General features: G+C 45.2%; 3 protein-coding genes across 3 annotated transcripts; 2 read left to right on the top strand and 1 right to left on the bottom strand.

The window, feature by feature from the left end:
* The first annotated feature begins 32,422 nt into the window (after positions 1 to 32,422).
* RHOQ (ras homolog family member Q) lies at positions 32,423 to 66,811 on the top strand. Its single transcript, XM_040430319.1, has 5 exons — positions 32,423 to 32,881; positions 39,150 to 39,208; positions 54,175 to 54,339; positions 55,621 to 55,716; positions 66,629 to 66,811. The coding sequence occupies exons 1-5, from the start codon at positions 32,740 to 32,742 to the stop codon at positions 66,782 to 66,784; spliced, it is 618 nt and encodes a 205-aa protein (XP_040286253.1). The 5' UTR covers positions 32,423 to 32,739; the 3' UTR covers positions 66,785 to 66,811.
* A 12-nt stretch (positions 66,812 to 66,823) lies between these two features.
* Positions 66,824 to 98,123, bottom strand: PIGF (phosphatidylinositol glycan anchor biosynthesis class F). Its single transcript, XM_040430318.1, has 6 exons — positions 98,052 to 98,123; positions 95,606 to 95,841; positions 94,694 to 94,785; positions 93,355 to 93,471; positions 79,958 to 80,066; positions 66,824 to 67,125 (listed from the first exon to the last, which is right to left on the bottom strand). Exons 2-6 carry the CDS (start codon positions 95,831 to 95,833, stop codon positions 67,012 to 67,014), a joined length of 660 nt encoding a protein of 219 aa, XP_040286252.1. The 5' UTR covers positions 95,834 to 95,841; positions 98,052 to 98,123; the 3' UTR covers positions 66,824 to 67,011.
* Positions 98,124 to 98,174: 51 nt separating this feature from the next.
* CRIPT (CXXC repeat containing interactor of PDZ3 domain) lies at positions 98,175 to 139,947 on the top strand. Its single transcript, XM_040430320.1, has 5 exons — positions 98,175 to 98,254; positions 113,754 to 113,819; positions 129,317 to 129,371; positions 132,863 to 132,966; positions 138,771 to 139,947. Exons 1-5 carry the CDS (start codon positions 98,239 to 98,241, stop codon positions 138,833 to 138,835), a joined length of 306 nt encoding a protein of 101 aa, XP_040286254.1. The 5' UTR covers positions 98,175 to 98,238; the 3' UTR covers positions 138,836 to 139,947.
* Positions 139,948 to 144,179: the final 4,232 nt, after the last annotated feature.

Raw genomic sequence — 144,179 nt, 5'->3', positions numbered from 1 at the left:
ACAAGTCACATCCCCCCTATGGAAGTTGTTAAAATGATGGGCCACTGGGGTATCTTTCTGCTTCCTAATATCGTTTAAGTGCTCACAAACCCTTCTTCTGAACTCTCTTTTAGTTTTACCAATGTAGTCAAGAGGACAACTACACTGACAGATGTATACAACACCTTTAGTTCTGCAATTAACAAAAGGGACGTTGTGTCACAGAGCAGATAATTATTTTTGAGGTGTTAATGGAGCTACAGGCTTTACAAGATCCACACCTGAAGACACCCAGGGGCTTTCGATCCAGCCAGGTGCCTTCTTTTTTGGGGCCCTCATAATGACTCTGGACCAGACGGTCACGCAGGCTTCTCCCTTTACGGTGAGTCACCTGGGGGTATGCCCTGACATGGAGGAGAATACAGCACCACATACCTCTTACATCCAGTGACATCTCCTGTCATGTAGAAGACAAACTGGTGTAAAGTAGAACTGGATTTCCAAAAGAGCTGTCAAATATGTATGGTGGAACCTGATGGGCTGCTATGGGCAACTATGCCAGTTCTACTTTACACTAGTTTGATAAATTACCCCAAAGTCCCTATAGTGTCCACAGCAGCTATAATGTCCCCTAGAGTGCCCCCAGTAATAATAACACCCTATATTGTGCTCCAGGCAATAATCCCTGTATAGTGTCCCTAAAAATAATAGAATTGCCCCTACAGTGCCTCCTCAATAGCAATGCCCCATATAGTAATTTCCCCCACACTTCCCCAACATAGTAATCCCCATAGTAATTTGCCCCCACAAAGTAATTTCCCCCACATAGTAATTTCCCCCACACTGCCCCCACAAAGTAATTTTCCCCACACTGCCCCCACATAGTAATTTCCCCATCTGCCCCCACATAGTAATTTCCCCCACACTGCCCCACATAGTAATTTCCCCCACACTGCCCCCACATAGTAATTTCCCCCACACTGCCCCACATAGTAATTTCCCCATCTGCCCCCACATAGTAATTTCCCCCGCACTGCCCCCATATAGTAATTTATACCACACTGCCACCACATAGTAATTTCCCCCACACTACCCCACATAGTAATTTCCCCCACATTGCCCCACATAGTAATTTCCCCCACACTGCCCCCACATAGTAATTTCCCCCACACTGCCCCCACATAGTAATTTCCCCCACACCGCCCCACATAGTAATTTCCCCATCTGCCCCCACATAGTAATTTCCCCCGCACTGCCCCATATAGTAATTTATACCACACTGCCACCACATAGTAATTTCCCCCACACTACCCCACCTAGTAATTTCCCCCACACTACCCCACATAGTAATTTCCCCCACACTGCCCCACATAGTAATTTCCCCCACACTGCCCCACATAGTAATTTCCCCACACTACCCCACATAGTAATTTCCCCATCTGCCCCCACATAGTAATTTCCCCCGCACTGCCCCCATATAGTAATTTATACCACACTGCCCCCACATAGTAATTTCCCCCATACTACCCCACATAGTAATTTCCCCCACACTGCCTCACATAGTAATTTCCCCCACACTGCCCCCACATAGTAATTTCCCCCACACTGCCCCCGCATAGTAATTTCCCCCGCACTGCCCCCATATAGTAATTTATACCACACTGCCCCTACATAGTAATTTCCCCCACACTTCCCCCATATAGTAATTTCTCCCACACTTCCCCATAGTAATCTGCCCCCACATAGTAGTCCCTCCCATAATAATTTGGCCCCACACAGCCCCCACATAGTAATCCTTTCATAATAATTTTCCCCCACATAGTCATTTGCCCCCATACAGAAGCCCCAATATAGTAATTTCCCCTGATGTACTTGATGCCTCTTCACTAATATGTCCTCCTGTGTGTCCCCACCCCACATGTCCCCCAAAGTAGGCACATGAAATAAAAAAATGAAAAAAAAATTCAAAGCTAAATACTCACCTATGTCGAGGGTCAGGCGCTTGCTCGCAGAGGAAGGCGGGATGAAGCAGGCGCGCACACGTCACAGCGCTGCATCCCAGCACAGGAACGCGATGACATCATCACGCCCGCCTGCGCTGGGATTTCACTACCGCATAGGCATTAGGCGGCGATCGGCGGCAGGGTAGGGAACTATGCGCTCCCGAGCCCTGCCGCAGTATGTGGACGTTCGGGTCGGCATTGGGCACCCCATCGGTGCTGGGCCCGGGGCTACCCTCCCGAACGCCCATATTGTAATCCGCCACTGCTGGGAAGCATCACATTTGACCACAGCATCTGAGGGGCTAAATGTCTGAGATCGGTATTATTAGCCCCAGGCCTCTGCTGTGTAAAACAACAGAAACCCAGCGGTTATGGAGCCCACAGAGCTTACAAGTGGGTGCCATCTTTAAAGACCAGACTTCCGCTGTACACGTACGGCAGACTTTTGGAAAGGGTTAATTCCACACCAAAAACCACCAGGCGGCCATGCGGATACTATCTCCCATTGTTTTCAATAGAAGGCCGTGGTTTATGACCAGAATATGTCCTTTCTTGGCAGGGTCGCAAGTATAAACCATGGCTATAAACGAAAGCTATAAAACCTCACAGGGCTCATGGTCTGCCTTTGTTTAATACACCCTTACTGCCACCTGCCGGATGCTAAGATTTGAGTATTGTTGAAAATATAATAGCTCGGTCAGCCATGTGTTATGTATGTATCCGATGGACCTACATTTACAGGAGCATGCCTCTATTTTTTCAGGTACAGAGGTAGAGCGTGATTTTATAAACTTCTATGGTACCATGTTACAGCTGCGTTTAGCTTGTACACACCCGTGTGCATGGCCTATAAGGAGTGCACCTAATGAATGACGTCTTATTCATTGGTGGTATCCAATATGGGATACTACTCAGTCTTCTTAATGGAAGCAACTTCATTCAAGCTTTCCTTCTGCTATTGTGGGGACATATACAGACTGGAAGACTTAGCTGGGATGATTCATGTCTATAAGGGAATGCTTTCAAGAAATTAAAAAATTATGAACCTTAATCAAAGACCTGACTTTAGAATAAAGTCTGCAGCCCACACATTTGCTGTGAATAATTTATTTGTGTGAATAAGATGCATTGGGAGGTCTTCTTAACCCCTTAAGGACCCTGCCATATTTCACCTTAAGACATGGCCATTTTTTGCAAATCTGACATGTGTCACTTTATGTGGTAACTTTAAAACGCTTTTACTTATCGAGGCCATTCTGAGATTGTTTTCTTGTCATGTATTGTACTTCATGACAGTGGTAAAATTGAGTCAAAAAATATATTTTTATTTATAAAAAAAATTAAAAATTCACCAAAAACTTGGAAAAATTTCCAAATTTCCAAATTTCAATTTCTTTACTCTTATAATAAATAGTAATACCTCCAAAAATAGGTATTACTTTACTTTCCCCACTTCATGTTTGGATCATTTTGTGAATGCCATTTAATTTTTTGGGGACATTAGAAGGCTTAGAAGTTTAGAAGCAAATCTTGAAGGTTTTCAGAAAATTTCTAAAATCCACTTTTTCAGGACCAGTTCAGGTCTGAAGTCACTTTGTGAGGCATACATAATAGAAACTACCCAAAAATGACCCCATTTTACAAATTACACCCCTCAAGGTATTCAAAACTGATTTTACAAACTTTGTTAACCCTTTAGGTGTTCCACAAGAATTAATGGAAAATAGAGATACAATTTCAAAATTTCACTTTTTTGGCAGATTTTCCATTTGAATCAATTTTTTCCAGTTAAAAAGCAAGGGTTAACAGCCAAACAAAACTCAATATTTATGGCACTGATTCCATAGTTTACAGAAACACCCCATATGTGGTCGTAAACTGCTGTACGGGCACACGGCATTGCGCAGAAGAAAAGGAATGCCATGCGGTTTTTGGAAGGCAGATATTGCTGGACTGGTTTTTTGACACCATGTCCCATTTGAAGCCCCCCTGATGCACCCCTAGAGTAGAAACTCAAAAAAAGTGACCCCATTTTGAAAACTACGGGATAGGGTGGCAGTTTTGTTGGTACTATTTTAGGGTATATATGGTTTTTGGTTGCTCTATATTGCACTTTTTGTGCAAGAAAGAGCTGTTTTGGCACCGTTTTAATTTTTTGTTATTTACATTCATCTGACAGGTTAGATCGTGTAGTATTTTTATAGAGCAGGTTGTCACAGACGCGACAATACAAAATATGACAACTTTTTTTGGTTGTTTGTTTCAGTTCTACATAACAAAGCATTTTTGAAAAAAAAATGATTTTTTAGTGTCTTCACATTCTGAAAGCCATAGTTTTGATGAGATGATGCCACTATTTTGGGGTGCTTATGACTTTTTGATCGCTTGCTATTACACTTTTTGTGATGTAAGGTGACAAAAAATGGTTTTTTTTTAGACCGTTTTTATTTTTTATTTTTTACGGTGTTCATCTGAGGGGTTAGGTCATGTGATATTTTTATATATCCGGTCGATACTGAGGCGGCGATACCTAATATGTCTACTTTTTTATTTATTTATGTAAGTTTTACACAATGATTTCATTTTTTAAACCAAAAAAATCATGTTATAGTGTCTCCATAGTCTGAGAGACATAGTTTTTTCCGTTTTTGAGCAATAATCTTAGGTAGGGTATGATTTTTGTGGTATGAGATGACGGTTTGATTGGCACTATTTTGGGGTGCGTATGACTTTTTAATCGCTTGCTATTACACTTTTTGTGATGTAAGGTGACAAAAAATGGCTTTTTACACAGTTTTTATTTAATTTTTTTTTACGGTGTTCACCTGAGGGGTTAGGTCATGTGGTATTTTTATAAAACAGGTTCTTACGGACGCAGCGATACCTAATATATATACTTTTTTTTATTTACTTAAGTTTTAAGCAATAACCTTGGCGATAGAGCCAAATCAAGGAATGGCGCTGAAAAGAGCTCTTCGGAATATCCGAGTGTGGGATCACTTGTTTGCCCAGACTCTCCATGGTGGGAGGAAGGAGGATCAGGGGGAGGATTGGGTTGAGCAGACTCTTGGCTACTGAAACAGGACTTGGTGGAAGACAGGGTGGTGCTTAACCGACTGGAATCATTATCTGCTGCAATCCAACTGACCACCTGGTCGCACTGGTCTGACTTCAAGAGTGGCGTCCTGCACCACCCTGCAAACTGGGACATGAAGCTAGGTATCGTGGATGTTTGTTTTTGTTGTGCTCTGGCAGCAGGCACAGTTTCACCGCGCCCAGGGCCACGGCCTTTGCGTGCACCATCAGCATCACGGCCACTGTCCTGTCCCTTACTGCTCGCCTTCTTCATATTAAATGTTATATATGATTGAAAGTCTGTCACACGTATAGTAGTGTAGGATTTGGAAGTGTATGCGCAAACAAATTTAAAAAGGTATTTGGGATGTGGAAACGTCACACAGGAGATATCCCAGAGATAATGTCAATGCTGTCACCAGCGGCTAATGAAAAATTACAGGGAATGTCACAGGTATTTGGGATGAGGAAACGTTATACAGGAGAGGTACCACCGGTAATGTCATTGTCCAAACCGTCTACGTAAAAAGTACACTGGATGTCAGAGATACATTTTTCAACCGCACACATTACACTGGAGATATGCCCCTGGTAATGTCACTGTCAGAAGCGGACGCAGACTATTGAAAAAATACACTGTATGTCACAGATATTTTTTGGATGCGCACACTTTACACTGGAGATGTGGCGCAGCTAATGTCACTGTCCGCAGTGGACACCATCCACGGAAAAAGTACACTGGATGTCAGATATTTTTGGGATGAGCACACTTTACACTGGAGATGTGGCGCAGCTAATGTTGCTGTCTGCAGCGGCCTAACTATTTTATGCTATTTAGCGCAGGATGCGCTAAAAATATATATTGCTGCCACACACAATAGTCCGTAGAAGGACTTTTGGGTCTGTAAAGCTTTAGCTATTTAGCGCAGGTTGCGCTAAAAATATAGATTGTTGCCATAAAGACAATAGTCCTTAAAAGGACTTTTGGGTCTCTGAAAAGTTTTGGTGGTAATAATATTCCTAAATCACTCCCTACACTGTCTGTCCCTTCCTCAGCAGAGCTCTCCCTGACTAAGAATGAGCCGAACATGCGTCATCGCATCAGCCAACATGGCTACGGCATTACAGTGAGGGCAGTACTTAAATGCACGTTTATTGGCTGCATAGCAGCCAAGAAACGTGCAGGGCGGAGACTCGAGCATTGCGCTCAAGCACATGCGGTATTCGGCCGAATACCGCCGTGTGCAGAGCATGCTCGATCATCACTAGTTATTAGATGATCAGCACAAAGTGAAACCCTGGGATAGTTATGTGGCTGGGTCGACTCTCTGGGAAGTCAGTGGCTGCAATATAAGAGGTCAATCCCAACACACAGTACAATATTTTTGTAGGAAGCTAATTTGCCTATTTGTGGGAGGAAACACGGGGAGAACATACAAATGTCTTACAGATGTCCTTAATCCGATTTGAAGTCAGGACTCCAATGCTGCAGGGCAACAGTGCTAACCACTGAGCCACCATTCTGCACGTTACCATTAGTTTAGCATAAACATCTAGTTGTGCAGTACGCAGCTCTGCAGGGTGAGCGATGGTGAGGTCACAGGGGTAGTTACTAACCGAGGGTGTTTCTGGTACTCACAGTTTTTGTATACCCTGGGCAGGTGTACCGCAGTGATGGAGAGGCTGGCACATGGATCCTCTGGGGCACTCTCTATGTATAGGGACCAGGCCGGGTGGTAGGTGAGGTGCCCTGGGTGTTGCAGGTTTAATGTGCCGGTGGCAAGATCCCTTTAAGTTTGTGACGCCAGTGCCGGTAACAGTGGCACACCGATTTATTGTAGTAATAATTGAGTAACACAAGTTGCAGTGAACCAAAACTTCCTTTTACTGAACAGTTCAACTATTTACAGTCTTTAGTCAGTTCCACATATAAAAGGTTGTAACAGGCAGGCTTTATATCAAACGGCAGGCAAAGTCCTTGCAAGATACTCAGAGGGAATAACACTTACAGATCAGGCTGCACTTTTCCTCAGAATCCTGTCTGTATTTCTCCAAGGCCCGTATGCCCTATAGCTGGCTTTATCCTTGGGTAGGGAAAACTTCCTCTGGTATATGACTCCTTGCTGTAAAATATCCTTCTGCCCTTCAGCTCTCTGTTTGGCTGGAATAAACTTGGCTCTGCCTTGTACTTCTATAGGAACTTGGTTTCTCAGGAGGCAGCTTCTTCTCCTGGTAGCAAGCTAGGAGCTTCTTTTGCTCAGGAACCTCAGGCAGGTTAGACTGCACTAACTAGCCTCCTAGAAAATACTGCACTGACTCTTTCCTGTCTGGGCCTAACTATATATACTAGGGGGTTCCCTAGCTCCCTCTACAGCTTGGGAGGAGAAACTACACCCCTAACAGGCCTGGTAGACAGGAATTAACATGGCATTACAATGCAATACAAATACTATTCTCCCACAGGAGGTGGGAGCAACATAACCCGTCCTCGGCGCAACACAGGGGGACCGCCAAGCTGGAGACTGTGACCTGAAAGACAAAAAATGCAAAGCAGGCACATACATCTACATTTGCAATGAAATTATCAGGCAGCTCCACTGGTAAAGGAACAAGTGCGGTGAAAAGGGGCGTCGTTCTCTTCATACAGGATAGAACAGGGAACAGGGGAGCTGACCTGGTACAGCGTATCAGGAATAACCAGGATAGTCCATAATAATAAAATGCAACAATAACATAAGTTCCTGGAGGCTCAAAAGAACAAAATGAATCTGTACCCGGGTCTTGTAGACAGTTAAACAGGGGTTTCACGGGAGGAGCTACTCTGGTCCACAATGTAGTCTCCGAATCTCACAGGTGGGTGCCCCTTAGTAGGCCGCGTGGACCTTCTTACTGGCAGAGGCTTTTCCTGCCTTGGTTCAGGAGGGCCAGAGGAATCCACAGGCTCTGGAGCTCTTTCAGGTATACCCTGGGACAGGTCATCCTGGGGTTGAGGACTAGCAGGAACTGGAGCCGGTACCACCAAGTTCAACCAGGGTGTGAGGAACCAATGAAGTGGCTCTTTGTCATGTATCAGGTTCTCAACAGCCTGCATAGGATCAACAGGTGGGGCTGGCAACTCTGGCTCGGGAGACTCTGGCTCAATGTCCCCTGCTGCAATTTCTTCTTCTATGCAGGGTTTTAAACGATTCCTGTGTACAATTTGGGAGCCTTTACCTTCCCTGGAAATTTAATAAATGTGGGCCTCAGCATTAGGAATAGCAGTTATGACGTAGGGAGTCCTTTCCCACTTACTGTCCAGTTTACTGGTTCGGTGGTTATTTTTCAGCCACACCATGTCTCCTAAAGCTAGAGGTTCTGCATGAGCAGCCAGGTCATAGTCTCTCTGCTGTCGCTCTCGGGCACTTTCCATGCGCTCCTGAACAATCTCCTTGGCATTAAGGAGACGTCTTTGATGCTCTACCACCCAATCAGTGTTTGGTAGTGGGTTGATGACATCAGGCACTTGTACATCCAGGGAGTGGTCAGCAGGCAGCCTCCCTTGACAGCCGAACATCAAATAGAAGGGCGTGTAACCAGTGGAGCAGTGAATTGTATTGTTATACGTATACATAAGTTGTGGCAGCAGAGTAGGCCAATTACCCCTGGTCTCAGGAGGTACTGCTCTCAACATTTCAATGAGAGTTTGATTCATCTTTTCGCAGAGTCCGTTACCTTGCGGATGATAGGCTGTGGTCAGGACCTTCTGGCAATTATGTAGCAGGCACATCTCCTGGAACAACTGTGATTCAAACGCAGACCCCTGGTCGGTGAGGATCCTCTCTGGGCAGCCGTAGGGCAGGAGGAAATGCTTCCAGAACGCCTTCGGTCTTTCACAGGCACTGCTATGACAAACTTAGTGAAGTGATCAATAATGGTCATGGTATAAGTATACCCTGAGCGACTTGGCTCCAACTTCACATGATCAATGGCAACAAGTTCTAAGGGAGTTTTACTCACGATAGGATGGAGAGGCGCTCTCTTGTCATGGCGCTCACTTCTCCCGACGGCACAGGCAGTACATTCCCGGCACCATTTTTCAACGTCTTCTCTCATCCCGATCCAATAGAACCTCCTGCGAATGGTGGCCTCAGTTTTCTGCACGCCGAAGTTTCCGGACTGGTTATGATACATCTCTAACATACATCTCTGGCGTCTCGACGTGGTATGAGGATCTGGTACACCCTATCGCAGGACACTGGATCCAGGCTCCTTCTAAGCAACAGGCCTTTTTGAAGGAAGAGTTGGTGGCGATATCTCCACAGTTTCAATAGTTCGGGGTCTGCACTCTTCCTGCGGACTCTCTCAGGAGTTCTCCCACTAGTAAGGAAGTCGAGCAGTTCACCGAGGACTCTTCTTTCTGACTGGAGCTTAATCCACCTTTCTTGTTCGCCCCTGGACTCAGAAGTATTTGATGGAGAGGGATCAGCAGCTGAGTTATTTTCAGTGCGAACATTATCTTGCTGAGCAAATTTGTTGTAAAACGCCGGCATCTCCACTTCTTCCCAGGCATCCTTTGGTTCATCTGGTGCTTCTGTAGTGGGAAGCCGAGACAGGGCATCAGCATTATCATTGGAGTGGCCTGCCCGGTATTTCACAGTGAAGTCATAGTTGGCAAGGCGGGAGGCCCATCTTTGCTCCAGAGGCCCTAACTTGGCTGTATTCAGATGCGCCAGGGGATTGTTGTCAGTGAAGGTGACAAACGGAGTGGCAGCAAGGTAGTCCTTAAACTTTTCAGTCACAGCCCACACTAAAGCAAGGAACTCCAGCTTGAAGGAACTATAGTTCTAATCGTTTTTCTCAGCTCCCCTCAGGGATCTGCTGGCGTAGGCAATCACCCTCTCTTTGTTGTCTTGCACCTGAGCCAACACGGCTCCCAGGCCTCTTTTACTGGCATCCGTATAGAGGTGAAACGGCTTCTGATAATCCGGGTAACCCAGTACAGGGGGTTCAGTCAGCTTCTTCTTTAGGAGCTGGAAGGCAATCTCCCGTTCTTCATTCCATTCAACAGGGATAGGAGTCTTTGGACTCTTTTTGGGATGCCCCCTTAGGAGTTCCTGGATCAGATCCGCAATCTGTGCAAAATGCGGGATGAAGCGTCTGTAATATCCTGCAAAGCTGAGGAAACTTCTCACCTCCTTCACGGTGGTAGGAGTAGGCCAATTAAGGACAGCGGCAAGTTTATCAGGATTAGGCTGGACTCCTTCTGCACTAACAACGTGCCCTAGGTACTTTACTGCTGGTTTCAGCAGATGGCACTTGGACGGCTTGATTTTAAGGCCATATTTAACGAGGACTTGAAACACTTCAGCCAGATGTTTTAAATTATCCTCATATGCCTTGGAGTAGATAATGACGTCATCCAAGTATAGCAGTACAGTCTCAAAGTTCTTATGACATAAACAACGCTCCATCAACCGCTGGAACGTCCCTGGAGCGTTATACAGTCCGAAAGGCATGTAGTTAAATTCAAACAGGCCCATAGGGGTAGTGAAAGTGGTCTTTTCCCGGTCTTCCGGGGCCATAGGTACCTGCCAGTATCCACTGGTTAAGTCCAGAGTTGAGAAGTAGGCTGATGACCCCAGGGCAGTCAAAGACTCTTCAATGCGTGGCAAAAGATAAGCGTCTTTGTGGGTGATTTGATAGATTTTTCTATAGTCCACGTAGAACCTAATGCTGCCATCTTTTTTACGAACAAGAACTAGGGGCGCAGCCCAGGGACTATGACTGTCCCGGATTATATTAGAGTCCTTCATTTCCTGTATCATCTCTTTTACGGACTGATAGGTAGTAGGCGGTATGGGTCTGTATCTCTCCTTGATAGGAGGATGAGAGCCAGTGGGTATGGTGTGTTTGATTACACTGACTTCTCCGTAGTCCGTGGAGTGCTTGCTAAAGGCCTTGTGGTGCTCTTTCACCAGATTCAGGACTCTCTCTATTTGCTCCTTCGGGGTGGATTCGTTCCCCACATGAAGTTCCTCCCACCAGGATACTGAAGAGGCGCTGGCAGGGGCGCTGTTGCTCTCTGCGGTTTGGAACGTCTCCGTGGCAGGCAGACGGATAACATCCTGGAAGGATACCTGGAAAAGCTGAGCAACAGGGCAGTGCTTAGAGAGGGTAATAGGATGATCACCGAAATTAATCAAACGGACAGGCACCTTACCTTGAGATACAGTCACCAGGCTCTTGGCTGCTCGCACGAAGGGATGATTCTCAATTTGGATAGGCTCCACTAGGGCTTGATAGTCTTGGCCCTGGATCCCTAGCACAGCACGGCACCACAGGATGATCTGGGAATTCGGTGGCAGAATCACCGGCCGGTTATTCCGGATGCGGGCAGTACAGATTTCTCCTTTTCCATTTGCAAATTTTTGCTGAGCACACAGCACACTGATAGTCTTTTGAATGACTCTTTTAGAAGCAAGTGAAGCTGAAGGTATGGATTGGTTCAATGCCTCAAGCACCTCGGAGTAACAACTTTTAAAGACATAAGTCCCTAAGATCACGGGGTGTCCCCCTTTATCTCCAGCTTGCACCACAATCACACCTTGCTGTGGTAAGGTGGCTTCTCCCACCTGAAGGGTAGGTTCCCAGTACCCATGGACTTTCACCGGCTTGCCGTTGCTAGCAATGATATCCAGCCAGGATTCCGGTGGCTGGGTGAGGAGACTTGAATCCCAGAATTTGTCAAAAGTGGGTCGTTGAATAGTGGTGACCTGAGACCCAGTATCCAGCAGGGCTTCAAGAGGCATCCAACTTGGATCCTTTGGACCTACTGTTCTACCTCCCTAGGGGCGGTCCTCGGCCTCGGGGGTGGCCCGTTTAACTGCCAACACGTTGATTCAGTATGTCCATATTTTTTACAATAGTGGCAGACAGGCTGCTTGCGATTCTTAGACCGATAACTCGGTCGTCCATCAGGTTCTTTGGGGTATACCTCTTTATATGCAGGAGGGAGGAGCCTTTGAGGTAGGGGGCTTTTGTCCTCCAATAACAATAGTCTTTCCCATTCCTCTATTTTCCTGCACACCTTTTCTAGGCTCTTAGTGAGATGGTTAACTTGCTCCATTAACGCCGCCACCACATCTGTTACTGGAGCCTGGGTGGCTTGACTGGCTCCGGACGGTCTCACATTAATAGTTTTTGACTAACAGGCCTGAGGTTCAAGGGAGGCCGCCAGCCCTGTGAGCGGGTTTTGACCCAGGATACTGATGGCCAGCTCTTTAAAGTCCAAAAACGCACAATTGGGGTGTTGGGCTGACAGCATCCTCAGCTGGCCCTTTAAGTGCTCAGTGTTTACACCCGCAATGAACTGCTCCCTCAGAGTCCAGTCCTGGTCCTCAGCCTCCCGGGGGTCCACCTGGACCACAGCCCTCAGGGTCTCTTGCAGGGACAAAGCAAAATCACAGAGTGATTCACCAGGCTGTTGCTTCCTGCTGAAAAATCGCATCTTAACTTCTGACACCGTCCTGGCCTCAAACGTGGTGCCGAGGCGATCAAAGATCTGTTCCAGGCTACTCTTTTCAGAACTGGGCCATAACATGACCTCTCTGCGGGCGGCCCCTTCTAACTGTGCTAAGAGGATCTCCATTTGTTGCTCAGCGGAGATGGGATAAAGCCTGAATAAGGCCAGGATCTGGTCTCTAAAGTCCTTCAATTTGTGGGCTTCCCTGGAATATCGCGGGAACCAGGGGGCCCCGAAATAATATGGCATGGTCAGTGGCATCAGGCTAGATGCTGCCGCAGCTGCGGGCGCCCTGTTATCAGCTGCGTGCATTTTAGAAGGTATATATCGGGGCCACCTGCTCCGCTTCTACAGGCGCGGACATGGCGTGATCTCTGGAGGCAAGTTCTGTAGGCAGACATACGCTGTACTTCGCTCGCTCGAGCGTTGCTATGGGTGACCACAGAGTGGGTATGGCCCTGTAAGGAGCGGCGGAGCAGGCCAGATCTGAGTTGAATGTACTTCCCCCCGGATTAAGTCCTTTGTTACTAGTGAGGGACCTCCCCCAGTCTCTTAGCAAGGATCGGAACCTTCCCGCGGCTTTTATATAAAGGGGTCGGTGAATACAAAAGTTTTTACTCACTCCGGTGATGCGCAGTCCAAGTCTCGCGAGGTACGTGGTTACGTCATGCGGAGGTCCCACGCGCAGCGCCAGGAGATGAGCGCGGCTTCTCAGAGCTACCAGATTTGTGGTAGGCGGTATCTTTTTCCTTTTGCAGGCTGGGCGGTACCTTCTCTTCTCCTTTTTCGCGCCAAACAGACACAACGAGGTGCACCGATAATCCAGTTAGCTTAGGCGGCCATCTTTAAGCATAAGGCTGTCCATTCACTGACAGCAAGCGGTGACTTAGGACACAGCAAACAGTCCACAAATATAGTTTTCACACCGCAGTTTTTCACAGTTCTTTGGCCCAACAATTTTTCAAATAAACAGATAGGGCATTTATCACTTTATAGGCAATAACGGCACACAGTTCAGATTCCACAATGGCGTAGGAATATTCCGTATCCTGTTCGTGGCGCCAAAATATGCAGTACGCAGCTCTGCAGGGTGAGCGATGGTGAGGTCACAGGGGTAGTTACTAACCGAGGGTGTTTCTGGTACTCACAGTTTTTGTATACCCTGGGCAGTCGTACAGCAGTGATGGAGAGGCTGGCACATGGATCCTCTGGGGCACTCTCAATGTATAGGGACCAGGCCGGGTGGTAGGTGAGGTGCCCTGGGTGTTGCAGGTTTAATGTGCCAGTGGCAAGATCCCTTTAAGTTCATGATGTCAGTGCCGGTAACGGTGGCACACCGATTTATTGTAGTAATAATTGAGGAACACAAGTTGCAGTGACCAAAACTTCCTTTTACTAAACAGTTCAACTATTTACAGTCTTTAGTCAGTTCCACATGTAAAAGGTTGTAACAGGCAGGCTTTATATCAAACGGCAGGAAAAGTCCTTGCAAGATACTCAGAGGGAATAACACTTACAGATCAGGCTGCACTTTTCCTCAGAATCCTGTCTGTCTTTCTCCAAGGCCCTTATGCCCTATAGCTGGCTTTATCCTTGGGTAGGGAAAACTTCCTCTGGTATATGACTCCTTGCTGTGAAATATCCTTCTGCCCTTCAGCTCTCTGTTTGGCTGGAATAAACTTGGCTCTGCATTGTACTTCTATAAGAACTTGGTTTCTCAGGAGGCAGCTTCTTCTCCTGGTAGCAAGCTAGGAGCTTCTTTTGCTCAGGAACCTCAGGCAGGCTAGACTGCACTAACTAGCCTCCTGGAAAATACTGCACTGACTTTTTCCTGTCTGGGCCTAACTATATATACTAGGGGGTTCCCTAGCTCCCTCTACAGCTTGGGAGGAGAAACTACACCCCTAACAGGCCTGGTACACAGGAATTAACATGGCATTACAATGCAATACAAAATACTATTCTCCCACAGGAGGTGGGAGCAACATAACCCTTAGAAGTCAGGGCCGGACTGGCCATAGGGCAGACCGGGCATTTGCCTGGTGGGCCGGGCCGAACACAATCAGCTTAGCGTTTTTTTTTTTTTTTTATTAATGTGGCAGCAGCCGGGCAGGAGTGGAGATGAGCGCATCGACTGTGGAAGTGCTCATCTCCATATTCATCTGTATCGCCGTCCTCAGGACAGCAATACAGATGAATGGAGCAGGGGAGAGGCGTCTCCCTTGCCCATTCCTCTGATAGGCTACAGTAACTAGGCCTGTAGCCTATCAGAGGCCGGTGCAGGCGGAGCGATGACGTCATCGCGCACGCCGCCCGAGCCGTACAGCGCAGGGACACAGGCCGGAAGAGGCCTGCATCACATCGCTGACAGCAGCAGCATGGAGGTAAGTATATGAGTTTATTGTTTTAATTATTAAATTTTATACTATACTGTGGCAAGAAGGGGGGTGGGGGCCCTATATACTACTAACACAATATAGGGGGGGGGGGGGTCGGCCCTATCGAGAAGAGGGGAAGCACTATGGGGCCATATATACTGGCACAATATGGGGGGGCACTATGGGGCCCTATATACTGGCACAATATGGGGGGGACACTATGCAGAAGAGGGGAAGCACTATCGGGCCCTATAGACTGGCACAATATGGGGGGTATATACTGGCACAATATGGGGGGGACACTATGGAGAAAAGGGGAAGCACTATGGGGCCCTATATACTGGCACAACATGGGGGGGCACTATGGAGAAGAGGGGAAGCACTATGGGGCCCTATATACTGGCACAATATGGGGGGGCACTATGGGGCCCTATATACTGGCACAATATAAGGGGGGACACTATGCAGAAGAGGGGAAGCACTATGGGGCCCTATATACTGGCACAATATGGGGGGACGCTATGCAGAAGAGGGGAAGCACTATGGGGCCCTATATACTGGCACAATATGGGGGGGGGTCGGCACTATGGAGAAGAGGGGAAGCACTATGGGGCCATATATACTGGCACAATATAGGAGGGGTTATATACTGGCACAATATGGGGGGCACTATGGAGAAGAGGGGAAGCACTATGGGGCCCTATATACTGGCACAACATGGGGGGGCACTATGGAGAAGAGGGGAAGCACTATGGGGCCCTATATACTGTACTGGCACAATATGGGGGGCACTATGGGGCCCTATATACTGGCACAATATGGGAGGGACACTATGCAGAAGAGGGGAAGCACTATGGGGCCCTATATACTGGCACAATATGGGGGGGGGTTGGCACTATGGAGAAGAGGGGAAGCACTATGGGGCCATAAATACTGGCACAATATGGGGGACCTATATACTGGCACAATACAGGGGCACTATGGAGAAGAGGGGAAGCACTATGGGGGCCCTATATACTGGCACATTATGGGGGGGGCTATGCCTGTCCTGTGCAATGTGCAATGTGCGCCTCCCCCCAGGCCCCTCCTATACACCGCGTCCCAAGTGTATGAATGCCGAGTGGTGTAGTGAGGCCTAAATGTCTCTTTATGCGTGTCACGGTGCTCCTACCTGGATACCGCTGGACCCCAGGCTTTGGCTCCGAAGCAATAAATAAGGGGAATAATGGCGGGATTGAAAAGAATAACTTGAGTCCAGACCTTGAGATGAAGTTCACTGGCAGCTTTACTTGAATAAACGTTTCTTCAAACAGTTTACAGGCTTTGTCTTGTTTCCAGCAGGCCTTAGAATTAAACTGGCAGGCAAACTCAACTCTGCTCTATCCTTCTCTTTGACACTGCTGTACTCACAGGCTGGCTGTATAACTCAGCTTCTTCTGTATGCTGCACTTCTTCTCTGTAGTCTTAGGTTATGCCAGGGAACTTTCCTCCTGGCTCCTGAGGCTTCAAGCTTTGGCCTCCATGGCCAGCAGATCTTAAGGTGCTCTGACTGGCATGGGCATGTCCAGCAGAGACGTGCCCCTGCACACCCTTCCCCTTGCAGGGGGTAAGCTGGTACTAACTTGAACTATCTGGTCCCCACCCGTCCTGCAGGAAGTAGGACTAGCCCAATTCTCTCCAGAGGGAGGCTAGAATAGAATGGAGAGTTTAATTCTACTTAAATACAGCTCTGCAGTGTTTGCGGACACCTGCTGGTGAACCAGGCATGAACATAACAGTTGCAGAAAGATATTAGGAATGCACATTGTGGAGGACCTGGACAAAATACATACGTAACATTGTTTTAGCCCAATAAAGAAAGTAGCATGGGGCAGGAGTGGTAACACCACTGTGGGGTGTTACACCTGCACTGTGGTGGTGCTGTCTTAACGTGTTTCCCCTCACCTTGCAGCAGAGTGTGCATAATTTAATTGCTTGATCACTCTGCCTCTGTGGTCCTCATCGCCTAGATGAGCATGATATAGATCACTCATCACTCTCTTCTTTTTAAACTGCTCTAACTCTGCCCCTCCATTGACATGAAGTTGGACCAGCCAAGTTCTACCAATAAGGGAGGAATGGGAGGGTAAGCCCCATTTCTGTTGCCAAACACTGCCAATAATACCCCTGCTGGTGTACAAGGTCTATAACATGTCATTACATTGCATTACACTACAACCATTTAAAATACTAGTACTCCCAGGTCTTGAGAACTACACCTGGAACATTTCCAGGTGCTTAGCAGAAGGAAATTTGGTGTCAAAACGCCCTTTACATGTCCTGCCATTAACAGCCAGCCACCATCACTTCGTTTGCATTAATAGGAAACCTGTACTGCTATGGACTGGAACTGTATCATCTGTCTTAACCAATGAACCCGGTTCTGTTTGAGAACCCATGATAGTTAAGTTTGAGTATGGAGGCCTCATGGTGAGCTCTTCAATTCTACCTTTGCTGTGGAGCAACACACTGTCCTAATTGCTGGTGTGATGATCTGGGGAGCCATCGCATATGACGGTGACTCTTGCAGTAATACGAGGGACACTAACAGCAGAGCGATATGTGCAGGACATCATGCGGACACATGTGTTCCTCTCATGCAGGGCTTCTAACTGCCATATTTCAGCAGGATAATGCCAGCAAACAGCAAGGGTTTGACAGGTCTCCTCCAGATAACAACACTTCCTTGTCCTGCCATGTCACCTGATTTTTTAAGAATTTATAGAACCTACTGGGATGTCAGCTTCAGCAACCTACATATGTGCAGGATTTACTGGCCCAGCCGCAACATCTGTAGGTAAATGTGCCACAGGATACATACAGAATCTGTATGCCTCCATACCAAACTGTATCTCATCCTGTATCCTGGCTAGAGGAAGCCCAACAGGGTCCTAGAGTCTCCTCTTCCACGATAAAGTTATCCTTACCCTCTAATATTATGATCACTTACATTTATCATCATTACATTCACACATACAAAGTTTCATTCCATTCCAACAACTCCTTTTTGGTGCACTATGTTTTTTTTTAGCAATGAGTATATTTTTATTACATGTATATTTAAGTACTATTTAAATTGTCCTATACATTGCATAGTAATATTTTGGCAGGATAACATATTTCTAATTATAAATATACCGAATAAAAGTTTTCGACTCTGCTTATTCCCTCTTTGGCCTCATGCACAAGGCCGTTCCGTGCATGTAGGGCCGTAATTTTCGGTCCCCAAAGCACGGGCAACACCCGTGCGGATTCCGCAGAGGGATCCAGATGGTGCAATACAGGTACGGCCGGACAACAGCCGTGTGCATGAGGCCTTACTCTGTTACTCTATGTAGTGTTGTATTGTAAGGTTCTGGTAGCTATCCTGGACATGAAGGTTGGTTTGCACAGGCCCAGACTAAGGACCCCTTTACACTGTCCTATAATTGGGGCTGAAGATTTATAAGGACTATCATTCTTGTTAAATGCCGGCGCCTATTCATAACTTCGGCAGATTCACCGCCAGTTATAGGGTTAATAAGACCGGTGTCTAAAATGCCGGTCTTAATAAATGACCCCCATAGACTTTAAAAAAAAAGAGGGATTCCTCCTTTCATTTTCCGAAGGAGCAGTCTAAAATGAAAGGTGGGAATCTGATTGGTTGCTATGGACAACTAAGCCAGTTCAACTTTACACCAGTTTTTATAAATAACCCCAAAATCCTTATGACTTTATTAAAGGTTTACTAAAAGTGGCATTCCCCTTTAAACATTACTGCTCTATATACAGTTCTTAATTCAGACTAGATCTCGGATGACATCAGCAGTAGAAAGAAGCCCCGCCCCCTTAGAATACTGAAGCTGTGTGACATCACACTGCTGTGTAGAGGCTTCTATGTGTTGGGGTGCACTGGATTCTTTTGAGGGTTAGTTGTTGGAGACGATGGATTTGAGAAGAATTGCTCTTCTATTGCTATTATTTTTTACATTTTATGTTCATGGAAAGCCCACAAAAACACCTGCAGGTAATGGATATTATCACTGGGGGTTTATCTTACTGAATGGGGGCTGAATATTGTATTTATCCTTACATGATTACGGGTCCTAGAGGCAAACCTGGCTGGTATCTCTGTGGCTTGGTCACAGAGAGACCTCACGCTGTGCGCAGCCATGCACAGCCGATAGCCGAGCCGTGGACCAGGAAGTGGTGAGTACAGATCCTTCACCGCTTCCTGGTCCTTCTGTACTAATGAAGCGCTTCCATAATGGAAGCGCTTCATTAGTACAGCGTTAAAGACTGCCCTGATCGCCGCGGCCCGGCGGTTGGGGACCGCTGAGTAAACTGTCTGTACTAAAGGGGGGCGGGGCGAGGAAAGTAGGTGGCGGAACGCCGTTCCGGGGCGTTCCGCCAGAAAAAAAGCCCTGGCAATACCGTACACAACCCCTGGACAAGAGGGAGGATATTTCAGAAAGAAAGCTGCAAGGTTTCTAATCTTATTCAATGGCCTTAAATGATGACATTTGCTCTGTAGCCACCACTAGTGGGCACTTACTAAATACTAATTTATCTTCTGTCTCCTCATGTCCCCGTTTTGGGGTTCAGCTGCCGCTATTATTGTTTTCATGTCTTTATTTTTCATGTCTTTCATGGACAGTGACTTTCCCAGGATCAGGGAGGACAACCCCCGGTCCTGACAGCGCCGGTGCAAATAACAGTGAGTAGTCAAATCCTTCCTCTCCTAATTCTACTCTCATCATCCTCTACCAAGCCCTGACTGTAGTGGAGGAGAACAGCCACTAAGCTGCTCCTTTGGGGGATCAGTCCTTACCAGCCCACAGTCCAGCAATTACCCCTCCATGCCCAGCCAAGCTGCCACTGCCTACCTGCTGATGTCCTCATGAAGGGCCCTGCTGGCATCAGGAGGATCTAGAGATGTTGGACAATGTCTTGTAGAAATATGTTCTCTATGATAAGAATTGATAACGAGCATCTTGTGTCTTTATTACCAGTCATGTACCGCGTTGTCCTGCCTCTAGGCATATTTCTATTGGTTGCTGGTGCAATTATCATCTTTTTCTGGTGAGTTTCCAATTTTTTTCTACTCTACACATCACATTATTCTCTATACACTGTACTGTCTGACCTACAGGGGGGCGCAGTAACTACTGCAGCAAGGTTATAATACAGGGGCCAGATGGGGCAGGGATATAATCAGGTAACCGCTGTCCCCCCTTTCCCGGTGCTGTATTATGATGTGATATAGACTATGGCACTATATCCTTCCTGCCTGTTACATACTGAACCTTTATAACTCACCCCCTGTAGTGGGGGAGGGGGGTCATGGGTATATTCTGATGGGGAACTGAAGATTGTCATGTGTACCGACTCATGTCAGGACATTTCTCTGTCTCACAGTTACAAGTACAAGGCCTGGCGCCGGCGTGAACAAAAACAGGCAACTGATCTAGCCATGGTTCGAGTGGAGAAGCCAGGTAATAATTTCTATATAATAACATATATAAGCGGGGTACAGGCAGAGCTTAGGGTTATCTCTCATATATGCTCATCACACACATTGTCGTCCTTCTATTACCCCAGAATTCAGAGATGAGACAGCTCATGTCTGCTGATTAGCTGCATCGCTATATTACTCCATTGCTCACAATATTAAAAGGATATATTCTGTTATATCTACTACCTGCTGATGGTTTCCTTCTCATTTATTAGTTGATCAAAAACCTGTAGTGAAAATTAAGGAAAACAACATCAGACCACAAATGGATAACATCAAGAAAGAAATGCCGATTATTAAAAGACTTAAAGCTGCCAAAAAAGAGGAGGCGAAAATTATGAAGATAACATCTAAAACAGAGGAGGAAAAGATCATGGAGGTAACATTCAAAACAGAGGAGAAAATCATGAAGGTAACATCTAAAACAGAGGAGGAGATCACAAAGAGAACATCCAAAACAGAGAAGGAGAAGATCACTATGAGAACATCCCGCCTGAACCGGTTCCGTAAATGGATTAAAAAAAGGACCCAAAAGAAGAACACCTGCTGCAGCTGCCGGTCCATGGACTAAATGGAGTTAACTTAGTACCATCATGCCCATTAGTCCGTAAGCCCTGGAACAACATCTACAGTGGCCATATCTGTCTGTCTGTCTCTCAGTTTGTCTGTTTTTCTGTATGTCTGTCTTCCCCTCTATCTGTCCCCCTGTCTGTCTATCTATTGTAGAATACATAGGTAGATTGGCGACACCTGGAGGGGGTGTACATCTCATCTACATTTTTTAAATGTAGGTGAGATGAAAAATCCAGGAAAGTTGGGTTTCCTCAGTAAAATTTCTTTACTGAGGATTTTAGTACCTTTGTTTTCCGGGCCTGGATTTCTTTGGAATGGCAGGTAGGTTGGCAGTGGGACCTGCCATTCCCTCCCCCTCCAGTACATCCCCCTTTCCCCCCAATTACCCCAGGCAATGCTGCTGGACTCCTTACTGGTGCATAAAACTGTTGACAAGCCCAGTTAAGGTCTGAGTCTAGGAAGGCACAGTAGCCCCAATGGAACGTCTGTGCTCTGAATACTGTTATCTGTGAACTGATCTCTATGTGATGTCACTGTTTTGTTGCTGGACCAAATAAAGCCAAGTTATATTTTTAACCTCTGAAGCCTCTGAATGTTGTCATTGCTAACCCCCATCCCATATATACCGATCCCAACAATATCTACACTATTGGTTGGAATGATCCATCCGGAATCAGTGACTGGCTCTGTTACTTAGTTCATACAAGCGGTACAGCAGGATCTACTGACATGAATAAGAGATCTGCTACTAGCATTGTTCCAGCTGGTTCTAGACTCTAGAAAAGAAGCTGTACAGAGGATCACTGCCCAGTGGCGTAACTACCGGGGAAGCAGGGGAAGCAGCTGCTTCGGGGCCCGGGCTGACAAGGGGCCCGGCGCCTAGCAGCGTGTGCGTGTGACTGTCGGCCCCTTCACATACATCAGAGGCCGGGCCCCTTCACATACAGCGGGTCGGGGGCCCCTTCACAATTCAGTGATTCACATACAGTGCGGGGGCCCCCCCCCCTGCCAGCATCTCGCTGGTCTAATTAGGCCCGCCTACTGACCTGACCTGAGGAGGGAGCGGCGGCGGGAGAAACAAAACAGGCAAGAGGAGCTCCACGGCAGCAGCACAGCAGCGCAGTGCACATGTGCACATCAGTCACTAGGCGTTTGGGGGAGATACCTGAAAACTTTTCAGGTATGTCCCCACGTAGTGTTGTGCCTCGGGGCTAAGTAGCAGGCATCTTGTGACCTTGGTTGCTGAGCTGAGCACTATCTGCAGCCGGCCAGTGCACAGCTTCCTGTGTGATCTGTCTGCAGTCAAAGAAGGATTAACCAGCTGATAGCCGGGGAATTGCAGAATCCCTGCACCCTTTTTCCCTCAGCTTCTGTCTCCTGCCGATCTCCTGCTTAGGACTCTCTGCCAGCCTGACCAAAAATGGTGAGTCTGTGCCCCGTGCCCTGTACTATGCCCCCTGCCCTGTACTATGCCCCCGGCCCCTGCCCTGTACTATGCCCCCTGCCCTGTACTGTGCCCCCTGCCCTGTACTGTGCCCCCTGCTCTGTGCCACAAGCCCTGTGCCCCCAGCCCCGTACTGTGCCCCCATCCCTGTACTGTGCACCCTTCTCTATACTGTGGCCCCTGCCCTGTACTGTGCACCCTATGCTGTACTGTGCCCCCTGCTCTGTGCCACAAGCCCTGTGCCCCCATCCCCGTACTGTGCTCCCAGCCCTGTACTGTGCCCCCTTCTCTATACTGCGCCCCCTGCCCTGTACTGTGCACCCTATGCTGTACTGTGCCCCCTGCCCTGTACTGTGCTTACTACCATGTATTTGTCCACCACCCCGTACTGTTCCCCCAGCCCTGTACTGTGCCCCCTTCTCTATACTGTGCCCCCTGCCCTGTACTGTGCACCCTATGCTGTATTGTGCCCCCTGCCCTGTACTGGGCCCACTACCGTGTATTTGTCCACCACCCTGTACTGTGCCCCCTGCCCTGTGTCCTATTCCCTGCACTATGTCCCATTATAATACTGTGTAGGAGGCATATTACAGGAGTATAAGGAGATACCCCTGTACTTTGCCCTCTTATACTCTACACTGTGCCCCTGGTCATATATTGTACTGTGCCCTCTTATACTCTGTTATCCAGTCACTGTATGGCAGTGTTATCCAGTCACTGTATGGCAGTTTTATCCAGTCACTGTATGGCAGTGTTATCCAGTCACTGTATGGCAGTGTTATCCAGTCACTGTATGGCAGTGTTATCCAGTCACTGTATGGCAGTGTTATCCAGTCACTGTATGGCACTGTTATCCAGTCACTGTATGGCAGTGTTATCCAGTCACTGTATGGCAGTGTTATACAGTCACTGTATGGCAGTGTTATCCAGTCACTGTATGGCAGTGTTATCCAGTCACTGTATGGCAGTGTTACCAGTCACTGTATGGCAGTGTTATCCAGTCACTGTATGGCAGTGTTATAACGTTGCAGTGTTTGTTATCCAGTCATGGTATGAGCTATTATCCAATATGGTGGCATTTAGTCTCTGTATGTTGGTAATATATAGTCACTAATTGTATTATTATTCGGGGGTATAAATCATTTTTTGTTTTCTTCCAGAGGGAAGTGGAGATCTTGATGTTCCTCAACACCATAGTCATGATGAAGAACAGGCGGAATAGTAAGTCTTAGAATTTTCAATATTAAAGAGCATGTGTCAGCATGATCAACCCTAGTAAACCATATTGCCTGGTAGGGTTGATCATGCTGAGTACTAGGATCAGTATTTTATGTTTATGCTAATTAGGTTCTCGGCCCTTGTCTGAGCCCCCCTGGCCTGTGCCCCCCTTGCGCCTGTCTGCGTTCCACTGGTCTAGATCGTGAGTAGCCAAAGGAGTGGGGTTTACACAGGAGGAGGGACTTGCAAAGCACCCGGGGGGCCCATACAAAAATTTGCTGTGGGGCCCAGTCACTTATAGTTACGCCCCTGTCACTGCCCCAGACCTATATACTGGCACAATATGGGGGGGGGGGGTCGGCACTATGGAGAAGAGGGGAAGCACTATGGGGCCATATACACTGGCACAATATGGGGGGGGCTATATACTGGCCCAATACGGGGGCACTATGGAGAAGAGGGGAAGCACTATGGGGGCCCTATATACTGGCACATTATGGGGGGGCACTATGGAGAAGAGGGGAAGAAGCACTATGGGGGCATCTACTGGGGGCCCTATATACTGGCACGCATTATAGGTGGGAATGTGGGAACTATGGAGAAGTGGGGGACAAGAGCACTATGAGGGCATTATATAGGGGCATTTAATACTGGCACCCATTTTGATGCCACAATGGGGAAGGGAGGAAAGGAGCATTATGGGGGTATCTATGTGGGGCAGTCTATAGGGGCATTTTATAGTGCCACATTATGGAGGGCACTATGGAGACGGGGAAGCAGCACTATGAGGGCATCTTTTGGGGGGACTATATAGGAGTATTTTATACTGGCACAAATTATAAGGTCACTATGGGCACCTAAGCTCAACTGGTGGCACTAAGTGTTTTTTGTAGTGGCACACAGTACGGGTCATTGGAACACATGAGGGCACTCTGGGGACATTGGCTCTACTGGGGGCACTAAGAGGAGGTATTTCTTTTTTTACTGCCACACAACGGGGCATTTTTTGTACTGGTGCACATTATAAGGGGGGGGGGTTCTACTGTCACACATTATAAAGAGAATTATTACTATCGGGGCATTATGGTGGGACTATGGGAGTATTATTACTTGTGGGACACAATTACTGTTGGGGGCACTGTAGGAGCACTATTACTACTAAATGCACTCTGGCAAAGAAATAATTACTATTGTTGGGACTTTGGGAGCACCATTACTTTGGGGGCACCCTGGCACAGCATCGGCTTAGCACAGTTCTTTTTGCAGTATAGTTTTGGGGAGCACAGCTTCTCAGTATTGGGGGTGCATGATGGGATGTTAATTGGAGGATGATGGAAAAGTAGGAAACTAAGATGTCTGTCAAACTCTGCAGAGACGTGAGACGGCTGAAAGAAATTATCACGGTGGTCTGGTCTGAATGGAGAAGATGAAGAAAGAGAACATCTACATCAGAGGAGACGTCACTGGATATAAGAGGTATGGGGCGCTGTATTAGGCTACTTTCACATCTGCGTTAGTGATCCTGGCAGGCTGTTCCAGCTGAGAATTCACTGGATCCGGCACTGCTGGATGCAGACAGAATGCCCGCCAGCCCCATTAACTATAATGGGGTACGGCAGAGATCCGGCCACAATCTGGGAAAAATGCAGAGAATCAGCGGGACATAAACCGCTGCATGCTGTGCTTTGTGTCCAGTCGATTCCTGGCATTTTCTGCCGGATTAGGTGGCCGGATCGTACTAAGACCCCTAATGTCACCTGGGGACCCCCAAAGAAGCTTGTGTGTTGGCTGAAGCCTTCCTATCTTACTGGTGGCTGGCCCTGCCTCTCAATTGTGTTTCCGGTTTTGGCTCCGCCCCTAGACTGCAAGGGGTTGGGGCCTGTTGGGGGTCATGTGATTGGGCTGCTCAGTCAAAAATGCCCGGGCCTATTTTTTGTCCCAGTCCGGCCCTGTTCATACATATGTACAGTTCACAGTTGACAAAACCTTCAGTGACAAATGTAGGAACTATGGCCTTCCTTCAGCACATGAAGCATCATTACATGCTCACCTGGGGAAACTGAACTGGCCAGCAACGTCCTCAAACATAACAGTCAGATAAAACAGCTGGAACCTGTACATCACTTTCTATATTGAGGACAGGAGCCCAGGCAACATCTGAGAAAAATATATATAAATATAAAAAATAAATAAAGTCTCCCACACCTTGTGTCCAAAGGAGTCGCTTATCCTGGTACATTCAAAGAGGAGTACAGAACATGCAGCACCGTACTATGGTGTAGAGAGGCTACTAGACAGTCAACTGTGCTAACATTTTGCTTTACCAATGAAATGGCCATGCTAATTGGTTGGATCCTTCAGCCAATCACACATGGAGCAGATCTGGACTGCTCCATGTGTGATAGGCTATGGCATTGTATGCTGAAAGTTGATTTGGGTTACAATAGTCCAGGAAGGAACCCTGTATGCAAAAAATTGTGTAACTCGATTACAACTTGAGGGACTGTTTACAGTCTTAATTATTAAAAATATCCTATTATTATTATTATTATTATTATTATCATTATATTATTTTGTATCTGTATTAGGCAGACCTTTGTGTTTCCATGGTAACAGACTACAAACAACCATGTGTAGTCTGATCCTACAGTCATAGCCCCTGTCCTCTAATGGTTATTAACCTACGTCTGGTAGTATAGTAAGATGTAGGTGATAACGGGCAAGCAATATGACTGCAGGATCAGACTACAAAAAGTTCTATTGGCTGTTACCATGGAAACATACAGATCTGCGTAAGATCTGTAAATACAAAACTAATAGACATTTTTTTTTATTAAGAGGGCCCTCTTTTTTCATTTTAAATGTATTGGTATAATTAGAAAAAAATGATTGCAAAGGTGGACATTTCCTCTAAAATAGGAGGCAGTAGAGAATATTCGTCCACACAATGGAGAGGAGGAAAAGTAATAAAGCTAGTAGAAAATGTTATCGATGACTGGAAAAATAATATTCTCACTGATTCATACAGTACAATGAGAAAAGTTTTCAATAATATACTGGTTTCTATGGTACAGGTAATAGAGGTGTATTAGAGAAATCTTCTAATGCATTTGTTAATGTGGTTCCTTTGTCTGAACTATTGGGCTGCAGAATCACAACTATTTATAGCTATAATATTGTGCTGCAGCTTATTTTGTGCCTTTCAGATCTGAGTAAATTGACTCTCGACAGGTACATGCAGAACTGCCTGAATGGAGGACAGGAGGACTGTCAGTGTCCAGCCAGTGATGTGCTAGTCTTCTTAAAGGGCATCTGTCAGCAAGTTTGTACCTGTGAAACTACTTGACCTGTTGCATGTGCGCTTGGCAGCTGAAGACATCTGTGTTCGTCCCATGTGTGCATATGTGCCGGCATTGATAAGAAAAGTGATGTTTTAATATATGCAAATGAGTCTCTACAAGAAATGGGGGCGTGGCCATTACACCTAGAGGCTCTGCTCTCTCTGCAACTGCCGCACCCGCTGCACTTTGATTCATAGGGCCAGGTGTGATCACATTTACCACTGCCTGGTCCTGTCAATCAAAGTGGAGAGGATGGAGAGAGAGCTGAGCCTTTAGGAGTAACGACAACGCCCCCATTGCCCCTAGAGTCTAATTTGTATATATTAAAACATATTTTTTCTCAGCAATGCGGGCACATATGCACATGGGACCAACACAGATACCTTTAGCTGCCACGCGCACATGTAAAAGGTCAGCCAGTTTCATAGGTACAAGACTGCTGACAGATGCCCTTTAAAGTAGATCTGTCAGGATCATATTCTTCCCAAGATAAAGGGGTATCATCATTTAATAATGTTATTATATCACCAGGATACGCTGCAGTGAATCTAACCTCTGGAGGAAGGTAAGTATAAGGGCTCATGCACACGACCGTATGCCCTCCGAGACATGCGGTCCGTGAGCGGGCCATATGTCCCGGAGTGGCATACATCGTGCGCACGGGAGCTCTAAGAATCATAGGTTACTATGATGCTGTGCGCATCGGGCCGCCCGCGGGACTATTGTCTTATGATGCTGTGCGCTCCCGTGCGCACGATGTATACCGCTCCGGGACATATGGCCCGCTCACGGACCGTATGTCTCGGAGGGCATACGGTCGTGTGCATGAGCCCTAAGGCTACAGGCACACAACCGTATGTGTTTTGCAGTCTGAAAATTGCGGATCCGCAAAAAAAACGGATGACGTTCCGTATGGCATCCGTTTTTTTTGGCGGATTCATTGTACCAATGCCTATTCTTGTCCACAAAACGGACAAGAATAGGACATGATCTATTTTTTTTTTGCGAGGCTACGGAATGGAGCAACGGATGCGGACAGCACACGGAGTGCTGTCCGCATCTTTTGCGGCCCCATTGAAGTGAATGGGTCCGCACCCGAGCCGCAAAATATGCGGCTCGGATGCGGAACCAAACCACATTCGTGTGCATGAGGCCTAAGGCTGAGGCTACATGATGATCTGCAACGTCGGTTACTCGGCCAAAAATGACTGTGTGGCACTAAGGCTCTTGAACTGAATGGAATCGCAATGTGACTTGCAATTTTCCACGACCATGGCAACTTTCGAGTCGCACTGTGACATCATTTATTTCAATGGCCGTCTAGGGTACATCCACACAGGAGTGAAACACCATTTTTACACTGCAAATTATGCCCTGTGTGGACATAGCCCTAAGTTTTTCTTTTTTACTGGTCTTACTTCTGACATCACTTGGCACCGCTTCTATTGCTTTTTTCAGTTCAGCCAATCATCAGACTGCGCAGGAGTCGGTAAAATGCGATTTTTTTCACAGAAAGATTTATAGCGGATGAAACATTTTCCCAGAAAGCTCTTTCATCTATCACCCTGTACTATTGAACATGTATGGCCAGTGTGATCGACTGAAACAGGCAAAATGACCTAAAATGTGTATGGCCGTGTGTCCGAAACAATCGTTCACCAGATGATTATTTGTTCAACTGCTGTTCAGCCATCAACCAACTTGTGTCTAATGTTTAAAGGCTATGTACACCTTCAGGGGTCATTTTTTTATGATTGAATTTTACTCATTTTGGGCTCTTGCTACTTTTACTTTTAATTTGTGAATTTGTGCCGTTCATCTAATAAACAGATTATCAATGATACCTTCTGCACTAGGATGAACGTGCAGAGGTATAAGATCACACCCCAAACAATATATCAGAAAATCATGTGAACTGGGTATCATTAAAACATAACTTTTACTATGTATTTCTAAAATTGGGTATAAGTAAACCACATAAGGGTCCATTCACACATCCGCAATTCCATTCTGCATTTTGCGGAACGGAATTGCGGACCCATACATTTCTAAGGGGCCGCACGACAGGATAAATGGAAAAGAAAAAGGGTGGATCTTACCATATTCAGTAGAGGGATATACACTAGATGGCGTGAACGTCCTAATGTTAGATGGCAGAAGGAAACTTGTGACCGGCACTCTTGTAGTTTAGGGCAAATGAGGAATCTCCTGTTGTGCCCTGAAGGTAAAGCCCTACCTAAAAGGAGGGTCAGGGGCTAACCAGGTCACCTGCCTAACAAACACAGAGCACCCACCCCGATAGGGGCGACCCCATACGGAACCTGTCCCTGTATTGGGGCCTAATCCCTATATAAACCCTAATTACAAAGCCCTACATGCCATGTTTCGTTCCATCATCAGGGGACTCAATGAACTTGAAGGGAATACTGAGGAAAAAAGGGAAACACAAAATACACAAAACATTGGTCACTAACAAACCTATATGGCAGACTCCACATAGAAAGGACTGATAAATCATCAGTATAGGTATCTACTTACTAGTATCAACTATAGGAAGGTTCCTAGTAGTGTTCACTGTATGGACTTTCAGTAGCGAACATCCGTACTAAGGTGTGGGGAAGTGTCCCCTATCCACCTTCGCCTCACCGCAATTTTTGGTAATTTGGGAGAGCGCTGAGTTGCGCTACATCTCCCATTTAAATATACTATATACCCCCAAATGTCCGCCTCACTTGGCTATCATACGCGGAACTCGTGGTCCGCAGGTGGAACGCACGCCACCTTTCCTGAGGATAGGTCATCAATATTAAAAAGCACGGAGAACCCCTTTAGGCCTATTGCACACGACCGTATGGCATTTTCAGCGGTCCGCAAAAAATACGGATGATGTGCATTCCGTTTTTTGGGGAACGGAACATCTGGCCCCTAATAGAACAGTACTATCCTTGTCCGTTATGCGGACAATAATAGGACATGTTCTATCTTTGAACGGAAATACGAAAATGGAAGGCATACGGAGTACCTTCAGTTTTTTTTGCGGATCCATTGAAATTAATGGTTCCGTATACGGAATGCAAAAAACGGAACGTAAACGGAAAAAAAAAGTTTGTGTGCAAGAGGCCTTAAGGCTACTTTCACATCTGTGTTTTTGTTGGAAGCGGCGGCAGGGGATCAGCAAAAACGCTCAACGATCAATAATACAACCGTCTGCATCCGTTCAGAACGGATCCGGTTTTATTATCTCCAAAATGAAGAAAAGCACTGTCAATGGGCGCCGGATGCGTTTTTTTTTTCATGTCTGAAAAAATGGATCCGGCACCATTGACTTACATTTTGTTCCATGTCGGATCCGTCTTGATCAGTATCCCAATATCCCAAGTCACGCACAACATACGACACAAAATCCAGCATTACTGTTGCGTCGCACCATGTTGCATGTATTGTAACACCATTGCCAATGGTTACTTGAAATGTCGTCTTAAAGGGTTTCTGTCATGAGAAATAACGTTATTTTAGCTGACTGACATTAGCGATGTGCTACTGTCAGCAGTACATAACAGTGTGCTTTATAACTCCCTGCCTGCCGCCATTCTCTTAAAATAAAGCCTCTAGGTGCTAGTGGGGCGTTGCTTCAGCACCTAGAGGCTCGGTCCACTCACCCTTTGGCACGCCCAGGTACCGTTGATTGACTGGCGAGTTCTCCTCTTCGTCCAGTAAATCCCGCGCCTTGCGCCGTCCCGTTTACTATTAGGCGCCTGCGCAGTGAGTGAAGCCGGCGCAGGCACAAAGAGTGAGGCCGGCAGCAGGAGCGCGTCCTTCACTTACTGCCCCTGCGCCGAATAGTAAACGGAACGGCGCAGACGCGGGATTTACTGGACGAAGAGGAGAACTCGCCAGTCAATCAACGGGACCTGGGCGTGCCAAAGGATGAGTAGACCGAGCCTCTAGGTGCTGAAGCAACGCCCTCATTAGCATATGTTTATATTAAGAAAACGGCGGCAGGCAGGGAGTTATAAAGCCCACTGTTATGTACTGCTGACATTAGCCCATCCCTAATGTCAGTCAGCTACATAACGTAATTTATGATGACAGAAACCCTTTAAGACCTCATTCACACAACAGTATTTTCCGTCCTGGCTCTGTCCTGACTTGGGCACATAGGCGGGACACAGTTAACAAACTGGTGTAAAGTAGAACTGGCTTAGTTACCCATAGCAACCAATCAGATTCCACCTTTCATTTTTCACAGCTCCTTTGGAAAATGAAAGGTGGAATCTGATTGGTTGCTATGGACAACTGCCAGTTCTCCTTTACACCTGTTTTGATAAATCACCATTCTTGTCCAATTTCTGTCCAAATGGGTCTGCAAGAAAAACGGACGCTCTCGGGTGCCATAGGCACCTCCCGATACATCCGTGTTTCGCAGATTGAAGTCGGAAATGAGAATCAGGCCTCAGGATGCATGTGTAGAAGGTTTGTAGCAACATGCTGAGTGACATTGGGGTAGATTGGTGCAAAGGAAAACTGGCTTAGGCCTCGTCCACATTTGTTAGTGTCACGTCAGTGGAAAAAAAGCGTATGTATATCATCCAAGAAGATGTCCGTGGTTGGTCTGTGTGTCCGTTTTTGCCCTCCGTGTGTCATCCGTAATTCATGGACGTTGCTCAGCTGAAATTATTTTCAAGAGCATTTCCTATATGGCTTCCGCGAAAAACAGACGCACCACAGATGCCATCCGTGTTGTGTTTGTGATTTTCACAGACCCCTAGACTTCAATGGGTGTGCTTGGTTCGCATCACGGACCAAAGTGGTGCATGTCTCCATGATTTCTTTACTGACCCAAGGTCATAAAAAAAACTGAAATGTGAACAAATACATTAAAATAAATGGGTTTGTGTGCTGTCCGTGGAAAATACGGACAGCACACGTCTGTGAAAAACGGAAATTTGGATGAGAACTTAGTTGCCCATAGCAACCAATCCGAGTCCAGCTTTCATTTTCCAAAGGCACCCTGAAAAATAAAAGGTGGAATCTGATTGGTTGCTATGGGCAACTAAGCCAGTTTTTCTTTACGCCGGTTTTACGATATCTACCCCATTGTGTCAGAAAACTGCAATATGGACAATTCCTTAAAGTGAAGCTGCAGCTGAGCCAGTTCTTCCTCTGTGATTGATTGGTTCATGATCCAGGAAACAATGGAGATGCTCTGCAGCATGTGAGTGTTATACATTGTACCATATGCAGGATGCCCTTTAGATGGCAGCCTGCTGTGTGTGTGTATAGGCAGCAGCTGGCAGCAGTGACATGTGGCAGTCCTCCTCTTCGTCCGCGGCTGCGGGAGGCTCTTTGGAGACGGTCCCTTGAGCTGCACATTAGCAGCACTGCTCCCCCCACAGCCAAGCTAGGCTGAGACTGCAGCGCCGGAAAGTGCTGTGCCCTCACAAGTTGGGGGAGGGGGGACAAGTGCACACTTTGGAAGAAATAATCTTCTTTTACAGGAGGAGCAGGAGGAAGGCTCGGTGTGTGCCCGGCCAGCAGGGGACAGACACCGGGAGATGCGCTGCACAAACTTCCCGGCTGCTCCAGTGTCAGCATTGTGTCGTCTGTGCCGCTGCTGGGGACGGGGGCACACACTTTTGGGCTGGAGGGTATTGGGGGCTCTGTGACTTGGGGGCTGTAAGATGAGGAGGCTCCATGGCGAATGGGAGTGGAAGTAGCATGCTGAAATGCGTGGTGGTGGGCGATGGGGCGGTGGGCAAAACTTGCCTGCTCATGAGCTATGCCAACGATGCCTTCCCGGAGGAGTATGTGCCCACCGTCTTCGACCACTATGCAGGTAAGTTGAACATTGGCGCATGGACGCGGTGGGCTACGTGCCAACCTGAGTATGGCGCCACTCATTGGACAACTTTGTAGGCAGTCTTCGCAGTCTTGCATTGGCGCCTACGGCGGGTACGGAGGGTGCATCACCTGTGTGTAATATGACGATTGTGCAATTTGCCTCGAAATAAGTTATATATTTTTTTACTTTGCCGTCAGTGCCCTTCGCGCCATGTTCACCTTAGGCAATTCAATGTCATCGTTGCCCTTAGCAACCAATCAGATTGCAGCGTATGTGTATCCAGGTGTGTTGGGTGGCGAAGGGCAATGCTGACGGTTTCCTTTAGAACAGTTTTGATGGACGAGGACCTCCCTGTGGGTTACAGCGTGATGGCGATTGCTATAGGATGCAGTGGCGGCTCATTGTCAGGGTTGGATGAATGTGCGCAATTTTAGCTGTTTCCCCACTTTTGGCACAAATCGCCTGCAGTTGGCCTGGGAATCCACATCGTCCACAGACGATATGTTCTTGTTGCCTACAGAAGCCAATCAGATTGCAGCTTTTGTGTATCCAGGGCAATGCTGATGGTTTCCTTTAGAACAATTTTTATGGCTGTGGCCCTCCTTGTGTTTCTGTGGGTTACAATGTCTTCAGTAACGGACCAACGTGTGGTTCCTAGAAGGTTCCATGGCGGCTGACCGTCCATGTTGGATGCCTGTATACAATTTAAGCCGACCATTGCTCGACGAGTCACGAGGGTGCACTGAATCACCCCAAATTGGCCCGGGAATCCAAATGGTCCACAGATCATATGTCCTTGTTGCCCATAGCAACCATTGTTCAGCTTTCATTTCAAAACTGGTTGCCATGGGTACCATGGACGCCATCTATGACACTGTTTTGATCGGTGATGCCCATAGTGGGACTAATCACCCGTGGTGACCCATATAGGCACCTGCCATACACTGAACTGTGGCAGATTACTTGTAGTCTTTGCCTTCAAGGGGTTGTCTCACTTCAGAAAGTGGCATTTATCATGTAGAGGAAGTTAACACAAGGCACTTAGTAATGTATTGTGATTGTCCATGTTGCTTCCTTTACTGGCTGGATTAATTTTTCCATCACATTACACACTACTTGTTTCCATGGTTACGACCACCCTGCAATCCAGCAGCGGTGGTCATGCTTGGATATTATAGGCAAAAGCACCTCCCTCTCTGGTGGCCGAGACCGCGGGAGTCCATATAGGTTGGTGCTTTATTCTATATTGTGTGCAAACACGGCCACCGCTGCTGGATTGCAGGGTGGTCGTAACCATGGAAAGGAGAAGTATATAATGTGATGGAAAAATGAATCCAGGCAGCACAGGAAGCAATATGGACAATCACAATACATTAGTAAGTGCCTTGTATTAACTGCCTGTACATGATAAATGACATTTTCAGAAGTCAGACAACCCCTTTTAGCCAGGGTTGTGGTGCGACTCTTGGAAACTGAGTCGAGTGACTATTTCTCACATGACCGTCATGGTTGTCCGAGACTAGCGCTGAAATTAACATTGTCATCGACTGCCACCTTTTGTCACCTCATGGTGTTGGGGGGGGGGGGGGGGGGGGCAGATAGTCGGGGCACAACTTTTGAATAGAAGTCTACATAAAGAAGATTGGCAGTGAACTAGACTCGTATAACCTGGCATAGTGTACTCTGGAAGACAGCGTGTGCAGAGCATAAGGGCACATTAGATGGGGGCCTGTTGATTTCATCACACAAGAGCTTCTGCAGCAGCAGCAACTAGCGGGCTCTGGGGTTCCTTGCCATATGATGCCAGGTCAGTGCCCCCTGGGCGCTTTGAGCAGTCTCCTAGCTCTTGGCAGCTGACTCTAGCTTCCCTGACATCCCACTCCTCGCACGCACAATAGTCCTGTTGTCTGCTCTCTGCCTCCGCCCCGTGCTTTCCTGGAAAGCAGTGGGATAATCCATAAAGATGACTGTGATGCCAGTCGTGTCATCCCTGGTCCGTACGACAGATACTGTTTACGTGGCTGATCTATGCTTGAGAATACACAGAATCATGTCCTAGGTTAGGTTTGTTGTCGTCTAGGCCGGAATCAGAATAAATCTACATTTTAAAGGGGTTTTTCCACAACTTATATATTGATGGCTTATCCTTAAAGGGGTTGTCCGTTTTTTTTCTATTGATGACCTATCGGACCGGCAGGGGTCCCAAACCCGGCACCCCCGCTGATCAGTTGTTTAAAAAGAAGGCAGCCCTCCCACGATTGCTGTTTTCCATTCAAACAGCAGATCGTGCGAGTGCCGGGTTTCGGACCCCCACCGATCTAATATTGAGGATAGGTTATCAATAGAAAAAAACGGACAACCCTTTTAAGATGGTTCTGGCACCTGGCAACCGCACCGATCAGCTGTCGTGGGCAGCCGCTAGTGCCGGAAGCCTTATATTGATGACCTATCCTGAGAATATCTTAAATCCTGAAAAAGCCCTTTTAAGGGGTTTTCCGAGTTTTTTTTTTTCTTTTTTCCCCACCGGATAGATCATCAGTATCTGAATGGTGGGGGTCTGACACCTGGGACTCTTGCTGATCAGCTGTTTGAAAAGGCATTGCGCTTCCGGAGGATAGGTCATCAGTTAAAAAATCCCAGAAAAACCCTTTAATTTGGATATTCCTGCTGAAAGAACTTTGATCTCCAGAGGGTTCTGCATAAAGATGTTTCCTGATTCCTAAGGTGCCCATACACCTTCGAAAGCTGTCATCTAAACACACTATCTCTCCTGACTCCCCATAAACATACACAAAGGCTATGTACACCTTTGGGGAAATTTTTAATGATTATGTTTTACTCATAATAATTTTCCAATTAGTTTTATTACAAATGTTCAGCCATTTTTGAGGTACAGGGGTTAAAAAATCTATCTGTTTGCATAGTATCACTTCTCAGTCTCGTCATCTCACAGCTCATTTGAAGCTTTATCTCTGATTTCTTGACCTCATAAACACTCATTTAAGCCATATTCTTATCAGTTTGAAAAGACTACCATATTTTTCGCACCGATTTCAGAGGAAAATAAGAAAACAATATTTTTCATTAGACCTCATATCAGATCTTCAGATCAGACCCCCATAAATATCAGGACACTGGATCAGGCCCCCGTATCAGGACATCACATGAGACCCCAATGTCAGACCCCCATCAGACCTCAGATCAGCCCCCAATGTCTGTACACGGTTAGGACAGTTCTGTGCCGGCCCGAGGAAGGAAGACCAGGACCACCTCGATTGTTGCACCATACCCAATGGGCTTCCATACATGCGGCCGGTACTGCAGGTCATCCCACATTCGGCCGCGTGCACTTGAATAGGTTGGAGCTGCAGTACCGGGCATAATGTAAGGCTGGGGCTACGCACAACTTTGCTCAAACGACATGGTCTCAGACAATTCACATGACCAGAAAATTTGTTTGATTGTGGACTTGCTGATGTGTGACTATTCTGATTTCACTGTAAAGAAAAATCAACCGAAGGCAGACAGGCTGCAAGCAAGTCGCGCCTTGTGGTCTATTACGGCAAAGCCGCATGGGTCATGTCAAGTCGCAGGCTGCAGTGCAACCACTTTGACAATCATTAGATATGAGTTTTGCAGTGACACATTGCGATCCTGATGTCTTGCAACCCAAGTCGTCGTGTAGCCCTTGGCTTAGATGGGAGTCTCTGAGTGAATAGCTTGGGGACGGTGCAACCACACATTTCCTAGACGAATGGCCATACGTGTGATATATTGACGAATGGGGTCTGCCCGAAAGAGTGTTGCTCTTTGTTAGCAGATCCTTGCAATGGAAAATAGAAGAAAATAAAAGAGGAGGCCTCATGGGGAGACCCCATCTGTGATGTCCATGAGCACTAATAAGAATGGGGCTGCGTGACAACCAGTTGGAGAACTACTTTACCATCTCTTGAGTAAAAAGTTGCAAATAGTTGAAGATGACATTCTTGGAACATCTCCCCTTCCATGTTTCGATGCTTTTGAGGCAAAGCTTACTCTTATATTGTACTTGGCTCTTCTGAAACTTCCTCTTTCTAGGCTATATTAGGATGTGATTCCGAGCACCTTCTGGCCCGGCCATCATGGGAACAAGTGTATGACATTGAGCCAGTGTTCTCACATGCTCCGCATAAGAGTCTGATCTGCCAGGAAAGCTGTCAGCTGGCACATGGTCTGTTCTTGGAGACTTAGAAAGACAACCATCCGTTGGAATTGACTTATTTAAAGTGGATCTCTGCCTTTGGGAAACTGTACAATATGAAGGTATATTTCAATGTACATGTACACAATCAGGTGGAGCAAAGGTTAACCACATTGCCAGAAGACCAAGGTGTAACGCAGAGCATGAGGAGCAACTTCAACACAAAACACTCCAATAATCAATTGTCCTACCAAAAAAAGGCCAGCCTGTAAAGGTGTCAAATAATCTGTTTCTGTACCACCTCTCAGGAAGGTAAACAAAGCCATATGCTTGGCACGGGCCAAGTACTACAAAGGTCTTACAAGGTACGACTTGTCCAGATACCTTGTGAGCTACATTCAATTGGATGGTCGGAAGCCACATTCAATTAAAAAATGTTAACATGATCCCTCATGATCTATACATACTTAGGACGGTCGCTGTAACAAGAGGGCATCCTCTGGGTCTTGAAAAAGGAAATTTTGTACACCAACATTGAAGGGGATTCTTTACTGTAAGAGCAGTGAGACTATGGATCTGGAGGAGGTGGTGGGCATAACAGTAGTGGAAGCTAGTCACTAGATTTCTGGAGAAGAGTTGATGATCCAGGGATTTATTCTGATTGCCAGATTTGGAGTAGAGAAGGATTATTTATTATTATTATTATTATTATTATTATTTTTTTTTTTTTTACCCCCAAAAGGATGAAAATTGGCTTTTACCTCATGAAGGATTGGATCAACTTTGCAGGATAGGAAGTTAAACTGGATGGACATATATCTGATTCTTTTCTCCATAGATGTGCTATAGCCCCTGGTTTGTAGCTTGGTGGAGAAGGTTTTATAAAAACAGCAGGATAATAACCCAGACCTCACATCCTACATGAAGACCAAAGAGAAGCGAGTAGTGCCGACTGTCATGGACTTCCCACTGCCATAGCATAGTGACTAGATAATCTTCAAGACACTTATATCTTACTGGCATCATCAATCTTTGTACAGCTAGAACATATGCTGTTTTATTAACTATGTGTCATGTCTGATATTCTAAATTTCTGATGACAAGAGCGTTGAGTCAGTCTATGACTCGGTATGTGGACATGTAGTGTCATCTCCCACAAAAGCAGTTATACTGTGCCAAGCAAAAAAATAACTGTCAGATCAGAAATGTCTAAAAGAGATTATTATTTTAATTCTGACATGATCTGATTTTCATCTCAATTTACAAGAAAGCCTCTTATTTGCAGTTCTTAAAAAAGTAATACATTCGGATTTAAAAACGTATTCTTTTAGGTTATGTTGGGTTGACATCTTCATCAGTTGGTCATGGACAAAACTGAGGTCATCCTTTCATCTGTATGGGCTGTGCTGAGGTTTCTCTACAAGGCTAGGTCAAGATTTGGTTCTGTGTAGGAGAAAAGCTGAAGGGGGCGTCGTGCTTTGCCCAAGCCCCTTCTTTCAAGTGACCATTGGGGTCCCGGAGATGGACCCTTAACAATCAGACATTGACGTCTTATCTTGCCATCAATTTCTTGTTCCCTTCAGACTGTAAACCTGTTTAGCCATGACTTCTCTTTTACTATTATATGAATGTATATGACTTTAAATATCGTATGTGTATACTTATCCTTACCAATGGGAGTCTGTAATCCAGTAGGAGTTTGGGGCGTCCTTCCAATGTCTTTTGGCTTGATTGGCTAGGGGGCACCATGTGGTCGAAGCAACGGCAACCAAGTGGTGTCTCCCGGCTAACCAGCACCTTCAATAGCACTCACTGCATATTATTGACCGCAATGGTAAGGGTACATGGAGCAGTCAAATCTCATTCTTGCAAAGTTTTGCAGCATTTTGACCTAATTTTTTGATTTGACTACTCTGTGTGAATGTGATCTTAATGAAATCGGTAATACTGCACTGTAATGAATATATAATGAAGTGGCATAGCATGTGTCACTGTGTTCTACCTGTTTGGCAAAAATATTTTCTGCTTTTTTTTTTGGGGTTATGTTAGGTTATCTAACCTAATGTGTTTTTTTTTTTTCAGTCAGCGTCACTGTTGGTGGGAGACAATACCTCCTTGGACTTTATGACACTGCGGGACAAGTGAGTATAATACATAGTTGTGTGTGTGTGTGTGTGTGTGTGTTTTTTTTTTTTTTTTGGGATTAATATTTTCTTATTATTCTGTGGTTCTTTTTCTGTGGCAAGTGTATTTGTATTACAACCATTGACTGCAATAAATCTGTATGCAGTGAGCTCCTCTTTGTGACAGTGGCAGACAGCAAGATTTCAATTACGGTATTTACTTCTATAGCTGTGTTCTTTATGGGGGGAGTAGTGTCAGAAACTCTCACCATTCAGAACCACAGCCGGCAAACTCAGAAGCTGCTACCAGTCTTCTTTACCACTCCAGTTGGTAGGAAGCTAAGGCTACGACAAATAGTGTAAAATAGCCCTATAGGGATTAATCCAGAAACAAGCCACAGTCAGAATAGCAGGAGAATCAATAGAAGCCCAATCAGCAGACGAGGGACAAATCCAGAAAACAAGCCACAGTCAGATTTCTGGAAAATTAGATACAGTAGCACAAAGCGCAGGAGCCAGAATACACAAAACCACAGGCAAATTGTAATCACTGAGTAGAAGACTTAAATCCCTGCCTAGCTCTAGGATTCGATGCTGAGCCAGCCTCACTGATAGGTCGAACAGCCAGGGCAACCCCCACAGCACAGCCATGCACTGTATCTTGGCTGGGTAAACTCCTGATAGGTAGTATGTTGGCACTGTCAGTTCAAGAGCTGTCCCCTGCTGGCACTATTAATGGGGTCAGCAGTGGCATTGGAGGCAGTTTGGCTGTCGATATAAGTGCATGGTCGTAGTTCTGATCAAAGCTTATACAGTATAACTCCCTGAGAATTTATCTTAAACTGTTTTTCCAGATTTAGGATTTTGATGGCTATCCTCAGGACTCTCTGCACCCCTGCACATCATCTGTTTAAAGGGGTTCTCTGGGAATTAAGAAAATACAATTACTAAAATTACTTAAATATTACTTTATTATAAATATATTCCCAAATAATTAGTTGTAATGTCTCTTTTTGCCTAGGGAGCAATCATCAGGAGAAATAAAATGGCCACTGTCCTAATCACACAGGAGGACAAGTTACTTCACAACACTGAGCTAAAGAGCTGCCTCATCCTCCTCTCTGCTCTGCTGTCAGAGATTCTGATCCTGAATACAGCAGATAAGATCTTCAGCTGAATCTCTGTAGGAATGGAGTTAATGAGGAGACATAAAGTACAGACAAGCGGTGGGTACGGCTAATGAGCAGCAGCACTTGTATACAGTCTCCATTACCACAGTCTGTCCTGTCTGTTCTCTCTCTACTTCATGTCTCCCCATTAACTCCATTCCTACAGAGATTCAGCGGAAGATCATAATCCCTGACAAGCAGAGCAGAGAGGAGGATGAGGCAGCTCTTTAGCTCAGTGTTGTGAAGTAACTTGTCCTACTGTGTGATTAGGACAGGTTTTGTTTGTACTAATAAGACGGCAGCCATTTTATTTCTCCTAATGATTGTTCCCTAGACAAAACGAGCTATTATAACTAATGAAAGGTATTTGGGAATACAGTATATTTATAATAAAGTAATATTTAAGTATTTACATTTTATTAATTCCCGGAGAACCCTTTTAAGGGGCCCCGTCATTCGTGCAAGCGCAATGGACTTTTTATTGTTTACATGGGGCCTTGCACTTCAGAGGACGAAGCTGCAGTACCCTGCACCGCCACTAGTAAGCATGCAGGCAGACAGGCCAGTGTGAGCAATGAAGAGGCCGGAGTGCTCACACAAGTGCCGCGGCCCCCTCAAACTGACTGTTGCAGAAGGTGACCTCACCCACATTTCTTTAAATTATACTGCACTAAAAGCTGCCTAAATAAGGAAGACATATTACAAAAAAAACTTGGTTTTACATTTGTTAACCGTAGAACCAATGTTGGACAAAGTTAAAGCTTTTATCTCAGATAATGGACCACAAGCTGCCACCTCGGAGCTGAGACTGCAGCAGTGGCGAATTAACATTCTAGGGGGAGTATTCCTTTTAATGTCAGATGCATTTGTCACATACCAGTCCATGGAAATTAGACTCTGTACCCGCGTCCATGGTATATTGTTTAATCTGTGCCATCTGTCATTGTAGTCGCTGTATTCGAAGAATGTTTTATTACGCGCTGCAGTGGAAACGGCGATTTCAAATGCATACACGGATCTCATTTTCGTTGCCGATTACACCCTCCACTGAGCAGTTGTGCCATCGGAGGGCAGATTATACAGCGCAGACGTTCAGTCTATCTGAATTGCTGGGCTTTACATATTGAAATGCGCTGCGCTCATGTATCTCTTATGTTACAGCAGTTTCAGGATGGCAGCCGATCAGTAGTAAGTGGATTTCTCCGGTGATGTTCCTCGAAGCACTGGCATTGATTCAAGGCTGGAATATAAGTTGTAATTGCATAATGCGAGGTTGCCAATCCTCGGATATAATGAATATATATTGGAATGTACAGTATTTTTCTTGCCAGTGCAGGGACAGAGGGATTGTAAGTGCTGTAGGGTTACCAAGGGGGATGTAGAGGGGGAAAGACTTCATTTTTTTGTAATTGTCCTAGGGTCCTTTGGTACTGGAAGATTTTCAGCCCATTGATGATGTAGCATGTTGTTTCCTATTTCCATTAGTATGTAGGGATGAACGATCGTCAATACGATCGTTCATCCCCATGCAGTTTGCATTTGTTAGCTGCACATCCCTTGTGTACATGTCGAGATGTGCTACGACAAAAGATTATATATTTTTTTTTTATTCAACATTTTATTCAATATTTCTGTTCTACAAAGCCAGAATTGATAATGGATAATAATAATACATTCTTTTCTCGACAATATGTTTATGTTGTATTATCCATTTTTACAGAAGCAAGAAAATAAAAAGACATTCACCCCTTAAAAGTTTCTTTTTAATACTGCATAAAAGATGCGGTACTGATCAGGGCGAATGGTAGTTCTTCCAGACTTTCATCCTTGATCATCGCACCATGTTAAAGGGCTTTTAAGTTGGCCATAACTTTAGCTAGGTGTTGGCCCACTGCACAGCTATCTCTGCAACTGAAAAGCACATGGATATCTCTGCAAGCACATGGATTTCTGCAAGCCCCGTTCCGATGAAAGGAACTGATTTTCAGTTGCAGAAATTTTCTGCCAAAAAAATCCACCACGTGTGAAGGCGCCCTTTGATTTGACATTTAATGCTGTTTTATTCACTGTGCTTGATATGAGAGTATATCTGATAATGATTAGAGGAAACAGAAGAGGTGGTGAGGGTAGAAGGACCTTCTGCGGGTTTCTTGTGTATGTACACAAATGCTGTATCTACACCAGAAATCTGTGTATGAAGGCAGCACGGAGAACAGACAGTTTTGCACATTTGATTTCCTATTCACAATCCTAATAAAAAGTGCTAATAATACTAATATAAACGCTTGGGGTAAAGCCGCTCCTGTTTGGCTGACAGCTAAATACCAAGGAATATTTTTGTAGTTAAATTTGTTGCATTGAAGCCTCACCCATGGGAACCTCCCCAAACTCATCTGGGAAGACCCAATTTTTAGGCAGAGCTTAAAGGGCATCTGTCAGCAGATTGTACCTATGACACTGGCTGACCTGTTACATGTGCGCTTGGCAGCTGAAGACATCTGTGTTGGTCCCATGTTCATATCTGCCCGCATCGCAGAGAAAAATGATGTTTTAAGATATGCAAATGAGCTTCTAGGAGCAATTAGGCTGTGGCCGTTACACCTAGTGGCTCTGCTCTCTCTGCCGCACCCTCTCCACTTTAATTGACAGGACCAGGCAGTGAAAACGTCATCACGCCTGGCCCTGGCAATCAAAGTACAGAGGGAGTGGCAGTTGCAGAGAATGAAGAGCCTCTAGGTGTAATGACAACGCCCTCGTTGCTCCTAGAGGCTCATTTGCATATATTAAAACTTAATTTGTCTCATCAGTGCAGGCACATATGAACATAGGACCAACACAGATGCCTTCAGCTGCCAAGTGCACATGTAACAGGTCAGCCAGTGTCATAGGTACAAAACTGCTGACAGATGCCCTTTAAATAAGCCCCACCCATTTTCAGCCCAGGACAGCCCAAATTTGCTGGGATTGTCTATGCAGTTTAGAGACAGTCTCTGCAAGTTTGGGACTGTTGTCAACTACCCAGCTATTCTTCTCATGTAGCCCATGCACAGTTGGTCTGGCTAAGCGTTCATGTATTTTCAGTGTTGAGAGGGGGATAAGACACTGACAGTCACCTCTGGACAAAGGATTGGGCATGTTGACTTTCAACCTGCCCAATCCTGTATTCTCGTAGGAAAAAAGCAACCGTCAGAGGTGTCTGCCAGTGTCTTCTTCCCACCTCTCCACTGACACAACGTGCTCCCGTGGCTGACTGTTCTTCCCTCCCAACATCAGGAGAAAGTCACACAATATTATGCATATGGCCAAGTTAAAGGGGTTTTCTGGGAATGTAATGTTGATGACCTGACCTGAATGGGCTGATCGTTTGTGGGTGCTGGGAGTTGGACCCCCAGTGATCTGCCATAGGCATCAATATTAGGGTCCACAAATTGCAGATCCGCAAAACACAGACACTGGCAATGTGCGTTCCGCATTTTGCGGACCGCACATCGCCGGCACTCTCCTAGAGAATGCCTTTTCTTGTTTGCAATTGCGGACAAGAATAGGACATGTTCTATTTTTTTGCGGAACGGAAGTGTGGATCCGGAAGTGCGGACAGCACATTCCGATTCCATTGTAAATGAATGGGTCCGCACCTGTTCCGCAAAATTGCGGAACGGATCCGGACCCATTTTGCGGACGTGTGAATGGACCCTTGCAATCCTTAACAACTCGTGTAAGAAATTTTTGTAATTCCATGTGTAAATGTGTTTTTTACTGTATGAAGTTGCAGAAATCTTTGCAATAAATCTGCTGATCTGTCCCAAAAGACTATGTGTGAACCTAGCCTAAAAAAACCTTTTCAAGCTGAAATCATTGGTGTTTTGGATTACGCTTCAGTAAAGGGCCGTTTTCTATGGCGGATTCAAAAGAGTTGTCTCAATTTAGCTACATGATAAATGCTAACACAAAGCACTTACTAATGTATTGTGATTGTCCATATTGCCCCCTTTGCTGGCTGGATTCATTTTTCCATCACATTATACACTGCTCGTTTCCAGGGCTTATGACCACCCTGCAATCCAGTAGCGGTGGCCGTACTTGCACATTATAGGAAACAGCGCCGGCCTCTCTGGGGGCCAGGACTGTGGGAGCGTACATAGCCTGGTGCTTTTTCCTGTAGTGTGCAAGCACGACCACCACTGCTGGATTGCAAGGTGGTCGTAAGAAAACAAGCAGTGTATAATGTGATGGAAAAATGAATCCAGCCAGCAAAGGAAGCAATATGGACAATCACAATACATTAGGAAGTGACTTGTATTAGCTTTCTCTACATGATAAATGCCATTTTCTGAAGTGAGACAACCCCTTTAAGCTGCGGGAACCTGTGACTTGGTTTCCCTCTACTATGCCGCCACAAGTGACAATTTCCATGGTTGTAGCTCTGTGTATACCACATATACAGAGGTTTTCTGAAGTCCTCTCCGACCTTGGACACGTGGATGAGCTTGTCTGGTGATACTCTGTTTAGTTTGCAGATATTTTGCTGGCTGTGTAGGTTTCTGCTGGATTCGTCCCTCTGATGCGTGATGATCTTGACGTATGTTCCTGTCTCCTCCGCTTGTGTTCGGGTTACTCAGCATTATGGTTCAGTACGTTCTGCTGCTCCTGGTCTCTTACAGGCTCGGCACAGACTGAATTCTCCTGCACAGGGTTACCAGTCTATCCAGTCCACACAATACTGGTCATACATGTAGCACTTACCGCTGGCCTTTCATGGTTAAACGTTGGACTTGCGCCCAGCATTTATTTTCGGCCGTAGCGGATTGTGTCGCTCGGAGAGGGAGGCTAGACTTGAATTTCTCTATAAACCACACATACAGCAGATGGTCTCTGATTTAAGGATCAGAAAGTAAGAGCTGCCAGCTTGTGATGTCTTATAATCGTATAGCATTCGGAGCATGTGACAAACCAAAGAGGCATGCTGCTACATGGAAAATCACAGGCTTCAAACCTAAAAGTATTGGCGTAGCTGCAGTTAACCCAAAATCGTGCTCCACCTGCCCCCATAATGGCCCAGGTCACACACATGTGGACCAGAAGTTGAGATATGGGAAGCTGTTTGGTGGAGACCTCAACATCTGATATGGTGGAAAGTCTAAGGACCCCAGTGCTCTTCCTTTTGAGCCCTGGCTAACCTCCTGCTGGGACAAGGAGTAAAAAATGTATATTTTGACCCAGTAAACCTGTTTGCCTGTTAGGCTTTATTCGCACACAATAAGCTGCACGTAGACAGCACATGGAGAATACATTTGTGCAAATTTTGTATTCGGAATATGGACTGCAAATCTGCAGCAATTGTGAAGCATGTGAATCGTCCCTAAATCTGACTGCCAGCTTCTTTACTCGCCCTTCTGCAGCACTGGTCTCTTCACTTTCTGTGGGTGGGCAGCAGCTCGTCCCTTGTGACCAATAAAGAAGCAACTTACTCATTTAAGAAGCACTCCCACAATAATTGTTATTCTCTGACTGGTTAGAACAGTACATGATGCAACCTGTAGTAAAGGTAATCCCCTCCCTTCTGATCCTCAGCTGTGTCATGTGACCATGGCTCTGACTCTCCAAATAACACAGCATCTTATGTGCGGACAGGAAGCCAGATTCTCTATTCTTCCTATGGGAACCTCAATGTCAGTCTCGTAGAGAAGTAACTGACTTCCTGTCCTGTGTCAGTTGGAGATCAGAGTGTTGGTCACATGACACAGCTGAGGATCAGAAGGGAGGTTATAACTCACAAATTTCACAAAAATTTACATCATTTACCGTTCTACAGTCGGAGAATAACATTTTTGGTGGGAGTGCTTCATTAAGGAGTGCATTGCAGGCAGCACTTGTTAACCCCTTCCTTCCCTGCGTATAAACTGGAAGTCCCTTTTAAAGCAGGGATGCACAACCTTTTCTGGTAGGAGGCCATACAGTCAGACTCCGGGGGTGTCTTAAATACGTTTTTATGGCATATCAATCATTTACACCATAAATGTCTGATAGGTGCTGGTTATACTTGCAGAATTGCCATCTAATGGAAGAATATATATGAGAAACCGCTAGACACAAACTGGCATGTTGTGACTGGATAGTTGGGGGTTGGCACAAAATGGCAGCGAGGGCCACAGGTTGTACATCCCTGCTTTGAAGGCACCAGATGTGCTATGTGTAAGTGAGTAAAGGCGTTCCTGGCCGATCTGGGGACCCTACATCTACACGAGTATTCAGTCATCTGCCTCGGGCAGTAACCTTAGTCGTGGCATCAGTCACTGTCACTCTACAAATAGCATTCAGCTTTCCAGTCGCTTTGTCCTTGATTATTTACTGCCCATTAAAGTTCAGACTGGTTTTCTTTACAAGAGTAAACCGTAAAAATGGCCATTAAGATGCGTCCTCTCTGTTCTGTGTGAGCTGATGTCAGATCGCTGAGGCTTGATTATTGCCATGGGATGCAGACGTAATTCATGCTTCTGCTTCTGCATATTAGGTTTGTTGGCTTTGAATGGATGTTCAACGTGTGCATCCAGAATCGGAGAACCGATGCCAATCCTGGAGATCGTAGGGTGAAATGTATAACCCATCAATATATATCTTTCCCACCTTAGGGACCCGCACCTTATGTAAAGAACCCCCATTCTGGGTTCACAATGTTTGGGCTTTCTGGTCCTGTTTTCCACCATTTTCAAGACATAGTCAGTGAATGAAAACACAAACCACAAACCTTTCCATAGCTCATCCTGCTCTCAGCTGAAAAGTGGATACAGTGAGCCAACATGGGGGTCATTACAATGTATCGGTCTGGACTGGTTACAATTGCATCCACCTAAGGCTACTTTCACACTTGTGGCAGCAGGGCCTGGCAGTCTGTTCCCCCGCCGAAACAGCATGCCGGACCGTGCTGGCGCAAGTTAAAAAGTAGCCTAACGGCTGAGAGAAGGACGGGTGAATGTAAACTAGATTGTTCTCATTCACTGACAGCAAACATATCTTAAAAATGACGAGGAATTGAAACCCAAAGGGGCAAATTTATCATTAGGGAATCTTTTATGCACGTCGTTTGATAAATTTGGCACATCTTTAAAAATATCACTCCAGATGTTACTCCAGGGTTTTCCAAAACTTTATTTTTCCTATCGCCCATGACAGCACCACCGGAGAGAGGAGGATCCGCCCCACAGAGACAGGAAACCTGCAGAATAAAACGGGCGGGCATACTCCTCCTCGTCAGTGTGGTTTCCTGTCTCTGATGGGAAGCCTGCAGAGCGACATGCTGGATCCTTCCCTCCGGTGGGTCCCCCACTTACCTGCGATCCTGGAAGCTGCAGCAGAGGCACATCTGAGCTCCGGAGGGGGCGGCAGTATGCGGGGAGACGGCGGCATGTGTGGCGCCGGAGGAAGAACGCTGACCACCAGGGGGAGGAAGAGGAGCGGCTCCGGCTGTGAGTAGGCCGTGGAGCGCTCCTAAAGTCACATGACGCCGGCTGTGACGTCATCTGCAGGCGCCTATGAGAGGTGCACGAGTTGTCGGCCCGGCGTCTTTTCCGGCTAGAGCATGGAGGATGAAAGCCTTCAGAAGCGATCTGAGGATCCCACAGTTCCTGCCCCAGCTAAGCCCAAGAAAGTGGGGGCAAAGAAGAAGAATAAAGAATGTGCGTTATGCAGCAAGGGCTTGCCATCTGAATGGGATAAGAAGATGTGCCAGCCCTGTATAGATAGGACGGTGGCTGAAGAGTCTCCCTCATTTTATAAGTGTTTGCAGACGTTGGTGCGCTCTGAGATTAATGCATCCCAGGTAGCCCAGAAATGGCAGAAACCTAAAACCAGAGCACCTTCCAGAGAACCCCCATCGTCAGACGAGGGTGAGATCCCTTCTTCAGTATGTGGTCCTTCTGATATCTCGTCACAGGACTCGTCAGGGGAAGAAGAAATAGGGGGGAGACCCTGTTTTCCGGTTGAGGACACCGAGAAACTCCTTAAGGCTATTCGCTCGACTATGGGCATAGAAGAAATTCGGGAGCCCCGCTCAGTTCAGGATATTATGTTTCGGGGGGTTGGAGTCCCGGCAGCATGGTACCTTTCCAGTGCATAGGAATGTATCAGCTCTGATTAAAGGAGAATGGAAAAAACCCAATAGGAGGGTATTTATTTCCAGGAGTCTCAAGCGTAAATATCCTTTTAAAGAGGAAGATTCTGCGTCTTGGGATAAGGCACCTAGGATAGATGTGGCTATATCCAAAGTTTCCAGGAAAACGGCCCTACCATTTGACGACACGGGAATCTTGAAAGACCCGCTGGATAAAAAGGCGGATGCCTTTCTGAAAGGGGCCTGGGAGGCATCTACCTCTTCCTTTAGGCCTAGTATAGCCTCCACCTGCACGGCCCGGTCTCTTATTGTATGGTTGGATGAGCTTGAATCCCAATTAAAAAATAAATGCCCCCGTGAAGAGATATTAGCCTCCCTCCCTACAATTAGGAAGGCAGCAGACTTTCTGGCAGATGCCTCAGCCGACTCAGTTAGATTGGCGGCCAGATCAGCGGCTTTGTCAAATTCTGCACGGAGATCTCTTTGGCTGAAGGGCTGGTCTGGAGACATGTCTTCTAAATCCAAGCTTTGTGGTGTTCCATGTGAAGGGGAATACCTTTTCGGTCCAAGTCTGGACGACCTGCTAGATAAAGCGGCAGACAGGAAGAAAAAGTTTCCGGGGTTTCAAGGATCCTTTTCTAGCAGAAATAGGTTTAGTCGGTCCTTTCGTCCCTTTAGGGGTAGCCAGGAACAGGATAGGAGAACTAGGGAGGACCGATTCAGAGGTCAGAGGAAAAATAGAAATTTTTTCTTTAACCAGTCCTCCGCAGACAAGAGAAAGCCTGAACAACAATGACGCCAGGATTCCGGTTGGGGGCAGGCTGAAGGGCTTCTTAACGGAGTGGAAGAAAATTTCCCTAAGTCCGTGGGTTTTAGATACAGTCAGCCAAGGGTTAAAGTTGGAATTCCTTCAGTCCCCTCCGGCCCGATTCCTTCCAACCATAGTCCCCCCTTCAGTCCTAGGGAAATCAGTGATACAGGCAGAAGTGCTGAATTTAATAGAGAAATCGGTCTTGATCCCAGTATTAAAGGAAGAAGTAGGCAGAGGATTCTACTCTCCACTTTTTTTGGTAAAAAAACCAGACGGTTCTTTCAGGACCATTATAAATCTGAAAAGATTAAATCAGTTCATTCAGCCCAAAAGATTCAAAATGGAAACAATACGATCAACAATCAATCTTCTTTATCCATTGTGCTTCATGGCCGTTCTCGATTTAAAAGACGCATACTACCACGTCCCCATTTCAATAGAACACCAGAGGTTTTTAAGGGTGGCCATCCAGTTGAAAGGTCAACTGGAGCATTTCCAATTCCAGGCTCTACCCTTTGGCCTTTCCATGGCCCCAAGGGTGTTTACAAAACTAGTGGCGGAAGTAGCAGCCCACATAAGGGAAAAGGACATTCTCTTCGTCCCTTACCTGGACGACTTCTTAATAGTAGGTCAGACAGAAGAAGCATGCATCTGGGCAGTATCAGAGATCCGGGTTATCCTGAACAGGTTAGGGTGGATAATAAACGAGGAGAAGTCAAGACCCCGTCCATCGAGGAGGCAGACCTTTTTAGGCCTAATACTGGACTCTTCTCTCCAAAAAACCCTTTTACCTACAAGCAAGGTAGTAGTTATCCAGGACAAGATCCAGGATCTAACCCGGAGACCGGTTACTTCAGTAAGAACAGCAATGTCGGTCCTCGGCTCCCTCACATCCTGTATTCCGGGAGTAAGGTGGGCTCAGCTGCACTCCAGAGCCTTACAGTGGGAAATCCTGTCTGCTTGGAAGGAAAGCCGGTCCTTGAATGCGAAAATGGAGATCTCAGTCCAGACCTTACAGAAACTATCATGGTGGCTGGATACGGAAAATCTCGTCCAGGGGATCCCGTGGAAAACAGGAAGATTGGTGTGCCTGACTACAGATGCAAGCCCGTGGGGGTGGGGTGCCCACATTCAAGGAACCTCCTTCCAGGGTCGTTGGGACCCCCTACAAAAAGTAGAGTCCTCCAACCTGAAAGAATTAATGGCAGTCGGCCTTGCGATGAGGGCCTCCCTTCCGAAGATAAAAGGGAAGGACCTAAGGATCCTTTCGGACAACAGGACTGTAGTCTCCTATTTGAACAGGCAGGGAGGGACAAGATGCAGGGCTCTTATGGAGGAAGCCTATGTCACTCTGAGTCTAGCAGAAAGAATATGCACCTCGATTTCAGCAGTCCACATCAGAGGGGTAGAGAACAAACAGGCAGATTTTCTGAGCCGCCATACCCTGTCCCAGGGGGAGTGGTCCCTAGACCCCATTGTTTTCCAGACGATAGTAGATCTCTGGGGAGTTCCCGAAATCGACTTGTTTGCCACGTATTCAAACAAGAAGGTGGCCAGGTTCTATTCCCTAAGCAGAGCGGGATCCCCCTGTGGGATAGACGCCCTGACACAGGAGTGGAATTTCCGCCTGGCTTATGCCTTTCCCCCTCTTCCCCTGATTCCCCGAGTTTTACGGAAAATCAGGGAAGAGCGGGCCACAGTAATCCTGATCGCGCCCTTCTGGCCCAGGAGGTCCTGGTTCACGGGACTCCGAACCATGTCTATCGCCGATCCCTGGGTGCTTCCGACGGTCCGGGGCCTTCTGAGCCAGGGACCAGTGAGACATCCAGCTGTAGACAGCCTACATTTAACGGCCTGGATTTTGAAAGGTGGTTATTAGAGAAGGAAGGGTTCTCTAATGCCTTGGTTTCTACCCTGCTAAAAAGTAAAAAGGAGGTTACTATAAAGATCTATAGCAGAGTTTGGCATAAATTCTTAAATTTTGCCCAGATCCAGTTAAGGAGCCTACCTAGGGTTGCTCCCTTGCTTCCTATTCTTGAGTTTCTCCAGAAAGGTTTAGAAATGGGTCTATCAGTCAGTACCCTGAGAGTTCAGGTCTCTGCCCTGTCGATTCTGTTTAATCAGAACATAGCTGGTAGCCCTTGGGTTGCCAGGTTTTTTAGGGCTGCGGAGAGGTCTTCCCTGGTGGTAGTTCCAAAAGCCCCCCCCTGGAGTCTAGAGGTGGTATTAAAAGCTTTGTCTGGGCCTCCCTTTGAGCCCATTGATTCTATTTCGATTAAGCACCTTACCCTAAAGCTATCCGTTCTGATAGCCTTGACTTCTGCTCGGAGGATTAGGGAGATCCAGGCCATCTCCATCAACCCTCCGTATACCTTGATTTTAGAGGACAAAGTTATCATCCGTCCTGACCCGGCTTTTCTTCCAAAAGTCGCCTCCAAATTCCACCGCTCTCAGGAGATTGTTCTTCCCACTCTCTGTCAAAATCCTTCCTCTGAGGAAGAAGAATCTCTCCACTGTCTGGATGTCGAGAGCCCTTTTGGCCTATCTGTCCTCTACCTCTTCCTGGCGAAAATCTTCCTCACTCTTCTTACAGTTTCAAGGGAGAAACAAAGGTTCTGCTGCCTCAAAGAGTTCTATATCTCGGTGGGTCGTGTCAGCCATCTCCTTATCCTACCTTTCATCTGGGTTGTCTCCCCCGGGGGGCCTAAGGGCCCACTCAACCAGGGCAGTGGCTGCCTCCTGGGCTGAGAGGTCTTCTGTTCCAATGGAGAAAATTTGTGAGGCAGCGACCTGGTCTTCCCCTTTGACCTTTTTTAGGCACTATAGGTTGGACTTGAACTCTTCTGGTGATCCTTCCTTTGGTAAAGGGGTTCTTCTTTCTACTTCCCACCCTTATGGATTACTCTAGTAAATCTCCGGTGGTGCTGTCATGGGCGATAGGAAAAAATGGTATTACTTACCGGTAATTTGATTTTACAGAGCCCATGACAGCACCCTGGGTTTCCCTCCCTGATGGTTCTTCTTTATTACACGGGTGTGCAGAGAGAAAAAAAAAAAAAAAAAAAAAAAGTAATAATTTTATAAAAAAAAAAAAAAAAAGAATATATATAATATATGTTCCCTGTATACAAAATGCATGTCTAATTCATGTGGCGGCCTTCCTCCGATACTTGGAAAACTCACTGACGAGGAGGAGTATGCCCGCCCGTTTTATTCTGCAGGTTTCCTGTCTCTGTGGGGCGGATCCTCCTCTCTCCGGTGGTGCTGTCATGGGCTCTGTAAAATCAAATTACCGGTAAGTAATACCATTTATCTCTCCTCTGGACAGGTCATCAGTATCTGATCGGTGGGGGTCCAACACCCAGGACCCCCGCAGATCAGCTGTTTGAGAAGGCACTGGCGCTCTTGTGAGCTCCATGGCCTTCTCTGTGCTCACCAAGCACAGCGCCGTACATTGTATAGCGGTTGTGCTTGGTATCTCGCTAAGCCCTATTCACTTCTATGTGGCTGAGATGCGCCTAGACCGTGTGACTGATGTCACATGGTCTAGGAAAAGCTGAGAGAAGGCCGCGGCGCTACTGCGAGTACTGGTGCCTTCTCAAACAGCTGATCGGTGTTGGACCCTCATCGATCAGATACTGATGACCTATCCAGAGGATAGGTCATCAGTATAAAAACACCCTTTTAAAGGGATTATGCCACGATTGATGTAAAAATAAAAATCAGACATCATATATGACAATCTGTAACAAAACTAGAACTGGCCCTGTACCTCTCATGGATACAGATATCTCCCCAATCATTATTCCATATTTTTTAATTACATGGAATTACAAAAGAATTCAGATCCAGGTGCTGGTTTGAAAAATGTACAATATTTTTCATAGGACAACCCCTTTAAGTCACAACTGATAAATATGGAGCATACCTCATTGACCTAGCTAAGCAAGTTTTTGAGCAAAATTACATTTTGGCGCGATATTTCTTGCTCAGGGATTAGATACATTTAACCCAAAGTATATTAGACGACTGTAAAATGTTTAATTTATATACTGATTAAGCTTTCTTTATAGAAAACCTGGATTTTCCTTAAAGGCGTTGTCCAGGATTTTGTTATTGATGGCCTATCCTTCTGATAGACCATCATTATCTGATGGGTGGAGGTCACCACCCCGCACCATCAGCTGTTTTTAGGCCATCAATAGGAAATGAGTGGATCACCCCTTTAAAGCATATGAGGTCTGTGCTAAGGGGTGACCCTGCTGAATGACTACGCTTTTAAATTAGTTTATGTATACGGCATATGTATGCCATTTTCTTTACTTCACTGTAATGTTGGCTAGAGTGTAGAGTGCCTAATGTCTGGACCACAGCCCTTAAAGGGGTTGGGAAACTTTGGAAGGGGGGAGGGGGTTGCCAAACTCCTCCCCTTGGTCAGATCTGTGAAGGGAAGCTTCCCGATGCTGGCTCCCCACTTCTCTTCCAGGCCTGGGCTGCTTTGCTACGCTCCCTCGCTGTACACATCTGAACGGACGCCGCCTGCAGCCAATTATTGACTGCGGCGGTGATCTGCTCCCCCTACATGACACATAGGTGAGCCCATCACCGCTGTGGCCGGCAATTGGCTGCAGACGGCGTCAAACCGGATATTTACAGCGAGGGAACACAGCGGAGCAGATCGTTTCCCTTCACAGGTTTGGACAAGAGGCCAATCGCCTCCCAGTATACGGTGTCCTGCATGGGCAGTGGTAAGTGCATGCCCCCTTTGCTCGGGTACATGCAGACATCTCAGTAATGTGCCCAGTATTATTAGCAGGATGATCTACTCTCCAGGGCCTGGCTGACTTCTCTTGGTTCTGCTCTGAGCATTAATCATTCCTTCTCCTCCTTCTTCCAGGAAGATTACGATCGCTTGAGACCATTGTCTTATCCCATGACTGACGTTTTCCTCATCTGTTTCTCCGTGGTAAATCCGGCCTCCTTTCAGAATGTAAAGGAGGAATGGGTGCCCGAGCTGAAGGAATATGCGCCAAATGTGCCATTTTTACTGGTGGGCACCCAGGTAGGTTTTGGTGACATTTTATAGATTCAGAGCCCATTGGTGTCAGCCTGTATCCCTCTTAAAGGGGCTTTTCCACGATTGATGTAAAAAATAAAATAAATTGGACATCATAGTATATGGCATTCATTTTCTAACAAAGCTAGAACCAGCCCTGTACCTCACGTGGATCCAGAGATCTCCCCATTCATTCCTCTGCTAGATTCATATCAAGCTGACCGCTCAGGGGGCGTCTCCTTTCTGCTGCAGCTTTCTCCCTGTAACTTTCACAGTTCTAGCAGAAGATATGGCTGGTGACTGTTAAAGTTTTAAACGGAGCACGTGCGACCACCTCAGAGAGGTGGACAGAGAAATAAGGAAAAGATAAAACAGCAGGTGGCGCTATACAAATATATTTTATTGAATATCTCAGTGGGTATGCTAAATTTTTCATTACATGCAATTGCAAAAGTCATCAGATCCAGGTGCTGGTTTGAAAAGTATAGAATATTATTATGGGACAACCCCTTTAAAGGGGCTTTCCAGCTTGGGCACTCTTTTAAATGTAAAGCCTAGCCTGCTATACCTGGTGAAAAAATATACTCATCTGCTCCCGGCTGTTCCCTGTCGTGTAAACTTCCAGACGGATGGGGTTATGTGCACCACTGCAGCCAAAGATCGGCTCCAAGCAAGACATGTAATCCATCACCAGTAAGTGAAAGTCCGGGGTGGTCCTCTTGCGTCACCTGTTGTAATATCCTATTCAGCTGTTACCATGTGACAGCCCCTAAAGACCACCACTACAGCGCCTATGCCGTTTTGCCACCCAGGTTTACAAAGCCATATCAATCTGCATGGTTATGTGGTGCAAATCATAGCTCCCTCCTGTCTTCCTGCTATGTAGTGTGTCAGTGATGACTGTAGTTCTAGCATTCTGTTTATTAACAAGTTGTTCAGGATGAGCAGGGTTACTAAATTGTTTTACAGCAAATTGAATTGTAGACTCTATATATGATTATCTTCAGGTAACCCTGCCTCGGTGGCTGCAATCCTTGGGGCCTCTAGCTCTTTAAATCCATGCGGAGCGGTTTTTTATGTCAGTATAAATACTGGGTCAGGTCATTTTGCCTGGCTGCGCCCGTTTCGTGGTTCTCATTAAACGTGTTATTAAAAAAAGCCTTCACTCCAGGGGGCACGAGTGCATAGGATGTTCTGTGATATTCCTCCGCTTCACATTTTCTATTGGATTTTGCACGTTTTAGAATATTAAAAAAAAGTGTTTTTTTTCATTTTTCTGATTTGCAGATTGACCTAAGAGATGATCCCAAGACTCTAGCAAAGCTAAACGATGTGAAGGAAAAACCCATTACTGTCGAGCAAGGGCATAAGCTGGCAAAAGAGGTAAAAGCGAACGTGCCCTTTTCTTTTTCCCTTCGTTTTTCTTTTCTGCGGCTCATTATGTGAATGATGCTCTACAGATCCTTTTAGAAGCCTATGTGATTTGTGTTCCTGTAAGGACATTTTTATGCCTCTCCTGCTGCTGTGTTTCTGACGGGAAAGGGACATTATGGTGGAAATAGTCATTTCCAACAAAATAACGTGCACACTTATAGCAGAGCGATCAGACACGTCCGGGCGTTTAAATCCTGTGGTGTTTTATGTTACAGGAAAAAGAGGAAGAGGGGTGTAGGCATTTTTTTTGTGGCTGGGAGATCGCGGAATATTACTACCTTCTCTTTAGGCCTCATGCACACGACCGTTATGTGTTTTTTGGATCCGCAAAACACGAATGGTGTCAGTGTGCATTCCGCATATTGCGGAACGGCACGGACAGCCATTAATATAACTGCCTATTCTTGTCCGCAAAACGGACAAGACTAGGACAGGTTATATTTCTTTTGCGGGGCCACGGAACGGAGCAACGGATGCGGACCGCACACGGAGTGCTGTCCGCATCTTTTGCGGCCCCATTGAAGTGAATGGGTCCGCACCCGAGCCGCAAATACTGCGGCTCGGATGCGGACCAAAACAACGGTCGTGTGTATGAGGCCTTAATCTAAGGCTGTATTACATTGTATTATGTGGCAGGCGATTGTCGGGAGGGAAGCGTTTCTTCTCGGCAGTCGTCTGCTCGCTAGCGGAGAAGACCGCTGCTGTTACGTGCAGTGATCTCCTCCGCAGCATAGGGAGGAGCTATCGCTATGCCATCGCTCGTGCCCTTACTGTATAGTGGTTTGTCGCCGTCAGATGATTATTAGACACCAAGATCTGCCGCCTGCAAACGATAATTTTTTTAACATGTCAAAAGATTTGGATTGCCTGATGCTTGTTCCTCAGGCAATCGGCAGCAGTATTACATTGCAAGATGATCGCTAACGAGCGTTTGTATGAATGCTCGTTAGCGATCATCTGCTGAAAAACAGCAGGTGTAATACAGGCTTCAATACAATTTCATTATGATCGGATGTAAATCATAAGGCCCCTTTCCCAGCAAATGTTACAATTGCCCTCCCAGGAGTTTGGACTTCCTGTACACATTGCAGGGATACCTAGGTGAGATACCCTGCAGCGAGCATGGCCATAATGACTTCATGTAACGATAAGCACAGTCATTTACCAGTTTAGGAAAATGACATCAGTTTTCTTCCAGGAATATATTAGCAGGCAGATTATCAGAATGAGATCAGATCATTAGATATGACATGAGGAAACCTACAATGCATTCAGAAAGTCTTCTGACTGTTTCCCTTTTTCACATTTTGTTACATTGCGGCCTTGTGCTAAATAAAAAATAAAATCAAGTTTTTTTGCCATCAAATGCTTTGCACTTCTGGATTTGGGGATTCTCATGTTCTGTCAGATTCGATGTGGACAGCCATTTTCAGGTCTCTCCGGAGATGGCTCTGGCTGGACCACTCAAGGACATTCAGAGTTCTCTTGGCTGTGTGCTTAGGGTCATTGTCTTGTTGGAAGGAGAACCTTCAGCCCAGTCTGAGGTCCAGAGCACTCTGGATCAGGTTTTTATTAAGAATATCTTTGTACTTTGCTCCATTCAGCTTTCCCTCCACCCTGACCAGTCTACCCGCCCTCCCAGCATGATGCTGCCACCACCATGCTTTACTGTAGGGATAGTATTGGGCAGGTGATGAGCAGTGCCTGGTTTCCTCCAGACATAACACTTAGAAAATTTCAATCTTGGTTTCATTAGACCAGAGAATCTTGTTTCTCACAGTCTAAGACTCCTTTAGGTGTCCCCCCCCCCCCCCCCCCCAAACTCCAGGCTGCTTTTCCGTGTGGTTTACTGAGGAGAGGCTTCTTTCTGGTCACTATGCCATAAATCCCATATTGGTGGAGTGCTGCAGTTATGGTTGACCTTCTGGAAGTTTCTCCAATCTGCAGACATCATCTTTGTAGCTCACCCAGAGTGACTATTGGGCTCTTAGTCACCTCTTTTACCAAGGCCCTTCTCCCCCGATTACTTAGTTTGGTAGAGCAGCCAGCTCGAGGAATAGGCCTGGTAGTTCTGAACATCTTCCAGTTAAGAATTATGGAGGACACTGTCCTCATGGGAACTTTCAGTGCCTCCACGCAAACCTGTCTCTGAGCTCTACAGGCAGTTTTACTCACATCTTGGGTTTTTGCTCTTATATGCACTGTCATGTCCAGTCAAGTGAATTTACCACAGGTGGACTCCAGTCAAGGTGTAGAAACACTTCAGAGATAATCAAGTGTCATAGCAAAGGGCCTGAATACTTATGTCCATGCCAAATTTTTGTTTTTCCTTTTTATATTTGCAAACATTTCTCATTGTGGTCTATTGAGTGCAGATTGATAGGGAAATTTTTTTATTTTAGCATAAAGTTGCAAAAAAAAAAAAAAAGTGAAAGGGTCTGAAGACTTTCTGAATGTGTTCTACATTAGAGGTCAGGTGAGGCAGCAGAAATTGTGGCCCGCTTGGCTGTCTATGTAACTCCCATATGGGTGCGGCTGGAAAAAGGGTCCCCTCTTCTGTAGATATCTAATGAAAAAAGGCAGCACTTTGGAAATTGAGGCAGGGTGCCAGCAACCAGGGTCAAGATCCACAGTCACATTTCAGTCTGATCATAAGACCTTTCTCAAGCTTCTAAGGCTTGGCAAAGGTCCTGTGATAGGACTGAGACCTCACTGGCTTTACATGGGTGAATAGACCACAATTGTTTGAAATCTTCTGGAGTGCTGCTAGTTCCTCTTTGCTTCTGTTCTGTAGATAGGTCACTGATATTTTGTTGTGGGAAAATTGCTTTTAAAAAGGCCCCTTGTAAAACAGTTTTTTTTTTCCATTGTAATGTATGGAGACGTTCAAACTTCTCAAAGGGGTTACCTCATGACTGACAGCACCATCAGTGTTCGATCAGTGTTTTCCATTTTGAACCAAAACCAGGTGCGGCTCTAAACACAGAACAGGTGCAGATCTTTCCCTTATGGCCTCATGCACACAACCGTATGTATTTTGCGGAACGGAACAGCTGGCCCCTAATAGAACAGTCCTATCCTTGTCCGTAAAGCAGACAATAATAGGACATCTTCTATTTTTTTGCGGAATGGAAATATGGACATACGGAAATGGAATGCACACGGAGTACCTTCAGTTTTTTTTGCGGACCCATTGATATGGTTTCGCATACGGTCCGCAGAAAAAACTTAATGGACACGGATAAAATACATTCGTGTGTATGAGCCCTATGTTTGTGGAGGCTCCAAATCCTGGTTTTGGCTCACAATCACTGTTGGAATTCCCTGACCAAAACACTGAGGCCTAAATAGGAGAGCTGCTGCAGCAATCGGCTGGAGGTCTAGCTCTCAGGACCCCGGTCAGACAGCTGATTTGTCCTCTTCAGCAGATTGAATGGCCCCATTCACACAACCGTGTGGCCTCCGCACCCATGTTGCGTTCTGCCACACACTGAAGGGCTTCCGGGTCCGTACCTATGCACCGCAAAAGATAGGACATGTCGCAAACCCATTGAAGTCAGTGGGTCCGCACCGCGATGTGGAGTGCACATGCCAGTGCCCCCATGGTTGTGTGAATGGGGCCTCATACATGGATGACCCAAGTCCTCTGGAGCAAGAGCCACTGCTTGTTACCTTAGCATGGATTGAACTAAGGCTTATGCGCACTTCTGTGTGGGGGCCATTATCTCGGATTCAGCTATGTATGCCAGAAAAAAAAAACAGAGCCGCAAGTCCTGCAATTTGTCCGTCAGACTCTTGGACAGATCTCTTTATAGGTCAGTGGGGTCCGTCGGTCCCTGTCAGTGTTCGTCATGCAGTGGATGAGACGCCGCACATATGTGAACAGAACCTTACTGGATTGCGGACATTTTGGAAACTCGTTAGCAGCACTCTCTGTCTCCATGCTCTTATCCCAAGCATAATTCATTGGTATTACAGTCCCGGAGGGCCCCTTTAATGACTCTCTCCCAGCAGACTGACAAGGCAGAGTATGACACCGCACGTTCGCTTCCTCTTATTACGTGGCTCATTATCTGAATTCTTTTCCTGAAGCTCCTGGATGGATTTCTGCATCACCTTCCTCCCCGTTTTGTCTGAAATCTCTATTCTCCATGTATCCCCCAGTGAAGACGTATTCTGTAGAGGCGGCTGAGAACCGTCGCTTGCAATTTTTGCTGCCTACTGAACAGGAAGATAAATTGTCTTTCACAAAAGTGGTCCCATTTCAAGGACAATGTATTTCGTTTTATCTTTTCCAGGTAATTTAGCTTTAACATGGTCAGACAGTTATCCTGCACTCACGCTTGTGTCGCTTTTTATATATATTTTTTTAAATATAGCTTAAGTATTGATGCATTAGGACAAAGTGGGGGGGGGGGGGCGGCATGACATGTTCAAGCAGTTTTCTATGTATGGGGATTTAGGCTACATGCACTCGTCTGTTTTGCGGTCCGTGGATACCTTCCATGTGCAATCTCTTTTCTCAGTGCCATTAATAGAAATGGCTGTTCTCATCCACAAAACAGACGACAATAGGACATGTTCTATAATTTGCAGGATGGACATACGGATGCGTTTTTTTTTTTTTTTCCCCCTGATCCATAGAAATGAATGGGTCCATGTGCAATCTACAAAAAATGCGGATCGGATGCAGAACCAAAATCCGTTCACATGAGTTCTCGCTGCAGTAGATTTCCGTGCAGTCTTTCAGACCGCACCCAGACATGTCCTTGTTTCATGTCGTTTCTGCTCGCTAAGTGGGGCTGAAGCCAAAAAGCAGATCCACCTCAGGGTTTCTGCTGCCGATTGCGCAATTAAATCCACAGACAAAAAAAAATAAAAAAACTGCGTAAATGGTTTCACTTCACCATAATTTTCAAGAATTTATATTATCCAGTTTATATTTTCTTCTTGTTTTTAGGTCCATAATTATTTGCCAATAATATCTTAATATATTGTCATAGCGGTCAGAGCCGCAGTTTTCTTTTCCAGAGCGCCCAACAAGAGTCTGGCTGTCTGAAGCTGCCACTAGGGGGAGTTTAGTGTATATTGTGTTATTATTGCGTTTAAAGGGTTTGAGCAAGAATGGAGGGGGTACCCTGAGCTGCCCCCCCCCCCCCCCCCCCCCCCCCCCCCCCACCAAACACATACACACTCACTTGGTAGGACCTGTAAAGGGAGTATTAGTTACCTGTGCTGGCTCCTCGCCCCTTCTCCCCCCAGTCTGTGATTCCACTTGGCTCTCTCACCGAAAACATGCAGTCTGACCAGCTCCCCTTACATCATGAACAATAGTCACATGACGCAAGGGGATCTGGTCACCACCGGATTGGCTGCAGGCGGTGTCAAACCGGATGTTTTTCAGTGACGCATTGCAGGCCGGAGTAAAAGGAGTGGGGAGCAAGCACCGGGAAAGCAGGTAAGTAAGCTTCCCTGTACAGGTGCGGCCAAGGGTGGGGGTTTGCCAAAACAACCCTCCCCCCATTCTTGCACAACCCCTTTAATGTGTAAACAGTTTGCAGAGAGCTCCCTCTAGTGGTGTCTCTGGGCAGACACAGTTGTATCATTTAAAGTAGTTGTCCAAGTTATAAAAACTTGTATATGGCCTAAAATAACAAATTAATGGATACTCGCCCGTTTACTCTCCTGATTTTTCAAGCGCTGAGCTCCGGTCCTCTCGTGGCTGAAGATTCGTCTTACTGGCTGCAGCGGTGACATTCCGTGCACACAGGTCACCGCTGCAGCCAGGAAAAGAAAGGGGGTCATTTATGACCAGTTATACGCCACTTTTATGGCGTATATCGGGCGCATATTTTGTTGCAGCAGAATCTGCGACTTCTAACCCTGCTTACGCCAGGTCTAAAAAAATAAAAAAGGTGGTGTATCATGGGTGGGGAAGGGGACGGGCTGGTAGGCCCATCTCATTCATCATTTTCTACACCTGGTTTTAGTTTTTGTGTAACTTGGACATCCCCTTTGGCTCTTGCCTTTACAAGGGATTTAGAGCTCGGTATCATAAAAAAGAATTGAGCTTCAACCATATTAAAGATATACACTATCTTCATACAGTGGTCTTTTCTGACCCATCATAAGTTGAAACCACACTCAACATACAAGGTCTCAGACTCAGATCCAACCAGTCATGGTCACTTCTCTGGTAGACTAGCTGGATTAGTTACTAGTTAGCAGCTATTCCTTACTGTTAGGGCTCATGCACATGAACGTTGTTGTTTTGCGGTCTGTTTTTCACGGATCCGCTGTTCCGTATCTGAGTTTTTTTCCTCTCTGATTTATGCCTTCTTTCGTTCCGTTATTCCATAATACATATCCGTATGCGATCCAATTTTGCGGATCTGAAGCGGAAACAGTAACTTATTAATCTCCAAACACATGAGCAATATGGGCTGGGCATAGCATTTCTACAGTATGGATCCGCAAAATACAGATGACATACGGATGTGTTCCGTATTTTTTGCGGACCCATTGACTTAAATGGGACCTCGGACCGTGATTTGCAGACAATAGTAGGACATGCACTACTTTTTTGTTGAACGGAAATACGGAAACAGAATGCACACTGAGCACCTTCCGTTGTTTTTGCGGACCCATTGAAGTGAATGGTTCCACATACAGTCTGCAAAAAAAAAAAACTGAACGGAAGCGGAAAGAAAATAGATTCGTGTGCATGAGCCCTTATATCTAAGGACTTGTTTTATCTGCCTTAGTTATCAGCTAATTTTTCTTAAATCTTCATGTTCTCTTATCTTGCATAACACTTTGGGGCTTCGGAACCAATTACTTGAGTTACAATGGTCGTCCTGGAACCAATTACGGTAATATTGTAACTTGAGGGACCACTGTATTATGAAATTAATCAGCAAATAATTCTCGGTCTATTTAGGTTTGTTCCCAGAATTTTAGGAGGGTATGGATGGAAATAACGATGTGAATAAGCATGAAAATACTGAACTCGACTCAAACTTTCTTGGTAGATTTCTAACTGAAATACTGTTGAAAGCAGAATCTGTGGCCATGTACACAGCATGTGACGTCTGTATTTTCTGTCAAAAATACAACCAAATCCGAGGCGAGCAGGAAAGAACTTTTTGCTAGCTCATTAGAATATATTTGCATTCTTTACAGTGAGGCCTTCACACTTTAGCCTTAAAGGGATTCTGTCACCTCCTTTTTGGTTATAGAGCTGCGGACGTGCACGGCTAGATCGCCGCTAGCATGTCTGCAATATACCTGTCCTATAGGGCTGTGTCCTTTTTATTGTGTTTAAAAAATGATTTTAGAGATATGTAAATGACCCTGGTAAGGTGCCCAAGGGGCTGTACTAACCTTCCTGGTGCCCAACCACCCCCCCCTTCCCCTGTAAAGGAGCCCAGCACCGCCTGCGTTCTCCGAATCTCCTCCTTTCTTCACAGTTAGATTGCCGGAATCTCGCACATGCGCAGTGCCGTTATAGTGTTCCTTCCCTGTGCTGGCATCAGCCTCAGGGAAGGAACTGCGCATCGCGAGATTACGGCAATCTAACTGTGAAGAAAGGAGGAGATTCAGAGAACGCAGGCGGTGCTGGGCTCCTTTACAGGGGGGGGGGGGGGGGGGGGCGTGGTTGGGCACCAGGAAGGTTATTACAGCCCCTTGGGCACCTTACCAGGGTCATTTACATATCTCTAAAATCATGTTTTAAACACAATAAAAGCACACAGCCCTATAGGACAGGTATATTGCGGACATGCTAGTGGCGATCTAGCCGTGCATGTCCGCATCTCTATAAGCTAAAACGAGGTGACAGAATCCCTTTAAGTCTGTAAGCTCCGTACATTCCTCTGACAACTTTTTGGCATGAAGATAACACACAGACAGTGAAAGGGAACCGGTGACATTATACATGCGGTCCTATCTGCAGGCAGCATGCTATAGAGCAGGAGGATCTAGGTAGATTGATAGATAGTAGTGTATCTAATCATTTAGACCTCTGCTTTTTTTCTGCTTAGGAGTCCAGTGGGCGGTCCTAGTAAGTGATTGACAGTATTCTCTCTATGTATACAGATAGCTGTGAGTCACTGATAAGAGTCCAGTGGGTGGTCCTAAGTGTAGAATGAGCAGGAATATAAATAAATAAAATACAAGTTATACTGAATCTATCAATCTGCTCAGCTCCTCCTGCTCTATAACATGCTGCCTGCAGATTGCACTGCATTTTCAGTGTGATGACTTCCCTTTAATATGGCCATGACTGTCTCTTCATGAGCATATCACTGATATGGTATTCTGGTGGAATTACAACAGAGAGAAATTAGATTACTAGTCAGCAATACAAGCGAATTTCCAGACAGAGATGTGCAGTAGACATCTTGCAGACTACAGTGATACTATGAAGAAATCTAAACCGTTACACAGAAGAAAACTAACACTTCTCATTTTGTGGCCACTTTTTTGCCATTTAAGCTAAGCTGATGGGAGAGTCTTTTCCTGTAACCACTGCAAATAATAAAAGGCACCAAACTTCTGATCTGTCAGCGTCAGTCCTGGTGCAGAGACACCCCCCCCCCCCCTTCCTATTACTAAAACGAGGGGCTATAAGTTGTGAGCTTAGTGCTGTCCCCAGAGAATGAATCCAGGGTTGTATGGAGTTATAGGAAGTCAATGGACTTTTTTTTTTTTTTTTAAACCATTCACTGCCCACTTGGAGCGCCCACCAGAAAGAAGGGGCACTGTGCCCATCTGAGCGCTTCTGCCCCCTTGAGATAGGTGGGGGTCTTAGCCCTGGTTCTCCCACTGATCGGAACTTGATGGGTCACTGTGATGTATCAGAAGTTTGATAAAATGATTGGTTCTATAAGATTGAAGCTACAGTTTGACACACTGCATGAATAGAAATTTCCTAATATATGGTTAATTAGACGCTTTAGCTATGGAAACATTCAAACAGTAACAGAGATAATACATGCTCTGCAGACCGGTTAGGCTGGGTTCACATCACGTTTTCCCCATCCGTTTTATAAAAAACATATATGCTGAACGGATGCCTCAGACTGATGTCATATAGTGGCATCCATTCACCATAGAGTTCCATTGTAAACAAAAAACACAGGTATAGTTTTTGTTTTTTACTGAACTGTGCTGCGTTTTTGTACCCTTTTTTCCCTAACGTATACGTCAAACGGAGGCATAAAACGTGATGTGAACCCACCCTCACCAGGATGGTGGATTCGCTGGTGGTTATCATCAGAATAGTCCCATGACTATTAGGATATTAGGGAATTGCTATACATGCAGTGACCACCGCTGCTGTGCTTGGGTTTCCTGTGATTCTTCGGCTACCTCGCTAGGAAGAGCAGTTCTTTCACTTGCCTGCAAAATGATGTAAGCATAGGACAGCTCCCCCCTCCCATCCTCTAGCACACAGTGACTCACAAGCTGCAGTCTGTCATCACCAAGAAGAGGGCCATGGTGCAGCCGCGTCCCCGGAAAATACAGAAAGTCATTTAATCAGTACACAAATGATAGGGGAGGGAATAATGCAAAAAAACTGCTTGTGCCTGCAGCCTCAGGACGGGGACATAAAGCCCTAACCACAGTGCAGCAAGTCCTAGACGTCTTCACAGGCAGCACGCACATGCTGGCAGGCCTGCAAGGAATCCCGTCTTTATGGCACCTTTGTGACAATGCCAGCTGTTTAAAGGGATATTCGAGTAGGTACAAGTTATCAGATCATGAGAACAGAGGTCCCATACCGCCTGCAGGGAGCAGCACGGGGCCCTGTTCTTGTGATCGGTGGGGGTCCCAGCGGTCTTGTGGATAGGGGATAACTTGTACCCTACTGGAATACCCCTTTAATAATGTTATGTGTATCTGACATAGAGAATGGTAGACATTTAAATGCAACTTTGGATGTGAAATGGGCAAGATAGAGAGAATACTCAAGAACTTTGCAGCAATGAAAGGTGTCCCTTATTGACAGCCGGTTCTCTGACTTCCATAGGGAGGCAGCGTGCATGCTTTCCCACTTTATATATACTTTTACTACGGTCAGGTTGTTGATGCAGATTAGGGACCCCGTGGCCAGGTGATACATCGTCATGTACTGAAAGCCCCTTTAATGCTAGGCTCACAAGGAGTATTTTAGGGGAGGGAAAAAAAATAAACAGGATGAAGACTCTGCACCAGGTAATTTTTTAAACACAGATTCTGTGCAAAATCCGTGTCAAGAATGGACACTTCTTTATTCCACAGTGTATGGGTTTTAAAACTGCATTTGGAAGAAAACTACGCCGTATGGATTAGCATGCAGATACCCCATTGAAATAAATGAGGAAGTTCTGCATGCATTTTTGGAGGGGATTTCTGATGCCGAATAAACGCCAAAATCATCAACATGAAGATTTATCAAAACTGGTGTAAAGTAGAACTGGCTTAGTTGCCCATAGCAACCAATCAGATTCCTCCTTTCATTTTCCAAAGGAGCTCTGAAAAACAAAAGGTGGAATCTGATTGGTTGCTATGGACAACTAAGCCAGTTCTCCTTTACACCAGTTTTGATAAATCTCCCCCCGTGAGTTTACAGGGGTTGGGTAGTAATGAACTATCCTAGGTCATCAATATCAGATTAGCGGGGGGGGGGGGGGGGGGGGTCTGACTCCCGGCACCTCTGCGGTTCATCTGTTTAAAGGGCTTGTGTGAGTACTGCGCCCACTTCAATGTCTACCAGCACAGCGTAGCGGCGGTGCGATTCACGTGACTGAGAGCTGTACACTTAATAATGGTCGCCCTTACCAATGATTCACACAAGTTCTCTCTTTCCTGTTGACAGATTGGGGCGTGCTGCTACGTCGAGTGCTCAGCTTTAACACAGAAAGGACTGAAAACCGTTTTTGACGAGTCCATTATAGCTATTTTAACTCCAAAGAAGAACCCCATGAAGAGAAGAATAGGCTCGAGATGTATAAACTGCTGCCTGATCACGTGAGACGGGCGCAGTTCGAGTCTCCCGCACGCGACACGGCTGCACAAAAGACTCTTTATTGACCGGCTTTACAGATACGGCAAGAGCACGATCGCTCACAAAGATGCGGTTTCTCAGGGTCTACTTTATAGCGACGTTACGTGCGTGCAGCGGGGAGACCGTGCTTGGTCTACGTTCGGACTTCATGTCCCATCACACAAACAGACACGCAAGTCATCCGCCTGCTCTTACTATCTGCTTTTGTATGTTAGACGTTTCCTGTTCCAGTAAATCCAGAACGGAGCCAGAAGAAGACCGCTAACATATCCGAACGTGGCACCCAGTGAGCAGGAGATCGGCCATACCTGTAGGAGGACATAAAACAAGCTTTATTAGCACAAAGCACAGTGCATTTCTGCACAGGATATGTCAGTACATGGACTGGCTGGTTTTCATTCACAATTTTATTAGATAGTAAGAAAACATTGAATTCCGACTTTGGTGTCACCCCTATATATGAGCTCATCTTACAGATGCAGCAATAATGCTGGTAGTGAAATTGCTTTCCGTATTGGAGCCAAGTGGCTGAAAATTATATGCCCCTGGGTGATCCCTGATGGGGGTGGATTTAGTGCAATTGTGCCCAACTTATAGCGGCTCCTGATAACACTGAGTAAAGATGTATGAAATATTTCAGAAGCTTATGAATTACACAGGGGCACATCACAATTCTAATCGGTACTTTGCACCCCTTAGTTTAAAGGGCATCTGTCAGCAGTTTTGTACCTATGACACTGGCTGACCTGTTACATGTGCACTTGGCAGCGGAAGGCATCTGTGTTGGTCCCATGTTCATATGTGCCCGCATTGCTGAGAAAAATTTGTTTTAATGTATGCAAATGAGCCTCTAGGAGCAATGGGGGCGTTGCCGTTACTCTTAGAGGCTCAGCTGTCTCAGCACCTGTTGCGCCCTATGCACTTTGATTGACAGGGCCAGGTAGGAGGATGTTTTCACTGTCTGGTCCTGTCAATCAAAGTGCAGAGGGCTCGGCAGAGAGAGCTGAGCCTCTAGGTGTAATGGCAACGCCTCCGTTGCTCCTAGAGGATCATTTGCATATAATAAAACATAATTTTTCTCAGCAATGTGGACACACATGAACATGGGACAAACACAGATGCCTTCAGCTGCCAAGCGCACATTTAACAGGTCCGTCAGTTTCCTAGGTACAAAACTGCTGACAGATGCCCTTTAAAATCACAAAGAATGAGCTGAAAGACATAAATAATAACAGTTATATGTACGAGTCTCCGCAGCTTATCAGAACTGAAGCTGATGAGTGTCAGATAAAGCTGTGAGCTCGAGAAGATGAGCCAGACTTCCTCTTTGTAACTGACACGAGGAGAGAATTAAAGGGGCATTAAAGGGGTATTCCGGTTGTTAAAAGTTATTCCCTATCCACAGGATAGGGAATAACTATTAGATTGTGGGGGTTATACCAATCATAAGAACAGGAGCCCAGTACCCCTTGGAGCTCCCTGAGATGAATGGAGTGACAGGTCAAGCATGCACACTGCCGCTCCATTCATCTCTATGGGAGTTATGGAAATAGCCGAGCGCTCTATTCTGCTGTCTCCAGAGCTGCAATAGAGATGAATGAAGCGGCAGTGCGTATGCCCTGTGGATAGGGGATAACCTAACAATTAGAATACCCCTTCAAATGTGCCGCAGAGGTTACCAGACTCCACATTTGTTTGAGTCGTCTCTTAAAGTGGACCTGTAACCTCACCTCCTGATGTCCGTTTTTTAACTACTTGTATTCCCCATGTAAAAACTATTCTGGAGCATTTTTTGACTTGGCTCTGTGCTCTGCTGTTCCTCGTGAATATTTAAAGGGCAGATTTATTTAAACTGTCTAAAAACAAAAGCAACCAATCACAGCACAGCTTGAATTTCTAATAGTGCTCTTGAGAAATGAAAGCTGCATTGTGGTTGGCTGCTCTGGGCAATGAAGACAAATTTTCTTTTAAACAGTTTTCCAAAATCCCATCCCACTACGGGGGTCTGCAGGGAAATGGCCACAAAATAAGCTATACTCACCCTCACCAATTCCCCGCCACTAAAGATGCTGCTTCGGTCCCTGATGCTAGCTCAACACAGTGGAAAATCCAGAAAAAGCTGATTCAAGTCACCTCTATGGTCAGTAATTGGATGAGTTGGCCTTTCCCAGGGTATCGAGCCGGGTCCAGGAAGTCAACAGCAGTGGAGACTAGGTCGGCATCTGAACGGGATCGGGGAGGGCGAGTGGGACTTGATTTTAACCCTTTGTGGACATTTATAGAAATATAATTTCCCTGGAAAACCCCTTTAATAGGCCCATTAATAATGAGCACAGAAATCTATGATCATCATGATAGGATGTATATATAACCTTATAGCCATGGCTTTCTCCAGAATTGCATTATTCAAAAAAATTATATGTGTGTGAGATTATATATATATATATATATATTACACACACAGATCTGGAAATCTTATATTTGAGACTCAACAAAGTTAAAAACACAGTTGGTTGCAGCAAACTTTAACCTGACTTCCAATGGCTTTTAATTAAAATGTCTTTCTATATCTATCTATACACACACACACACACTTACGGGCCCTTTAACATTACTTATAGCGGCTCATGATAACACTGACTGAAGATGTATGAAATAGTTCAGAAGCTTATGAATTACACAGGGGCACATCATAATTCTGATCGGTACTTTGCACCCCTTAGTTCAAATGGCATCTGTCAGCAGATTTGTACCTATGACACTGGCTGACCTGTTATATGTGCACTCGGCAGCTGAAGGCATCTGTGTTGGTCCCATGTTCATATGTGTCCGCATTGCTGAGAAATATGGTGTTTTAATATATGCAAATGAGCATCTAGGAGCAATAGGGTAAACTGGTGCACCTAGAGGCTCTGCTCTCTCTGCATCTGCCGCACCTTCTACACTTTGACTGACAGGACCAAGCAGTGAAAGCATCATCACACCTGGCCCTGCCAGGGGCAGTTGCAGAGAGAGCAGAGCCTCTAGGTGTAATGGAAACGCCCCCGTTGCTCCTAGAGGCTCATTTGCATATATTACAACAAAATTTTTCTCAGCATTGCAGACACATATGAACATGGGACCAACACAGAGCTATATCGCTCTAAAACCGCAGACACCAGTTACAAGGTTGGGGGTGGGAGAGGGGGTGTAGGTTGACTTTTCAGTTTCTAGCAACAGTAACACCTGAAAGCATGATCTTTAGTGCCATGATTAAAGATCAATTTTCTCCACTAAATCAGGCAAAAACTGAAAAATGTTTAAACTGGAATCATTAAAAAAAAATGCCCCTTTGTGTAGATATTGCTATTACAGACTTTTTATGGCGACACCTGGTGTGTTTTTATTTTTAAGACCTCCACTTAATGTCTCCAGTGCTGGTGATGAGAAACCGCTTCCAGTGCTGGTTCTTATGGTCAGGAACCACCACATAACCCGTGTACTAGAGCAGGGATGCCCAACCTGCGGCCCTCCAGCTGTTGCAAAACTACCTCTCCCAGCATGCCTAGACAGCCTACAGCAGGGCATGGTGGGAGTTGTAGTTTTACAACAGCTGGAGGGTCGCAGGTTGAGCATCCGTGTATTAGAGGATCCAGTTAGTCTAACTACAATGCTGAGCATGTGTGACCAAGGCCACTGGACACAGGTGGACGTTCGTTCTGTGGGGGAATCAAAAGTACTCCAGGGCAAGTACACACAGAAGCATCTTCTTAAAGGGGGTTGGCTTCAAAATTTCAGTAACGCCATATTCTAGGGCAGGGGTCAGCAATCGCCAGTTATTGTGAAACTACAACTCCCAGCATGCGCTATTGACTTCTATGTGAGTTCAGAAAACAGTTGAGCATTGGTGCATGCCGGGAGGGGTAGTTTTTACAACTGAGGTTGCTGACCCATGCACTAGGGCAGTGATGGATAACCTTCGACACTCCAGCCGTGGTGAAACTATGACTCCCAGCATGCTCCATTCATTTCTGTGGAGTTCTGAGAACATGCAAGCTAGTGTGCAACTTGGGAGTTGTAGTTTTACCATGGCTGGAGTGCCAGAGGTTAGCCATCACAGCACTAGGGTGTAATGGCATAGGAATCTTCAAAGTGCGCGCCGAGCAAACCTTAACCTCCATATCCCCCCCACCAAAAAGGCCCATATGTAATAGTGTAAATGGGCGCTGGCATCCATAGCCTTTCCAAGACGGTGCACCCGTTTTCTACTGCGCATGCGCTGAAAACACAGGGCGTCTGTCAATACCCAGGATGTCCTGACCGGTTTCAGAGCATTCACAGTAACAGAAGCGCCATCATGGAAAGGCTATGGACATGGACACCTATTTTTTGTGCTACCCAGGGGAGGGGAGGTATAAGGTAAGCCTGGAGGCTGGGTTCTTATGCCATTACACATTAGTGTATGGCATTACTGAAATTTAAGTACAAAGTGGACAACCGCCTTTAAAATGATTCCAAATGAGCCGAGAATAGTACATGAGGCATGGTGAACTTCCACATAACGATTTGCCGATGACTGCGGATTTATATCTGAGGCACGTGTGTATGAAAGTCAAAGAGAACATGCGAGAGGGTCTATACAAGCCTTCCAGTCGTGAGGTGGACTCTTCTCTGACACCCGTGTGGCTTTTGTAGAGCTGAATTTTTTGAGATTGCTGCATGCTGTACATTTTACATAGATAATGTGTCACGGTATTTTCGAGAACTACCTATAAGGCACTACTGTGTTTTTGATATTGCTTTTTTAAATTATATTCAAGCGGTACAGAATGAAAGACTAAATGCCGGGGTTGTGTGAGGACTTTGCAGCACTGGTGAGCAGCCAGTATAAAAACAGACAAGGACTGGGAGAACACATCTTATTTCGTACACTGAAGGTTCTGTCAGTAGTATGAGGAAACCGCATTGCCTAGAGCCGAGGTGTCGTCCATGTCTTGTGAAAATGCGCGTCGCTGCTTCTTCATTCGCCGGAAAGCTTGGAATAAACTTTAGTGCGAGCCTCTGCACAACTTGATCACGCCAATGTGCCTCAGTCTGTCTCTGATGTGACGAGCAGAGTTCATTTATCATTGCCTAATAAACCTGTGCAGTGTTTACTACCAGCGTCTCGGTGTATCTATTCTAGTAAAACATGGCGGCCATCTGCACACACACTAAGGACCCTTTCCCACGGGCCGACGATCGGAAACAAGAAAAATTCGCTCACCCGATTGCCACTGTTCACCCGTTGGGTGATCGGATCTTTTATATGGCACTAAATATCGCCCAGTAGCACATCACCCTGTGTGAAAACTATTCTTCATCAGGCCCATAGGGTGTAGAGGGGAATGAGAAGAGATATTGTGCCCGGGTGGACAGCAGGGATATCGCCGCTACCGCCATTAGTGCAGACTTCTGTTTACGCCGACTGTCAGAGCCATGTAAGAGGAGCCACCGGCTCTGCAGTAATCACAACCTACTGCCCCCTATGCTCCTGGAGGACCGTGACTGCACAGTATCCAGTGGTGTGTGGGTAACGGATGACTTGCACAGTGTGCAAAACACAGACTGTGTTAAAGGGAACCTGTCTCCGGGATTTTGTGTATAGAGCTGAGGACATGGGTTGCTAGATGGCCGCTAGCACATCCGCAATCCCAGTCCCCATAGCTCTGTGTACTTTTATTGTGTAAAAAAAAACGATTTGATACATATGCAAATTAACCTGAGATGAGTCCTGTCCCTGACTCATCTCACGTACAGGACTCATCTCAGGTTCATTTGCATATGTATCAAATCGTTTTTTTTTTTACACAATAAAAGCACATAGAGCTATGGGGACTGGGTATTGCGGATGTGCTAGCGGCCATCTTCCAACCCATGTCCTCAGCTCAATACACAAAATCCTGGTCACAGGTTCCCTTTAACAGCTGCTTAACTGGTTAAGGGTATGTTCACATATGTAGCTGCCAGATCCGGCAGGGAACAGCGTGACGGAGTTCACCGGATCCCCATTGACTATAATGTGATACGGCTGCATAAACGCCAGGTTTCAGTCAGGCAAATACGGCCGACAGCTGGCATATATGCCGGAACAGGCTACAATTGTGAACGTAGCCTAAGATTGGAGATCCAGTCACTGTATGTACACTGACTGATCTGCCTGCAGTAAAAATGACCACATTAATAATTACACTGCATCCATATGTGCTAATGCGTCGCCCATTATCGGCCTCTTGCTAAAATGAATTAACATTTTTTGAGCTCCACATTACATGGAGACTGTATAAGAATCTGTCAAAGAGGTTTTCCTCTATAATGAATATCATGGAAACAAATAAGAGGTAAAATTCTTGGAAAAAAATTCACAAAAGTTCTGTCGCAGAATTGCAAAATAATCTGGAAGCGCACACGCACCTTACGTTAGCATTACGAGTTGCATTCCTACTGGTTGTGTATATAATAAAATATTAAGCCCCTCTTCTAGCCTAGGACTCAGAGGAAAGAGGCACTGCCCTTCAGCAATTAACAATATGAACCCCTCCAACTTCCTCAGACAACCGGGAAAGTTTTAGAATGAAATATTAATGTGTTTCTATTTTCTGATATCCAGACATACAATATAGGGCACTTACATAGCATCATGCTACTTGGTGTTTAAAGTTGTGTGAACATCCACTGATGAGCAGAGTGCTGGTGGACATGCAAGTTCAGTCACCCTCGCCACAACCAGGTCTCTGCACACAAATCTTATGTTCACTGAAGAGAAATCTCTGTGTTTGTAAAGGGAGGAGCAGAGCCTCTGCAGTGGCATAGCTGAGAAGACTCCTTCTGTAGAGGAAGCAAGAAGGGTCTGTATTGTCTGCTGCCAGAGGGGGAAGGAGATGGAGATTCTGTCCACAGTCTTTTAAAATTTTTCATACAAAAATGATTTGATTCATGCAATAATTAGTTTTTCACTGCTGGGGCAAGTGCGCTTTGGGACACAGCGCTGCTGAAGCCAGTCATTGGCTACAGCGACACACACAACCCCGCTGTCTGGAAGTTTACAGGACTGGGACCGGGGAGGTGGAACGAAGCAGGTGTGTATGAGGTGTTTTTATTTTAACAAGCACAACAGGCTGGAGATCAAAGTTAAAAAGATCCAAAAAGCTGGACGACCCCATTAACCCCTTTAGGACACAGCCTTATTTCACCTTAAGGACCAGGCCATTTTTTGCAAATCTGACCAGTGTCACTTTAAGTGGTGATAACTTAAAAACGCTTTGACTTATCCAGGCCGTTCTGAGATTGTTTTTTCGTCACATATTGTACTTCATGACACTGGTAAAATTAAGTTAAAAAAAATCATTTTTATTTATAAAAAAATACCAAATTTACAAAAAATTTGTAAAAAATGACAAATTTCCAAGTTTCAATTTCTCTACTTCTATAATACATAGTAATACCTACAAAAATTGTTATTACTTTACATTCCCCATATGTCTACTTCATGTTTGGATCATTTTGAGAAGGACATTTTATTTTTTGGGGATGTTACAAGGCTTAGAAGTTTAGAAGCAAATCTTGAAATTTTTCAGAAATTTTCAAAAACCCACTTTTCAAGGACCAGTTCAGGTCTGAAGTCACTTTTTGAGGCTTACATAATAGAAACCATCCACGTCGTTAACCCTTTAGGTGTTCCACAAGAGTTAATGGCAAATGGAGATAAAATTTCAGAATTTTAATCTTTTGGCAATTTTTCGATTTTAATAAATTTTTTCCAGTAACAAAGCAAGGGTTAACAGCCAAACAAAATGCTATATTTATTGCCCCGATTCTGTAGTTTGCAGAAACACCCCATATGCGGCCGTAAACTGCTGTTCGGGCACACGGCAGGGCGCAGAAGGAAAGGAATGCCATATGGTTTCTGGAAGGCAGATTTTGCTGGACTGGTTTATTTACACCATGTCCCATTTGAAGCCCCCCTGATGCACCCCTAGAGTAGAAACTCCATAAAAGTGACCCCATCTAAGAAACTACACCCCTCAAGGTATTCAAAACGGATTTTACGAACTTTGTTAACCCTTTAGGTGTTTGCACAAGAGTTATTGGCAAATGGGGATGAAATTTGAGAATTTCAATTTTTTGGCAACTTTTCCATTTTAATCCATTTTTTCCAGTAACAAAGCAAGGGTTAACAGCCAAACAAAATGCTATATTTATTGCCCCGATTCTGTAGTTGGCAGAAATACCCCATATGTGGCCGTAAACTACTGTAGGGGCACACAGTAGGGCGTAGAGGGAAAGGTGCACCATATGGTTTTTGGAAGGCAGATTTTGCTGGATTGGTTTGTTTACACCATGTCCCATTTGAAGCCCCCCTGATGCACCCCTAGAATAGAAACTCCATAAAAGTGACCTTATTTTGGAAACTACGGGATAAGGTGGCAGTTTTGTTGGGACTATTTTTAGGGTACATATGATTTTTGGTTTATCTATATTACATTTTTGTGAGGCAAGGTTACCAGAAATAGAAATTCTGAAATTTCATCTCCATTTGCCAATAACTCTTGTGGAACACCTAAAGGGTTAACAACGTTAAATACCTTGAGGGGTGTAGTTTCTTAGATGGGGACACTTTTATGGAGTTTTTACCCTAGGGGTGCATCAGGGGGGCTTCAAATGGGACATGGTGCCAAAAAAAAAAAGGCCATCAAAATCTGCCTTCCAGAAACCATACGGCGTTCCTTTCCTTCTGCGCCCTACCGTTTGGTCATACAGCAGTTTACGACCACATATGGGGTGTTTCTGTAAACTGCAGTATGAGGGTAATAAATATTATGTTTTGTTTGGCTGTTAACCCTTGCTTTGTTATTGGAAAAAAACTGATTAACATGGAAAATTTGCCCAAAAATTGCTTTTTTTTCTTGTTTTTTTTTTCTTTTACAGTGTTCATCTGAGGCGTTAGGGAGGGGGGGATTTTTATAGAGCAGATTCTTACGGACGCGGCGATACCTAATATGTCTATTTTTATTTATTTATTTATTTATGTTTTACACTATATTATCTTTTTTATAAAGAAAAAAAAAACATTTTAGTATCTCCATAGTCTAAGCGTAATCTTTTTTTTGTTTTTAGCCGATTATCTTAGGTAGGGGCTCATTTTTTGCGGGATGAGAGGACAGTTTTATTGGCGCTATTTTGGGGGGCATATGACTTTTTAAAAGAAATATAGGAAATAGCTCACCCACTCGCATCCACTATGAGGTGCTCTAGTCTAAAAGTGAAACACCCTTCACGGCTGAAAATACATAGAATATTGGAAGACTGGCACTCTCAACACATAGAGTCATAAGGTTGCAGATCACAAATTTATTGTAGGTACATAAAAGGTTAAAATCTAATAAAATTCAATACACTGTAAATAAATAAATAAACACAGTCTGGTGTCAATAGTAACAAATGAATCAAGATGATAAGTTCATTTTGTCAGTGCTACAAATTCATAGGAAATTGGCAACAAAAAAAGCGAAGAATAAACCTCCCTTTTTGTTCCTGATGAAAAAATCCAATATTGAAATATTTCAGTTATATAAACTCTAGGTATGATATTCCTTTTTCAAGCAGGCTATATATTTTAACGATTCAGAATATATCTGATAAAGTCCATTCTATAGGTATATTTCGGTGGTAATCATTCTCTTCGATATTTCAAAGTATATATAGTGTGTGCCAGCCTGGCATATGACTTTTTGATCGCTTGCTATTACAATTTTTGTGATGTAAGGTGACAAAAAATACCTTTATTTGCACCGTTTTTTTTTTACCGTGTTCATCTGAGGCATTGGGGGGGGGGTATTTTTATAGAGCAGATTCTTACGGACGCGGCGATACCTAATATTTCTACTTTTATTTTATTTTTTCAGTTTTACAAAATAATATTTTACATTTTATTTTTTTTTTCGTTTTAGTGTCTCAAGTCTGAGAACCAGTTTTTTATCCGATTGTCAGTGGCTAAATTGGGATATAAATTTAGAACTCCATGGAAGTGTGATACTCCCTGAAGCAACCAATAACGCAGAGGCCCGGATGATCGGGGCACGTGTCACATTCAGTAGTGGTGTCCTTCCGTATCCCCCTCCTGTGACACACTCTGCACCTTTTTTGGGTCCGTCCCTTCTTTCCATTATGGGGGACCACACCTGGAAAGTGTTGGCCAGGGACGATCCGGGCGCCTCCAGTTCCTGAGGTACTCCGGCCTGCTCTTTCCCGGTCAGAAAAGATCAGGGCCTTGAGGACTGCCTCATAGAACTGAAGGAATGTCCCTGTGTTGCCAGCGATCCGGGACAGCACAAAAGAGTTGTACAAGGCAACCTGCACCAAGTAGACCGCAACTTTTGTTGTACCATGCCCGGGTTTTGCGCATAGCATTATATGGCTTGAGGACTTGATCAGAGAGATCAACTCCTCCCATATACCGATTGTAGTCGACGATACAATCGGGCTTGAGGACCGTTGCCGCGGTACCTCGCACAGGGACAGGGGTAATGCCGTTACCATGAATTGTGGACAGTACAAGGACATCCCTCTTGTCCTTATATCTGACCAGCAACAGCTTTTCACTGGTAAGGGCACGGGTCTCACCCCTGGGGACAGGTACCTGGAGAGGGTGGGCAGGGAGGCCGCGTTGATTTTTCCGCACAGTCCCACAAGCGGACGTGGATCTGGCGACGAGGGACTGGAACAAGGGGATACTAGTATAAAAGTTATCCATGTACAGGTGATAACCTTTATCTAGCAGTGGGTACATAAGGTCCCGCACAAGTTTCCCGCTAACACCCAGAGTGGAGGGACATTCTGGGGGTTGAATACGGGAATCTCGCCCCTCGTACACACAAAACTTGTAAGTGTACCCTGAGGTACTCTCACAAAGTTTGTACAGCTTCACGCCATACCTCGCCCGCTTAGAGGGAACATACTGGCGGAAAAGGAGAGAACGCAATGAGAGACTCATCAACTGCGACCTCCCTTCCAGGTACATAGGCCTGTACAAATTTGGCCCCAAAGTGATCGATGACCGGCCTGATTTTGTACAGGCGGTCATAGGCAGGATCACCTTGGGGGGGGACATGCTGCATTATCTGAATAATGCAGGCATTTCCGGATGGCCTCAAACCGGGTACGTGTCATGGCCGTACTGTAAAGTGGGGTCTGGTAGAGGACGTCCCCACTCCAGTAATGCCTGACACTAGGTTTCTTGACTAGGCTCATATGCAGCACGAGGCCCCAAAATGTCCTCATCTCGGCTGAGTCCAGCCACCGGGCCTAGCCAAAAAGAAGCCCGGGTGTAGAGCAACGAACTGTTGGGCGTACAGGTTCGTCTGCTCCACCATTAGATTTACAAAGTGGTCACTGAAAAAAAGACTAAAATAGTCATATTCAGTGAAGCCCACTGTGGGAATCTGGATTCCTGGTTGGCCTACAAAATCAGAAATCAGGGGCTCAAATTGCTCTGGGGTACACCGGTGGATTTAACTGGTGGGCCGGAAAACTAGTACGAGCCCCAGAGCTGCTCGTACTAGGGTGGGCCACAGGGTCCCTATCATGGTGGTCCCCTTGCTCTGCCGCCTTGGGGGCTCATCATCATCGCTAGATGATGAGGAGGATGCGGATGACAACAGGAAAGTGGGGTCATCCTCGTCCTCACTGGGACTCTCGGAGGCAAGCTGAGCGTATGCCTCCTCGGCTGAGAACGTCCGGCGGGTGTAAGGGGAGTGTGTGTCTGCGTGCGTGTAAATCTTTATTCAGTGTGCGTGTGTGTGGGGGCACGGGTGTCCACGGACTTTACCCTAAAACTAGCAGGGGAAAGACAAAAGGCTAACCTTAAAAAGGGGGAAAAAATGTGAAAAAATGTGAAAAAAAAATCAAAAATCGCTGATCAACCGTCCGAAGTTGATCAGCGGTGGGGTGTGCGATGCGCTAACAGCCGCCGGACGCTAAGATTGTCGGCCACAGTCAGCGTACGCCCAAAAAAAAGTTGAGGGGGGGGGAGGGGCAAGCTGCAGCACCCCTGGGGGGTCTAGGGTCACACCGCTGTGCTGTGGACCCCAGACACCCGATTTAGGGTGATGCAACAAAAATTAGTTTTTTTTTTTTTTTTCACACTAACTTTCCCTGAATATCCCTGACTAACCCAACCTTTCCCTAAATACCTGGGGGTGCTGGCTGGAGATCGGTGCAGCTTTGGATCCACGTGCTATGATTTGAACCTCCCGTCGCCCGCCCACCTACCTACCAATCAGAGCCGATCCTGAGAGGTGATGTCACCATCACCTCTCAGGATCGCAGGATGGTGATTGGTGGTGTAATATCACACCACAGATCACCATCCTGTTCCGGGTTATCGGGTCCCCAGAGACCCGAATAACCCGGAAACGCAGCAAACCGCAGGTCTGAATTGACCTGCGGTTTGCTGCGATCGCCGACATGGGGGGGTCACAGGCGGTGGTGATCGGAACTGTACATGACGTACCGGTACGTCATGTGTCCTGAAGAGGTTTAAGGGATATTACAGTTTTGCAATTTTCACCATCAACTGACAGGAAACAACATATTATCACTTATAGAGAGGAGCGAATTTCAGGTTATGAAATTAGTTCACGCTTCGTTTACTGGTAAAAGGTGAATTGCGTTATGGATTCCGTTACCACGGACCATAACGCAATTCTATGACGGAATGCATAACGGAATGCCTTTAGAGGCATTCCGTTATTCATTCCATCGCAATAGAAGTCTATGGGCTGCAAAACAGATCTGTCCCGTTTGCAGTTTATATACTAGATGCAGTGTAAAACACTACATTAAACAGCTTTCCTCCTGAGCCGCTCCCAATACAATTGACATTGGCACCAGATCTACGGTCTAGTGAAGGGGTCAGCAACTTCTGGCCCTCCAGCTGCTCTGAAACTACAATTCTCAGCATGCACATTTGCTTGTCTGCTCTCAGAACTCCCATATAAGTGAATGGAGAATGCTGGGAGTTGTAGTTTCCCAAAAGCCAGAGTGCCAGAGGTTGCTGACCCCTGCTCTAGTATTTGTATAGCACCAGATCTATTACATGTTACAAATAAAAGAAGAGCTTACCTGCCAAGGCCTATCCCAGTCTAATGGTATAGGAAATGCTCCAAGCCAGGCTCCTACTATACTACAGATTGTGGTTATTTGTAGACTGTGGTCCCAGACTGACATCGCCCTTAGAAAAGCATAAGAAAAATAAAAACAATGAATAATTCAAATATATAACATACCCGATTTCCTAAGACAGATTTTAATATGATCACTAGGGCTCACAATTATCCCCTAGGCTGGGACATAATATTAGATGCTACTCAAGTCTGAAAGTCTGGCCAATCATGGTGCATTATCTCGCCCAAGAACTGGACATACAGTCCTGATCAAAAGTTTAAGACCACTTGAAAAATGGCAAAAAATCATATTTTACTTTGTTGGATCTTAACAAGGTTCCAAGTAGAGCTTCAACATGCAACAAGAAGAAATGAGAGTGAGACAAAACATTTTTTGAGCATTCAATTTATTGAAAATAACGATTAAACTGAAACAGGCTGTTTTTCAGCTGATCCAAATTTTAGGACCACATGCCTTTAAAAGGCCAAATTTGTGCAAAGATGTGGATTCATTGTCATTTTCTGTCAGGTAGTCACACGTTGTGATGACAAAGGCAAAAAAAACTCTCCCTTTTTGAACGTGGTCGGGTTGTTGAACTGCATAAGCAGGGTCTCTCACAGCGCGCCATCGCTGCTGAGGTGGGACGCAGTAAGTCATTTGGAATTTCTTAAATGATCCTGAGGGTTATGGAACAAAAAAGTCAAGTGGAAGACCCAAGAGAATTTCATCAGCACTGAGCCGGAGGATCCAATTGGCTGTCCGTCAAGACACTGGACGATCCCCGACCCAAATTAAGGCCCTTACTGGTGCTGACTGCAGCCCCATAACCATCAGACGGCATCTGAGACTGAAGGGCTTCAAAAACAAAAAACGTCTTCAAAGACCTCGTCTCCTTGAACGCCACAGAACTGCTCGTTTGGACTTTGCACGAGAGCACTAAACATGGGACATTCAAAGGTGGAAGAAAGTTTTATTCTCTGATGAGAAAAAAATGGAACCTCGATGGTCCTGATGGTTTCCAACGTTACTGCCATGACAAGCAGATCCCACCTGAGATGTTTTCTACGCACCACAGTGGAGGGGGCGCCATAATGGTCTGGGGTGCTTTTTCCTTCAGTGGAACAATGGAGCTTCAGGAAGTGCAGGGGCGTCAAACGGCCGCTGGCTATGTCCAGATGTTGCAGAGAGCATTCCTCATGACTGAGGGCCCTCATCTGTGTGGTAACGACTGGGTTTTTCAAGAGGACAACGCTACAGTACACAATGCCCGCAGGACAAGGGACTTCTTCCAGGAGAATAACATCACTCTTTTGGCCCATCCTGCGTGTTCCCCTGATCTAAATCCAATTGAGAACCTTTGGGGATGGATGGCAAGGGAAGTTTACAAAAACGGACAACAGTTCCAGACAGTAGATGGCCTTCGTGCGGCCGTCTTCACCACTTGGAGAAATGTTCCCACTCACCTCATGGAAACGCTTGCATCAAGCATGCCGAAACGAATTTTTGAAGTGATAAACAATAACGGCGGAGCTACTCATTACTGAGTTCATGTTTGAGAGTTGGATTTCTGTTTTGGGGGGGGTTTAGTTTTTTTTTGGAGGTGTGGTCCTAAACTTTTGATCAGCTGAAAAACAGCCTGTTTCAGTTTATTCGTTGTTTTCATTAAATTGAATGCTCAAAAAATGTTTAGTCTCACTCCCATTTCTTCTTGTTGCATGTTGAAGCTCTACTTGGAACCTTGTTAGGATCCAGCCATGCTAAATAGGATTTTTTGCCATTTTTCAAGTGGTCTTAAACTTTTGATCAGGACTGTATGAGTGTACAGTGTATGGAAGCATATTGGGGGAGATTTATCAAAACTGGAGCAAAGAAAAACTGGCTTAATTGCTCATAGCTCATTGAAGGGGTTCTCTAGGCTTTTACTTTTGATGACCTATCCTCAGAATAGGTCATCAATATCAGATCAGCGGAGGTCCTACACCCCCGCCGATCAGCTGTATGAGGAGATGGCGCGTGCAGTGTGCACGTGCCGCCTCCCTTCCTGCTGCTGCTTAGTCATGGATATAGCAGCAGCGGGAAGAGAGACAGGAGACGGCACGTGCACACTGCGCGCACCTTCCCTTCTTACAGCTGATCGGCAGGGGTGCCGTGTGTCGAACCCTTACTGATCTGATATTGACGACCTATCCCGAGGATAGGTCATTGATATTAAAAGCCCGGAGAACCCCTTTAAATCCTTTAACTGGTCTCCCGCGATGTCTAAAGAGAGGAAGAATGAACGGGCACCACGTCGCATCTCCGAGTTCATCACAGCAATGAGAACTCCACAAGATGGCGCCGTACCCTCACAAGACAGCCTAACAACGGCTGATATAAGTGAAGAAACCAGCAGGGGCATCAACAACAGTAAAATGCCGATATTAACTCCAAATAAATCGTCTGTTAACACTAAAAACTGGCCAGTTACTCCAAATAATAAACAAGAAAAGGAAAAAAACAAAAGAATGCTAACCTTTTCTCTACAAACTCCCACAAATGCCACTGAACCTGCAAAAAAACCTAACAATCCTTCACAAAATCCCACAAAACAATCTACAGACCAAGAAATGTCGCCAGAACAACAACCTATTACTGAAAATATATTGAAAGTAATGCTAACAACACTACAAACCAATATATGCGACAACATTGGACAAATAATGCAAAATATCCATAAAGATATAGAAAATCTATGTTCCCATACTTCTCATGTAGAAAACAAAATGGAAGAAATTATTACAGCACATAACGACCTAACAGACGCATATGAAAATGCGAACTCTGAGATAAAAGGGCTGAAAGAAAAAAAATTACGGATCTGGAAGACAGATCGCGCAGAAACAATGTAAAAATAAGAGGAATACCTGAAGAAATTGACCCCTCCAATCTAGAAAATTACATACAACAACTCATCAAATTAATCCTACCCACATATGACAACATGCTGCTCATAATAGACCAAGCACATCGGATAATCGGATACCAAAATCCAAATCTGCACCTCCAAACGCTCCAAGAGACGTACTAACCAGAATATACTTCTACCATATAAAAGACCAACTTCTACAAGAAAACAGAAGAAGAAAAGCCTTACCTGAGCCCTATCAAAATATCCAAATTTTCCCAGATCCCAGAATTTCTGCAACGACTCTACAAGCAAGAAAAGATCTGTCTAACATCACCAGTGCTCTCCGAGAAAATGAAATCAGATACAAATGGGGCTTTCCTACGAAAATAATCATCAAAAAAGAAGACAGTAGAAGGGGAAAAAATACTACAACAATGGAACCTAACGCAAGCATTCAAACAAACACCAAATCAAAAAACTTCCCAGAAAAAAATCACCCAAGAATGGAAGACCGTCGGAAAAAGAGGAAATCGCTCCTAAAACAAGAGAACTAACCAACACCACTAAATGGCGCTAATCCTCCCATCCTGATTACTCCGCCACACAGAATATATGCCTAGTATAGGCAATACAGACTATAACTCTTCATATACATTTTTGTTCTTATGTTACTTAACACTTCTTATTTTCATTTTTAGGATAAGAATTTTTAATAGTGGACATGCCGATACCTAATACCGCTCAATCTACTGTCTTGTAAGATAAGTGAATATACATCACTACATACACTGGCTAAACATATATTACATGAAGAAGCAATATGTACTTCCTTTTTTATACACTTTTTTATTATTGAAAAAACATGACCATAAAAATTACCTAAATAAATGCTAAAGGCCTAAACTGCCCTACTAAACGTTTCCTACTGTTGAACGAGGCAACATCCTTAGGCCCCCTGCACACGAACGTGTGCTTCCCGTTGCCGTATTGCGGACCGCATTTGCGGATCCGCAATACACAGGTGCCGTTCCGTGGGCATTCCGCATCACGGATGCGGACCCATTCACTTGAATGGGTGCGCAAATCCAGAGAGGCGGAATGGTACGGAACAGAAGCACTACAGAGTGCTTCCGTGGGGTTTCGTCCCGTACTTCCGTTCCGCAAAAATATAGAACATGTCCTATCTTTTTGCGGAACGGCCGGATCGCGGACCCATTCAAGTGAATGGGTCAGCGATCCGCTGTGGCTATCCAACGGACCGTGTTCGTGCATTGCGGCCCGCATTTTGCGGGCCTCCGCACGACCACGGGGCGTACACGTTCGTGTGCAGGGGGCCTTAAAATGTGATATTCTGTTCACACAAGAAACACATTTCCATAAGGATAAAACCCCAAAATGCCAACACCCTAATTTTCCACACATATTCCTAGTAGAAAAAAAAGAGGAATTATTAAAAATACCATAAATTTTTAAATGATACACCTTAAAAGTGATCAACAAGGAAGATATATAATACTGATATGAGAATTAAACAACACTAAATACACTTTAGTAAATATATATTCCCCCAATGCAAAACAAAATGAATTTATCGCCAAAATAATCTAAAAAATTAAGAAAATAGCACAAGGCCCAATAATAATAGGTGGAGATTTTAACGACATTATGTTCCCAGACTTAGACTCTACTGCCCCATCTAGACGAAACTCCAATATACATAACCTTATTGTCAAAGAAGGATACCTAGATGTCTGGAGAGGTCACCACGGAACCGAAAAAGACTACACCTTCTATTCTATACCAAACAACTCTTATTCTAAAATAGATATGTTCCTCATAAGTAGATCAGACTTACACAAAACTCATTGATTGGGAACATCTCATGGTCAGATCACTCACCAACTTCATCTGCGCCACTCTGGCGCCTACAAGATTATATTATAAATCACCTACAATATATAGATAAACATAAATCCTCCCTAAAAGAATACTTCGCCAATAACAACAAATCAGACTGCAACCCCTTTTCAATATGTAACGCACATAAGGCAGTAATGCATGGAATATTCATCGAAACAACAGCACATATAAATAAACTTAAAAAAACTAGAAATCACACGCATTACCCAAGAGTTAACAAATCTTAAAAATAAACAAAAACCTAACCAAACTGATTCTGAAAACATAAAAAAAAACTCTGCAACAGGCTCTCGCCAACCAATACGTATACATATTACTGAAATACTAAATTAATTTCTATACTAATAATAATAAACCTGGAAAATGTCTCGCAAGACAAGCTAAAACAAGAGAAGCCAAACAAGGATAGCCTACCTACTGACCGAAAACAAAAAAATAAAAAATAAACCCACAACAGATAGTCGAAAAAATTAAAGATTACTATTCCTCACTATACAACCTTAAAAATGACCCAAACATCATTCAACCAAATATCACATCATTTATTTTTGGTAAATTGATAGAACAACTCAACTATATTAATACGCCATTCAATAAAACAGAAATCCTAAATGCTATTAAACAATTAAAACTAGGCAAATCACCAGGACCAGATGGCCTCACTAATAGATACTATTAAATATTTGCAGAAGAATTAACACCCAATTTCGAAAACAATATTTAATTTAGCCGCTGAAATAAAATCCTTCCCAAAAGAAATGTTAACAGCTACAATCAAAACCCTACCCAAAGCAGGAAAAGAACCTACTACACCATCTAACTTTCGCCCAATTTCTCTATTAAACACGGACATTAAAATATATGCAAAAATTATAGCAAATAAGATTACTTAATATTCTTCCCTTGATAATAAACCAAGACCAAGTAGGTTTTATTAAAGGAAGACAAACCTTTGACGCCACACGTAGAATAATAAACCTCATACAACATTGTAAAACACTAAATATCCCTTCCTTCTTCCTATCATTAGAAGCTGAAAAAGCATTCGACAGGATACACTGGGGCTATCTAGAATCTGTATTACACAAATTTGGATTAACTGACCACATAAATTCCGCCATTATGGCATTATATTCCAGTCTATTCCTCCGGTTATCTTTCAGAATCTTTCAATATTAGCAACGGAACAAGACAAGGATGCCCCCTCTCTGCTTTAATTTTTGCATTAATAATGGAACCCCTAGCAGAAACTATTCGTATAAACTCACAAATAATAATAGGTATTAAAATAGGCACAAGAGAACATTAAATTACATTATACGCTGATGACATAATATTAACACTAAAAAAAATCCTAATATTTCGCTTAATACACTACAAACTACTATCCAATTTTAATATGATTTCATATTACAAAATAAATGAAAATAAATCACAAATATTAAACAAACATTCCTCAAAAAACACACTTGGAATTAACCGCATCATTCTCATATCAATGGAATGATAAAAAACTTAAATATTTAGGAATATATATCACATCCACTAGTCAAAATCTATATAAAGAAAACTATAAACCCTTACTATCCTCTATACCTCAAAAATTACTCACATACAATAAAATACAACTATCCTGGACTGGCAAAATAGCTATAGTCAAAATTTTCATTCTCCCTTCTATCCTATATACATTCCGCACGATTGCCATCCCAATCAAAAATAATTTTCGATACCCGAAACAACCCTATGCCATTGTGTCACTCGCATTGCCAATACACCATGATGCTTCCTTGTAATCTAGCTGCATTGATAACACACACACTTATACATCCTGGCATGCTATCAATGTCATTAATGTTTGTTGGAGGAATCTTCTGCCACGCTGAATGCAGTGGCGTCGCCAGGGGGGGGGCCAGAGGGGGCCACGGCCCCCCCTACATCATGCTGTGCCCCCCCATGTGCCCCCCCAACTAAAATGACCCCCCCCCCAAGTGAGCAGCCGCCGCCGGGCACAGGAGCGCTTCCATTGCGCTCATCTCCATTGTAAACTGCCTGTGCCAGCGGAGGTGCAGGGGAGGGAGAGGCGTGTCCCTTCCCTTTCCTCTGATAGGCTGCAGGCAGGCACCGAAGTGGAGGAGAGGCCCCGCCCCCTAATTACTCCTGTTTACCTTTCTAAAGCTAAAGGACCTTTGATGATGTCATCACAGGTCCTGTAAGGAAACTGCACAGTGTAAAGTGTAGTTCCCAGGTTAGAACAGTGCATCTGCCAGGACCTGTGATGACATCATCTTCAACATCACAGGTCCTGCAGAATCTAGCAAAGGAACTGCACCAAAAATGGTGTAGTTCCTAGGTTTCAAAGGTACATCTGCCAGGACCTGTGATGACATCATCACAGGTCCTTCAACCCCTAACAGCAAGTATTAAAAGTTCACAAGCAGCTCTGCATTGATCCATACAGACTGGAAAGGTAAGAGGAGGTCCTCCACTTTTCATCATTTACCTCCCCTCCATGCCCTGTTTTTACTCATTGCTCACTCATGTAAAAATCGAAAAAATAACTTTAAATAAAAGATAGCAACTGATTTGCATTTCATTGAGTGAAATAAGTATTTGAACCCTCTAACAAAAAAAGACTTAATACTTGGTGGAAAAACCCTTGTTTGCAAGCACAGAGGTCAAACGTTTCTTGTAATTGATGACCAAGTTTGCGCACATTTTAGGAGGAATGTTGGTCCACTCCTCTTTGCAGATCATCTCTAAATCCCTAAGGTTTCGAGGCTGTCTCTGTGCAACTCTGAGCTTGAGCTCCCTCCATAGGTTTTCGATTGGATTAAGGTCCGGAGACTGACTAGGCCACTCCATGACCTTAATGTGCTTCTTCTTGAGCCACTCCTTTGTTGCCTTTGCTGTATGTTTTGGGTCATTGTCGTGCTGGAACACCCATCCACGACCCATTTTCAGTTTCCTGGCAGAGGGAAGGAGGTTGTCGCTCAGGATTTCACGATACATGGCTCCGTCCATTTTCCCGTTTATGCGAATAAGTTGTCCTGTGCCCTTAGCAGAAAAACACCCCCAAAGCAAAATGTTTCCACCCCCATGCTTGACGGTGGGGACGGTGTTTTGGGGGTCATAGGCAGCATTTTTCTTCCTCCAAACACAGCGAGTTGAGTTAATGCCAAAGAGCTCTATTTTGGTCTCATCAGACCACAGCACCTTCTCCCAGTCACTCTCTGAATCATTCAGGTGTTCATTGGCAAACTTCAGACGGGCCTGCACATGTGCCTTCCTGAGCAGGGGGACCTTGCGAGCCCTGCAGGATTTTAATCCATTGCGGTGTAATGTGTTTCCAATGGTTTTCTTGGTGACTGTGGTCCCTGCTAATTTGAGGTCATTAACTAACTCCTCCCGTGTAGTTCTAGGATGCTTTTTCACCTTTCTCAGAACCATTGACACCCCACGAGGTGAGATCTTGCGTGGAGCCCCAGAGCGAGGTCGATTGATGGTCATTTTGTGCTCCTTCCATTTTCGAACAATCGCACCAACAGTTGTCACCTTCTCTCCCAGCTTCTTGCTAATGGTTTTGTAGCCCATTCCAGCCTTGTGCAGGTCTACAATTTTGTCTCTGACATCCTTGGACAGCTCTTTGGTCTTTCCCATGTTGGAGAGTTTGGAGTCTGCTTGATTGATTGATTCTGTGGACAGGTGTCTTTTATACAGGTGACTAGTTAAGACAGGTGTCCTTAATGAGGGTGACTAATTGAGTAGAAGTGTCTAACCACTCTGTGGGAGCCAGAACTCTTAATGGTTGGTAGGGGTTCAAATACTTATTTCACTCAATGAAATGCAAATCAGTTGCTATCTTTTATTTAAAGTTATTTTTTCGATTTTCCTTTTGATGTGCTATCTGCCACTGTTACAATAAACCTACCATTGAAATGATACTGTTCTGAGACTTTTCATTTCTTTGTCATTGGACAAACTTACAAAATCAGTGAGGGGTCAAATAATTATTTCCTCCACTGTATACTACTTCAGGCAGTTACCACTACCTCATGTACCTCACAGTGACTATAATGCATAACTGACCACATATTTCTATAAACACTGCATCTACAGTATTATACCTTCTATGTGTCACATCAATACACTGCTCTGTATATATATATATATATATATATATATATATATATATATATATATATATATAGATACACACACATACATGCACACACACTGCATATATTACACAGTATTATACATGCAATATGTACAGATATATAGTATATACCGCAGTGCACTGATATGTGAGGTACAAGGTATAATAGATGCTGTGTGTACAGATATCAGTACACTTCTGTATATACTATATATGTGAGGTACAAGGTATAATAGATGCAGTGTGTACAGATATCAGTACACTTCTGTATATACTATATATGTGAGGTATGAGGTATAATAGATGCTGTGTGTACAGATATCAGTACACTTCTGTATATACTATATATGTGAGGTACGAGGTATAATAGATGCAGTGTGTACAGATATATAGTATATACAGCAGTGTACTGATATCTGAGGTACGAGGTGTCAATACACTGCTGTATTTACTATATATCTGTACACACTGCATCTATTATACCTCGTACCTCACATATTACACTACTGTATATACTGTATACACTGCATATATTATACCCCGTACCTCACATATCAGTACACTGCTGTATATACTATATACCTGTACACACTGCATCTATTATACCCTGTACCTCACATATCAGAACACTAGGGAATATACTATATACCTGTACACACTGCATCTATTATACCCTGTACCTCACATATCAGAACACTAGGGAATATACTATATACCTGTACACACTGCATCTATTATACCCTGTACCTCACATATCAGAACACTAGGGAATATACTATATACCTGTACACACTGCATATATTATACCGCGTACCTCACATAACTGTACACTGCTGTATATAATATACATCTGCATCTATTATACCTCTTTTGTGTGCCAGGGCTGTTTTGTAATCCCATTCCGGCCCTGATGGCATAAATTATAAAACGCAGCAGCAAGAATAGTTCATGGAACAAAGGGAGGGGCTATAAAAGGGGAATGGGGGCCCAATTTAGATTCCTGCTATGGGGCCCAGTGATTTTTATGTACGCCCCTGGCTGCAGGCACTAGGCCGGCAGCCTATCAGAGGCCGGCGCAATGACGTCATCGTGCCGCCTGAGCCTTACATTACAGCGTGGGACACAGGAAGAGGCTGCATCGCATCGCTGACACTTAGGTAAGTATAAGTGTTTTTTTTTGTTTTTTTTTACAATAGTGTTACTGGCACATTGGGGGGGCCTATTACAAAACTGGCACATGATGATGGGAGGGGGGACTTTATACTAGCACATGATGATGGGGGGGACTTTATACTGGCACATGATGATTGGGGGGACTTAATACTGGCACATGATGATGGGGGGACTTAATACTGGCACATGATGGGGGACTTAATACTGGCACATGATGATGGGGGGGACTTAATACTGGCACATGATGATGGGGGGAGACTTAATACTGGCACATGATGATGGGGGGACTTAATACTGGCACATGATGATGGGGGGACTTAATACTGGCACATGATGATGGGGGACTTAATACTGGCACATGATGATGGGGGACTTAATACTGGCACATGATGGGAGGGACTTAATACTGGCACATGATGATGGGGGGGACTTAATACTGGCACATGATGATGGGGGGACTTAATACTCGCACATGATGATGGGGGGACTTAATACTCGCACATGATGATGGGGGGACTTAATACTGGAACATGGGGGGGCTTAATACTGGCACATGATGATGGGGGGACTTAATACTGGCACATGATGATGGGGGACTTAATACTGGCACATGATGATGGGGGGACTTAATACTGGCACATGATGATGGGGGACTTAATACTGGCACGTGATGGGGGCTCATTACTGGCACGTGATGGGGGCTCATTACTGGCACGTGATGGGGGCTCATTACTGGCACGTGATGGGGGCTCATTACTGGCACGTGATGGGGGCTCATTACTGGCACGTGATGGGGGGCTCATTACTGGCACGTGATGGGGGCTTATTACTGGCACGTGATGGGGGCTTATTACTGGCACGTGATGGGGGCTCTTGTTACTGGCACGTGATGGGGGCTTATTACTGGCACATTGGGGGGCTCTTGTTACTGGCACGTTATTGAGGGCACTTATTACTGGCACATTATTGGTGGGCACTATAGGGGCATCTACTGAGGCCACAAAGAAGGGGTGTTTTATATGGGGGGCTCTGTACAGTAGCATTTTATACTGGGACACATTATGGTGGGTACTATGGAGAAGGGGAGAGAGGAGTACTATGGAGTCATCTACGGGGGGCACTAAGGCCTCCCTGAGGTTCTGAAAGGGGTATTTTATACTTGCAAATTATGGGGGACACTGAGGGCATCTACTGGGGCACGATATATGGGACATTTTATACTGGTACATTATGGGGGGCACTAGCAGGAAGGGGGGAGAGGAGCACTATGGAGGCATTTACTGGTGCACTATATAGGGGTATTTTATACTGGCACATTATGGGGGAAATTAGCTCAACTGGGGGCATAAGGGGGTATGTTTTGCACATTATAAGGAGAATTATTTCTACTGGGGGGGGGGCATTATGGTGGGTTTTATTACTCCCCCATGGTATGACCCCCTAGTAGCAGCACCAACCTCTCTCTGCTCTGCTATCCCTCTGCCCCTTCTCCAAATCCTTATTATGAAATCTTTCTCATTAGGATAAAACACAACATCAGCTCCGCCGAGCCCCCGGCCAAGTGTTGAAGTGGTGTCCGAGATCCCCAAGGGCCAAGCCAAGTAACTGTAAGTGTTCATGTGAAATATGTTTATTTTATATATGTACACTCCTGTGAGAGGCGGGGAGGGAGATCTGTGGATGACACTGTTATAGGGAGGGAGATCTGTGGATGACACTGTTATGGAGGGGGAAATGGGGATGACACTGTCATGGGGTGGATCTGTGGATGACACATATAGCATAAGATGCTATATACGGTATGTGGCATCCACAGATCCCCCTCTCTATAAAAGTGTCATCCACAGACAGCTGGACTTTTCTTCCCTGTTGCGGTTTTAGGTATTGGGTAAAGTATTGCAGCATTTCTAAGCGTACTTGTGTAAATGTATCGTTGTTATAGCTGCCCCCCCTACTTTTGTCCTGGCCCCCAGTGTGCCCCCCCAAAATTTGAAAGCTAGAGACCCCACTGGCTGAATGCACTTGGGCACGTAAATCATCAAGATCCACTGCTGGCAGCTCCCTTTGCAATTGCCAACCAATGATGCCCCAGATGTGCTTGATGGAAGACAAGTCAGGAGACACTACAGGCCATGGTAGCACGTTTAGGCCATGCAGGCTGCTCCCAGTAGTACGAGCAACATGCATTGTCCTGTTGAAAAACGGCTCCTGGGACACTTTAGAGAAATGGCTGTACCACTAGTTCCACGACAAAATCAGTGTAACGCTCCGCTGTTAGTGTACCTGAAATGAAGACTAGATGGTCCGGGTACCGTACATTATGCCAACCCACACTAAAATCCTGGAAGTGGGACCGGTGTGGCGTTCCCTTGAGAGGGCCTCTTTATGGCGTTGCCCACGTGATCTCCAGACCAATCTCCAGCTATCATTGTATCCGAAACATAAGCGGGACTCATCACTGACAAGGACAGAACTCCATTCCAGCCTCCATTTCTGCCATGCTGTGCACCGTGATAGCCTTTGAAAGCGGTGGAGTGAGGTCAATGGAGCACCTGTACGTCTGGCTCATAGCCCAATGTCGTGCAAACGTCTTCTGATGCTTTGTATAGACTGTTTGCCGCCCTAGGCTTGGGATGTGATGTCCAGTTTCACCTGCAGTACAGAATGGACTGGACGCTCCATTCTTCTAATAAGTCGATCTGTCCGTGTAGAGGTTCTCCTCTGTGAACCTCCTGCTCTGATTCAAGTTCATCGTTGTTCTCTCAATCACCAGGATACACAACGTTAAACAGTCCTGACATCTCAGTCTAGGTGCGTACCAATCTGCCAGAGTTGTAAACCAAGGTCTCCGAGTTCAAGGATTCTGTCCCTCTCAGTTTGCGACAACTGGCGAAAACTGGTGATGAACAAGAGGCATCACACAATCATCACACACGACTTAATCTGATATTTGAGATTGCATGTGGCTAAAAACTTTCAATCTGGTTTTTATGCCCCGCCCACATGCTACAGATAGGAGATTGAAAATGTGATCATCTGCAGATCTTAGCGACACCTGCCACTTCCTCGATTTGCATAATGTTACTGCTTGTGTTTCTTGGTGTTGCAATTTCAATGTTGAGGAGTGTGTGTGTGTGTGTGAGTGTGTATATATATATACACACACACACACACACATATATACACACCTATGTACGCAATAGATACAGAACTTACCCATCCTTACTGAACACTCTGACCCAAGCATGAAAGTTTGGTCCTAGTATACAGAGACAACGAGATGTGGTGTAAGACGAGAGCAGGACTGCAAACAGAAAGGTTTCCCCCACTGATCTGTATGGAAAGCAGAGAAAGAATAAAGTCAGTAAATCCAACCTATGTCTGTTATAACTTAGAAGCAGAGATGTCTGCACTTATAGGGGTTGTATAGGATTAGAAAATAGATATAGTTTCGCCCAGAAACAGCGCCACTTTTATTTAGTGGCTGTGCGTCGTATTGCAGCTCAGCTTTATTCACAAAATTAGGCCCCATTCAGACATCCGTATGGTCGCCGTGCCGCGTTGCAGACTGCAAACAGCGGGTCCGCAATACAGGCACCGTGACTTGAATGGGACCGCAAACTGAAACATATGGCAAAAGATAGGACATGTCCTACCTTTTGCAAAGTGGATGCACCGATTAGAAGCAGTCGGAAGCCCTTCTGGGTCCGTGCCTCTGCACCACAAAGGATAGGACATGTCCTATTTTTTGCCGTATGTTGCGGATTGCGGACCTAATCCGCAACACTGGGGTACGGTCGTCTGAATGTGATGCCAGACACATTCAAAGGTCAAAAGTGGTGCTGATTCTGGAACAAAACAGAGGACCTTTTATAACAATTTGACAAATCCTCATGGATCCCTCCGCGTTATAATTAGGTTCATTGGGTTTCCTTTCGGGTACATTCACAGAATTAAAATCCAGCATGGATTCCGTTGCGGAAAATCCTTTTCTACCATGGAATCTGCTATCAAAACGCCACCAGCAGCCTCCCATTGACCTCAATTGAAAAAAAAAAAACTCTGGGTGCACATGGCAGGTATTTTTTCTCGCCTTAGAAGTGGCATGTTATTTCTCAGAAGCGTGTTTTTTGCATTGATGTCGATGAGACAAATGCTAGCGGTTTTACGGGAATTTTTTGCAACCTTTCTGCCACCAAAGAGGCTTCTGAATTTTCCCACCCAAGGGTTGGATTAGAAAAACAGTGGCTTCTAAAACCTCTTCCAAATCCTCAACCAAAAACGCTTCTAGAACGCTTGTAAATACTCCTTTAAACTGCTCTCAAATTACAAATCTGCCACCAAAAACCACCAGTTTTTTGTTAGCTACTGACTTTTTTGCCACAGATTTTGCTTGTGTGAACATACCCTGCGGGTTCCAGTATATCTGTCAGCATGTAAAGTGTGGCAGACTAAACTCCTTACATTGTAATCCATAACATGAAGATAACATCTTCTAGACTGATTTCAATGGCTTGGAATTGTACGATTTCCACATTGTATATGGCATACTCACTCTACGAGAGGCGCCCCGTACAGGACTATAATCCCATGGAACAGCAAGCAGGAAACAAAGAAGTAGAGACACGATCTGTACATTTTATTGACCTGAAATAAAGAAATCGGTTCAGAACGTGGTCTCTCTAATTGGAAGGATTGCTCAGTAACCCGGCACGGCCACCACACTTTGAACAGAGCTGTGCTTTCTCCAAGACCAGAGGGGATGGCTGATCGGTGGGGGTGCCGGACCCTCACTGATTGGATATTAATGACCTATCCTGAGGATAGGTAATCAATATCAGGAGCCTGGAAAAACCCTTTAAAGGAAATGTGTCACCAAATTTCTTTCTGCCAGTTAAAACCAGATAGTAACACATCTCCTTTTATTATTTTTAGATTGTAGATTTTTATTTTTTTTGTTCCGTTTCTGAACATGATTATGGGGGCAACCATTTTGCCTGAGCTGTTCTTAACAGCATTTAGAGATATGCTTTACAGCAGATACACGGGCCATAGACACAATGGACAGGCTGGAACTCACTGACTTCTATGGGAGACTCTCCTAGGCATGCCCAGTGATCTGTGCGGAGGTCATTGTACAAGGAAAGAATAGATAAGCTGTGACAATCACCTACTGTGAATGGTGGATCTTATCTTATCTATACACAGAGGTGATACCATTACAGGCAGGAGTAGAATGACAGCTAAGCAGGTAACTGCAGTAATGTGATGTGTACAGCTAAAGAAGTGGCGCCTAATATTAGGCTTAGTGGCCTGTGCTGAAAACTGTAGGATTTGATAGGTTTTGTTTAAATATAAAAATTGACATGGAAAATGAGAAATAACATCAACAAAAATTCTTTAAAAATATGTTTAACATAAAAACGTGATGTAAACAATAGGTCATTTTCTGACTAAACGCTCTTACCTTGTGTGGAAACGAGATCCTTTTGGTTGAGGTATTTGGTTTCAGCGTTAGCAGTAACAGAACATTAACAGAGATGACACAAGCGGAGCAGATGCAGAGCCACGCGAGGTGGGTTCCCAAAAGTGAGAAATCATCTAGGAGGAGCGGCGGGACACAAAGGGAGAAGAGGACGGCCAGCCCACACAGGACGTGCCCTACCGAAAGTCTCCGGAGCTCCGTCTCATTCATGATCTTGGCTTAGAAAGAAAAAAAAAAAAAAAAAGGTAAAAACAATACAACAATACAAAATACACAAACACCAATATACATGATGCCAGAAGCATAGCGCCATAAATGTAGAGTGGATGGAGTTAAAGGGTTGTATGACAGGATAAATGTTTTATACATGGGACAAAATGGTTTTAGAAAAAATAAATAATAAATCACTACTCACCTTACCTTTCTGTTTAGGGTACTTTCACACTTGCGGCAGAGAATTCTGGCAGACAGGAACTGCCTACCAGATCCGGCAATCCGGACGCAAACGGATGTGGATCCCTCTGACAAATGCATTGCAATACTGGAACCGTCTCTCCGGTTGTCATCCGGAAAAACTGATCCGGTAATTTTTTTTCCCCACAGATTTAAAGGTCTGCACATGCACGGACCGGAAGAACGGATCCGTCAATGCGGAAATTTTAATGCCGGATCCGGCACTAATACATTTCAATGGAAATTAATGCCGGATCCGGCAAGTGTTCAGGATTTTTGGTCGGAGAGAAAACTGCAGCATGCTGCTGTTTTTTCTCTGGCCAAATACCGTAAGAGGGACTGAACTGAAGACATCCTGATGCATCCTGAACGGAATGCTCTCCATTCAGAATGCATTAGGACAAAACTGATCAGTTCTTTTCCAGTATAGAGCCCCTAGGACGGAACTCAATATCGGAAAAGAATAACGCTAGTGTGAAAGCCTTACTGCTCTGGTCCCCGCTGCGCTCTACTTCCCTGCCTCGGCTCAACAGACAGGAACTGGCTGGAAATCTGGAAATGCCCCGCTCCGCCAATCACTGTGGCAGGTACCCAAAGTGGCCATTGACTGGCTAAGCGGGCATTTCCAGCCAGTTTCTGTGTCCGGCCAGGGCTTGAAAGTAGAGAAAAGTGAATAATACTTATTTTTTAACTAATTTTTGTGCTTTAAAAATAAATAAAATATATATATATTTCCCCAAACAACCCCTTTTTTTAAGCAAAAACATGTACATTCATTGCATTTATCTGATCATTATTTTCAGAAAAATAACACTAAGGCGCTTCAGATGCCTGTTCGCACTGACGACATATATGGGAGCCATGACAGGTCGTGTAGATTAGACATCCCCTTAAGGGCTGTTACAGATGAGAATGTGCAGTGCGGGAATCACGCTCCCTGTGTGAGATTGATCTTCCGCTCTGGACACTGCTCGTCTTCCAGGAGCGCATGGCATTATACTGATCTATAATGCTGTGTGTCTCTGCATGACCTTCTTTCTACAGGATCGTACTGACATAAAGCTGGCACTATGATTCTGTAGCAAAAAGGTCAGGCAGAGGCACACAGCATTATAGATCAGCACTGCACAGGCTTGTCTGAAGCAGCCCTCTTTTTTTTAAGAATGTGTAGGAGCAGTGATTCTATTAATACTTTAATCACTGAAATTGTACATTTCTATTCGAAAAATAGCTATAAAGCGACGCCCCCCGTCTTCTGTTTACATAATTGTGGAGACGCGCTCGACACTGACCGTGTTGTGTAAACTGAAGACAGGGGGCGTTGCTTTACAGCTATTCTTATAAAAGAAATGTACAATTTTAGTAATTAAAGGGGTTATCCAACCCCCATAATGCCCCCCCTGTCGCTCGGTTCAAAACATCTGGCGACAGGGGGAGCAGCCAATAGCAGGCGGTGACCAGCCTCCCTGGCATCGCGGGGGATGGTAGGGAGGCTCCCCCCACATCGCGGCCTGCTATTGGCTGCTCAGGAGAATGAGAGCCCCCTACTCTGTGGAGCTCCCTGAAACAGAGGGACCAGTTGGGCATGAGCGAAAGCGCTCGGCTATCTCCGGACCTCCAGTAGAAATGAATGGCGCACATGTCTGACATGTCCCAGCGGTAGGATCTGTGGATAACTTTATATAACCAGAATACCCCTTTAAGCCTGGGTGACAACCAATATGGCCTCTGTTCCAGCTTCCTACATGGTTGTCACCCGTGCGGCCACACTAGTTGTCAGAGGGTGACACTACAGATTATAACTACTGCTAGTTACCGGTATACCGATGAGGGGCGAGGCACAAACTGACAATAACGTGTCCTATATACACAGTGCCATCCTGCGAGGCGCAGCACATACAGGACGGAGCACGGCCAGGTGACTACCCGGGTCACAGCTCAGGAAAGGTCACCATGACGAGAGGAGACAACTCACCTGCCGCTCACCACTCCTCCTCCATTACCTGCGTCCCAGCCAGCCTGGCCCCGCCCACAACCAATGAGACAGCCAATCGGGGCGGGCAGCTAAGAGCACGTGATTCACAGATAGCGAACGGAAGTGGCGAAACCGGAAGCGAACGTTGTTTACGTTCCTCCCCTGTCTGGAGCGTTCAGAAGAGAGGATGGTGTGCGACAATTGTAAGTGTCGCCGGACTAAGAGGGGCGCGGCAGCAGCGATGTGACATGGCCGCACTTGTCCTGGGTCTTTTATCAGTGTGTTCAGGTGTTTACTATGTTACACAGTCGTGGGTCACGTTCACTGGTCATCAGCCTGTGGGTGTCACAGAAACTACAACTCTCATCATGCCGTACATGTTGGGGGTTTTCAACAGCCACAGCTTGGAGACCACTAGTACCACGCGGGCTCTGCTAAAGAGCATCAGTCACCAAGATCAACCCTATTAAACCAGGCATAATGCCTGGTAGGGTTGGTCATGCTTATAAAACGATACTGAATTTGTATGCACACAAACGTATTTTTGTCCATGTCCGGTTTTTTTTAGGCCTGTATGCGGAACTATCCATTTAAATGGGGCCGCATGGCCGCTTCGCAAAAAAATAGGACATGTCCTGATCTTGGCATTGTTAAATGGATCCGCAAAAAAAAATAGATGCAAGACGGACGTCACATGGATGTCATCCTTCTTTTTTTTTTCTGTGGATCCTTGTTTTGTGGACTGCAAAATACATACAGTTGTCTGCATGAGCCCTTATATTTATTATGTAAATGAGGGCTTCGGTGCACGGAGAAGCAGGTTCTAGCCCCTGAGTGCACCTCAGCGCTTCCCCTTTCCACTGGATAATTCGCATGTATACGTTTTGCGGATTGGAAGCGTTATTTGACCAAATTGTTCATTAGCTCTACTGCTGTATGTGGACGCCTGTGGGATTGGATAGCATTTATTGGTAGTATTCAATAGTTTGAGGCCTAAGTCCGCAAACGCTCACCCATCTGGTGATCCTGTACTACTGGCCCCAAAACCCATTGTTTCTGCACTTTAGATCCAAGCAGAGAACTGCTGCCCAGAGACAGTGACTCTGTATGGAGACGAGCCATCGCTGTGTCAGTCCCTTGTGCCCATACAGCTGAGGTGCATTCTGCATGGAAATACAGTTTTCAGGGATGTTTAGTTTATTCCCGACATATTGGTCCAGGTCAAAGGACCTTTAGCCTAAGGTCCGCATCGTGGCTCTGACCCATTCGCTTCAATGGGGCCACAAAAGATGCGGACAGCACTCCATGTGTTGTCCGCATCCATACCTCCGTTCCTCGTGTCCTGTTCTTGTCCACATCACGGACAAGGATAGGACTGGTCTATTGAGGGCCAGACCTTCCATTCTGCAAAATACGCACGGCCAGTACCTGTGTTTTGCGGATGAGCAATTCACGGGCCGCAAATCACAGTACAGCTGTGTGCATGAGGCCTAAAACTGGCAGCCGTTAACAATCAGCAGTTAATTAACACTTCATTTGCTAACCGTGCAGTGGCCTCTACATGGGACACTATGCTCCTTGTATAATATTTTATATCTATTAGGGCTAATGCCCACGACCGTATGCTCTCCGAGAGCGGGCCATATGTCCCGGAGCGGCATACATGATACTGTTACTATGATACTGTGCGCATCGGGCCGCCCGTGAGACTATTGTCCCGCACTCATATGATCATATAACCTATGATGCTGTGTGCTCCCGTGCGCACAATGTATGCCGCTCCGGGACATATGACCCACTCACGGACCGTAGGTCTCGGAGGGCATACAGTCGTGTGCATGAGCTCTTAGGCTACTTTCACACTTGCGATTTTGCATATCGGTTTTGAGATCTGGCAGAGGATCACAAAACCAGGCCAAAATGGATCAGTTTAGGGCCAATGTATTCTTGTAAATTCTTTTATTTTGAAAAATGTTAAGATTACAAACATGAGAGTAACGTCACTCTCAGTAAACATAAAGACGCATATATATAAATAATGCAAATCACATAATGCTGAAAAATGGGGAATAAGAAAAACTAGGGTGAGTGATGGGACAGTGGAAGGTCGGGAAAAGGGAGGGGAGGGAAAGGAGAAAGGGGGGAAGGAAGGAAAGAGGAGGTGAGGAGTAAGTACCAGTCAGGAACCCAATGATTATTTTTCATATTTCGGAAAAAACTCTAAACAAAAAAAAGATATTAAAGATGTTGAAAACATACGACTTAGGGCTCTTTCACACTTGCGTTCTTTTCTTCCAGCATAGAGTTCCGTCGTCAGGGCTCTATGCCGGAAAAATCCTGATCAGGATTATCCCCATGCATTCTGAATGGAGAGAAATCCGTTCAGGATGCATCAGGATGTCTTCAGTTCTGGACCGGAACGTTTTTTGGCCGGAGAAAATACCGCAGCATGCTGCGCTTTTTGCTCCGGCCAAAAATCCTGAACACTTGCCGCAAGGCCGGATCCGGAATTAATGCCCATTGAAAGGCATTAATCCGGTTCCGGCATTAAGCTAAATGTCGTTTTAGCGCATTACCGGATCCGACGTTTAGCTTTTTATGAATGGTTACCATGGTTGCCAGGACGCTAAAGTCCTGTTTGCCATGGTAAAGTGTAGTGGGGAGCGGGGGAGCAGTATACTTACCGTCCGTGCGGCTCCCGGGGAGCTTCAGAGTGACGTCAGGGCGCCCCACGCTCATGGATGACGTGTCGCATGGTTCACGTCATCCATGCGCATGGGGCGCTCTGACGTCATTCTGGAGCGCCCCGGGAGCCGCACGGACGGTAAGTATACTGCTCCCCCGCTCCCCACTACTACTATGGCAGCCAGGACTTTAATAGCGTCCTGGCTGCCATAGTAACACTGAACGCATTTTGAAGACAGATCCGTCTTCAAATGCTTTCAGTTCACTTGCGGTGTTACGGATCCGGCGGGCACCTCCGGCAAATGGAGTGCACGACGGATCCGGACAACGCAAGTGTGAAAGAGGCCTTGCAATCATAGAGTAAAGAAAACAAGCAAAAACAACTAATAACTAAAGTGGTAAAGTTTCATTGCAAACCACAATGCATTATACCAATAAACTAGTTAAATGTGACTAAAGTTCAAACAGTTGGAGTGCTTTAGTGGGAGTCAGAAAATCAGTCCATTTACTCCAAATACTCTCAAATTTCGAAGGCTTGAGTAGGACTCGCCATCTTCTCCTTTCAAATCCTTGTACTTTCTCTAAGGCTACTTTCACACTAGCGTTGTTTTAATCCGGCGTTCAATTCCGACACCGGAACTGCCCGCCGGATCCGGAAAAACGTGTGAAAACGGATTACATTTGAATCCTGATCAGGATTTTGATCACAATGAAAAAATGCATTGGAAAAAACGGATCCGCCATTTATGGACTTTAACTTTTTTTTCACATTTTTCGGGTTTAACATGCAAAAGCCGGATCCGTTTTGACTGAACACACAGCGCCAGATCCGGCGTTAATGCAAGTCAATGGGAAAAAGGCCTGATCCGGCGTTCAGTCAAAGTGTTCAGGCTTTTTGGCCGGAGGTAAAAATACTGCATGCTACGTTTTTCTGAAAAGCCTGATCAGTCAAAAAGACTGAACTGAAGACATCCTGATGCATCCTGAAGGACTGACTCTCCATTCAGAATGCATGGGGATAAAACTGATCAGTTCTTTTCCGGATTTGAGCCCCTAGGACGGAACTCAGCGCCGGAAAAGAAAAACGCTAGTGTGAAAGTACCCTAACTCAGTGAGCCATTCCCGTATCGTGGGTGGATCAGTTTGTAACCATTTTCTTGGAATCTAAGCCCCGATAAATTCCATATGGGAAGAAGATAAGATCATCTCTCGCATAGACCTTGGAAACATTATTGACAATACTTTCATCCCAGAAAAACAATACCAGATATTGAATAAAATACTGTCAAGTTACAATCTTGATGACAGTTTGTTTGTAGAAAGTAATTGGGTAACTCACCACCTCCACAGCAGAACTCCACTAACCCACTTATTATCTAAGTGGTACAAACTTATAAACAATCCAGTAGACAAACCGATCTATGTGGAAAAATGGTCTACAGAATTAAAATCACCTATGAATGAATCACAAACTCAAGGATTGATTAATAATGCTTTTTCAAATCTGAAGTCTTATGCATATCAGGAGATGCAGTTTAAACTATCTTCTAGATGGTATAAGACTCCAGTCTTATTGAATAGAATAGATCAGAACATTTCTAATCTCTGTTGACGCTGTGGAGATGGGGTTGGGGATTATACACATATATGGTTTAATTGCCCCCGAATCTCATCCTTCTGGAAAGAGCTCAATAACATCATCAATGAAGTATTCGGGTCAAAAATTAAGCCCTCTATTAATCTGGTGTTGTTTAACCTATATGATGTATATCAATCATCTGTGAAATCAGAGTTATGCACATACTTCCTTAGCGTCGCTAGGGCCAATGTATTCTGAGTGGGCTATGCTGCGTTCAGGATGCATCAGGTTGTCTTCCATTCCGGCAGCATTCCGTTTACAGTTTTGTGTCTGTTCATGGAAACTGAACAAACCGGATCCATTACTGAAAACGGTGTAAGAGGCGACGAGTCCGATTTTTTTTTTTTTTTTTTTTTTTTTTTTTTTTTTAGGATCTTAAAAAAACGGATCCGTCACCCATTGACTTACAATGTATTTAGTGGCGGATCTGGTTTGTTCCGTTTTCGATTTAACACAGCCACATCCTAACGGAACGGATTCATACTGGTATGTAAGTCAAAACGCAACCATTTTTATCCGGTTTTGAGATCCTCTGCTGGATCTCAAAGCTGGAAACAAAACCGCAGATATGAAAGTAGCCTAAGGCCTCCTGCACACGACCGTATGGCTTTTTCAGTATTTTGCGGTCCGTTTTTCTTTTTTTTTTTTTTTGTTTCAGTAGTCTTTCCGCTTCTGTTCCATTTTTCCATTCTGTTTTTCCGTTTGGTTTCTGTTTGTGATCCGTTTTTTGCGGATTGCAAACGGAAACAAAAGCATACAATAATGTTTTTAAACAGTAAGTACATTAAAAAATTGGTCTGGGCATAACATTTTCAGTAGATGGTTCCGCAAAAACGGAACGGATACGGAAGGCATACGGATGCATTCCGTTTGCATTCTGTTTTTTTTGCGGACCCATTGCCGAGCCACAGATCGTTATTTCCAGGCAATAATAGGACATGTTCTATGTTTGAACAGAATGGAAATACAGAAACAGAAGGCATATGGGGAGTACCTTCGTTTTTTTTTTGCGGCTCCGTTAACCACCTCCGGACCGCCTAACGCAGATTCGCGTTCCGGAGGTGGCAGCCCTGCGCTCAGCGACGCATATACGCGTCATCTCGCGATGGCCGAGATTTCCTGTGAACGCGCGCACACAGGCGCGCGCGCTCACAGGAACGGAAGGTAAGAGAGTGGATCTCCAGCCTGCCAGCGGCGATCGTTCGATGGCAGGCTGGAGATGTGATTTTTTTAACCCCTCACAGGTATATTAGACGCTGTTTTGATAACAGCGTCTAATATACCTGCTACCTGGTCCTCTGGTGGTCCCCTTTGTTTGGATCGACCACCAGAGGACACAGGCAGCTCAGTAATATGTTGCACCACTACACTACACCCCCCCCCCTGTCACTTATTAACCCCTTATTCACCCTTGATCACCCCTGATCACCCCATATAGACTCCCTGATCACCCCCCTGTCATTGATTACCCCCCTGTCATTGATCACCCCCCTGTAAAGCTCCATTCAGATGTCCGCATGATTTTTACGGATCCACTGATAGATGGATCGGATCCGCAAAACGCATATGGACGTCTGAATGGAGCCTTACAGGGGCGTGATCAATGACTGTGGTTATCACCCCATATAGACTCCCTGATCACCCCCCCTGTCATTGATTACCCCCCTGTCATTGATCACCCCCCTGTCATTGATCACCCCCCTGTCATTGATTACCCCCCTGTCATTGATTACCCCCCTGTCATTGATTACCCCCCTGTCATTGATCACCCCCCTGTCATTGATCACCCCCCTGTCATTGATCACCCCCCTGTCATTGATCACCCCCCTGTCATTGATCACCCCCCTGTCATTGATCACCCCCCTGTCATTGATCACCCCCCTGTCATTGATCACCCCCCTGTCATTGATCACCCCCCTGTCATTGATCACCCCCCTGTCATTGATTACCCCCCTGTCATTGATCACCCCCCTGTCATTGATCACCCCCCTGTCATTGATCACCCCCCTGTCATTGATCACCCCCCTGTCATTGATCACCCCCCTGTCATTGATCACCCCCCTGTCATTGATTACCCCCCTGTCAGATGTCCGTATGATTTTTACGGATACATGGATCAGATCCGCAAAACACATACGGACATCTGAATGGAGCCTTATAGGGGGGTGATCAATGACAGGGTGGTGATCACCCCATATAGACTCCCTGATCACCCCCCTGTCATTGATCACCCCCCTGTCATTGATCACCCCCCTTTCATTGATCACCCCTCTGTAAGGCTCCATTCAGACATTTTTTTTGGCCCAAGTTAGCGGAATTTTTTTTTTTTTTCTTACAAAGTCTCATATTCCACTAACTTGTGTCAAAAAATTCAATCTCACATGAACTCCTCATACCCCTCACGGAATCCAAATGCGTAAAATTTTTTAGACATTTATATTCCAGACTTCTTCTCACGCTTTAGGGCCCCTAGAATGCCAGGGCAGTATAAATACCCCACATGTGACCCCATTTTGGAAAGAAGACACCCCCAGGTATTCCGTTGAGTCCATGAAAGATTGAAATTTTTGTCCCAAGTTAGCGGAAAGGGAGACTTTGTGAGAAAAAAATAAATAAAATCAATTTCCGCTAACTTGTGCCAAAAAAAAAAAATTTCTATGAACTCGCCATGCCCCTCATTGAATACCTTGGGGTGTCTTCTTTCCAAAATGGGGTCACATGTGGGGTATTTATACTGCCCTGGCATTTTAGGGGCCCTAAAGCATGAGAAGAAGTCTGGGATCCAAATGTCTAAAAATGCCCTCATAAAAGGAATGTGGGCCCCTTTGCGCATCTAGGCTGCAAAAAAGTGTCACACATCAGGTATCGCCGTACTCAGGAGAAGTTGGGCAATGTGTTTTGGGGTGTCATTTTACATATACCCATGCTGGGTGAGATAAATATCTTGGTCAAATGCCAACTTTGTATAAAAAAAATGGGAAAAGTTGTCTTTTGCCGAGATATTTCTCTCACCCAGCATGAGTATATGTAAAAAGACACCCCAAAACACATTGCCCAACTTCTCCTGAATACGGCGATACCACATGTGTGACACTTTTTTGCAGCCTAGGTGGGCAAAGGGGCCCACATTCCAAAGAGCACCTTTAGGATTTCACAGGTCATTTACCTACTTACCACACATTAGGGCCCCTGGAAAATGCCAGGGCAGTATAACTACCCCACAAGTGACCCCATTTTGGAAAGAAGACAACCCAAGGTATTCCGTGAGGGGCATGGCGAGTTCCTAGAATTTTATATTTTTTGTCACAAGTTAGCGGAAAATGATGATTTATTTTTTATTTTTTTTTTTCCTTACAAAGTCTCATATTCCACTAACTTGTGACAAAAAATAAAAACTTCCATGAACTCACTATGCCCATCACGAAATACCTTGGGGTGTCTTCTTTCCAAAATGGGGTCACTTGTGGGGTAGTTATACTGCCCTGGCATTCTAGGGGCCCAAATGTGTGGTAAGGAGTTTGAAATCAAAATGTGTAAAAAATGACCTGTGAAATCCGAAAGGTGCTCTTTGGAATATGGGCCCCTTTGCCCACCTAGGCTGCAAAAAAGTGTCACACATGTGGTATCTCCGTACTCAGGAGAAGTTGGGGAATGTGTTTTGGGGTGTCATTTTACATATACCCATGCTGGGTGAGAGAAATATCTTGGCAAAAGACAACTTTTCCCATTCTTTTATACAAAGTTGGCATTTGACCAAGATATTTCTCTCACCCAGCATGGGTATATGTAAAACGACACCCCAAAACACATTCCCCAACTTCTCCTGAATACGGAGATACCAGATGTGTGACACTTTTTTGCAGCCTAGGTGGGCAAAGGGGCCCAAATTCCAAAGAGCACCTTTCGGATTTCACAGGTCATTTTTTACAGAATTTGATTTCAAACTCCTTCTCACGCATTCGGGCCCCTAGAATGCCAGGGCAGTATAACTACCCCACAAGTGACCCCATTTTGGAAAGAAGACACCCCAAGGTATTCGCTGATGGGCATAGTGAGTTCATGGAAGTTTTTATTTTTTGTCACAAGTTAGTGGAATATGAGACTTTGTAAGAAAAGAAAAAAAAAAAAAAGAAATCATCATTTTCCGCTAACTTGTGACAAAAAATAAAAAGTTCTATGAACTCACTATGCCCATCAGCGAATACCTTGGGGTGTCTACTTTCCGAAATGGGGTCATTTGTGGGGTGTTTGTACTGTCTGGGCATTGTAGAACCTCAGGAAACATGACAGGTGCTCAGAAAGTCAGAGCTGCTTCAAAAAGCGGAAATTCACATTTTTGTACCATAGTTTGTAAACGCTATAACTTTTACCCAAACCATTTTTTTTTTTTTTTTACCCAAACATTTTTTTTTAATCAAAGACATGTAGAACAATAAATTTAGAGCAAAATTTATATATGGATGTCGTTTTTTTTGCTAAATTTTACAACTGAAAGTGAAAAATGTCTTTTTTTTTTGCAAAAAAATCGTTAAATTTTGATTAATAACAAAAAAAAGTAAAAATGTCAGCAGCAATGAAATACCACCAAATGAAAGCTCTATTAGTGAGAAGAAAAGGAGGTAAAATTCATTTGGGTGGTAAGTTGCATGACCGAGCAATAAACGGTGAAAGTAGTGTAGGTCAGAAGTGTAAAAAGTGGCCTGGTCTTTCAGGGTGTTTAACCACCTCCGGACCGCTGTACGCACAGACGCGTCCTGGAGGTGGTTGATTCATTCCTCCTGGACGCGCCGGCGCGTCCTCTCGCGAGACGCGAGATTTCCTGTGAACGCGCGCACACAGGCGCGCGCGCTCACAGGAACGGAAGGTAAGAGAGTTGATCTCCAGCCTGCCAGCGGCGATCGTTCGCTGGCAGGCTGGAGATGTGTTTTTTTTAACCCCTAACAGGTATATTAGACGCTGTTTTGATAACAGCGTCTAATATACCTGCTACCTGGTCCTCTGGTGGTCCCCTTTGTTTGGATCGACCACCAGAGGACACAGGTAGCTCAGTAAAGTAGCACCAAGCACCACTACACTACACCCCTCCCCCGTCACTTATTAACCCCTTATTAGCCCCTGATCACCCCATATAGACTCCCTGATCACCCCCCTGTCATTGATTACCCCCCTGTCATTGATCACCCCCCTGTCATTGATCACCCCCCTGTAAAGCTCCATTCAGACGTCCGCATGATTTTTACGGATCCACTGATAGATGGATCGGATCCGCAAAACGCATCCGGACGTCTGAATGAAGCCTTACAGGGGCATGATCAATGACTGTGGTGATCACCCCATATAGACTCCCTGATCACCCCCCTGTCATTGATTACCCCCCTGTCATTCATCACCCCCCTGTAAAGCTCCATTCAGACGTCCGCATGATTTTTACGGATCCACTGATAGATGGATCGGATCCGCAAAACGCATCCGGACGTCTGAATGAAGCCTTACAGGGGCATGATCAATGACTGTGGTGATCACCCCATATAGACTCCCTGATCACCCCCCTGTCATTGATTACCCCCCTGTAAAGCTCCATTCAGATGTCCGCATGATTTTTACGGATGCACTGATAGATGGATCGGATCCGCAAAACGCATCCGGACGTCTGAATGAAGCCTTACACGGGCGTGATCAATGACTGTGGTTATCACCCCATATAGACTCCCTGATCACCCCCCTGTCATTGATTACCCCCCTGTAAAGCTCCATTCAGATGTCCGCATGATTTTTACGGATGCACTGATAGATGGATCGGATCCGCAAAACGCATCCGGACGTCTGAATGAAGCCTTACAGGGTCATGATCAATGACTGTGGTTATCACCCCATATAGACTCCCTGATCACCCCCCTGTCATTGATTACCCCCCTGTAAAGCTCCATTCAGATGTCCGCATGATTTTTACGGATGCACTGATAGATGACTCGGATCCGCAAAACGCATCCGGACGTCTGAATGAAGCCTTACAGGGGCATGATCAATGACTGTGGTGATCACCCCATATAGACTCCCTGATCACCCCCCTGTCATTGATTACCCCCCTGTAAAGCTCCATTCAGATGTCCGCATGATTTTTACGGATGCACTGATAGATTAATCGGATCCGCAAAACGCATCCGGACGTCTGAATGAAGCCTTACAGGGGCGTGATCAATGACTGTGGTGATCACCCCATATAGACTCCCTGATTACCCCCCTGTCATTGATTACCCCCCTGTCATTGATTACCCCCCTGTCATTGATTACCCCCCTGTCATTGATTACCCCCCTGTCATTGATCACCCCCCTGTAAAGCTCCATTCAGACGTCCGCATGATTTTTACGGATCCACTGATAGATGGATCGGATCCGCAAAACGCATCCGGACGTCTGAATGAAGCCTTACACGGGCGTGATCAATGACTGTGGTGATCACCCCATATAGACTCCCTGATCACCCCCCTGTCATTGATTACCCCCCTGTAAAGCTCCATTCAGATGTCCGCATGATTTTTACGGATGCACTGATAGATGGATCGGATCCGCAAAACGCATCCGGACGTCTGAATGAAGCCTTACAGGGGCATGATCAATGACTGTGGTTATCACCCCATATAGACTCCCTGATCACCCCCCCCTGTCATTGATCACCCCCCCCTGTCATTGATCACCCCCCCTGTCATTGATCACCCCTCTGTAAGGTTCCATTCAGACATTTTTTTGGCCCAAGTTAGCGGAATTATATATTTTTTTTTCTTACAAAGTCTCATATTCCACTAACTTGTGTCAAAAAATAAAATCTCACATGAACTCACCATGCCCCTCACGGAATCCAAATGCGTAAAATTTTTTAGACATTTATATTCCAGACTTCTTCTCACGCTTTAGGGCCCCTAGAATGCCAGGGCAGTATAAATACCCCACATGTGACCCCATTTCGGAAAGAAGACACCCCCAGGTATTCCGTGAGGGGCATATTGAGTCCATGAAAGATTGAAATTTTTGTCCCAAGTTAGCGGAACGGGAGACTTTGTGAGAAAAAAATTAAAAATATAAATTTCCGCTAACTTGTGCCAAAAAAAAAAAATTTCTATGAACTCGCCATGCCCCTCATTGAATACCTTGGGGTGTCTTCTTTCCAAAATGGGGTCACATGTGGGGTATTTATACTGCCCTGGCATTCTAGGGGCCCCAAAGCGTGAGAAGAAGTCTGGTATCCAAATGTCTAAAAATGCCCTCCTAAAAGGAATTTGGGCACCTTTGCGCATCTAGGCTGCAAAAAAGTGTCACACATCTGGTATCGCCGTACTCAGGAGAAGTTGGGGAATGTGTTTTGGGGTGTCATTTTACATATACCCATGCTGGGTGAGAGAAATATCTTGGTCAAATGCCAACTTTGTATAAAAAAATGGGAAAAGTTGTCTTTTGTCAAGATATTTCTCTCACCCAGCAAGGGTATATGTAAAATGACACCCCAAAACACATTCCTCAACTTCTCCTGAATACGGCGATACCACATGTGTGACACTTTTTTGCAGCCTAGGTGGGCAAAGGGGCCCATATTCCAAAGAGCACCTTTCGGATTTCACAGGTCATTTTTTAGAGAATTTGATTTCAAACTCCTTACCACACATTTGGGCCCCTAGAATGCCAGGGCAGTATAACTACCCCACAAGTGACCCCATTTTGGAAAGAAGAGACCCCAAGGTATTCGCTGATGGGCATAGTGAGTTCATGGAAGTTTTTATTTTTTGTCACAAGTTAGTGGAATATGAGACTTTGTATGAAAAAAATAAATAAATAAAAAATCATCATTTTCCACTAACTTGTGACAAAAAATAAAAAATTCTAGGAACTTGCCATGCCCCTCACGGAATACCTTGGGGTGTCTTCTTTCCAAAATGGGGTCACTTGTGGGGTAGTTATACTGCCCTGGCATTCTAGGGGCCCAAATGTGTGGTAAGGAGTTTGAAATCAAATTCTGTAAAAAATGACCTGTGAAATCCGAAAGGTGCTCTTTGGAATATGGGCACCTTTGCCCACCTAGGCTGCAAAAAAGTGTCACACATCTGGTATCTCCGTACTCAGGAGAAGTTGGGGAATGTGTTTTGGGGTGTCATTTTACATATACCCATGCTGGGTGAGAGAAATATCTTGGCAAAAGACAACTTTTCCCATTTTTTTATACAAAGTTGGCATTTGACCAAGATATTTCTCTGGGTGTGTACTTTCCGAAATAGGGGCATTTGTGGGGTGTTTGTACTGTCTGGCCATTGTAGAACCTCAGGAAACATGACAGGTGCTCAGAAAGTCAGAGCTGCTTCAAAAAGCGGAAATTCACATTTTTGTACCATAGTTTGTAAACGCTATAACTTTTACCCAAACATTTTTTTTTTATCAAAGACATGTAGAACAATAAATTTAGAGCAAAATTTATATATGGATGTCGTTTTTTTTGCAAAATTTTACAACTGAAAGTGAAAAATGTCATTTTTTTGCAAAAAAATCGTTAAATTTCGATTAATAACAAAAAAAGTAAAAATGTCAGCAGCAATGAAATACCACCAAATGAAAGCTCTATTAGTGAGAAGAAAAGGAGGTAAAATTCATTTGGGTGGTAAGTTGCATGACCGAGCAATAAACGGTGAAGTGTAAAAAGTGGCCTGGTCTTTCAGGGTGTTTAAGCACTGGGGGCTGAGGTGGTTAAGCTATGGGGGCTGAGGTGGTTAAAATGAATGGTTCCGTGTACGGAACGCAAAAAAACGGAACGTAAATGGAAAAAAAGTTCATGCTCCGATGCTCTCAGGCTCTCCATGGGGCTGCCAGGAAGTGATGGTAAAACAGCTAGGGCAGCGCTAAAGCCCATCCATCAGAGTCGGTGACATCACCGAACACACTGCTGGGCCGAAGCCTCCGCCCGGCGGTGTGTTATTGTAAATCACATTATACACTGCTCGTTTCCATGGTAATACCTTTATATATGCCCCAACCAGGAATTCTTGTACTGATTAGAGTAATTACCAATATAAGCCTAGGGCACACACCATAACAAAAACCTCCAAATAATTGCCAGACCGCTTATAAACAAATATCATTTTATTACATCTAGCTTACAAACATGATTCAAAGACATAGATGCAGGGAAAAAAGGCGACATCAACTGGAGGACAAACACAGCGGATAACACGTCCACAAATCGCCCGTCAGTATACACATGATTTACATAAAGTGCAAGTGCAAAGCCAAATTCATTCGCAATCAAAAGGACATAGAACGTGCCTCCTCCAGGATGGCGCCAACCCCGACACGCCTTACGGCAAACCTTCATCTGGGGGTGGCGTCATCACTGGGGGACACAGATTAAATATACCGATCAGCCAATCACTATTCAAAAATTGATGATCTTACTCTGTGGCATTAGGAGTGAGCCGCAGTTGCATCGGGCGGCGCTCAAAGGTCATGTGATCTACGTATTACCATGTGGCCGCGGTCACATGACGATGATGTCAGCACGGGATCGCGTCACATAGTATCGCGAGTCCGTGCCTCTACCATCACTTTGAAACACTGCGCATGTCAGCCCTGATAGTCATTGAAAAGGCCGCACATTCTATGTAAATGCGATTGGAATCATGGGATAGAATGGGGACTAGATATTAGAAAAACATGCTAATAAAAATGAAATGAAGGGCGGCCACCCGAAAGAAAGACATAATTGAATATACAATAATTGGTAAATTCAATGTGAATGCAGATTTCACTTTTCCTCCTTTCTTTTTTTCTTCCATAAAGACCAAATGTGTAGCTAATATGCAGGTGATGAAAACTTACATTTCATGACATCATCCAAGATAAACTGCTCATTATTAGATTATATAGTTATATGTAATTATGTAATAAAATTATACTTGTTTATAAGCAGTCTGGCAATTATTTGTAGGTTTTCGTTTCCATGGTTGCGACCACCCTGCAATCCGGCGGCAGTGGTCGTGCTTGTACACTATAGGAAAAAGCACTAACCTATGTGCGCTCCTATGGTCCAGGCCACCAGACAGTCAGATGCTTTTTCCTATAGTGTATAGGCACGACCACTGCTGCTGAATTGCAGGGTGGTCGCCACTCGGGATGAGCGAATGTTTCATCCGAAGTCGATTCGCATAAAACGTTGTTTCAATACTGTACGGAGCGAGCGCTCTGTACAGTATTAGAATGTATTGGCTCCGATGAGCCAAAGTTATAACTTCATAAATTGATTTCTACAGTAAAAAAAAACATTTCCCGAACTCGGGTTCGGTTCCAAGGTACCACTTGGTACTGAACCCGAGTTTGGGAAATGTTTTTTTTACAGTAGTAATTCATTTATGAAGTTATGTGAAGTCTCGCGAGACTTTGTGAAGTGATAACTTCGGCTCATCGGAGCCAATACGTTCTAATACTGTACGAAGCGCTCGCTCTGTACAGTATTGAAACAACGTTTTATGCAAATTGACTTCGGATGTTTCATCTGAAGTCGATCTGCTCATCCCTAGTTGCGACCACCCTGCAGCAGTGGTCGTGCCTGTACACTATAGGAAAAAGCATCTGACTGTCTGGTGGCCTGGACCATGGGAGTACACATAGGTTAGTGCTTTTTCCTATATTGTGCAAGCACGACCACCGCCGCCGGATTGCAGAGTGATTGTATCCATGGAAACGAGCCGTGTATAATGTGATAGAAAAATGAATCAAGCCAGCAAAGGGAACAATAAGGACAATCACAATACATTAGGCAACTTTCACACTAGCGTTTAAGCTTTCTGTCATAGGGTCTCAACACCGGAAAAAAACTCTTCAGTTTTGTCCCCATTCATTGTCAATGGGGACAAAACGTAACTGAGCTGAACAGAACGCTCCAGAATGCATTCTGTTCCGTTTAGTTGCGTTCCCATACCGGAGAGCAAACCGCAACATGTTGTAGTTTGCTTTCCGTCCTGGGATGTGGAGCAAGACGGATCCGGCATGGCCCCCAATGCAAGTCAATGGGGACGGATCCGTTTTCTCTGCCACAATAGAAAACGGATCCGTCCCCCATTGACTTTCAATGGATTTCATGACTGATCTGTTTTGGCAATGCTACAGATAATACAACCGGATCCACTCATAACGGATGCAGACGGTTGTATTATCAGTAACGGAAGCGTTTTTGCTGAACCCTGCCGGATCCAGTAAAACGCTTGTGTGTAAGTAGCCCCTTAGTAAGTGCTTTGTATTAACTTTCTTTTCATGATGAATGCCGTCTGCTGAGGTGAGGCAGCCTTTTGAACAATACATTGGCGAATACATAATTTATACAAGATGGGATTTCTTCTTTACAGGCGAGAAGAAGCTGGGCACAGTCATCACCCCAGATACATGGAAGGCAGGGGCCAGGAATACCACAGGTAAACCATGTGTCTTGTCTATCTGCTTTCTATTAGACATTTTCTGTGGGTTTAAAGTAGGGATCGACCGATTATCGGTTTGGCCGATATTATCGGCCGATATTGAGGATTTTGAACGTTATCGGTATCGGCATCTATTTTGCCGATATACCGATAACGTATGGGGAACACAGAACGCGCTGCTCTCAGTGCTCTCTGTGTTCCCTACGCAGCACAGGGGAGAAGGAAGCCGTGTCTCCTCCCCCTGTGATGCCGCTGCCTCCAATGACAGGACGGAAGACAAGAGGAGGGGAGGGGCTGTGGCCGCTGCGCCACCAATGAAGATGAGTCTTTCATTAATTCAAATACAGGAGGCGGGAGCTGGCTGCAGAATCACATAGCCGGCTCCCGACCTCTATGAACGGCAGCTGCGGTCCGCGGTAGTTAACCTCTTAGGTGCCGCGGATCGCAGCTACCGCTCATAGAGGTCGGGAGCCGGCTATGTGATTCTGCAGCCAGCTCCCGCCTCCTGTATGTGAAAGAGAGGTATCTTCATTGGTGTGGCGCAGAGCCCCCCCCCCTCAAGCAGTGCGCCCCCCATCCCAATAGTAAAAACATTGGTGGCGCAGTGCGGCCCCCCCCCCCCCCCCCCCCCCAGTTCTAATCATTGGTGGCAGTGGCCACAGGATCCCCTCTCCCCCCTGCTCCTCCGATCGGAGCCCCAGCAGTGTAAGCCTGGGGCTCCGATCGGTTACCATGGCAGCCAGGACGCTATTGAAGCCCTGGCTGCCATAGTCAGCTCCATGCTGCTGTGTGCACAGAGCACAGGGCAGCAGGGAGAGTGCGAGATCCTATTCACTCTGATAGAGATCTATCAGGGTGAATGGGACAAGGGTTCTAGTCCCTAAGGGGGCTAAAAGTTAGTAAAAAAAAAAAACACAAAAATATTAAGTATAAATGAAAAAGATTTACAAAAAAAATAAAATAATAATACACGTTAACAATAAACATAAATTTTCAGCAGATTTGTGTAGGAATTTATTTTTTTTTCCTCAAAAATAAAAATACCCAGAATATCGGTATAAATTATCGGCTATCGGCCTAAAAGTTGACAAATTATCGGTATCGGCCCTAAAAAATCAATATCGGTCGATCCCTAGTTTAAAGCCATGCTTCTGTGTGCCCACTTCTAATAGGGGAAGGAGGGGGTGGAAGCGCTGCCGCCATCCTGTGCTCAGACATTGTGCCGGCTGCTGCCTCTTCCCATCCTCTCCTTCAGCACTGCTTCCCTACCATGGTAAATATTTTTCATCTATATGCGGTTCTGGGTTTTTTTCCCCCCAGTCTGACGAGCATAGCCTATTTTATCCTGGGGAAAAAAGAAAACGTAGAAAACCTGATGGGCCCATTTGAAGCCTATGGAATAGAAGTGCCACATGCAAAGTGCATGTGGCGTGGCCTCCCATAGGTGTTTATAGAACCCTGTTCTGTTTGCACGTCCACACTTCCGTGTCATTATGACATAAGTGAATTAAAACATCCTTATATAATCCGTGTGTCATCTGTAATCCACGGACATTGCACAGGTGAAAAAAAATTTAATGAGCTTTTTCCATCTGGCTTGAACAACGTGATTTTCACGGAGCCATAGACATCAATGAAGTTGTGCAGTTCAGGGCACAGATGAAAGTAATGCACGCATCCGTGGATTTTTTGCAGACACACGAAACATGGACAAACATATTTTTGCACCCACTGAAACATGGACAAACATATTAAAATAAATGGACCAGTATGCTGTCCGTAAAAAATGGAAGTGTGGACAAAGGCCTAATAGATGCAAGTCCTTGACATTGCGCTTTTGAAGATTGCCAGAAGTGAAGCGTATCTCCAGGTGTCGGCACCCTCTATTCGAGGCGCAGTTTCATGATCTAAGGTTACTTTCACACTTGCGGCAGAGAATTCAGGCAGGCAGTTCCGTCGCCGGAACTGCCTGCCGGATCTGGCAATCCGGACGCAAACGGATGCATTTGTGAGACTGATCCAGATGCGGATCCGTCTCACAAATGCATTGCAATACCGTATCCGTCTTTCCGGTTGTCATCCAGAAAAACGGATCCGGTATTTTTTATTTTTCTCATTTTTAAAGGTCTGCGCATGCGCAGACTGCAAAACCAGATCCGTTTTGCCAGAACACTTGGGGCATGCTGCGGTATTTTATCCGTCCAAAAAACGTAAGAGGCACTGAACTGAAGACATCCTATTGCATTCTGAACGGATTGCTCTCCATTCAGAATGCATTAGGATAAAACTGATCAGTTTTTTTCCGGTATTGAGCCCCTAGGATGGAACCCAATGCCGGAAAAGAGTAGCGCTAGTGTGAAAGTACCGTAAGCCGGTATTTGGCACCAGCACATGAGTACATTATAGCTATTTTCTACAGATGAAACTCGAAAAATTTGAATATTGTGCAAAAGTTCATTTATTTCAGTAATGTAACTTAAAAGGTGAAACTAACATATGAGATAGACTCATTTCATGCAAAGTGAGATATTTCAAGCCTTTAGTTGTTATAATTTAGATAATTATGGCTTACAGCTTATGAAACCCCAAAGTCACGATCTCAGAACATTAGAATATTACATGAAATCAATAAAAAAAAAGCATGTTAAATAGAAAAATGTAAGACCTCTGAAAAGTATAATTATGCATATGTACTCAGTACTTGGTTTGGGCCCTCAATGCGGCGTGGCATGGATGCTATCAGCCTATGGCACTGCTGAGGTGTTATGGAAGACCAGGATGCTTCAATAGCAGCCTTCAGCTCTTCTGCATCGTTCGGTCTCATGTCTCATCTTTCTCTTGGCAATGCCCCCTAGATTCTCTATGGGGTTCAGGTCAGGCGAGTTTGCTGGCCAATCAAGCACAGTAATCCCATGGTCATTGAACCAGGTTTTGGTACTTTTGGCAGTGTGGGCAGGTGCCAAGTCCTGCAGGAAAATGAAGTCACCATCTCCATAAAGCTCGTCTGCGGAAGGAAGCATGAAATGCTCCAAAATCTCCTAGTAGACGGCTGCGTTGACTCTGGACTTAATGAAGCACAGTGGACCAACACCAGCAGATGACATGGCTACCCAAATCAGCACAAACTGGGGGGCGTGGTTTGCCGGCCGAGCAAGATGGCTGCGTGAGTTTGAGCTCCGGCACTACCTCAGCGACAGCGGGATAATATAACCCACAAACAAGATTTCAACTGCAGCCGAGAGACCACAGACGGTCCGGATGATGACTAGAGGCAAGAGATCCATGAAAAACCAGGGAAAGCTGGACTTTTACCTGGGTAAAGGCGTCCCTCCTAGAGATGCTTCTCCTCAACCCGGCCAGCAAAGCCTCGATGTTCCAGAGGCCCGGAACTGCTCTCAGGTTGACACGACAGTTGACTCAGCAGACGCCACGTTTGACCAGCTACCACCTGCCTCATTCGGATCCCCGACGGGGCATGTGCAGCCCGGAGCGTTCCGCGGATCACAAGCAGGGAGCCCACAGAAGCGCGCCAATACACCGGCGCCATCTTCAAACTCGCCTAAAGCAGGTCAAACACGAATGCAGCAGGCCAAAGAGGCACCGAACGGGGAGGTGAGTGACCACACTACCCCGGCTATACAGGCGATTCTGACTGATGATAAGCCTGCTTCCAGCAACCTATTAAAGGACATGTTAGTCCTTCTTAGTGAGTCCATGCATAAGGACTTAACCGCCCTAGTTCGTCCACTTCAAGCTGCAGTGCTGGCGGTGGAGGGCAGAGTGGATCATATTGAGACCAAGATGGGGGATTTTGCCTCATCACACAACCAGCTTATTGATTCCCACAACGATTTATCTGAAGAAATAGACCGGCTCAAAGCTAAAGTAGTGGACCTGGAGGACAGGTCACGCCGGAATAATCTTAAATTCCGGGGGGTCCCCGAGGAAATAGCACCTAAGGATTTAACCCCTTATCTACAGAGCCTCATGTCAGCCCTGATACCAGATCTTTCTCCTCATGATCCTACCTTGGATAGAGCGCACAGGGTGATGAGGCCAAAACACCTTCCCAGCACGTCGCCGAGAGATGTCCTGGTGTGGGTCCATTTCTTCCATATTAAAGAAGCCATATTAGCAGCATCCAGGAAACTAGGCGCACTGCCTTCTCCATACAGCCAAATCAAGATCTTCGCGGATTTGTCGGCCGTTACTCTTCAACAGCGGAGATCCCTCAGTGCCTTTACTTCCACTCTACGGCACAATACCATTCCATACAGGTGGGGGTTCCCGACCAAAGTCTTGATCCATCACCAGGGAGCCGTCCACGTCGTCACCTCCTTAGAATCCGGGAAGAAACTTCTGGACTCTTGGAACATCCTGATGGAGGTCCCGGACCAGGGACACAGCCCATCTGCTCCCCTGGACTCTGGTTGGCAACTAGTATCCCAGAAGAGGAAATCCCACCGTGACAGGTGATCGTGGGTTTACAGACACACTACTGATCGCGGTAGTGTTGTGCAGTCCTTCCCGGCCAGGAGCCGTGATATTTGCCCTAACGAATGTTTCGTGGCACTATATGCCGTGTTTTTGTTAGTCTCTTTTCAGTTTTGATTTTGATTTTGTTATCTGAGTTATGCAGATATGTTTTTCTTTGTATGTCCTGTTACTCAGTACACTCACATGATGGGAAGTTAATAGGCTCTACTGCTATAAAATGCCTTTATTTGCAATGCTCTATATCTTATTGGTGCGCTACCCCTGCACAGCATAGTCTTCTTCCAACATGGTCTTTAAAGTGATTGCCATCAATACTAAGGGCCTGAACAGCCCATTTAAGAGGTCTATGCTGTGGAGGGAGACGAGAGCTTTGGGAGGGGATATCATCTGCGCAACTGAGACACACCTGTTGAAAGAGGATGCCCATAGACTCAAAAATACTCATTTCCCCCATATTTTCCATTCACATTTTAAGAAAAAACAGAGGGGTGTGATGGTTGCAATCAAGGATTCGGTTGTGTTTCAGTTGTCCAGATCTATAGAAGATCAGAATGGCCGATATATTATACTGATAGCATCTATAAATAATGTGACATACACGATGGTGTTTGTATATGTCCCTAACAAACACCAATTTTTACGTAAATTAATGAATAAGGTGAACGCAGTGAAGGAAGGCTTGGTCCTCTGGGGGGGAGACTTTAATTCCATTTCAGATCCTCACTTGGATTCAACATCCAAGACCAGAGCTCACCCACAGAGTCTCAACCAGATTTTACTGAGGGAAGATCTCTATGATATTTGGAGGTTACACCATGATAGAGAAAGGGACTATTCGTTCTTCTCGAATGCCCACCAAACCTACTCCAGAATTGATATCTTCCTAGTTGATCGCCACCTCCTGCGAAATGCCACTCACTCCTCCATAGAATTAATCACATGGTCTGACCATGCGCCCATCACTTTGACTATTAGTGAAACCACCAATAGACCCCCCTACTCCCCATGGCGCAATAATACGTTCCTGTTGGAACATCCTAAATACAAACTAACACTGCTTGAAGGCCTGGAGGAATTCTTCCGCATTAACGATGGGTCTGTATCAAACCCATTCTCGTTGTGGAATGCCCACAAGGCATTCATGCGGGGACTATTTATAAAAGCTGGATACAGGGCAAAAAAAGATAGAGAGGAGCGAATTCATACGTTAACCCAACAGATCAGATCCTTAGAATCCTGCAATAAAACCAACCCTTCCGATACTGTTGGAACCCAACTGCAGAACCTGCGCCTCCAACTAAAAGAATGTCTCCTCTATAAATATGAGAAACGCCTAAAAACAGTTCGTGCGACATATTACGCGCAAGACAACAAATCAGGAAAGTTACTAGCTCGTAGATTGAAGGAGAGATCCGCTAAAGCTAAGACCCCCCTTCATTACGGAACAACAGACGGGTAAAAAGATAATTGACCCTCAGGGAATTGCGAATTCCTTCAAAAGCTTTTATGAAGCTCTCTACAACTTGAAGCCACAGCACGACACTCCCCCTCAAACAGCAGCAGCGGTTGACCAATTTTTAAGCTCTCTTGCTCTCCCTAGCCTCACCAAGACCCAACTAGAAGCCATAAACTCTCCCATTACACAACAGGAAATCCTTGGTGTCATTTCTAGGCTGCCTAATAACAAAGCTCCCGGCCCAGACGGGTTTTCGAATGCATATTACAAGAAATTTAAAAAGGAACTTTCCCCATACTTAGGCCAAATTTTCTGCCAAACTATGAACACAGGCAGTCTCCCCAAAGAGATGTTAGAAGCGACAATAGTCACTATACCTAAAACTGACCCCCCCGCAGATGACACAAAAAAATACCGCCCGATATCGCTCTTAAACACCGACACAAAAATATACGCGAAGATCCTAGCGAATCGCTTAGCATCCTATATGTCAATCCTTACCCACGCTGACCAGGTAGGTTTTGTAAGAGGCAGACAGCTACAAGATAACTCCAGACGTACCCTAAATATATTGGACTATGTACAGAGATCGAAACTTCCTACTCTGCTGGTCACATTAGATGCCGAGAAGGCATTTGATCGTATTAACTGGTCATTTGCCTTCGCAGTCTTATCGAAGATGGGATTCTCTGGGGCCATCCTGGCGGCTATCAAAGCATTATATACCCAACCTAGTGCTAGGGTGTGGGTCAATGGGGCACTTTCAGACCCATTTGACATTTCCAATGGTACCCGCCAGGGTTGCCCCCTATCCCCTTTGATATTCATTTTGACTATTGAGCCCCTAGCCCAGGCCTTGAGACAGTGCCAGGGAATAACAGGCATTAATATAGGAGACAAAGAACACACGGTCAGCCTATATGCTGACGACATTATTCTGACATTGGGGATTTGTCAAACGTCTCTTACAGCAGCTATCAATATTATATCTCAATTTGGAGACCTCTCCTTTTATAAACTTAATGCTGCCAAGTCCCAGGCCCTCCCAATAAATATTTCCCCTGAACAGGTAAAAACGCTTAAAAATACTTTTGACCTGGATTGGCAGGATAGCCAGATTGACTATCTAGGGATAAAGCTGTCAACATCATTCAAGAAGCTATATGTCATAAACTATATCCCATTCTTAGAAATATTAGAGAAAGACCTCTCCAATCTCTCCAAATACGAAATGTCTTGGGTGGGTAGAATCGCCTCGTTCCAAATGTTTATCCTTCCCAAACTTTTGTTCCTATTTAAAACATTACCTATTACTCCACCTGATAGTTTCTTTAGGAAATGCACTTCGCTGATTAATAAACTAGTATGGAAGGGACACAGGCCTAGGATTGCAACTATGATAATGCAGCGAGACAGGCGTCGTGGGGGACTTGGCCTCCCTCATATATAAGTACTTTTTGGCCTCACAAATCTCCCAGTTGAGAGAATGGTGGATAGACAACCAATCCAAACAGTGGGTACAAATGGAAGCAACTCTATCCTCGGTTGGTAGCCTTAAATCTCTCCTGTTGGCAGCTCTCCACCCATCATTCCACCGACCCTCCTCATCCTCGACACTAGTTTCCATGGCGTTAGGAAACTGGTCCCAATTCCACAAATTAAGCTCCCCGGTATCTGGACCCTTCCTACCCTTGACTCCAATAATGGTACTCAACCATATAATCCCCAACATTTCAATCTCATCCTGGGCGACAAAGGGATTGGATCTCTTCTCAAAGCTATTTTCATCTGACACCCTATGTTCCTTTGAGTCACTGCACAAGGAATTCCAGATACCAAATACAGATTTCTATAAATACCTGTGTATTAGGCACTTCCTTACAGCCAATGCTCCCATCACGCTTCTATGTAACCAGGAAGTATTCAAAATCTGGTCACTAGCTCCCCCATATTGCACACGCCTCCGGCCCCTATACAGTATGCTCAGAGATTAAGGGTCTTTTACTAAAACGTCCCCTCTGCACTCCTGGGAAAAAGAGCTGGGACTATCGTTTTCAGATGAGCAGTGGTCCTCAGCATTTGCCTTTATTTCCAAAAACCTTAGATGCACTTTACATTATGAATCTCTAATGAAAACAACGTTGAGATGGTATTACACCCCTGACCGCCTATACCATATCTTCCCAGGATCCTCACACCTTTGCTGGAGGGGTTGTGGCCAGAGAGGCACATTATATCATATTCTTTGGTCTTGTCCATTGCTGCAGGGTATTTGGGGATCCACTTTCTCCCTGGCTTCGGATCTATTGGGTAGCCAGCTCCCGCCGACTCCTGAACTTGCCCTCCTTTACATTGATTTGAATAAAAGGCCATGTGGCGTCAGGGTGGTGCTGGGACATCTCTTCCTATCTACCAAATTGGCTATCACCCAAAACTGGAAAACCCAAACTATCCCTAGCTTAACAGATATCACCCGCAAACTTAACTCCACCTACATACACGAGAAGATGTGGGCGAGGGCTGGTTGCTCATTCGCAGCGTTTGAGAGAGAATGGATTTCATGGAGCTCTTCCCCGCTTGCATTGCAATCCTCTGACTGACCTTGCTTTGACTGACCTTGCTTTGTCTGCTTGTTCAATCTAGACCTGATGTATAAGGCATTTCATAGGTACACGTTTACCCCATGGATGTACTGAGAACTTTTTGTTGTTCATTATTATTATTTGTTTGTTTTATGATTATGCAATGATGTACCGCAATACGGTTCAGTGGGCGCTGCCAATGTGGCTATGTGAAGCGCCGACTCTGTAACTGTCCATTGTTGATCAGTAATATGTCTAAAAGTCAATAAAAACACATTGATTCAAAAATCAGCACCAAACTGTGGAAACTTCACACTGGACTTCAAGCATCTTGCATTGTGCGCCTCTCCATTCTTCCTCCAGACTCTAGGTCCTTGGTTTCCAAATGAGATGCAAAAGTTGCTCTCATCAGAAAAGAGGACTTTGGAACACTAAGCAACAGACCAGTTCTTTTTTTCTTTAGCCCAGGTAAGACGCTTCTGACGTTGTTTGTTTTTCAGGAGAGGCTTGACGAGAGGAATACAACATTTGAAGTCCATGTCCAGGATCCGTCTGTGTGTGGTGGCTCTTGATGGACTAACTCCAGCCTTAGTCCACTCCTTGTGAAAGTCCCCAACACTTTTGAATGGCCTTTTCCTGACAATCCTCTCCAAGCTGCGATCATCCCTGCTGCTTGTGCACCTTTGTCTTCCACACTTGTCCCTTTCACATAACTTTCTATTAATGTGCTTTGATACAGAACTTTGGGAACATCCAACTTCTTCTGCAATTACCTTTTTGAGGCTTTCCCTCCTTATGGAGGGTGTCAATGATGGTTTTCTGCACAACTGTCAGGTCAGCAGTCTTTCCCATGATTGTGATTCCTACTGAACCAGACTGAGAGACAATGTAAAGGCTCAGGAACCCTTTGCTCAGGGGGTATGGATTAATTAGCTGACTAGAGGGTGACACTTTGAGCCTAGAATATTGAACCTTTTCACAATATTCTAATTTTCTGAGATTGTGACTTTGGGGTTTTCATAAGCTGTAAGCCATAATCATCCAAATTATAATAAAGGCTTGAAATATCTCGCTTTGCATGTAATGAGTCTATCTCATATGTTAGTTTCACCTTTTAAGTTGCATTACTGAAATAAATGAACTTTTGCACAATATTCTAATTTTTCGAGTTTCACCTGTAGGTCCGTATTGTTGTCCATGACCATATCTTGGACCGCATTCTTAGATGGAACCTGGGTCTGTTTGCCAGTGCTGTATGGGGACAGTCATGATGGTGGATCAGGGTACAGAGAGGCAGATCTCTACAATACAAATACAAGTGGATGGAGGAACAATCATATCACATGTTTCTTTCTGAGTTTTACCAGTGTAACATTGGACTTGATTTCACTGATGCGGCAGAACATATCTGTCTGTGCCGTCTGTTCAAAGGCAGGAAATATTAGATGGGAGAGATTTTCTGAGGAAGAAATCCACCAAACTGCCTTAATCGTTTTTCTAAACCGCTTTCATGTTATTTGTGTAAAATAAGTCGTGGCATATTGCGGGTTTCACATTTGCTGCCCTCTAGTGGCCATCACTACAAGGTGGTTAAAAGCTATGAAATAGATGTACAACCTTCAGTGTCTGATTTCTCGAATCGGAGGGCTCATGATAGAAGGAGGGGTATAGTATACTGCATGACCATCACCTAGCCAATAGCAAAGGGAAGACCATAGATGGTTGACTGTTTTACAGTGTAACGCGTACCCCCTTAGGCTACCTGCACATGGGTGCAGGTTTAGAAACAGAAGATCTGCTCAGATTTCCGTGTCGATCTTAGATGTGTTTCTGCACCAAAAACCGCATGTGTATAATGACCGGCGTCACGCAAAGGGAGGGAAATGGGAAGGCCCTGTCCAAGGGAGAGGGAAAGGTGGTGACCCCTGACTCACCTTGCGGCTGGCACCTGACTGCCCTGACGTCCCTAGACGGGTTCCTCACCCATACGCCGATCACATGCCTAAACCCTGGCTTTTCCTAAGATGAGCCCTATGTAGTGAACAGGGCGGTGGGAACACTAGTCCGCACCACTAACACTAAGAGGAAAACACCAAGGAGAGGACAGACAATACAGACAAAACATATAATCCCAGGTGGGCGACAACAGCAGACCACCAAGGCCCAACAGCGATCCGGAGGGTAACGTTCTGGAACAACAACCAGGGAACACAGCTACACAGCTCCAGTGGGTCAGTATAGAAGTCCAGGCAGGAAGCTCTATATCTGGCAACCAGAGAAGTGGGAGATGGGAATATAAGGAGGTTAGGAGTGCTGGACAAGGAACAGCTGAGGAGAAGGAGCTACGGATCCCTGAGTGAGCCAAAAAGGATTGCAAGGCAAACCCAGAAAGCTACCATTACGAAACAGCACTGTCTTTAGACATAGAGCGCGCAGCCACCCGCTGCGACTTCCTGACCCCGGGTATAACGGAGTCAGACGTGGCTCTTGACACCCTCGTGACAATGTGGTACTTGCCGATTTGTTGCGGTTTTGCCGCAGATCTCGCCCCTTGTGTTGCAAATTGTGAGATTTTTTTTGTGTGAATTTCAACATCGTACAAATTACTAATTCCACATGAAAAAACAAACAAAGGGGAAGATTTATCATCTCCTTTGCTCCAGAAAAGTGGCATTAAAAAGTCGCATCTGTCACTTTTCACCGTCCGCGCCACTTTTCTGAAAGGGGGCATTGTGACAAATATATCTTCATGTACACCAGTTTTCGGGCATAAATGAAGCCAGTAATCTATGGCAGCTCTGAGCTGTCGTAGATTTCTGGTTAGACGCACAGACTGCCGGAGAATGCGCCTAATTTATAAAGAGTCCTGCGCCTTGTCATAGATTAGGCGCATCCTCCATCAATGCAGGGGATATCAGGACAGGTGCGGAAATCACCAGTCTTGATAAATATCCCCCAAAGTGTACATTTTGTCTAATCTCATACTCTCTGCTAGTACTGTATTATGCTGCATAATCCACAATGTATGCAGGTAACCTTAAAGGGTTTTCCAGCTTTATTTTCTTACCCCAGTCTATTGTACCTGTTGGGGAAAATAATACTCTCGCCTGCTCCATTCCCTCGAGCTGTCTTCCAGTTCCCATCCTCTAAACTCTCAGGCAGACGGAAGTTACATGCACTGCTGCGATCGATGACCGGCCTCAGCAGTGACGTGATGCACATTATCGCAGAAGCCAGTCACTGGCTGCAGCAGTGCACGTGAACCTGTCTGACTTGGAGTTTGCAGGATGGGGACTGGAAGACTGCTAAAAGAAGCTGGAGTGGCGGGTACAACTGGTTGGGGCTGAACGTTTGAAGGGAATGTGTCATCAGAAAATGGCCTGCTGTTTAAATCGCATTTTTATGTTTAAAGGGAACCTGTCATCACCTTTATGTTGACCTCACTGAGGGCAGTATAAAGTAGTGGCAGAAATGCTGATCTCAGTGGTGTGTCACACATGAGCTAAAAGTAAGTGGTTGCCGAGATTGAACCAGCATCATAATCATTGCAGCCCAGGACTTGAAAAGAGTCACATCTACCTGAGAAGAGTCCTGGTTATACATAATCTCCTGCTCTCTCATCCATCTGCTGATGATTGGCAGTTCTCTCCTAGAGAGAAAGGGAGAAAACTCAGTAGAAGCCTGTCAGTCATCAGCAGGTGGCAGGAGAGCAGGAATTCATGAATAACCAGGACTCTTCTCAGGTAGATTTGACTCTTTTCAAGTCCTGGGCTGCAATGATTATGATGCTGGTTTTTAGCAACCACTTACTTTTAGCTCATGAGTGACACACTGCTGACATCAGCATTTCTGTCACTACTTTATACTGCCGTCAGTACAGTCAGCATTAGGGTCCATTCACACGTCCGTTTTTTCTTTCCTGATCTGTTCCGTTTTTTCAGGAACAGATCTGGACCAGATCTGGACCCATTCATTTTCAATGGGTCCTGGAAAAAAACGGACAGCTCAATGTCTGATTTTTTTTCAGGACCCATTGAAAATGAATTGGGTCCAGATCTGGTCCAGATCTGTTCCTGAAAAAACAAAACAGATCAGGAAAGAAAAAACGGACGTGTGAATGGACCCTAAAGTTGATGACAGGTTCCCTTTAACCCCTTAAGGACTCAGCCCTATTTCACCTTAAGGACTTGCCCATTTTTTGCAAATCTGAGCAGTGTCACTTTAAGTGCTGATAACTTTAAAACGCTTTGACTTATCCAGGCCATTCTGAGACTGTTTTTTCGTCACATATTGTACTTCATGACACTGGTAAAATGAAGTAAAAATTTTTTATTTTTATTTATAAAAAAATACCAAATTTACCAAAAATATTTGTAAAAAATTGCAAATTTCCAAGTTTCAATTTCTCTACTTCTATAATACATAGTAATACCTCCAAAAATAGTTATTACTTTACATTCCCCATATGTCTACTTCATGTTTGAATCATTTTGGGAATGATATTGAATTTTTTGGGGATGTTACAAGGCTTAGAAGTTTAGAAGCAAATCTTGAAATTTTTCATAAATTTTCAAAAACCAAATTTTTAGGGACCAGTTCAGGTCTGAAGTCACTTTGCGAGGCTTACATAATATAAACCACCCAAAAATGACCCCATTCTATAAACCACACCCCTCAAGGTATTCAAAACTGATTTTACAAACGTCGTTAAAACTCTAGGTGTGCCACAAGAATTAATGGAAAATAGAGATACAATTTCAAAATTTCACTTTTTTGGCAGATTTTCCATTTTAATAATTTTTTTCCAGTTACGAAGCAAGGGTTAACAGACAAACCAAACTCAATATTTATGGCCCTGATTCTGTAGTTTACAGAAACACCCCATATGTGGTCGTAAACCGCTGTACGCAGGGCGCAGAAGGAAAGGAATGCCATACGGTTTTTGGAAGGCAGGTTTTGTTGGACTGTTTTTGTTTTTTTTACACCATGTCCCATTTGAAGCCCCCCTGATGCACCCCTACAGTAGAAACTCCAAAAAAGTGACCCCATTTTAGAAACTACGGGATAGGGTGGCAGTATTGTTGGTACTAGTTTAGGGTACATATGATTTTTGGTTGCTCTATATTACACTTTTTGTGAGGCAAGATAACAAGAAATAGCTGTTTTGGCACCGTTTTTATTTTTTGTTATTTACAACATTCATCTGACAGGTTAGATCATATGATATTTTTATAGACCAGGTTGTCACGGACGCTGCGATACCTAATATGTATACTTTTTTTTTTATTTATGTAAGTTTTACACAATGATTTCATTTTTGAAGCAAAAAGATCATGTTTTAGTGTTTCCATATATTTTTTTTTCAGTTTTTGGGCGATTACCTTGGGTAGGGTATGATTTTTGGTTGACGGTTTGATTGGCACGATTTTGGAGTGCATATGACTTTTTGATCGCTTGCTATTACATATTTTGTGATGTAAGGTGACAAAAAAAATGGTTTATTTAGCACAGTTTTTATTTTTTACGGTGTTCATCTGAGGGGTTAGGTCATGTGATATGTTTATAGAGCCGGTCGATACGGACACGGCAATACCTAATATGTATACTTTTTTTTTTTTCCCCCTATTTTTTACCAATTTTTTTTAAACTTTATATGGGGAAGATGACGTTTTTGTTTATATTCACTTTTTTTTTGTCCCACTTTGGGACTTCATCTTTTGGGGTCTAATCCCCTTTACAATGCATTACAATACTTCTGTTTAGGAATGCATTGGCTGTATGAGTAATACTGTGTGTATTACTCATACAGCTTCCGGCCTGTGAGATCCAGGGGGCTGGATCTCACAGGCTCGTCAACGGAAGGCAGCGCGATGCCTTCCTTAGACATCGCGCTGCCTTCCATGCCATCGGGTCCCCCCTACAGCCGCATGAGGACCCGATGGCACCGCCGATCGCCGCCGCAAACCTCAGGTAAAGCCGCAAACCGCAGGTCTGAATTGACCTGCGGTTTGCTGCGATAGCCGATGCGGGGGTCACATGAACCCCCACCCCCGGCGTTGTGACAGGATGACATCCTGTTCCGATTAACCCCCGCCGCGCCGCAATGTAGTTTTAAAGTTAGGACGTACCGGTATGTCATGGGTCCTTAAGGACTCGGCAAACATGGCGTACCGGTATGTCCTAAGTCCTTAAGGGGTTAAAATATTTTTCAACAATTTTAGATTATTTTTCATTTTCCATGTCACTTTTTATATTTAAACTAAACCCCCAAAATCCTGCAGTTTTCTCACTGGCCACTATGTCTAATAATTTTTGCTACTTCTTGGTCTGTACAGATCACTTTACTGCAGGTACCTGCTCATCTGTCATTCTAACCCTGCCTGTAAGGATATCACCTCTGTGTATAGATAAGACAGCATCCACCATTCATAATAGGTGATTGTCAGAGCTTCTCTATTATTTCCTCGTACAATGACCTCCGCACAGGTCACAGAACTCTCCCATAGAAGTCACTGAGGTCCTCTCCTGACCATTGTGCCTATGGCCCATGAGGTGCTGTAAAGCAATTTTCTTAATGCTTTGTAAATGCTGTTAAGAACAGTTTAGGCAAGATGGCCGTCCCCATAATCATGTTCAGGAAATAAAATGAAAAAAATCTGTTTTTATTTTCTGAATACAGATTAGAAAAAAGAGATGTGCTACTATCTGGTTTTAACTGGCGGATAAAAATTTTGGTGACTAAATACAAGTCTTGTAAGTTGGACAGCTCCTTTAAAAGTGTTGGGGTAGTTACATTACACAACTGTGCTTTATGTATTGAGACCTCTTACATGTAATGTTGGCTTTTACATAACGTACTGTACATGTACAGTGACTGTAGATTTGTAGTCTGTTTGCAGTGATTTCTATTATTCTTAACTTATAAAACAGTATAATTTGTCTTCCATTTAAACTTGCAGAAAGCGGAGGCCGAAAACTGAATGAAAACAAAGCCTTGACATCAAGGAAAGCGAGGTTAGTGCCCCGAGTCCTTAGACCTTGTCTGTATACCTTCTTAGGCCATCTGCAACCAGATTCTTATCAGTGTCAGCTCACATATTCTCTTAAAGGGATAGACATGGTGACTGCATCATGGTATAGAGCAGGAGGAGCTAACAGATTGATATATAGTTTTATGGGAAAAGATTCAGTAAAACTTTTTATTCATTTAAATCCCTGCTGTTTGTCTGATTAAGAGTCCAGTGGACGGGCCTATCAGTGATTGACAGGGGAGACTGTCAGCCGGTGCACATGACCACCCACTGGACTCCTTAGCATAGAAAGAACAGAGATAGAAATGCAGTGACTAAGGCTGGTTTCACATGCACCATTTTTTTTTTTCCAGCTAAAACCCCACACCCATGCCAGAAACCCGTCAGATCCCATTGTAGTCGGTGGTGTCTAACTGTACACAGCCCTATCCGCCTGTGTAAAATACCCTTAGAACAGTAAGTTAGAGATAGTTAGAAATACATAACCCCTATTGTGCTGAGAAGGCCACATTCCTGGGTGATTATGTTGGACATACTTAGGAGGAGGGGCTGAAAGGTATAAACCTGGTGCACACAGACAGTTAATTGGAACTCCATCGAGAGCACTATCCAGGTAGGTTGTTGTAACACTATCCCTATCTCTTGTATCCCCATGGGGTGTCAGCCATGTGCAACAACATGGCAGCAGGAGTCCCCCCTCCATATTGTGTTGCAGGCCAGTGATTCATATTTACTTTTATTTCTCTGTATGTGATTTGTCTGTTTTATATATATTTTTTTTAATCTCATTCAGCAAATGCATTTATTCACTTAGCCCGCCTAAGCTTATTTATTCTCAAATCTTTTGAATTAATGTTATAAAACGCCGCCTATGCCAGATACAGTGAATTTTTATCCCAGTAAAAAAAATAAAAGTGGAGCTGCACTCATGTAGACCTCTGACCTCTATTGCAAACGGCACCCCTCATGCTAATGCGTGCCCACATTATATACAAAAAGGCACTGCGAAGGCTGTCGGCTCATCCTTCTCAGCCTGCTGATGTGGAAGCCCTGCGTGTTACTTGCAGCATCAGCTTTTCTTTTGCTACCAAGTGGAGTGCTTTTTAGTGGCTACCAATTTTTGTTGCCAAATTAAAGGGGTATTCTGATGTTGTAAAGTGATGGCATATCACTTTGGAAAGAGTCCAGCCTCTAGGACCTCCATGGGACAGCATTGGTGTAGTTCTGTGTCCCCATTGCTCCCCGGCCGCGCTCTATACAGAGAAATGCTGTGCCGCCCCCTTCAGGCGATTTGAATAGGCTGCAGCAGTGCTGTGCCGCCCCCTTGGTTACTGAGATTTGTGGGGGTGCTGGAGGCTGGATCCCCCAATATGGGACGGGAGTAACCCCTTAATGTCTTCGGTTAGCATGAGAGACCTTATCACCCTGTGAGAAAACCATTGAAAGCACTAGAGTGTATTAGTAAGGGGCTGTTCATATCACGTTTTAGTCCCATGTTAAGCATATACATTTGGCGGGGAAGGATGCAAAGCTTAGTACACTACCCCGTGCAGGAAAAAAAATACATAAGTTTTCTTTTACAGTGAAATCCTATGATGACGAATGCATGTCATCTATCAGAGGCCTCCTTTAACATATGTTATGTGCACATTAAAAATAAGACAAAGCGTGATGTGAACACAGCTTAAGGCTCCATTAGCACGTCCGCATCCGTTCCGCAATTTTGCGGAACGGGTTCGGACCCATTCATTCTCTATGAAGACGGAATGGATGCGGAGCGCGGCCCCGATCTTCCGGTCCGCAGCTCTGCAAAAGATAGAACACGTCATATTCTTGTCCGCAGCTGCGGACAAGAATAGGCATTTCTCTAGGGGGTGCCGGCCGGGTGTGTTGCGGATCCGTAATTTGCGAGTCCGCAACACACCACGGACGTGTGAATGGACCCTAACTTGTGTGACGTATGTAACAGCCCTTCACAGTGCTACTATGTGTTCAGTTGTAGACAAATGATCCCAATGTTCTTCCCGGGATGATGTAACCATGGTAACAAATAATTTTGGTGCCAGGAAAGGTTACTGCTCTTTCCAGCCCCCAGAGTAGAAGAAACCTTCTATGGTTATCCATAGCTTCATTCTACATTATGAATCTATGACACTGATTTATATTAAATCCGCATACATAGAAATATCCTATTTACAACCAACAGTCTCCCTTCTCCGGAAATTGATATTGCTGACCTGTACTCAGGATAGATCATCAATATCAGATCTGTGGGGGTTCTGACCCCCAGCACCCCCGCCGATCATCTGTTATAAGAGGCCGCAGTGCTCCCTGAGCCCTTAGGCCGGCTCCTAAGCCAGTGACGTTACCATACATCAGTCACGTGGCCTACAAGTCAATGGGGGTGAGCTGCAGTATCAAGCACAGACACTTTACAATATACAGCGCTGTGCTTGGTAAGTTGCCAGGGGATCACAGCGCTCACCGGAGCTCTGGTGAGCTCCGCAGCTTCCTAAAACAGATGATTGGGGGGGATGCCAGGACTCGGACCCCCGCCAATGTGATATTGATGAATACAACAAGCAGTTTCGGTCGGCACTCGGAGGCTGTAGCGGTGCACGTGGCAGATAAAGCCCAAATAGGATCATCAAGAAATCCCAGCACTTCCCTATCTTCAATCGGCAATTATTTTTTTGTTATCAAACAAGGACGCGTTTCGGCCCGTCCTGAGCCTTTATTTCTTGATTATCCTGATGTGGTATTGATGACCTATCCTGAAGATCAGCCGCTCGACAGGGTATGGTGTCCCTGTTCTCGTGATTGGCGGGGATCCCAGCAGTAGGACCCCCACCGATCTAACAGTTATCCCCTATCCTGTGGATAGTGGATAAAGTTTCCTAACGGGAATACCCCTTTAAAGAGAAACTGTTGGCTCTCTGTTGTGCCACTCCTCTGTTATTTCTCCAGGAAACAGATAGATAAATTGACAACCTGGCGTTATTATTCCCTTTGTCCATGGGGCATGTTTGACACTATCCAATCATTGCTGACGGTCTCCAAGTTTTAAAAGTGTTTTCCTAGGTATTGATGGCCTATCAGGATCACTCATGAATACCAGATCGGTGGGGGTCCAACACCAGGCACCCCATCGATCAGCTGTTACTTGCGTCGGTGTACTGCAGCTCTGCTCCCACACATTTGACGAGTCCCCAAGCGGCATGTGGCCACTAGGCCTCTGTGGTCATGTGCTATTTGAAGCCAGTGAATGGCTGCGGCGGTGCTTGGGATTACAAACTGGACGTCACACTTGTGGTGTCACAGGGCTGTAAGGAGCGGCGCTGAAAAGGTGACTGCATTTTTTTCTTTCTGTTACACACTTTCCAGGTTTTAGGGTCAGGCAACCCCTTTAACTTCTTGTAGCTGATTACTAATTGTATAAAGTAAAGTTCATATTTTTTGTCTTCTCTGTCTTAGGTTTGACCCATATGGAAAAAATCGATTTGCAATATGTCGTATCTGCAAAAGTTCTGTTCATCAGCCAGGATCTCACTATTGCCAAGGATGTGCTTATAAGAAGGGTAAGTTAATGAATAGAAACCTCTTGTAAGTTTGTAGAGCTGCAGATCCACAGGATAAGGGCTAAGTGTCGTATCGGTGGGCATCTGTCCACTGGGACACCCAACGATCTAGTGAACGAGGTCCTAAGTTCCCTGGACAAATGGAGTAGTGATCAATCCTGTGCTGTGCTGCTCCATTCATCTTCATGGGACTGCTGGAGACAACTGTCTCCAGCCACCCCATAGAGATGAAAGCAGTGGCAGCATGAAAGGAGATGTATGACCCACCTTCTTATGGTCAGTGGTTGTCCCAGTGATCGGACCACCACTGATCAGACACTTGGCCCATAATCTGGGTGACAACAACTGTGGAAACTTTAAGACTAAATCCCCTTGTGGCAGATATTTTCCAGCGATCGTTTTGCTGCAGATTTCTGTGCATTGCACAGGGTGGAAATACAAGCTGTGTCCACAACATAATGAGCGTGCAGTGAATTTGAAAATCCACAGTGTGCTCGTATTTCCATGTGGATATTTTATGCTACACGTGGACGGAGATTTGAAAATCCCATTCACTTAAATGGTCACAGATTTGCAGTGCATAAACTACACTACTAATCTGCAGCAATTTTGCCGTGTCTGAACATGGAAGATATCTGTACTGGTTACAACCCAGCTTTTCCAGAAGCTGATAACACTAAATAGAAACCCTTCTAATAGTTCTGTTTTATTTTTTTTCTCTAAGTGTGTTTGGCATGAGAACACATTAAGCATTAAATTAGCTCATTCTACACACTTGTCAGAGGCTGAAGTTGGAGGCTCGGTGTAGTCCTTGGCATCCAGACTCTTATTTGCGCTTTGTATGAGGTGCTATTGGCACCTGCTAGTTTTACCCTTTTATAGGAAGCCAAAAATCAAAGACCCTTCCCTAGGAAAGGAACGGCATGTGAATGATTAAAACATTATTTTGTGTGTTCTCCTAGCAGAATGATTGTCAAAATAGTTATTATTGAAGGGGTTGTCCTGTCATAACTACATTTCGCCTGTCTATAGAATAGGTGGTAAGTGTTTGATTGCTGGAGGTCCCGCCCATGGTTCTGTGCCCTGGATGAAATGGAACGATGGTCACATACAGTACAGACCAAAAGTTTGGACACACCTTCTCATTTAAAGAGTTTTCTTTATTTTCATGACTATGAAAATTGTAGATTCACACTGAAGGCATCAAAACTATGAATTAACACATGTGGAATTATATACACTGCTCAAAAAAATAAAGGGAACACAAAAATAACACATCCTAGATCTGAAGTAATTAAATATTGTTCTGAAATACTTTGTTCTTTACATAAGTGAATGTGCTGACAACAAAATCACACCAAAAAAAAATATGGAAACCATGGAGGTCTGGATTTGGAGTCACCCTCAAAATTAAAGTGGAAAAACACACTACAGGCTGATCCAACTTTGATGTAATGTCCTTAAAACAAGTCAAAAGGAGGCTCAGTAGTGTGTGTGGCCTCCACGTGCCTGTATGACCTCCCTACAACGCCTGTGCATGCTCCTGATGAGGTGGCAGACGGTCTCCTGAGGGATCTCCTCCCAGACCTGGACTAAAGCATCTGCCAACTCCTGGACAGTCTGTGGTGCAACGTGACATTGGTGGATAGAGCGAGACGTGATGTCCCAGATGTGCTCAATTGGATTCAGGTCTGGGGAACGGGCGGGCCAGTCCATAGCATCAATGCCTTCGTCTTGCAGGAACTGCTGACACACTCCAGCCACATGAGGTCTAGCATTGTCTTGCATTAGGAGGAACCCAGGGCCAACCGCACCAGCATATGGTCTCACAAGGGGTCTGAGGATCTCATCTCGGTACCTACTGGCAGTCAGGCTACCTCTGGCGAGCACATGGAGGGCTGTGCGGCCCTCCAAAGAAATGCTACCTCACACCATTACTGACCCAATGCCAAACCGGTCATGCTGGAGGATGTTGCAGGCAGCAGAACGTTCTCCATGGCGTCTCCAGACTCTTTCACGTCTGTCACATGTGCTCAGTGTGAACCTGCTTTCATCTGTGAAGAGCACAGGGCGCCAGTGGCGAATTTGCCAATCTTGGTGTTTTCTGGCAAATGCCAAACGTCCTGCACGGTGTTGGGCTGTAAGCACAACCTCCACCTGTGGACGTCGGGCCCTCATATCACCCTCATGGAGTCTGTTTCTGACCGTTTGAGCAGACACATGCACATTTGTGGCCTGCTGGAGGTCATTTTGCAGGGCTCTGGCAGTGCTCCTCCTGTTCCTCCTTGCACAAAGGCGGAGGTAGCGGTCCTGCTGCTGGGTTGTTGCCCTCCTACGGCCTCCTCCACGTCTCCTGATGTACTGGCCTGTCTCCGGGTAGCGCCTCCATGCTCTGGACACTACGCTGACAGATACAGCAAACCTTCTTGCCACAGCTCGCATTGATGTGCCATCCTGGATAAGCTGCACTACCTGAGCCACTTGTGTTGGTTGTAGACTCCATCTCATGCTACCACTAGAGTGAAAGCATCGGCAGCATTCAAAAGTGACCAAAACATCAGCCAGGAAGCATAGGAACTGAGAAGTGGTCTGTGGTCACCACCTGCAGAACCACTCCTTTATTGGGGGTGTCTTGCTAATTGCCTATAATTTCCACCTGTTGTCTATCCTATTTGCATAACAGCATGTGAAATTGATTGTCACTCAGTGTTGCTTCCTAAGTGGACAGTTTGATTTCACAGAAGTGTGATTGACTTGGAGTTACATTGTGTTGTTTAAGTGTTCCCTTTATTTTTTTGAGCAGTGTACATAACAAACAAGTGTGAAACTACTGAAAATATGTCATATTCTAGGTTCTTCAAAGTAGCCACCTTTTGCTTTGATTACTGCTTTGCACACTCTTGGCATTCTCTTGATGAGCTTCAAGAGGTAGTCCCCTGAAATAGTTTTCACTTCACAGGTGTGCCCTGTCAGGTTTAATAAGTGGGATTTCTTGCCTTATAAATGGGGTTGGGACCATCAGTTGCGTTGAGGAGAAGTCAGGTGGATACACAGCTGATAGTCCTACTGAATAGACTGTTAGAATTTGTATTATGGCAAGAAAGAAGCAGCTAATTAAAGAAAAACGAGTGGCCATCATTACTTTAAGAAATGAAGGTCAGTCAGTCAGCCGAAAAATTGGGAAAACTTTGAAAGTAAGGGCTATTTGACCATGAAGGAGAGTGATGGGGTGCTGCGCCAGATGACCTGGCCTCCACAGTCACCGGACCTGAACCCAATCGAGATGGTTTGGGGTGAGCTGGACCGCAGAGTGAAGGCAAAAGGGCCAACAAGTGCTAAGCATCTCTGGGAACTCCTTCAAGACTGGAAGACCATTTCAGGGGACTACCTCTTGAAGCTCATCAAGAGAATGCCAAGAGTGTGCAAAGCAGTAATCAAAGCAAAAGGTGGCTACTTTGAAGAGCCTAGAATATGACATATTTTCAGTTGTTTCACACTTGTTTGTTACGTATATAATTCCACATGTGTTAATTCATAGTTTTGATGCCTTCATAGTCATGAAAATAAAGAAAACTCTTTGAATGAGAAGGTGTGTCCAAACTTTTGGTCTGTACTGTATGTGAGTTGTCAATTCATTCATTCTCTTTGCCAGGGCCGGCCTTTGGGGTGTGCGGGCTGTGCGGCCGCACAGGGCGCCATAGCAACAGGGGCGCCGGGCGGCCGACCGCTCGCAATGTAATATGCGGCAGGCGAGGCGGCACTTGTGTTCTCCCTCGGGGCGGGCCCCCGCCCCCTCCATCTCCCCCTCCCCTGTATTTAGCAGGGGGCGCCCGGCGCCCGTTGCGGTCTAAAAAAAAAAAGTTGCTTATATAAGTTCCGGCGGCGCCCCTCATGCTGCGCCGCCTGAGCGGCTGAGGCTGAGCGCTTGCCGCTCTAAAGAATCCTGCCTGCGCCTGCTGTGTGCTGTTAATGTAGCGTGGCCGAGCTCTGTTCGATCCGCGGTACAGGAGCTTTTGTTTCCTGTACCCGGCCGGACTGACAGGAAGTGCTCACTTAGTGTGCACTTCCTGTCAGTCCGGCCGGGTACAGGAAACAAATGCTTCTGTACCGCGGATCGAACAGAGCTCGGCCACGCTACACTAGAGGTGGAGGTGGGAGTAGAATGAGAGTGACAAGGGGGGAGGAAATAATGAGAGTGAAAAGGGGGTAGGGGGGGGGGGGAAATAATGAGAGTGAGAAGGGGGGAGGGGGGGAAATAATGAGAGTGACAAGGGGGGAGGGGGGGAGGAAATAATGAGAGTGACAAGGGGGGGGAATAATGAGAGTGACAAGGGGGGGGAATAATGAGAGTGACAAGGGGGGGGAATAATGAGAGTGACAAGGGGGGGGAATAATGAGAGTGACAAGGGGGGGGAATAATGAGAGTGACAAGGGGGGGGAATAATGAGAGTGACAAGGGGGGGGAATAATGAGAGTGACAAGGGGGGAGGGGGGTGGAAATAATGAGTGACAAGGAGGGAGGGGGGGGAATAATGAGAGTGACAAGGGGGGGGTGAAAATAATGAGTGACAAGGAGGGAGGGGGGGGAAATAATGAGAGTGACAAGGGAGAGGGGGGGGTAATGAGAGTGACAAGGGAGAGGGGGGGGGGGTAATGAGAGTGACAAGGGAGAGGGGGGGGGTAATGAGAGTGACAAGGGAGAGGGGGGGGGAATAATGAGAGTGACAAGGGAACGGGGGGGGGGGAATAATGAGAGTGACAAGGGAGAGGGGGGGGGAATAATGAGAGTGACAAGGGAGAGGGGGGGGAATAATGAGTGACAAGGGAGAGGGGGAGGGGGGGGAGAGTGACAAGGGAGGGAGGGAGGGGGGCGGGTACGGTTAAGAGAGTGACAATGGAGTCCCCAGAGCCAGACTGCAGCCAGAGTCCAGATCATCTTATTGTCCTGGTGGTAAGTAGACAATGCAATATGTTTATTATTTAATTGTTTAGTTCTTAATACTACATTGGAAACTAATTTTCTCAGCTGGACACTGCGCATGCGCTGGGAGCCTCACCAGCGGTTAGGGTAGGGAAAAAGCACTGGCCCGTACGTAATTTTTCCCTTCCCTAACCGCTGGTGAGGCTCCCTGTGCATGCGCAGTGTCGGCCGGTGTTCAGCTGAGAACATCCATCCAATCACTGCGCCTGCACATTGGCCCATAGTTTTTCCCTACCCTAACCGCCGGCGAGGCTCCTGGCGCATGCGCACTCTGCTGTGAAATTTCCCTAACCTGTCGCTGCACACCTCCTCACGTCATGTCCGGTGCGACCGGAAGTGACGAGGGTAGGGAAATCTCACGAAGTAGGGAAGTATAACATTACACCGGCCTTTGGGGTGTGTGGGCTGGTAACTACTTGGTTGGATAGTCAGCCAGCCTATGCCATGATGCCAGCAACAAGCAGTGGGGTTTTTTTTTTTGGGGGGGGGGGGGGGGGGGGCGCCACAAGGTTAGCTCGCACAGGGCGCCTGAACACCTAAGGCCGGCCCTGCTCTTTGCCACTGGCGATGATAGCTAAGCCCTGTACTTGTCAATTTCTATCACTCCCATAGATAATAAATGGAGTGCCATAGGTGGATAGGTGATCAGATTTATGGTGGGACAACCCCTTTAAACTTTCAGGACCTGCTTAATGTTGTTTGCAGTTCGATGCTATCAGAACTGCTGACAGATTCCCATTGAATCTGCCAGTTTACAGACTCATTACATACACATGTACGCTATGTATAGATGTGCATTCATTTTCTGTCTTTTGTCTTCCAGGGATCTGTGCAATGTGCGGAAAGAAAGTCCTGGATACCAAGAATTACAAGCAAACCTCTGTATAAAACGCTGTGAGGACTGTCTCTCTGTGTCCAGACTGAGCGGACAGAGGGTGTACTTGTGTAATCTTTATGTAAATAGGTCATGTCATTCTTTTATTTTATTAAAGGGGTGTTTCCATTTGGGACATTGATGGCACATTGCTAGGTTATGCCATGAATATCAGATAGGCGCAGGTCCCACCTACGGGATCAGTTCCATTTCACCAGAATGAGGCGCATGCGCCGCCATCCTCTATTCACTGCTATGGGAGTCCCGAAAATAACCGAGTGCTGGCTCGGCTATCAGCAGCAGTCCCATAGTGGTAAACAGAGAGGTGGCCACACTTGGGCGGCTTGCTCCCCATTCACCACTATGGGACTGTAGAAAATAACTGAGCTCGCTCACGCGGTTACCTTCAGAAGTGCAATAGACGTGAATGGAGAGCAGGCGGCACATGTACATTGTGCTCTCTTATTACTTTGGGGACATCATTCTGGAGATAGGTGTAGGTCTCACCTATGGGATTCGCTCCTATCTGATATCACAGTGATATGTCATCAGTTTCCTAGATGGGAGTATATCCCTTTTAAGATGTTTATCTGAGATTTTATCCGTGAAAACCTGGGGGATGAATTCTCAGTTTATCATTTGGTGAGAGTTTAACCCTATATACATTTTTTTATTTTATTTTTGCTATAACTTTATTACTTTTACTTTGTGAGGCTCCGTTTACCATCAGGGATTCAGCACTATAACATGAATCCGATGGACGCCATTATCCATCATGTATAGCATTCAATTTATGTCTATAATGAATGAGTGACGCAGATGTTAACAAAGCCTCAGTTGTGAACATGAAATGATATTGTATTTTATTCTATCCTGTGCAGGGCCAGGCTCTGTTCACACTGGTGTCTTAGCTTCCATTTCTGAAGAAAGCCCTATGGATCCCATTGACCTATAATGGGATCCTCAGGCGTTGTTTCTTAATGGGCCGAATATTGTGGCAAAGAAGAAATCTGACAAAGCCTAAAGAGCAGTGTGAACAGAGCCTAATACACGCTGGATAACGTTGGCTGATCTACACCGTATAAACATTCTCTACGGTCCCTGGTTAAGAGTTTTGTAAATTAAAGAAACAAGACTTTTTTGAGTAGACCTCTATTTTTTAATATTTAGGAAATAGCAATTAACCGCATCAATGTTTATGCAACCAATCGGATGAGATTTCTCTGGAATGTCTCTGCTGGGCGAATATTAGCATCACTAGGATTTCCTATACAATAGCATGCAAAAGTTTTAAAATTAAATGCAGCTGTCATTCCTTTTTTTACAGAAATTTCTGTTAGGAAAAATAGCTCTGAAGTGGCCCATTTTGAGCCTTAGCAACGCTCCTCTGTCGTCTGTTTACATAACAGTGGAGACGCGCTCCACACTGACTGTGTTATGTAATCAGAAGACAGAGGAGCGTTGCTAAGGCTCAAAATGGGCCACTTTAGAGCTATTTTTTCTAATAGAAATATACAATTTCAGTAATTAAAGTATATTACAAAAATAGTCAGTATCAAATTCTCCGGGAAACTAAACTAAATAAAAAAAATATATATTATGACATAGTAAAAACATTCACAAGTACCTTTATTTATCAAAAGAAGGTCGTTTTCCCTAGGGAGTTGTGGGACCCTAAGGTAACAGCTACTGACTGGTTGAGCCAACCGCTAGCGAGACGTGACCGTGCATATTAGAGCATGCACAGTGTGCTTGGGCAGCTGTCAGTGAAGAGGAAGGGAGGACACAGGTCCCTGGAGACTGTGTCTGCGATACGTCTCAGCCCCCCGGCAGGGCTCGGAATCTACTGTTATCACAGTGTGTGCTGTGCCCCGTCAGCCTGGCAGGAGTGAGGGAGGCCGGGTCAGCCTGGCAGGAGGGAGGGAGGCCCCGTCAGCCTGGCAGGAGTGAGGGAGGCCGGGTCAGCCTGGCAGGAGGGAGGGAGGCCCCGTCAGCCTGGCAGGAGTGAGGGAGGCCGGGTCAGCCTGGCAGGAGGGAGGGAGGCCCCGTCAGCCTGGCAGGAGTGAGGGAGGCCGGCTACATGGTGTGTAAGCTGTAATTTCTGGCAACTTTCTGAGGTTATTTATCATAAACTGAACTTTCCTTGTCACAAAGTTCTGAAAAAAATGGTATGTAAATCATTAAATAAAGAAGAATTATATATAGATTACTAGACTGTACGGTGTCTGTGCATTTATTTATATACTGTAAGTTTCTATATACATTACATATGCTTGTTCGGCTGTGTTCACATAACTGTCACACAAGCAGTTGTCTCTTCCGTTCTACAATTTTGCCAGCAATCCGTTATTTTGGATGGGAATGAAGTGAAGGACTTTTTCTCCCATCCAAAATATGTGTTTTATACACGGCAGCCAATCACAGGAGGCAGATTTAAAGGGGGAGGAGAGAGCAGCAGCCTGAACCAATGATTAGGCTGACTACCTCCTTGTAGCTAAGCTGTAGTCACAGATCACAGCATCTGTGTTGGTCCCACGTTCATATGTGTCCGCATTGCTGAGAAAAAAAATGTTTTAATATATGCAAATGAGCTTCTAGGAGCCACGGGGGCGTTGTTGTTACACCTAGAGGCTCTGCTTTCTCTTAAACTGCTGCGCCCCCTGCACTTTGATTGTGATCACGCCTGCTTGGACCTGTCAATGAAAGTACAGAGGATGCGGCAGTTGCAGAAAGAAGTGAGCCGGTGTAATGGCAACGTCTCCGTTGCTCCTAGAGGCTCATTTGCATACATTAACCCGTTAGTGACCACACATTTATTTTATTTTTTTTAATTGCATTCCAAGAGCTATAACTTTTTATAATGTTTTTTCATCAATGTACTTGTATGAGGTCTTATTTTTTGCAGGACAAGTTATAATTTTTAATGCACCATTTTAACCACTTGTCGCACACGTAAAATGCGGAACAGAATTGCGGACGTGTGAATGGGGCCTAAGGGTCCCTTATCACCGCCAGTTAGTTAGCTACTTGTTAGGTAGTTAGCGCCCAGCCCACCGCACCGCAGTCACTGATTAGCGTCATCGCTGTCGCTAATCAGCACTAGTACTATATAGTATCTGTAAGTGATCAAGACTGATCACAATCAGATCTATATCAGTACATTAGGGTCACCTTAGGCTCTACAAAAAACGCAGTGTTCGCCTGATCAGGCCTGATCTTGTGCACACACTTGCGTTCAGTCCGCCCCACCGCAGTGACAGAATATTTTTTTTCTGATCACTGCAAAAACACCGTAAAATAGCTGCGGCGCTATAAAGATCACTTTTGAGCTTTTTGGATCTTTATTAGCTTTACTTCGCAAGCACTCCTATGTCCTTTCCCCTCTTTTTTTTTTTTTTGCACATTTTTTGGCAGAAATTTTTTCATCCACATTGGTCAATGCGAATGAAGAAATCTGTGCCGTTCATTTTTTTCTTTCAGCCCAGAGGCTGAACGGAAAAAAAAAATCTCATTACCCGTATGCTCAATATAAGGCCTCATGCACACGACCGTGCAGTTTTTGGCGGTCTGCAAACCGCGGATCCGCAAAAAATGGAAGGCGCCCGTGTTGCTTTCCGCAATTTACGGAACGGGCGCCGGCAATATAAATGCCTATTCTTGTCCGCAAAGCGCCGACAAGAATAGGACATGTTATATTTTTTCAGCAGGGCCGCGGAACGGAGCCACGGATGTGGACAGCACACGAAGTGCTGTCCGCATCTTTTGCGGCCCCAATGAAATGAATTGGTCGGCATCCGTGCCGCCAAAACGGCGGCTCGGATGCGGACCCAAACAACTGTCGTGTGCATTAGGCCTAAGGGGAATACCAGAAACTCCTAATGCTGGCCATACATGTAATGATTGCGGAGACCCTCAAATGCCAGGGCAGTACAAACACCCCACAAATGACCCCATTTTGGAAAGAAGACACCCCAAGGTATTCGCTGAGGGGCATATTGAGTCCATGAAAGATTGAACTTTTTGTCCCAAGTTAGCGGAAAGGGAGACTTTGTGAGAAAAAATAAATAAATCAATTTCCGCTAACTTCTGCCAAAAAGAAAATCTTCTATGAACTCGCCATGCCCCTCACGGAATACCTTGGGCTGTCTTCTTTCCAAAATGGGGTCACATGTGGGGTATTTATACTGCCTTGGCATTTTAGGGGCCCTAATGTGTGAGAAGAAGTCTGGAATCCAAATGTCTAAAAATGCCCTCCTAAAAGGTACTCGTTGGACTTTCGGCCCCTTTGCGCTTCTTGGCTGCAAAAAAGTGTCACACATGTGGTATCGCCGTACTCAGAAGAAGTAGGGCAATGTGTTTTGTGGTGTATTTTTACATATACCCATGCTGGGTTATAGAGAAATATCTCTATAAATTGACAACTTTGTATAAAAAAATGGAAAAAATTGTCATTTACAGAGATATTTCTCACACACAGTATGGGTATATGTAAAAATACACCCCAAAACACATTGCCCTACTTCTCCTGAGTACGGCGATGCCACATGTGTGACACTTTTATGCAGCCTAGGTGCGTAAAGGGGCCGAAAGTCCAACGAGTACCTTTTAGGCTTTACAGGGTTGCTCACAATTTAGCCCCGCCCAAAATGCCAGAACAGTAAACACACCCCACAAATGACCCCATTTCGGAACGTAGACACCCCAAGGTATTCAGTGAGGGGCATAGTGAGTCCGTGGGAGATTATTTTTATTTTTTTTGCCAGAAGTTAGCAGAAATGGAAACTTTTTTTTTTTTTTTTTCTCAGTGTCATTTTCCGCTAACTTGTGAAAAAAAAAAAAAAATTATACATAAACTCACCAGGCCCCTCCGCGAATACTTTGGGGTGTCTTCTTTCTAAAATGAGGTCATTTGGGGGGTATTTATACTATCCTGGGATTCTAGCACCTCAAGAAACATGACAGGTGCTCAGAAAGTCAGAGCTGCTTCAAAATGCCGAAATTCACATTTTTGTACCATAGTTTGTAAACGCTATAACTTTTGCGCAAACCAATAAATATACACTTATTGGATTTTTTTTAATCAGACATGTAGCACAATAAATTCTGACACAAACTTGTATAGAAATGTAATTATCGCGAGATTACGGCGCTCTAGCTTTCTGATGTCGGGGAGCAAGGAGGACATTCTGAGGATGCGGGGCGGTGCTGCGCTCCTTCACGCTGGACTCATCTCAGGGACAGGACTCGTCTCAGGTTAATTTGCATATGTATCAAATCGCTTTTGTTACACAATAAAAGCACACAGAGCTATGGGGACTGGGTATTACGGATGTGCTAGCGGCCATCTAGCAACCCATG

The sequence above is a fragment of the Bufo bufo genome, chromosome 4 (assembly GCF_905171765.1).
Source record: "Bufo bufo chromosome 4, aBufBuf1.1, whole genome shotgun sequence".
NCBI lineage: Eukaryota > Metazoa > Chordata > Amphibia > Anura > Bufonidae > Bufo > Bufo bufo.
Note: the sequence above shows the minus strand (reverse complement) of the source record. Positions and strands in the feature narration are given on the sequence as shown.

Excerpts from the sequence above, each read along its gene's own strand:
- RHOQ (XM_040430319.1), top strand. The coding sequence starts at position 32,740 with ATGGCGAATGGGAGTGGAAGTAGCATGCTGAAATGCGTGGTGGTGGGC. Across the intron at positions 39,209-54,174 it reads TTTATGACACTGCGGGACAA|GAAGATTACGATCGCTTGAG; the intron begins GTGAGTATAATA and ends TCCTTCTTCCAG. Across the intron at positions 54,340-55,620 it reads TTTTACTGGTGGGCACCCAG|ATTGACCTAAGAGATGATCC; the intron begins GTAGGTTTTGGT and ends TCTGATTTGCAG.
- PIGF (XM_040430318.1), bottom strand. The coding sequence starts at position 95,833 with ATGAATGAGACGGAGCTCCGGAGACTTTCGGTAGGGCACGTCCTGTGT. Across the intron at positions 94,786-95,605 it reads GGATCTCGTTTCCACACAAG|GTCAATAAAATGTACAGATC; the intron begins GTAAGAGCGTTT and ends TCTTTATTTCAG. Across the intron at positions 67,126-79,957 it reads ACTGGGATAGGCCTTGGCAG|GTATGGCCGATCTCCTGCTC; the intron begins GTAAGCTCTTCT and ends GTCCTCCTACAG.
- CRIPT (XM_040430320.1), top strand. Across the intron at positions 129,372-132,862 it reads TTGACATCAAGGAAAGCGAG|GTTTGACCCATATGGAAAAA; the intron begins GTTAGTGCCCCG and ends TCTCTGTCTTAG. Across the intron at positions 132,967-138,770 it reads AGGATGTGCTTATAAGAAGG|GGATCTGTGCAATGTGCGGA; the intron begins GTAAGTTAATGA and ends TTTGTCTTCCAG.